General features: G+C 53.3%; 4 protein-coding genes across 7 annotated transcripts in view; 1 reads left to right on the top strand and 3 right to left on the bottom strand.

Annotated features, from left to right (window-relative positions):
* Window positions 1-3110: 3110 nt before the first annotated feature.
* Window positions 3111-61355, bottom strand: LOC119955591 (GATA-binding factor 2-like). 4 transcript variants are annotated; one of them, XM_038781941.1, is made up of 6 exons: window positions 61266-61355; window positions 35937-36197; window positions 19357-19782; window positions 12309-12526; window positions 5880-6005; window positions 3111-4614 (listed from the first exon to the last, which is right to left on the bottom strand). In XM_038781941.1, the coding sequence occupies exons 2-6, from the start codon at window positions 36145-36147 to the stop codon at window positions 4309-4311; spliced, it is 1287 nt and encodes a 428-aa protein (XP_038637869.1). In that variant the 5' UTR covers window positions 36148-36197; window positions 61266-61355; the 3' UTR covers window positions 3111-4308. The 4 variants fall into 4 exon arrangements, with proteins under 4 accessions (XP_038637869.1, XP_038637871.1, XP_038637868.1 ...); XM_038781943.1 differs by lacking the exon at window positions 61266-61355 and adding an exon at window positions 57285-57493 and having other exon boundaries at window positions 12309-12454; XM_038781940.1 differs by lacking the exon at window positions 61266-61355 and adding an exon at window positions 57285-57493.
* Window positions 61356-83085: 21730 nt separating this feature from the next.
* On the bottom strand, window positions 83086-111495 carry cdk20 (cyclin-dependent kinase 20). Its single transcript, XM_038781945.1, has 8 exons — window positions 111261-111495; window positions 106999-107112; window positions 101041-101229; window positions 98252-98373; window positions 97249-97311; window positions 96400-96523; window positions 86963-87118; window positions 83086-83519 (listed from the first exon to the last, which is right to left on the bottom strand). The coding sequence occupies exons 1-8, from the start codon at window positions 111333-111335 to the stop codon at window positions 83331-83333; spliced, it is 1032 nt and encodes a 343-aa protein (XP_038637873.1). The 5' UTR covers window positions 111336-111495; the 3' UTR covers window positions 83086-83330.
* A 4443-nt stretch (window positions 111496-115938) lies between these two features.
* Window positions 115939-139527, top strand: LOC119955862 (ras-related protein rab7-like). Its single transcript, XM_038782502.1, has 6 exons — window positions 115939-116184; window positions 118337-118429; window positions 127589-127715; window positions 134483-134704; window positions 136936-137061; window positions 138806-139527. The coding sequence occupies exons 2-6, from the start codon at window positions 118377-118379 to the stop codon at window positions 138896-138898; spliced, it is 621 nt and encodes a 206-aa protein (XP_038638430.1). The 5' UTR covers window positions 115939-116184; window positions 118337-118376; the 3' UTR covers window positions 138899-139527.
* A 1503-nt stretch (window positions 139528-141030) lies between these two features.
* Window positions 141031-141923, bottom strand: part of LOC119955914 (host cell factor 1-like) — a gene marked incomplete at its 5' end in the record, with an annotated part of 24627 nt that continues 23734 nt past the window's right edge. Inside the window, one exon of the mRNA XM_038782572.1 lies at window positions 141031-141152. Within this exon, the coding sequence (XP_038638500.1) occupies window positions 141031-141152 (122 nt within the window). The remainder of the gene's footprint in view (window positions 141153-141923) is intronic.

Raw genomic sequence — 141923 nt, forward strand, 5'->3', positions numbered from 1 at the left:
TCTGTATCTAACCCCATGCTGTACCTGTCTGGGAGTGTTTGATGGGGACAGTAGAGGGAGCTTTACTCTGTATCTAACCCTATGCTGCACCTGTCCTGGGAGTGTTTGATGGGGACAGTGTAGAGGGAGCTTTACTCTGTATCTAACACCGTGCTGTCCCTGTCCTGGGAGTGTTTGATGAGGAGTGTAGAGGGAGCTTTACTCTGTATCTAACCCCGGGCTGTACCTGTCTGGGAGTGTTTGATGGGGACAGTGTAGAGGGAGCTTTACTCTGTATCTAACCCCGTGCTGTACCTGTCCTGGGAGTGTTTGATAGGGACAGTGTAGAGGGAGCTTTACTCTGTATCTAACCCCCGTGCTGTACCTGTCCTGGGAGTGTTTGATGGGGACAGTGTAGAGGGAGCTTTACTCTGTATCTAACCCCGTGCTGTACCTGTCCTGGGAGTGTATGATGGGGACAGTGTAGAGGGAGCTTTGCTCTAACAGGAGACAACCATTTATTCCCCTCTCGAGCCTGTAAGCCAGCAAAAGGAGGAGGCATTTCAGCCGATCTCGATCCTGTTTTCACTCATTCGATGAGGTGGTGTCTGGTCGGTGATCTGCCTTTACACCCAATATCCCTTAATACCTTCAGATAATGATAATTTCTCATTCTCTCAGATGTAAAATTAACTGACCTGCTATCAATTGGTGTTTGTGAGAGAGAGAGTTCCAGACTTTCACATTTTCCGATTTCATTCCTGAAAGCATGGGCTCTCATTTTTTAGATCCTGTCTCCAGTACCCAACGTACCCCCCCCCCCCCCCCCACTTCAACCCGGTCCCAGACCCCTCCCCCCACCAGCGAGAAATAGCAAAAATAGTTTCCCTCGCTCGACTGGTTCTGAATATCTCGAAAACCTCTGTTAAATCTCCCCCTGAACCTTCTGAATTCCTGGGATTATAAACCCGAGTTTGTGTTGAATCTCCTCCGCATCGTTTACCCCTCGGAGTTCAGGGGAAACTCTGGTAAATCTCTATTGACTCCTCTCTCCGACGTCAAAATCTCCCCTCCTGAGGTGTTGGATCCGGAACATTCTACACTGAGTGTAGAAGGGACTTTAGTTGGCAGATTAGTTGCCTTAATATCCTGTATTCATTTTAACCAGCTGCTTGACTATATTTCATGGAAATAGGCACTTGGCAAAGCATGATGGATATTTAGCCTTTGAATTGGTCAAGAAGTTCGGTATGAAACAGTCAGAAGGTCATACAATGTAAACAAGTGGCCAGCAGCACGGTTCAATTCCCGTACCAGCCTCCCCAAACAGGCGCCGGAATGTGGCGACTAGGGGCTTTTCACAGTAACTTCATTGAAGCCTACCCGTGACAATAAGGGATTTTCATTTCATTTTGTGCTAGATATTGCTTATTGTATCATATAAATTGCTTGCCTTACCTTTGGAAAGGGGGGACATTTGGAATGACTGTGGTCTCTCTAACCCCCCCCCCCCCGCCCCCCCCCCCCCCCCCATGAACTTTGTGTTAAATAAAGGACGTTTGGCAAAAATGCGAAGTGCTGATTCATAATTTCTTCAACAAATTGGCGTAGTCGTTGCAGTTTCCCTAATTTAAGTCAACACTGAGCTGATCTCTCTCTCTGGACAATCTCTCTCTTCAGGGCACAGGGCAACGCCCAATGATTTTTTTTGGGCGGGGGGGAGGAATGGAGTTTCGGAATATCTAAAGAAATGCCCAACCTCACCCTCAACATTCAAGAATCAATCACTGAATGAAGCCATTTATTGTTTACGATGGGAGGGGGGGAGGGTAAGGGGTCTATACCACACAGCAATGTACAAATATACAACTGACAATCATTTAATCGCTTGTGGAAGCTGATCGATTACCTGAGGGAAAGTAATCTGACAGGAACGCCGATCCTGTTAGTTCATAGCGAGGGCAGGAGGGGAGGCTTAGTGGCTGGGGTGTAAACACAGCCGGTGGTGATAGTACCTGGGAGGTCTCCATTGAAGTTGGTCGACACCAGAACAAAACGTGTAAACACAGAGTTTCCGCCAAGCTGGATGGTTCACCCAATGTTTCCAAAGCCTGGGTGACAGCGCCACCTCCCCCCCCTCGCCCGCTCCCCCACCCCTCCCGCCTTCCTGACTCGCTGGGTGTCCATCGGAATTCAGATTTATGCCCCGACGGCCCTGCGGGTCCACACGCTGGGAGGTGCGGCTGACAGAAGAGGGGGTGGCGAGGTCCAGTGCCCGCTAAGTGTGCCTCACTGCTTCCCACAGCAGTGTGAACAAGCTCATGGAGAGGCGCTTGGCCTACTGGCTCCTTGCCCCGTTGCGGACTGAAACACGCCTGGCCTCATCACTGGCGGCCACCCAGGAGCGGTGGAGGGGGGGACGGGGGGGGGGGGGGGGGGGGGGGCACCCAGGAGAGGTGGAGGGGGGGAGGGGGGGGGGGGCACCCAGGAGCGGTGGAGGGGGGGGGGCACCCAGGAGCTGTGGAGGGGAGGGGGGAAACCACCCAGGAGCAGTGGAAAGGGGGGGAAACCACCCAGGAGCAGTGGAGGAGGGGGGGGGGGGGAGAGAACCACCCAGGAGCTGTGGAGGGGGGGGAAGAAACCACCCAGGAGCAGTGGAGGAGGGGGAGAAACCACCCAGGAGCTGTGGAGGGGGGGAGCCACACAGGAGCGGTTTGGGGGGGGCACCCAGGAGCGGTGGAGGGGGGGGGGGGGAGAGAGAAACCACCCAGGAGCAGTGGAAGGGGGGGGGGGGGAGGAGAAACAACCCAGGAGCAGTGGAGGGGGGGGGGGGGGGGGGGGGGGACACCACCCAGGAGCGGTGGAGGGGGGGTGGGAACCACCCAGGAGCTGTGGAGGGGGGTAAACCACCCTGGAGGGGGGCACCCTGAAAGGGGGGGGGGGGGGGGGGGGCACCCAGGAGCGATGGAGGGGGGGGGACACTCTGAAAACCGGCCCTGCGGCCTTTCTTTCGAGGGTGAGCTCCCCCACTCCACCCCCAACCTCTTCAAACTCCTTGTCCTCGCCTCTTCTTCGTTTGGCTCGAGGGCAGCGAGGGGTGGGGGGGGGGGGGGGGGGGGGGGGGGGGGGAACAGGGGATGCGGGGAACCTCAGTTTTTTGAAACGTAGCGGGTTGCGATATGGAAGGTGCTGTCTGAAAGAGGCGATGGGAGCAGATTCTCTCCCAGACAGCGGTGGGGGCTCCGGCTCTCTGAATATATTCAAGGCCGAGTTAGACAGATTTCTGATCGACGAGGGGGCCGAGGGTTATGGGGGGGGGAAGGGGGAGAGACAGACAGCAAAGTGTAGTTGAGACCCCAATCAGATCAGGCACAATCTTATTGCATGGGCGAGCAGGACTCGAGGGGCCAAATGGCCTCCCCGTGTTCCTGATCCATGTATTCTGGTGAGGGCTGACCGAGGTACAAAATGTCGCACGTTATTCCCATTCAGCCACTGGGAGCTAAGCAGAGGAAATCACCCCTGCCATCGGTTGCAAAGTCACCCAATGAAACCCAGGAGGTGAAACCCCAGCAGGGAGGCAAGGGCACATTCTCCACCCATTCTTCCAAAACGCAATTCCTGGCTGTGCTCTTTGTTTAGACGGGGGCCAGTGGGATGGAAAGCAAAACGACAACAAAGAAGACACACCCGTCAAATCTTCACCTCTCGCACTCATCAGGTCCGACACGAAGAGTACCAAACTTCAGAGGCAGCCAAGGCCTTGCGCTGCGGGAGGAAGCGCTGCCGATTGGCGGGGGAAACGGTCGAGACGTTGCAGTGGGGAACGCACCGGTTGTGGGGTGGGGGTCGGTGATGGCAAAATGGCGACCAGAAGGCACCTCTGGTGATGAGACGGAGATGAACAAGGTCAAAGGGCAGGTTCCATTTTCACAGCGTCGCCAAGTGCGACAGAATTTTGTTTTGTTTTGTAAAGAAAAAACGAATATCCTTCTCCTCCGACGAGAGGTCCAATTTCTGCTTTAGTTCTTGAACACGTTGTGACAAGTTGGTCCATTGAGCAAGCATTAGAAAGGTATAAAGCCATTAATTGATAAGTTTGAGAGAAAAATACATATACGTGTATGTATGTTGAATCTTTGTATGGAGCTGGCGTGGGCATGGAATCCAGGAGAGAGCCGGGATAGAAGGAATGCCACAGGTTGAATTCTGACGTAGAAGTTCCGTATCCGCCGCCTTCGCCATCGTGTGGGTTTGTTTCGAGTAGAGACGGCGAGTTTTGCCTTGCGTCAATACTTGGAGGCCGCCCTTGCCCTCGACACGGGGCCCTCAGCTGAGGGCTGACACAATGCTGGTGCCCGGGTGGTGGCTGTAGGTCATGACCGGCGGTGGGTGCAGGGCGGTGGGCGTGGCTAGCAGGTGGGGACCATTGCCGTAGGGCACCATGTGACCCACAGAGGTCATGTGGCCCTGGAAGGTGGCAGAGCTAAGGGCAAAGGGAGGCCCCTCCTCGGCGAGGTCCTTCACCAGCTCGCCAAAGTGTTCCTGGGCTTTCTTCACCTTCTTCGACTTGTTGGAGACTTTCCGGTTCCGAGTCTGAATGCCTTCTTTCTTCATCGTCATAGGTCGGTTCACCTGCAAGGGAAAGAAAGAGGATCATCATTGGAGCCAACTGAGAGGAGCAGAATTACAGCTTCACTCTCTCCCCAACTGGCCCTGGCAGTGTTTGATGGGGACAGAGTAGAGGGAGCTTTACTCTGTATCTAACCCCGTGCTGTACCTGTCCTGGGAGTGTTTGATGGGGACAGAGTAGAGGGAGCTTTACTCTGTATCTAACCCCGTGCTGTACCTGTCCTGGGAGTGTTTGATGGGGACAGAGTAGAGGGAGCTTTACTCTGTATCTAACCCCGTGCTGTACCTGTCCTGGGAGTGTTTGATGGGGACAGTGTAGAGGCAGCTTTACCCTGTATCTAACCCCGTGCTGTACCTGTCCTGGGAGTGTTTGATGGGGAGAGTGTAGAGGGAGCTTTACCCTGTATCTAACCCCGTGCTGTACCTGTCCAGGGAGTGTTTGATGGGGACAGTGTAGAGGGAGCTTTACTCTGTATCTAACCCTGTGCTGTACCTGTCCTGGGAGTGTTTGACGGGGACAGTGTAGAGGGAGCTTTACTCTGTATCTAACCCTGTGCTGTACCTGTCCTGGGAGTGTTTGATGGGGTCAGTGTAGAGGGAGCTTTACTCTGTATCTAACCTCGTGCTGTACCTGTCCTGGAGTGTTTGATGGGGACAGTGTAGAGGGAGCTTTACTCTGCATCTAACCCCATGCTGTACCTGTCCTGGGAGTGTTTGATGGGGACAGTGTAGAGGGAGCTTTACTCTGTATCTAACCTCGTACTGTACTTGTCCTGGGAGTGTTTGATGGGGACAGTTTAGAGGGAGCTTTACTCTGTATCTAACCCCGTACTGTACTTGTCCTGGGAGTGTTTGATGGGGACAGTGTAGAGGGAGCTTTACTCTGTATCTAACCCCGTGCTGTACCTGTCCTGGGAGTGTTTGATGGGGACAGTGTAGAGGGAGCTTTACTCTGTATCTAACCCCGTGCTGTATCTGTCCTGGGAGTGTTTGACAGGGACAGTGTAGAGGGAGCTTTACTCTGTATCTAACCCCGTGCTGTATCTGTCCTGGGAGTGTTTGATGGGGACAGTGTAGAGGGAGCTTTACTCTGTATCTAACCCCGTGCTGTATCTGTCCTGGGAGTGTTTGACGGGGACAGTGTAGAGGGAGCTTTACTCTGTATCTAACCCCGTGCTGTATCTGTCCTGGGAGTGTTTGACGGGGACAGTGTAGAGGGAGCGAGGTGATCGACAGGCAGGCATGGTGCACGAGAGGCTCATACTTACGTTGTGCAGCTTGTAGTACAGCCCACAGGCGTTGCAGACGGGGTCTCCATTGATGTTGCGTCGCCACAGTGTGGTGGTGCTGGTCAGGCAGTTGGCGCACTGCGTGCCTGCTCTCTTGCTGACGATCTGATCGAGGGCGGTGGGGTGGAGAAAGAGGGAGAAAAAGAAAGCAGATGTTGAACGAGCTTTACTCCTCCAATTCCCCCCCACTTGCAGCGCCCCCCCCCCCCCCCCCCCCCCCCCCCCCCCCCCCCCCCCCCCCCCCCCCCCCACCCCCCCCCCCCCCCCCCCCCACCCCCCCCCCCCCCCCCCCCCCCGGCCCCCAACTCCACAACCACACCCGAGTAGCTCTTTTATTGCTGGTGAGGCTCCAGATCAGGGACAGAGGGTGGGAATGTCAGGGGACCGGTGCGACAGCTGGTTAGAACTTTAACTTAACGGCATACCATCTACAGTTAGGGTTCACTGATGTCCCCTTCCGAGCTGGAAAGCGTACGCACACACGCACACACCTCTTAACCGCCCCCCTCGGAGATATGCTCAGAGCGAGACCCTCGGTTCAAGGGGGGTGGTCAGAGATTGAGCAACAGAAGTCGGGCGTGTGCCAGCGACAATTTAACCCGGGCATCCACAACGGTGAGGGTGTGTGGAAGGGGGGCGGTTTTGAAGGAGCAGACGAGGAGACAGCGTTTGCTCGCGCCCGAGACTCGGTACTGAGACGACTTGGCTTTTAAGACATCGGGCACCAAGAGATTTGTTTTTTAAAATTTAGAGTACCCAATTAATTTTTCCCAATTAAGGGGCAATTGAGCGTGCCCAATCCAGTTAACCTGCACATCTTTGGGTTGTAGGGGCGAAACCCACACAAACACGGGGAGAATGTGCAAACCCCACACGGACAGTGACCCAGAGCCGGGATCGAACCTGGGATCTGGGCACCACTGCGCCACTGTGCTGCCCTGCAGGAGATTTTAGAACTTGTGCATTCCCCTGGACTGGGTACTTGGGGAGGAAAGGGGAAATCGAGGGGCGGCGGGGTGGCCGGGTCAGAAGAGGAGAGTTGGTCCAATTGGAGAGGTCCTTCGGATGGGCTTGCAGGTGGCAGTGGATGGGCCAAGCGGCCATCAGCTCCGGAGCTGTGCTGTGGGGTAGAGTTACACCACCACCCTGATTGAAAGGAGACATGGAGGCACAGACAGAGGCCTTCAGAACATAAGAACTAGGAGCAGGAGTAGGCCATCTGGCCCCTCGAGCCCGCTCCGCCATTCAATGAGATCATAGCTGATCTTTTGTGGACTCAGCTCCACTTTCCCACCCGAACACCATAACTGGGTGATTTATTCTTTTTATTCCCTTTATTCTCCAAAAAACTATCTATCTTTATCTTAAAAACAATTAAGGAGCCTCAACTGCTTCACTGGGCAAGGAATTCCATAGATTCATAACCCTTTGGGTGAAGAAGTTCCTCCTAAACTCAGTCCGAAATCTACTTCCCCTTATTTTGAGGCTATGCCCCTTAGTTCTGCTTTCACCCGCCAGTGGAAACAACCTGCATATATCTATTCCCTTCATAATTTTATATATTTCTATAAGATCCCCCCACATCCTTCTAAATTCCAACGAGAACAGTCCCAGTCTACTCAACCTCTCCTCTTAATCCAACCCCTTCAGCTCTGAGATTAACCTAGTGAATCTCCTCTGCACACCCTCCAGTGCCAGTACCAGGTAAGGAGACCAAAACTGAACACAATACACCTCACTAACACTTTATACAATTGCAACATAACCTCCCTAGTCTTAAACTCCATCCCTCTAGCAATGAAGGACAAAACTCCATTTGCCTTCTTAATCACCCGTTGCACCTGTAAACCAACTTTTTGCGACTCATGCACGAGCACACCCAGGTCTCTCTGCACAGCAGCATGTTTTAATATTTTATCATTTAAATAATAATCCCTTTTGCTTTTATTCCTACCAAAATGGATAACCTCACATTTGTCAACATTGTATTCCACTAGGGGCTGTTTAGCACACTGGGCTAAATCGCTGGCTTTGAAAGCAGACCAAGCAGGCCAGCAGCACGGTTCGATTCCCGTAACAGCCTCCCCAAACAGGCGCCGGAATGTGGCGACTAGGGGCTTTTCACAGTAACTTCATTTGAAGCCTACTCGTGACAATAAGCGATTTTCATTTTCATTTCATCTGCCAGACCCTAGCCCATTCACTTAACTTAGTCCATGTGCGGGTTAGGTGGATTGGCCATGCTAAATTGCCCGTAGTGTCCTAAAAAGTAAGGTTAAGGGGGGGTTGTTGGGTTACGGGTATAGGGTGGATAGGTAGGTTTGAGTAGGGTGATCATTGCTCGGCACAACATCGAGGGCCGAAGGGCCTGTTCTGTGCTGTACTGTTCTATGTTCTATTTATCCAAATACCTCTGCAGACTTCCGGTATCCTCGGCACTTTTTGCTTTACATAGAACATACAGTGCAGAAGGAGGCTATTCGGCCCATCGAGTCTGCACCGACCCACTTAAGCCCTCACTTCCACCCTATCCCCATAACCCAATAACCCCTCCAAACCTTTTTGGACACTAAGGGCAATTTTGGCATGGCCAATCCTGGCACGTCTTTGGACTGTGGGAGGAAACCGGAGCACCCGGAGGAAACCCATGCAGACACGGGGAGAACGTGCAGCCTCCACACAGAGACCCAGTGGGGAATCGAACCTGGGACCCTGGCGCTGTGAAGCCACAGTGCTATCCACTTGAGCTACCGTGCTGCCCAATCATCTTAGTGTCGTCTGTAAACTTGGACACATTGCCCTTGGTCCCCAACTCCAAATCATCTATGTAAATTGTGAACAATTGTGGGCCCAACACTGATCCCTGAGGGACACCACTAGCTACTGATTGCCAACCAGAGAAACACCCATTAATCCCCACTCTATGCTTTCTATTAATTAACCAATCCTCTATCCATGCTACTACTTTACCCTTAATGCCATGCATCTTTATCTTATGCAGCAACCTTTTGTGTGGCACCTTGTCAAAAGCTCTCTGGAAATCCAGATATACCACATCCATTGGCTCCCCGTTATCTACTGCACTGGTAATGTCCTCAAAAAATTCCACTAAATTAGTTAGGCACGACCTGCCCTTTATGAAACCCATGCTGCGTCAGCCCAATAGGACAATTTCCATCCAGATGCCTCGCAATTTCTTCCTTGATGATAGATTCCAGCATCTTCCCTACTACCGAAGTTAAGCTCACTGGCCTATAATTACCCGCTTTCTGCCGACCTCCTTTTTTAAACAGTGGCGTCACGTTTGCTCATTTCCAATCCACCGGGCCCACCCGAGAGACTAGTGAATTTTGGTAAATTATCGCTTGTGCATTTGTAATTTCCCTAGCCATCTCTTTTAGTACCCTGGGATGCATTCCATCAGGGCCAGGAGACTTGTCTACCTTTAGCCCCATTAGCTTGCCCGTCACTACCTCCTTAGTGATAACAATCACCTCCAGGTCCTCGCCTCATTTCTATCAGTCGCTGGCATGATATCTGTGTCTTCCACTGTGAAGACCGACTAAAAAACCTGTTCAGTTCCTCAGCCATTTCCTCATCTCCCATTATTAAATCTCCCTTCTCATCCTCTAAAGGACCAATATTTATCTTAGCCACTCTTTTTTGTTTTATATATTTGTACAAAATTTTTACTATCTGTTTTTATATTCTGAGCAAGTTTACTCTCATAATCTATTTTACTCTTCTTTATTTAGTAGCTTTCTGTTGCCCCCTAAAGATTTGCCAGTCCGCTAATCTCCCACTAATCTTTGCCACTTTGTATGCTTCTTCCTTCAATTTGATACTCTCCCTTATTTCTTTAGATATCCATGGTCGATTTTCCCTCTTTCTATCGTCCTTCCTTTTTGTTGGTATAAACCTTTGCTGCACACTGTGAAAAATCACTTGGAAGGTTCTCCAATGTTCCTCAACTGTTTCACCATAAAGTCTTTGCTCCCAGTCTACCTTAGCCAGCTCTTCTCTCATCCCATTGTAATCCCCTATGTTTAAGCACAAAACACTAGTGTTTGATTTTCCCTTCTCACCCGCCATCTGTATTTTAAATTCCACCATATTGTGATCGCTCCTTCCGAGAGGATCCCAAACTATGAGATCATTAATCAATCCTGTCTCATTACACAGGGCCAGATCTAGGACCGCTTGTTCCCTTGTAGCTTCCATTACATATTGCTCAGGAAACTATCGCGGATACATTCTATAAACTCCTCCTCAAGGCTGTCTTGACTGACCTGGTTAAACCAATCGACATGTAGATTAAAATCCCCCATGATAACTGCTGTACCATTTCTACATGCATCGGTTATTTCTTTCTTTATTGCCTGTCCCACCATAATGCTACTATTTGGTGGCCTATAGACTACTCCTATCAGTGACTTTTTCGCCTTACTTTTCCTAATTTCCACCCAAATGGATTCAACCTTATCCTCCATAGCACCGATGTCATCCCTTACTACTGCCCCAGATGTCATCCTTAAATAACAGAGCTACACCACCTCCCTTGCCATCCACTCTGTCCTTCCAAATAGTTTGATACCCTTGGATATTTATCTCCCAGTCGTGACCATCCTTTAACCATGTTTCAGTAATGGCCACTAAATCATAGTCATTCATGATGATTTGCGCCATCAACTCATTTACCATATTCTGAATACTACGAGCATTCAGGTAAAGTGTTGGCTCTTATATCTCTGTTTTGAATCTTTATTAATAACATCTCCCAAGTTATTTTTCCTCCACTTTTCTCCTAATTTTCCTTCTCGTTGTACCCATATCTTGAAATGAAAAAATGAAAATTGCTTATTGTCACGAGTAGGCTTCAACAAAGTTACTGTGAAAAGCCCCTCGTCGCCACATTCCGGCGCCTGTCCAGGGAGGCTGGTATGGGAATCGAACCGTGCTGCTGGCCTGCTTTAAAAGCCAGCGATTTAGCAGAGTGTGCTAAACCAACCCCTAATATCTTCATGTAACAGGTGCTATGTCTTTTCGTCCGACGTCATTTCGTCCAACGACACTTCGTCCACGTCTTTTGGTCCAACGTCTTTTTGTCCGCTCGTCTTTTGGTCCAACGTCTTTTTGTCCGATGATTTCTTTCGTCAAAGACTTTTTGTGGCTTGTTACGTTTTTTTGTCGGATGATTTTTTTTTGTCAAAGACTTTTTGTAACTTGTCTTTTTGTAACTTGTAGCACTCCACTCCACTCCACTCCCCACATTAACTTTTTGTAAATAGAAATCTTCTCTAATGCACATAGCAAGGTATAATATGCAATAAAGGATTTTTATTACCGGTCTCTTTCCTTTAACGAGCCTCGTTAAAGGATAGTTATTATCGTTCTCTTTCCTTTAACGAGCCTCGTTAAAGGATAGATATTATCGTTCTCTTTCTTAATTCGCCCATCCCGAAATGGCAAAGTTCATTGTGTCAACGAAGAGTAAACGGAAAGTAGCTGATGGAAATAACTATATCTACGATTTTCATTCGAGCAGTCCAAACCTAGGAAAAGAATACTGGAGATGTGAGAAAAGAAGCGTTCGGCAGGTGGAGCTCATTTGAATATCTGGAATTTAATCAAAACTCTGAAGGAAGAGGAAGGGTTAATAATAGGCAAAAAGGCTCAAATTCTTCAGGGAGATCAGTCGACTTCATGTACGCGATATAAGAAAATAACTGAACGCATCAAAAGATTGGTCGTTGAATATGATTCTACAACAAAAATTGATTTCTTGAGGAATGTTGCTTAGAATTTACATCAATTTTAAGTAATTTCGGGAATTTTAAGTAATTAGTAAACTTTTAGATTTTTTAACTGCATTTTTAGATTTTTAAACTGCATTTTTCAACTTGCATTTTACTTGCATTTTATCAATTAATTTTAGATTTTTTAACTGCATTTTTAGATTTTTAAACTGCATTTTGCAACTTGCATTTTACTTGCATTTTATCAATTACTTGCATTTTAGCAATTAAATTCACTTGCTGTATTGTACTTGAATTTTATCAATTAAATGGTTTTATACGGAGCTAATTTGTAATTGGTTAATTGGACGAAGTGACGTTGGACCAAAAGACGAGCGGACAAAAAGACGTTGGACCAAAAGACGTGGACGAAGTGTCGTTGGACGAAGTGACGTCGGACGAAAAGACGCGACACGCATGTAACAACCTGCCGCGTCGCTTTCCATTCATGTTTTTATTTCCCGATTTATTCCTTTTAGTATTACTGGGCCTATTCACTGAGCTCCCCTCAGTCACTGCACCTTGTACTGTCGCCCTTTTTGATTTTTGACTTTTGACTTTTTTTTTTGACTTTTGGACTTTCAGCCCGTCGAGCGCATGCATGGATACCCACCAGTCGTTTCTTCGGCCGTATGAGGGGTCTGTTTTGACCATTCATTTTGTGATAGAGGCCACAGGCGTTGCAGAGGTAGTGCCCGGTTCCGTCCCTTCGCCACAGCGGGGTGGCCGTAGCCCCGCAGTTCACACATTCCCGAGCCTCTGAAAGCAAGCACATCGAAGCACGATCAGCGAAACCTGGGGGTACGTCTTCTGGGAACTGCCTCCACCCCGCTGCAATCAGACAGGCGTGTGGGTGGGGGAGGAGACAAAGGGGAAGAAAAAAAACAGGCTTTAGTATGAGACAGCCGCTCTGTCGGAGGGTCAGTGCTGAGGGAGCGCCGCACTGTCGGAGGGTCAGTGCTGAGGGAGCGCCGAACTGTCGGAGGGTCAGTGCTGAAGGAGAGCCGCTCTGTCGGAGGGTCAGTGCTGAGGGAGCGCCGAACTGTCGGAGGGTCAGTGCTGAAGGAGAGCCGCTCTGTCGGAGGGTCAGTGCTGAGGGAGCGCCGCACTGTCGGAGGGTCAGTGCTGAGGGAGCGCCGCTCCGTCGGAGGGTCAGTGCTGAGGGAGCGCCGCTCTGTCGGAGGGTCAGTGCTGAGGGAGCTCCGCACTGTCGGAGGGTCAGTGCTGAGGGAGCGCCGCTCCGTCGGAGGGTCAGTGCTGAGGGAGCGCCGCTCCGTCGGAGGGTCAGTGCTGAGGGAGCGCCGCTCCGTCGGAGGGTCAGTGCTGAGGGAGCGCCGCTCCGTCGGAGGGTCAGTGCTGAGGGAGCGCCGCACTGTCGGAGGGTCAGTGCTGAGGGAGCGCCGCTCTGTCGGAAGGTCAGTGCTGAGGGAGCGCCGCACTGTCGGAGGGTCAGTGCTGAGGGAGCGCTGCTCTTTCGGAGGGTCAGTGCTGAGGGAGTGCCGCACTGTCAGAGGGTCAGTGCTGAGGGAGCGCCGCACTGTCAGAGGGTCAGTGCTGAGGGAGCGCCGCTCTGTCGGAGGGTCAGTGCTGAGGGAGCGCCGCTCTGTCGGAGGATCAGTGCTGAGGGAGCGCCACACTGTCGGGGGGTCAGTGCTGAGGGAGTGCCGCACTGTCAGAGGGTCAGTACTGAGGGAGTGCCGCACTGTCGGAGGGTCAGTGCTGAGAGAGCGCCGCTCCGTCGGAGAATCGGTGCTGAGGGAACTCCGCTCCGTCGGAGAATCAGTGCTGAGGGAACGCCGCTCCGTCGGAGGGTCAGTGCTGAGGGAGCGCCACTCCGTCGGAGAGTCAGTGCTGAGGTAGCGCCGCACTGTCGGAGGGTCAGTGCTGAGGGAGTGCCGCACTGTCAGAGGGTCAGTGCTGAGGGAGCGCCGAACTGTCGGAGGGTCAGTGCTGAGGGAGCGCCGCTCTGTCGGAGGGTCAGTGCTGAGGGAGCGCCGCTCCGTCGGAGAGTCAGTGCTGAGGGAACGCCGCTCCGTCGGAGAGTCAGTGCTGAGGGAACGCCGCTCCGTCGGAGGGTCAGTGCTGAGGGAGCGCCGCTCCGTCGGAGGGTCAGTGCTGAGGGAGCGCCGCACTGTCAAAGGGTCAGTGCAGACGGAGCGCCGCACTGTTGGAGGGTTCGTGGATAATTGGAGCACATTCTGGGGAAGGTGGGACCTGTACAGACAGGACTGTTTGCACCTGAACCAGAGGGGCACCAATATCCTGGGAGGGAAATTTGCTGCGGCTCTTCGGGGGGGTTTAAACTAATTTGTCAGGGAATGGGAAAACGAGCTGTAGTCCAGAAGCCAGTGTTGAGAGTAGTGAGGTACTGAGGAGGGTATCAAGGTCACAGGAGTGTACCGGCAGACAGAAAGGTGGGTTGAAGTGTGTCTACTTCAATGCAAGGAGCATCTGGAATAAGGTAGGTGAACTTGGAGCGTGGATTGGTACTTGGGACTACGATATTATGGCCATTACGGAGACATGGTTAGAACAGGGACAGGAATGGTTGTTGGAAGTTCCGGGGTAAAGATGTTTCAGTAAGAGTAGGGAAGATGGTAAAAGAGGTGGAGGAATTGCATTGTTAATCAAGGATAGTTTAATGGCTGCAGAAAGGCAGTTAAAAGGCGATCTGCCTACTGAGGTAATGTGGGCTGAAGTTAGAAATATGAAAGGAGCGGTCACGTTGTTAGGAGTTTTCTATAGCCCCCAAATAGTAATAGGGATGTGGAGGAAGAAATTGCAAAATAGATTATGGATAGGTGTGGAGGTCAGGGTTGTTGTCATGGGTGACTTTAACTTTCCAAATATTGATTGGAACCTCTATAGGTCGAACAGTTCGGATGGGGCAGTTTTTGTACAGTGTGTGCAGGAGGGTTTCCTGACACAATATGTGGATAGGCCGACAAGAGGGGGGCCACACTGGATTTGATACTGGGTAACGAACCAGGCCAAGTGTTAGATTTGTTTGTGGGAGAGCACTTTGGAGATAGTGACCACAATTCTGTGTCTTTCACTATTGCAATGGAGAGGGATAGGGCCATACGGCAAGTCAAGGTTTATAATTGGGGAGGGGTAATTATGATGCGATTAGGCAAGAATTAGGGAGCATAAGATAGGAACAGAAACTGTCAGAGAAAGGCACAAATGAAAAGTGGAGCTTGTTCAAGGAACAAATACTGCGTGTCCTTGATAGGTATGTCCCCATCAGGCAGGGAGGAAATGGCCGTGTGAGGGAACCATGGTTCACAAAAGAGGTTGAATGTCTTGTCAAGAGGAAGAAGGAAGAGTATGTAAGGATGAGAAAACAAGGTTCAGTTGGGTCGCTCGAGGGTTACAAGGTAGCAAGGAATGAGCTAAAAAAAAAGGGCTTAGGAGAGCTAGAAGTCCTTGCTGGGTCGGATCAAGGAAAATCCCAAGGCTTTTTACTCTTATGTGAGAAATAAAAGAATGACCAGGGTGAGGATAGGGCCGGTCAAGGACAGTAGTGGGAACTTGTGCATGGAGTCAGAAGAAATAGGAGAGGCGTTGAATGAATACTTTTCTTTCGTGTTCACCAAGGAGAGGGGCCATGTTTTTGAGGATGAGAGCGTGATACAGGTGGGAATGCTGGAGGATGTAGATGTTCTGAGGAAGGATGTATGAGCAATTTTGAAAAACCTTAGGGTCGACAAGTCCCCTGGGCCAGATGGGATATATCCATGGATTCTTTGGGAGGCAAGGGATGAGATTGCAGAGCCTTTGGCTTTGATCTTTGGGTCCTCACTGTCCACGGGGATAGTGCCAGAGGACTGGAGAGTGGCGAATTTTGTTCCTCTGTTCAAGAAAGGGAATAGGATTGACCCTGGTAATTATAGGCCAGTTAGTCTTACTTCGGTGGTCGGTAAGTTAATGGAAAAGGTCCTGAAGGATAGGATTTATGACCATTTGGAAAGTTGCAGCTTAATCCGGGATAGTCAACACGGATTCGTGAAGGTTAAGTGTTAAGAGGGTCAGTGCTAAAATGGGCTGCACGGTAGCATGGTGGTTAGCATAAATGCTTCACAGCTCCAGGGTCCCAGGTTCGATTCCCGGTTGGGTCACTGTCTGTGTGGAGTCTGCACGTCCTCCCCGTGTGTGCGTGGGTTTCCCCCGGGTGCTCCGGTTTCCTCCCACAGTCCAAAGATGTGCGGGTTAGGTGGATTGGCCATGCTAAATTGCCCGTAGTGTAAGGTTAATGGGGGGATTGTTGGGTTACAGGTATAGGGTGGATACGTGGGTTTGAGTAGGGTGATCATTGCTCGGCACAACATCGAGGGCCGAAGGGCCTGTTCTGTGCTGTACTGTTCTATGTTCTAAGTCTTGCCTCACAAATTTGATTAAATTCTTTGAGGAGGTAACAAAGTGTGTAGATGAAGGTAGAGCAGTTGATGTCGTATACATGGATTTTAGTAAGGCGTTTGATAAGGTTCCCCATGGTCGGCTCATGCAGAAAGTAAGGAGGTGTGGGATAGAGGGAAATTTGGCTGATTGGAGAAGTAACTGGCTATCACATAGAAGACAGAGGGTGGTGGTGGATGGAAAAATTTCACACTGGAGACCAGTTACCAGCGGTGTACCACAGGGATCACTGCTGGGTACTCTGCTAATTGTGATTTTTATCAATGACTTGGAGGAGGGGGCTGAACGGTGGGTCAGTAAATTTGCTGATGACACCAAGAGGGGCTGGTTTAGCTCACAAGGCTAAATCGCTGGCTTATAAGGCAGACCAAGCAGGCCAGCAGCACGGTTCAATTCCCGTACCAGCCTCCCCGGACAGGCGCCGGAATGTGGCGACTAGGGGCTTTTCACAGTAACTTCATTGAAGCCTATAGAATATAGAACAGTACAGCACAGAACAGGCCCTTCGGCCCTCGATGTTGTGCCGAGCAATGATCACCCAACTCAAACCCACGTATCCACCCTATACCCCTAACCCAACAACCCCCCCTTAACCTTACTTTTTAGGACACTACGGGCAATTTAGCATGGCCAATCCACCTAACCCGCACATCTTTGGACTGTGGGAGGAAACCGGAGCACCCGGAGGAAACCCACGCACACACGGGGAGGACGTGCAGACTCCACACAGACAGTGACCCAGCCGGGAATCGAACCTGGGACCCTGGAGCTGTGAAGCATTTATGCTAACCACCATGCTACCGTGCTGCCCTTACTCGTGACAATAAGCGATTTTCATTTCATTTCATTTCAAGATTGGTAGAGTAGTGGATGAGGTGGAGGGCTGTTGTAGGCTGCAAAAAGACATTGATAGGAAGCAGAGCTGGGCCGAAAAATGGCAGATGGAGTTTAACCCTGATAAGTGCGAGGTGATTCATTTTGTTCGAAAAAATTTCAATGCGATTACAGAGTCAATGGCAGGGTTCTCAGGAATGTGGAGGAACAGAGAGATCTTGGGGATCATGTCCACAGATCTCTGAAGGTTGCAACTCAAGTGGCTATAGCTGTGTAGAAAGCTTATAGTGTGTTAGTGTTTATTAACAGGGGGCTTGAGCTTGAGAGCTGCGGTGATTTGCTGCAACTATACATGACCCTGGTGAGACCACACTTGGAGTATTGTGCGCAGTTCTGGTCACCTCACTATAGGAAGGATGTGGAAGCATTGGAAAGGGTGCAAAGGAGATTTACCAGGATGCTGCCTGGTTTGCAGGATAGGTCTTATGAGGAAAGGTTGAGGGAGCTAGGGCTTTTCTCTTTGGAGCGAGGTTGAGAGGCGACTTAATGGAGGTTTATAAGATGATGAGGGGGATAGATAGAGTGGACTTTCAGAGACTATTTCCTCGGGTGGATGTAGCTGTTACAAGGGGGCATAACTATAAGGTTTAGGGTGGGAGATATAGGAGGGATGTCCGAGATAGGTTCTTTATTCAGAGAGTGGTTAGGGTGTGGAATGGACTGCCTGCTGTGATAGTGGCGTCGGACACTTTAGGAACTTTCAAGCGGTTATTGGATAAGCACATGGAGCACACCAGAATGACAGGGAGTGGGATAGCTTGATCTTGGCTTCGGGACAATGCTCGGCACAACATAGAGGGCAGAAGGGCCTGTTCTGTGCTGTACTGTTCTCTCTCTCTGTCAGTGCTGAGGGAGTGCCGCACTGTCGGAGGGTCAGTGCTGAGGGAGCGCCGCACAGTCGGAGGGTCAGTGCTGAGGGAGCGCCGCACAGTCGGAGGGTCAGTGCTGAGGGAGCGCCGCACAGTCGGAGGGTCAGTGCTGAGGGAGCGCTGCACTGTCGGAGGGTCAGTGCGGAGGCAGTGCTGCACTGTCGGAGGGTCAGTGCTGAGGGAGCGCCGCCCTGTCAGAGGGTCAGTGCTGAGGGAGTGCAGCACTGTCAGAGGTCAGTGCGGAGGGAGCGTCGCACTGTCGGCGGGTCAGTGCTGAGGGAGCAGCGCACTGTTGGAGGGTCAGTTCTGAGGGAGCGCCACACTGTCGGAGAGTCAGTGCTGAGGAAGCGCCGCACTGTCGGAGGGTCAGTGCTGAGGAAGCGCCGCACTGTCGGAGGGTCAGTGCTGAGGGAATGTCACACTGTCAGAGGGTCAGTGCCGAGGGAGCGCCACACTGTCGAAGGGTCAGTGCTGAGGGATCGCCGCCCTGTCAGAAGATCAATGCTGAGGGAGCGGCGCACTGTCGGATGGTCAGCGCTGAGGGAGCGACGCACCGTCGGACGGTCAGTGCTGAGGGAGTGCCGCACTGTCGGAGGGTCAGTGCTGAGGGAGTGGCGCACTGTCGGAGAGTCAGAACTGAGGAGAACGCTGTATTGTTGGAAGGTCAGTGGTGAGGGAGCCCTGCACTGACGGAGGGTCAGTGCTGAGGGAGCGCCGCACTGTCTGAGGGTCAGTAGAGGGAGCATCACACCCTCAGAATCTAAGTCCCCATCTGCTCTCTGAGGAAGGCAGGAAGGAATTCATGTCCACCGTCTTGAACAATAATAATCTTTATTGTCACAAGTAGGCTTACATTAACACTGCAATGAAGTTACTGTGAAAATCCCCTAGTCGCCACACTCCGGCACCTGTTCGGGTACACAGAGGGAGAATTCAGAATGTCCAATTCACCGAACTGCACGTCTTTCGGGATTTGTGGGAGGAAACCGGAGCACCCGGAGGAAACCCATGCAGACACGGGGAGAACGTGCAGACTCCGCACAGACAGTGACCCAAGCGGGAATCGAACCTGGGACCCTGGCGCTGTGAAGCAACAGTGCATTGTTGATACCGTGCGACTAGGGGCATTTGGAGGGGGCATGAGGGCAAACCCTCTCTGGAGTCCCTACATTTTTCCCTCAAGCCAACATTATGGCAAGAGCTATCTGTGCTTTTCATCGGTTTGCCGTGTGGGAAGTGGTCGCTGAGCCTCCGGCATTGAACCTTCCCCAGCGCCTCAGTGTTACCGCTCTGCAATTTTAGAAAGAACAAGTGGGGCTCTGTCAGTCATTGGGTCAGGAGCACTATTCATACGTATAGGCCCTTACCCACCCTACTGCCATGGTTTCAGCTGGCAGAATGAGGGCCTCATGGACCCTGCCCACTCCAAAATTAGCTGCCCCCACCCAACAACTGGTGTCCCTCTCTCTCGGATCTTACCACATGGTGACAACGACAGCTTGTGTTTGTGTGAGTTTGGATGTCCTTCGAGGATGGGGGTGCCCGCCGACTGGTAGAAGCTGCCGTTGTAAGCCTGGTGGTGGCCACTCAGGCCTAGCTGGTCGTCCTGGCCCAGGGACAGGAAGCCGGTGCCAAGGGGGCTGTCTCTCTCCATCTTCATCGCCTCTGGGTACTTTGGGCTCTCCTTCTCCAGTCCGTGCTCAGGGCTGGCCTCCTTGAGGGGTGACGCAAAGCCGTAGAGGTGCTGGGGTGAGGCGAGGCCGGGGGAGGCCTGGTACAGCGGGAGGGAGGCCTTGGCATAGGCCCCCATCGTCGACCAGGCCCCATTGTATGGGTGACCAATGGCCTGCCCGCTCTCCATCCACTGCAGACTGTTGAACAGGTGAGGGGAATATATCTGCCGGCCTACGTAGGGGTGGAAAGAGAAAGTTAAAACGGTTCACAGAATTGTTACGATGCAGGAGGCCATTTGGCCATTGTGCCGGCATTCGCTGTCCAAATGATCAGCATTACCCAGCACCATTCCCTTCTCCCCGTAGCCTTGCAATTGTTTCTATTCAACCTATCACGATTACAATCTCGGACCAGACCCAAACAGTTGCACAGATACCAGACAGAAACTCCAATATTTTGATTGCGAGGAAAGGATTCTTCACTCCTTCACAGGAGTGATTTCACACGCACATAGGATATGGGACGGGATTCTCCGACCCCCCCCGCCGGGCCAGAGAATCGCTCGGGGGGGGGGGGGGGGGGGGGGGGGGGGGGGGCGTGAATCCTGCCCCGCCGGCTGCCGAATTCTCCAGCGCTGGGAATTTGGCGGGGGCGGGAATCGCGCCAGGGCTGATGCGGAGATGACTCCCTCCCCCCCCCCCCCCCCCAATGCGCCAACTCGCGCCGGCCGGCGGAGGCCCTTCGATGCCGGCTGACGTGGCCCCAAGCCCCTTCCCTGCTGGCCGGCACGCCGCAAACCACCCCGGCGCCGGCCTAGCCCCTGAAGGTGCGGAATCCGGTCCGGCCACTCCTTGGCGCCGGAGTTGCGCACCCCGCCGATTACGGCAGAATCCCGCCAATGGTCTTATAAACACAATCACCAGCAGTGTTAAAACTAACTTCAACATCACAAAGGAAATAGCTTATAATTACCAGTTAAACAATGCTTAACAATGAAATGAAAGACTAACTTCTATCTTTTATTTCCAATGAAGGCAGCACGGTAGCACAGTGGTTAGCACCGTGGCTACACAGCCCCAGGGTCCCAGGTTTGATTCCCCACTGGGTCACTGTGTGGAGTCTGCACGTTCTCCCCGTGTGTGCGTGGGTTTCCTCCGGGTGCTCCGGTTTCCTCCCACAGTCCAAAGATGTGCAGGTTCGGTGGATTGGCCATGATAAATTGCCCTTAGTGACCAAAAAGGTTAGGAAGGGTTATTGGGTTACGGGGATAGGGTGGAAGTGAGGGCTTGGACGGGTCGGTGCAGACTCGATGGGCTGAATGGCCTCCTTCTGCACTGTATGTTCTATGTTCAAGCAAAACCCACCTCTGGTCAAAATCCACTTTTAAATACAGTTAGCTAACCCAGGAATACTTGCTGGAAAGAGATGTGTTTAATAAACCGCTTTGACACAGAGAGAGAGAGAGAGAGAGAGAGAGAGAGATCGCGACAGAGATCGAGAGATAGATCCTTCAGGAAACCAGTTTAGAGATTCTTGCCTGTGTCAAACTACTGTTTAACCTTCAGTCTTTTCAGAAACTGCTGTTCTGTTCACAGGCAAAAATCTTTTTGACAATACTGCTTTGAGAGAACTGCTGGTCTGTCCACAGACAGGTCTAAAACGGAACCCCTGAACTCTACACATGACTGCTTCAGCCCTGGCTCATCTCACTAACTACATCATCCTACTAAAGCTAAACACAATATCTCTAATTATCCATTCCCCAGGGGAAACATAAACAAATTTCCATTAGCCGTACTTCAGAAAATCAATATGCCTGGTTGGAATAAATGATGAAAACACTTTTACGATGCTTTAATTGTCCTTCTGTAGCCAAAGTGTCTGCCAGTCTTGTAAACCAGGAATTAAAAAAAACATGACCGCAGCAGTCACACGCCCACTAACCCAGGCATTTAACCATTACTGCACCAAATAGATACAATACAACGGGGTGAATTGTCTGCTCCCCAGCTGTGTGCTTCTCAGAGGCGTGCCATCACTGGCAGCGGGATTCTCTGTTCCTGCTGCTGCCCAATGGGATTTCCCACTGTAGGCGCCCCACACTCTCGGGCGGCGGTATGCTGCTGGCGGAATGGTGAATCCCACCACCGGAGAATTCACCCCAATATATCTGAAATTCCTATATTTATCTCACCAGCCAATGCTCTCTTGAATGCCTCGATTGAACCTACCTCCACCACACTTCCAGACAGTGGAAACATGCGCTGGGTGAAAAAGTTTGGGAATCATAGAATCCCTACAGTGCAGAAAGAGGCCATTCGGCCCATCGAGTCTGCACCAACCCTCTGAAAAAGCACCCTACCCAAGCCCACTGCCCCGACCTATCCCAATAGCCCCCTAACCTAACCAATTCATCTTTGGACACCAATCCATCCAACCTCCCATATGCTTCTTTCGAAAATCATCTCAGATCTGTGTCCCATCTTGTTCCCGATCCTTTTCCGAGCGGGAAGTGTTTCTGCCCGTCTACTCTGCCCCCTCATGATTTTGAACATCTCGACCCAATCTCCTCTCGGCCCTCCGAGGAGACCAGTCTCAACCTCTTCAATCTGTCCTCATCACTGAAGTTTCTCATCCCTGGGACCAGTCTTGTAAACCTCTCCTTCACTCCCTCCAATGTGTTCACATCCTTCCTATAGTGTGAAGCCCAGACCTGTGCACAATATTCCAGCTGTATTTCATGCACAGGCTGCTCCGTGGCGCAGTGGTCAGCACTGCGGTCTCACAGCACCAGGGATCGGGGTTCAATTCTGGCCGTGGGTGACTGTGCGGAGTCTGCACGTTCTCCCCGTGTGTGCGTGGGTTTCCTCCGGGTGCTCCGGTTTCCTCCCACAATCCAAAGATGTGCAGGTTAGGTGGGATTATGGGGATAGGACAGGTAGTGGGCCTAGGTAGGGTGCTCTTTCACAGGTGAGAGTACCTTTAAGAAATGGATTTTTAAGCAATGTACCTTTAAGAAATGAAGCAGCTCATATTACTGAAGTGATGCCACAGTGTGGGTGGAGCTGGGTTTTTAGCTCAGCCATTTTGCAGTGTTTAGATTTCAGTTTTGAGAGAGCAGCTGAAAAGTGCCTGGCTGGTTTGCTGTGAGCTGATTTGAAAGGAGAAAGCCGGGTTTGAGGAAAAGAGCTTGGGTGTGTCTGTGTTTGCAGTAAGCTGGATCTGCTGTGATCTCTGCCAGGAAAGACTATCTCTGAATCATTTGGGTGATTTAAACTCATAATAGTAATGTCTTTAACCTGATGTGTTTCTGTTTAAAGGTGTTAAGTCTTTTGGAGGTTTGAAGGAACATTTTGAGGGATTATTTAGTGTTGTATTATTTTCGGGGTTATCTTTGAAGTAAGGGGTGTTAAGGGATCCAATGTTTATTTAAAAAGGTTAAGTTGAATTCATGGAATAAACATTGTTTTGTGTTTAAAAAACCACGTGTCCATAATTGGGTAATACCACACCTGGAGACCAAGCCGTGTGCTTCAAAAGCAACAATACATTAAAGGGAGAGGTTGGTCGAACTCCATGATACATTTTGGGGTTCTGAAAACACCGCTCTCATAACACAGGGTCGGTGCAAATATAGATTTAATGTAAGGGGAGGAGATTTAGAGGGGATTTGAGGAAAAACCTTTCACCCAGGAGGGCGATGGGAGTACTCGGAGAATGGGCCTGTTCTGCTCGATCGCTCCTCACAATCCTCCTGTCCCTGCCAGTTTGGGGAGTTGGACGTCTTGGAAAAACAAAGCAAGAACTGGTAGCTAGAGCTCTCCCCCCATCCCGGACTCCGCCCCTTCCTTGCGGCTATGTTTTCTGAGAGGTTATATGCCGGTTCCCACTATGGAAACAGGTCACTGGAAGGCATGCTTAGACAAGAATGGGTGCTTCATCTCAAATGAACGCAGGTGCTCTTCTGGAGATGGGAGGGTTGGGCAAGACCAGGGGAGGACCGAAGTGATTTGTACCCGGACAAGGCTGTGGTGACGCGGGTAAATCTACGTACGAGCTGGGGGTGGGGGGTCAGTGCTGAGGGAGAGCCGCATTGTCAGAGGGTCAGTGCTAAGGGAACACCGCATTGTCAGAGGGTCAGTGCTGAGGGAACGCCGCACTGTCGGCGGGTCAGTGCTAAGGGAACGCCGCACTGTCCGAGGGTCAGTGCTGAGGGAGTGCCGCCCTGTCGGAGGGTCAGTGCTGAGGGAGCGCCGCACTGTCGGAGGGTCAGTGCTGAGGGAACACCGCACTGTTGGCGGGTCAGTGCTGAGGGAGCGCCGCACTGTCGGAGGGTCAGCGCTGAGGGAGCACCGCACTGTCGGAGGGTCAGTGCTGAGGGAGCGCCGCACTGTCGGAGGGTCAGTGCTGAGGGAGCGCTGCACTGTCGGAGGGTCAGTGCTGAGGGAGTGCCGCACTGTCGGCGGGTCAGTGCTCAGGGAGCGCTGCACTGTCGGGGATTCAGTGCTGAGGGAGCGCCGCACTGTCGGAGGGTCAATGCTGAGGGAGCGCCGCACTGTCGCAGGGTCAGTGCTGAGGGAGCACCGCACTGTCGGAGGGTCAGTGCTGAGGGAGCGCCGCACTGTCGGAGGGTCAGTGCTGAGGGAGCGCCACACTGTCGGAGGGTCAGTACTGAGGGAGGGAAGTTCTGACCAATACATAGATACATAGAAGATAGGAGCAGGAGGAGGCCTTTTGCCCCATCGAGCCTGCTCCACCATTCATCACGATCATGGCTGATCATCCAACTCAATAGCCTAATCCTGCTTTCTCCCTACAGCCTCAGATCCATTTTCACCCCAAGTGCTATATCTAGCCGCCTCTTGAATAAATTCAAAGTTTCAGCATCAACTACTTCCTGTGGTAATGAATTCCACAGGCTCGCCACTCTTTGGGTGCAGAAATGTCACAGTATCATGGCGGCTGTCCTTGGGAGCTCGCTTTTTGTGAACTGTTTGCTGCATTGCAGCTGGACAGTGATCACGCTTCAGATCGACGTCCCGTACTAGCTGGAAGGCATGTTCCTCAGGAGGTACAAGGGAGCTGAGAAAATGCAACTTCACTCTCTCTCCCCCCATCTCTCTCTGTCTCTCACGAGCAGTCTGCCCTTGTTGGATGTCAGGGGCTGTGGGGGCGGAAGGAGCATCTTTATCTATCAAAAGCGGCTGATTAGTTTTATAGATAAACTGCAAACCGTCAGGAAATTGTAACATATGTACAAATTATTGAAGAGCCCGGCTTTCTGAATTCTTTGCGACCCGAGTGGCAAGAATTTCCAATCGAACCTTCTGGAAGCTTCCCTTTTGATTTTGTATCCAACCTTGATTGGTTTTCTTCTCCCTCGCACAACTTTTTTCCAATGGGATTTTCCAGGGATTTGAACAGAGAACGGCGCAAACAGCCACATAGCCAATGAAGGAGATTTTTATTCTCCCTGAAGTCAGGTCACTATTGGGATCTGGGAAACACGGCTTCCAATTTGTTCACAGAAAATCCTCCCCCCCCGCCAACGCCACAAACAGCCACAGTGATCAGTGACCTGGATCACCACTTTTTCTTGGGAGGTAGAGAGACGATTGTAGGGCTGCAGGACGACGAGTTCAGCTCTCCCTCAGCACTGACCCTCCGACAGTGTGGAACTCCCTCAGCACTGACCCTCCGACAGTGCGGCGCTCCCTCAGCACTGACCCCCGACAGTGCGGCGCTCCCACAGCACTGACCCTCCGACCGTGCGGCGCTCCCTCAGCACTGACCCTCCGACCGTGCGGCGCTCCCTCAGCACTGACCCTCCGACAGTGCGAGGCTCCCTCAGCACTGACCCTCCGACAGTGCGAGGCTCCCTCAGCACTGACCCTCCGACAGTGCGGCACTCCCTCAGCACTGACCCTCCGACAGTGCGGCGCTCCCTCAGCACTGACCCTCCGACAGTGCGAGGCTCCCTCAGCACTGACCCTCCGACAGTGCGAGGCTCCCTCAGCACTGACCCTCCGACAGTGTGGCGCTCCCTCAGCACTGACCCTCCGACAGTGCGGCACTCCCTCAGTGCTGACCCTCTGACAGTGCGGCGCTCCCTCAGCACTGGCCCTCTGACAGTGCAGCGCTCCCTCAGCACTGACCCTCTGACAGTGCGGCACTCCCTCAGCACTGACCCTCTGACAGAGCAGCGCTCCCTCAGCACTGACCCTCCGACAGTGCAGCGCTCCCTCAGTACTGACCCTCTGACAGTGCGGCGCTCCCTCAGCACTGACCCTCCGACAGTGCGGCGCTCCCTCAGCACTGACCCTCCGACAGTGCGGTGCTCCCTCAGCACTGACCCTCCGGCAGTGTGGCGCTCCCTCAGCACTGACCCTCCGACAGTGCGGCGCTCCCTCAGCACTGACCCTCCGACAGTGCGGCACTCCCTTAGCACTGACCCTCCGACAGTACGGCGCTCCCTCAGCACTGACCGTCCGATAATATGGCGCTCCCTCAGCACTGACCCTCTGCCAGTGCGGTGCTCCCACAGCACTTAGCCTCCAACAGCTCAGTCGACCTTCAATACTGACCCTCTTTTTTAAAAATAAATTTAGAGTACCCAACTCATTTGTTCCAATTAAGGTGCAATTTAGCGTGACCAATCCAACTAGCGTGCAGATCTTTGGCGTGTGAGGGCTAAACCCACGTAGACATGGGGAGAATGTGCAACCTCCACACGGACAGTGACCCAGAGCAGGGATCGTACCTGGGACATCGGTGCCGTGAGGCAGCGGGGCTAACCCACTGCGCCACCGTGCTGCCCTTTTACTGACCCTCTGACAGTGCAGCCCTCCCTCAACACTGCCCCTCCAACAGTGCAGCCCTCCCTTAGCACTGACCCTCCGACAGTGCGGCGCTCCCTCAGTACTGACCCTCTGACAGTGTGGAGCTCCCTCAGTACTGACCCTCTGACAGTGCAGCGCTCCCTCAGTACTGACCCTCTGACAGTGCAGCGCTCCCTCAGCACTGTTCCTCCGACAGTGCGGCGCACCCTCAGTACTGACCCTCCAACAGTGCGGTGCTCCCACAGGACTGACTCTCCGACAGTGCGGCGCACCCTCAGTACTGACCCTCCAACAGTGCGGTGCTCCCACAGCACTGACCCTCCGACAGTGCGGCGCTCCCTCAGCACTGTTCCTCCGACAGTGCGGCGCACCCTCAGTACTGACCCTCCAACAGTGCGGTGCTCCCACAGGACTGACTCTCCGACAGTGCGGCGCACCCTCAGTACTGACCCTCCGACAGTGCGGCACTCCCTCAGCACTGACCCTCCGACAGTGCGGCACTCCCTCAGCACTGACTCTCCGACAGTGCGGCACTCCCTCAGCACTGACCCTCCAACAGTGCGGCGCTCCCTCAGCACTGACCCTCCGACAGTGCGGCGCTCCCTCAGCACTGACCCTCCGACAGTGCGGCGCTCCCTCAGCACTGACCCTCCAACAGTGCGGTGCTCCCACAGGACTGACTCTCCGACAGTGCGGCGCTCCCTCAGCACTGCACTTAAGAGTGTGACTCTGGATTTTGTGTCCGGTAGTTGTGGTTAAGTGAAAGGAAGTTGGGAATTTTCGCATTGTCTGTCGGAATCCTTCGCTCCCAATCACCATCACCTCTTCTGTGGTGTTCATGAATGCCCGTGGGTGATATGGTTTGTTTTAAAAAAAATAAAAAAAATTCTATTCAGCCTGTGAGCGGAGGAGCCGGAAGGTGAAGTTGACAAAGGAATGTGTTTTTCAGTCTGGGCTAATGGATTGTGGTTTGACTGCGGAAATCCCTGGGGAGCTAATGTGCTTTGCAGCCTGCAGAGATCATTTGTTTTCCAGCTTGGGGAGACAAGGTCATTGCTGGGTGGAACCAAGGAAGGCAGCGAGACATTTGCTTGAAATAGCTTTCGAGACGCAGTTTCTGAAGGAACATTGGAAAGAGGAGTTGAATTCTGATCTGCCTGATGTGGAATCCTCGTTTCTCCCACAGTCAGATAGATCGAGAGCGGTCTGTTTAGTTTCTCGTTGTTGAGTGGAAAATTGGGTAGTAGTGCAGAGGTGTAAACTGTAAGCTGTTCTTTTTGGGTGTAAGGTTAAAAAAAACTAATATTGTAGTCATCACAAAGTTTTGTTTCAAAAGTAACCAAGCCTTCTTTCTTCACACAGTCACTCACGGAGCGAATCATTTATTCTGCGCAATCTTTCAAATAAACCAAAATATTGGGGTTTCAGTCCAATATCCTTTTCTTAAAAAATATATCTCTTATAAATAAACATCAAACAAAACCACATCAGGACGAAAAAGATAACCAACGGATAACAAAACAGGAGAACACAGCGTAACTCAATAAATAGCCAACAATCGCAAACCGCCTTCCCTACCATAGCCCAGCCTACCCTACCCTACCCTACCATACCATAGCCTACTCTACCATAGCCTACCCTACCCTACCATAGCCTACCCTAACATAGCCTACCTAACCCTACCATAGCCTACCCTACCCTACCATAGCCTACCTAACCCTACCATAGCCTACCCTACCCTACCATACCATAGCCTACCATAGCCTACCCTACCATAGCCTACCATAGCCTACCCTACCGTAGCCTACCCTACCCTACCATAGCCTACCCTACCCTACCATAGCCTACCCTACCCTACCATAGCCTACCCTACCCTACCATAGCCTACCCTACCCTACCATAGCCTACCCTACCCTACCATAGCCTACCCTACCCTACCATAGCTACCCTACCCTACGCTACCATAGCCTACCCTACCCTACCATAGCTACCCTACCCTACCCTACCATAGCCTACCCTACCCTACCATAGCCTACCCTGCCCTACCTACCATACCCTACCCTACCATAGCCTGCCCTACCCTACCATAGCCTACCCTACCCTACCATAGCCTACCCTACCCTACCATAGCCTACCCTACCATAGCCTACCCTACCCTACCATAGCCTACCCTACCCTACCATAGCCTACCCTACCATAGCCTACCCTACCATAGCCTACCCTACCATAGCCTACCCTACCATAGCCTACCCTACCATAGCCTACCCTACCATAGCCTACCCTACCCTACCATAGCCTACCCTACCCTACCATAGCCTACCCTACCATAGCCTACCCAACCATACCCTACCATAGCCTACCCAACCCTACCCTACCATAGCCTACCCTACCCTACCATAGCCTACCCTACCATAGCCTACCCAACCCTACCCTACCATAGCCTACCCTACCCTACCATAGCCTACCCTACCCTACCATAGCCTACCCTACCCTACCATAGCCTACCCTACCATAGCCTACCCTACCATAGCCTACCCTACCCTACCATAGCCTACCCTACCATACCTACCCTACCATAGCCTACCCTACCATAGCCTACCCTACCATAGCCTACCATACCCTCCCCTACCATAGCCTACCCTACCCTACCCTACCATAGCCTACCCTACCCTAGCCTACCCTACCCTACATTACCCTACCATAGCCTACCCTACCCTACCATAGCCTACCCTACCCTACCATAGCCTACCCTACCCTACCATAGCCTACCCTACCCTACCATAGCCTACCCTACCCTACCATAGCCTACCCTACCCTACCATAGCCTACCCTACCCTACCATAGCCTACCCTACCATACCCTACCCTACCATAGCCTACCCTACCCTACCATAGCCCACCCTACCCTACCATAGCCTACCCTACCCTACCATAGCCTACCCTACCCTACCATAGCCTACCCTACCCTACCATAGCCTACCCTACCATAGCCTACCCTACCCTACCATAGCCTACCCTACCCTACCATAGCCTACCCTACCATAGCCTACCCTACCCTACCATAGCCTACCCTACCCTACAATAGCCTACCCTACCCTACCATAGCCTACCCTACCCTACCACACCCTACCCTACCCTACCACAGCCTACCCTACCCTACCACAGCCTACCCTACCCTACCACAGCCTACCCTACCCTACCACAGCCTACCCTACCCTACCATAGCCTACCCTACCCTACCATAGCCTACCCTACCCTACCATAGCCTACCCTACCCTACCATAGCCTACCCTACCCTACCATAGCCTACCCTACCCTACCCTACCATAGCCTACCCTACCCTACCATAGCCTCCCCTACCCTACCATAGCCTACCCTACCCTACCATAGCCTACCCTACCCTACTATAGCCTACCCTACCCTACCATACCTACCCTACCATACCCTACCATAGCCTACCCTACCCTACCATAGCCTACCCTACCATACCCTACCCTACCATACCATAGCCTATCCTACCCTACCATAGCCTACGCTACCATAGCCTACGCTACCATAGCCTACCCTACCATAGCCTACCCTACCATAGCCTACCATACCCTACCATACCCTACCCTACCCTACCATAGCCTACCCTACCCTACCATAGCCTACCCTACCCTACTATAGCCTACCCTACCCTACCATAGCTACCCTACCCTACCCTACCATAGCCTACCCTACCCTACTATAGCCTACCCTAGCCTACCCTACCATAGCCTACCCTACCCAACCCTACCCTACCATAGCCTACCCTACCCTACCATAGCCTACCCTACCCTACCATAGCCTACCCTACCCTACCATAGCCTACCCTACCGTAGCCTACCCTACCCTACCATACCCTACCCTGCCCTACCATAGCCTACCCTACCATACCCAGCCCTACCCTACCATAGCCTACCCTACCCTACCATAGCCTACCCTACCCTACCATAGCCTACATTACCCTACCATAGCCTACCCTACCCTACCATAGCCTACCCTACCATAGCCTACCCAATCCTACCCTACCATAGCCTACCCTACCATAGCCTAGCCTACCCTACCATAGCCTACCCTACCATAGCCTAACCAACCCTACCCTACCCTACCATAGCCTACCCTACCATAGCCTAGCCTACCCTACCATACCTACCATAGCCTACCCTACCCTAGCCTACCCTACCCTAGCTACCCTACCCTACCATAGCCTACCCTAGCCTACCCTACCATAGCCTACCCTACCCTAGCCTACCATAGCCTACCCTACCCTACCATAGCCTACCCTACCCTACCATAGCCTACCCTACCCTACCATAGCCTACCCTACCCTACCATAGCCTACCCTACCCTACCATAGCCTCCCCTACCCTACCATAGCCTACCCTACCCTACCATAACCTACCCTACCCTACCATAGCCTACCCTACCCTACTATAGCCTACCCTACCCTACCATACCTACCCTACCCTACCCTACCATAGCCTACCCTACCATACCCTACCCTACCATACCATAGCCTATCCTACCCTACCATAGCCTACGCTACCATAGCCTACCCTACCATAGCCTACCCTACCCTACCATAGCCTACCCTACCCTACCATACCCTACCCTACCATAGCCTACCCTACCCTACCACACCCTACCCTACCCTACCACAGCCTACCCTACCCTACCACAGCCTACCCTACCCTACCACAGCCTACCCTACCCTACCACAGCCTACCCTACCCTACCATAGCCTACCCTACCCTACCATAGCCTACCCTACCCTACCATAGCCTACCCTACCCTACCATAGCCTACCCTACCCTACCATAGCCTACCCTACCCTACCCTACCATAGCCTACCCTACCCTACCATAGCCTCCCCTACCCTACCATAGCCTACCCTACCCTACCATAGCCTACCCTACCCTACTATAGCCTACCCTATCCTACCATACCTACCCTACCATACCCTACCATAGCCTACCCTACCCTACCATAGCCTACCCTACCATACCCTACCCTACCATACCATAGCCTATCCTACCCTACCATAGCCTACGCTACCATAGCCTACGCTACCATAGCCTACCCTACCATAGCCTACCCTACCCTACCATAGCCTACCATACCCTACCATACCCTACCCTACCCTACCATAGCCTACCCTACCCTACCATAGCCTACCCTACCCTACTATAGCCTACCCTACCCTACCATAGCTACCCTACCCTACCCTACCATAGCCTACCCTACCCTACTATAGCCTACCCTAGCCTACCCTACCATAGCCTACCCTACCCAACCCTACCCTACCATAGCCTACCCTACCCTACCATAGCCTACCCTACCCTACCATAGCCTACCCTACCCTACCATAGCCTACCCTACCGTAGCCTACCCTACCCTACCATACCCTACCCTGCCCTACCATAGCCTACCCTACCATACCCAGCCCTACCCTACCATAGCCTACCCTACCCTACCATAGCCTACCCTACCCTACCATAGCCTACATTACCCTACCATAGCCTACCCTACCCTACCATAGCCTACCCTACCATAGCCTACCCAATCCTACCCTACCATAGCCTACCCTACCATAGCCTAGCCTACCCTACCATAGCCTACCCTACCATAGCCTAACCAACCCTACCCTACCCTACCATAGCCTACCCTACCCTAGCTACCCTACCCTACCATAGCCTACCCTAGCCTACCCTACCATAGCCTACCCTACCCTAGCCTACCATAGCCTACCCTACCCTACCATAGCCTACCCTACCCTACCATAGCCTACCCTACCCTACCATAGCCTACCCTACCCTACCATAGCCTACCCTACCCTACCATAGCCTCCCCTACCCTACCATAGCCTACCCTACCCTACCATAACCTACCCTACCCTACCATAGCCTACCCTACCCTACTATAGCCTACCCTACCCTACCATACCTACCCTACCCTACCCTACCATAGCCTACCCTACCATACCCTACCCTACCATACCATAGCCTATCCTACCCTACCATAGCCTACGCTACCATAGCCTACCCTACCATAGCCTACCCTACCCTACCATAGCCTACCCTACCCTACCATAGCCTACCCTACCCTACCATAGCCTACATTACCCTACCATAGCCTACCCTACCCTACCATAGCCTACCCTACCATAGCCTACCCAATCCTACCCTACCATAGCCTACCCTACCATAGCCTAGCCTACCCTACCATAGCCTACCCTACCATACCTACCATAGCCTACCCTACCCTAGCCTACCCTACCCTAGCTACCCTACCCTACCATAGCCTACCCTAGCCTACCCTACCATAGCCTACCCTACCCTAGCCTACCATAGCCTACCCTACCCTACCATAGCCTACCCTACCCTACCATAGCCTACCCTACCCTACCATAGCCTACCCTACCCTACCATAGCCTACCCTACCCTACCATAGCCTCCCCTACCCTACCATAGCCTACCCTACCCTACCATAACCTACCCTACCCTACCATAGCCTACCCTACCCTACTATAGCCTACCCTACCCTACCATACCTACCCTACCCTACCCTACCATAGCCTACCCTACCATACCCTACCCTACCATACCATAGCCTATCCTACCCTACCATAGCCTACGCTACCATAGCCTACCCTACCATAGCCTACCCTACCATACCCAGCCCTACCCTACCATAGCCTACCCTACCCTACCATAGCCTACCCTACCCTACCATAGCCTACATTACCCTACCATAGCCTACCCTACCCTACCATAGCCTACCCTACCATAGCCTACCCAATCCTACCCTACCATAGCCTACCCTACCATAGCCTAGCCTACCCTACCATAGCCTACCCTACCATAGCCTAACCAACCCTACCCTACCCTACCATAGCCTACCATAGCCTAGCCTACCCTACCATACCTACCATAGCCTACCCTACCCTAGCCTACCCTACCCTAGCTACCCTACCCTACCATAGCCTACCCTAGCCTACCCTACCATAGCCTACCCTACCCTAGCCTACCATAGCCTACCCTACCCTACCATAGCCTACCCTACCCTACCATAGCCTACCCTACCCTACCATAGCCTACCCTACCCTACCATAGCCTACCCTACCCTACCATAGCCTCCCCTACCCTACCATAGCCTACCCTACCCTACCATAACCTACCCTACCCTACCATAGCCTACCCTACCCTACTATAGCCTACCCTACCCTACCATACCTACCTACCCTACCCTACCATAGCCTACCCTACCATACCCTACCCTACCATACCATAGCCTATCCTACCCTACCATAGCCTACGCTACCATAGCCTACCCTACCATAGCCTACCCTACCCTACCATAGCCTACCCTACCCTACCATACCCTACCCTACCCTACCATAGCCTATCCTACCCTACCATAGCTACCCTACCCTACCATAGCCTACCCTACTCTACTATAGCCTACCCTACCCAACCCTGCCCTACCATAGCCTACCCTACCCTACCATAGCCTACCCTACCCTACCATAGCCTACCCTACCCTACCATAGCCTACCCTACCATAGCCTACCCTACCCTTCCATACCCTACCCTGCCCTACCATAGCCTACCCTACCATACCCAGCCCTACCCTACCATAGCCTACCCTACCCTACCATACCCTACCCTACCATAGCCTACCCTACCCTACCATAGCCTACCCTACCCTAGCCTACCCTACCATAGCCTACCCTACCATAGCCTACCCAACCCTACCCTACCATAGCCTACCCTACCCTACCATAGCCTACCCTACCATAGCCTACCCAACCCTACCCTACCCTAGCCTACCCTACCATAGCCTAGCCTACCCTACCATACCTACCATAGCCTACCCTACCCTAGCCTACCCTACCCTAGCCTACTATAGCCTACCATAGCTACCCTACCCTACCATAGCCTACCCTAGCCTACCCTACCATAGCCTACCCTACCCTAGCCTACCATAGCCTAGCCTACCCTACCATAGCCTACCCTACCATAGCCTACCCTACCCTACCATAGCCTACCATACCCTACCATACCCTACCCTACCATAGCCTACCCTACCATACCCTACCATAGCCTACCCTACCCTACCATAGCCTACCCTACCCTACCATAGCCTACCCTACCCTACCATATCCTACCCTACCATAGCCTACCCTACCATACCCTACCATAGCTACCCTACCCTACCATCTTCCCTACCCTACCCTACCGCCTTCCCTACCCTACCATAGCTACCCTACCCTACCATACCCTAACCTACCGCCTTCCCTACCCTACCATATCCTACCCTACCCTAACCTACCATATCCTACCCTACCCTACCATAGCCTACCCTAGCCTACCCTACCCTACCATAGCCTACCCTACCCTACCCTACCGCCTTCCCTACCCTACCATAGCGTACCCTACCATAGCCTACCATACCGCCTTCCCTACCCTACCCTACCATAGCCTACCATAGCCTACCCTACCATACGCTACCCTACCCTACGCTACCGCCTTCCCTATCCTACCATACCCCCTCACCCCACTCTGCCTCCACTTTTTCTAGTTACCCCATATCCCCTCCCCCAATCCCTGCTGATTTTACTGTCCTGGATGAAGTCAATGGATGGTGTCCCTTGCAGGCGAATACTTCCATCGACCCCCAGAAGACAAATTTAATTTTCTCCAGTCTGAGGAAATCCACAAGATCGCTCACCCACACACCCCCAGTTTCTGCGGCCTCGAGTCCCTCCACCCCAACAAGATCGGTCTCCGGGCTACCAGAGAGGCAAAGGTCAGAACGCCGGCCTCTCTCGCCCCCTGGATCGGTCCTGTAGCCTAACCACCTTTTGGGGGCTGGTCTGGGATCCGATCAGGTGGGAAGCAGTGTTCTGCTGGGCGGGGAATCTGGAACACAGTTTGAGGGCGGGCGGGGGGGGGGGGGGGGGGGGGGGGGCAGTCATTTGGGATTGAGATGAGGAGAAATGTCTTCTTTCTGAGGGTTGTGAATCTTTGGCTTTCTCGCTCCCGGAGGGTTGTGGAGGCTTCACCGTTGCAGACATTTAAGGCTGGGAGAAGGAAAGAAAGAGAGAGAAGGGGAAGGGGTGAGAGATTTGAGTGGGAGGTGTGGATTAGGCTCAGGAAAGGGTGACCTTGTGTTTCATGCGAGATATTTCAGGAAAGCACCCCCCCCCCCCCCGGTTCCAGCTGCGTTGGCCGGAAGCAGACCAAGGGCTCGGGCGGTCTCACTCTCACGGCAGAGTCACAAGGTCGGCTCTGGGGGGTTCAAATTCCCCAACCCCATTCACCCCCCCCCCCCTCTAATCCCAAGGCCTAGTCCCAGGGCCGCTAGAGAGGAGGGGGGTGGGGGGGAAACAGACAGGACACCCATGTAGACAGGGGGAGAATGTGCAAACTCCAGGTGGACAGTGACCCGGAGCCAGGATTGAACCCAGCTCCCCAGGCTTTGAATCGCGGGCTGGGACAGAGAGGGGCTGGGGCGTACTCACTGTGCCGGTAGCTCCCCAGGGTCCGGCTGTGCATCGGGCCTGCGTAGTAGGGCTGCACCAGGCTTCCCTCGCCCTCGCCGAGGAAGACGTCGGCCTCATTGGCAGCAGGAGGTTGCGGGATCTCCTCGCTGTAGTGGAGTAGGGGCTCCTGCCCACCGCTCAGCAAGGTGTGGTGGGGCAGCCAGCGGGGCTGATCCGATGATTCCTCCATCGCCCACGTCAGGATTCAAGCTCCAGTTGGCTGCCCCTCGCACACTCGACCTGCAAAAGTAGGTTATCAAAAATACATCCCTTTATTGTTGAATCAATTAACAAACGCAGAAAAAAAAACACCTGCAGGACTCAATTCCATTGTGATTCCTCAGATCCTCAAATGACCCACGCTTGCATTCAGCAAGACCCGGACAACATTCAACCTTGGACTAAATGGCAAGTTACATTCGTGCCACACCAGTGCCAGGCAATGACCTTCTCCAACAAGAGAGAACGTAACCATCTCCCCTTGACATTCAATGGCATTACCATCACTGAATCTCCCCACTATCAACATCCTGGGGGTTACCATTGATCAGAAACTGAACTGGACCCAGCCATATCAATACTGTGGCTACCAGAGCAGATCAGAGGCTGGTAATCCTGCGGAGAGTAACTCACCTCCTGACCCTCCCCTCCAAAGCCTGTCCACCATCAACAAGGACACAAGTCAGGAGTGTGATGGACTCTCCCACTCGCCTGGATGAGCGCGGCTCCAACAACACTCGAGAAGCTCGACGCCATCCAGGACAAAGCGGCCCCCCCACTCGATCCACCGCTAACCCCCACCTTCAACGCCCACTCCCTCCACCCACTGATGCACAGCGGCAGCCGTGTGCACCGTCTACAAGATGCACTGCAGCCACTCGCCAAGGCTCCTTCCACAGCGTCGACCAAACCCGCCACCTCTACCCCCTAATGGACAAGTGCAGTAGATAGCATGAGGAACAGCCATCGCCTGGAGGTTATCACTCCTGGCACCCCCCCCCCCCCCCCTCCCCCCCCCTCCCCCTCCCCCCCCCTCCCCCCTCCCCCCCCCATCACCCCCCAACCCGAGAGAGTTGGAGGCCGAAGAAGATGGAGACAGACAGACGGGGAGCGAGAGACAGACAGACGGGGAGCGAGAGACAGACAGACGGGGAGCGAGAGACAGGCAGACGGGGAGCGAGAGACAGACAGACGGGGAGCGAGAGACAGACAGACGGGGAGCGAGAGACAGACAGACGGGGAGCGAGAGACAGACAGACGGGGAGCGAGAGACAGACAGACGGGGAGCGAGAGACAGACAGACGGGGAGCGAGAGACAGACAGACGGGGAGCGAGAGACAGACAGACGGGGAGCGAGAGACAGACAGACGGGGAGCGAGAGACAGACAGACGGGGAGCGAGAGACAGAGAGACGGGGAGCGAGAGACAGACAGACGGGGAGCGAGAGACAGACAGACGGGAAGCGAGACAGACAGACGGGGAGCGAGACAGACAGACGGGGAGCGAGAGACAGACAGACGGGGAGCGAGAGACAGACAGACGGGGAGCGAGACAGACAGACGGGGAGCGAGAGACAGACAGACGGGGAGCGAGAGACAGACAGACGGGGAGCGAGAGACAGACAGACGGGGAGCGAGAGACAGACAGACGGGGAGCGAGAGACAGACAGACGGGGAGCGAGAGACAGACAGACGGGGAGCGAGAGACAGACAGACGGGGAGCGAGAGACAGACAGACGGGGAGCGAGAGACAGACAGACGGGGAGCGAGAGACAGACAGACGGGGAGCGAGAGGACAGGACAGACGGGGAGCGAGAGACAGACAGACGGGGAGCGAGAGACAGACAGACGGGGAGCGAGAGACAGACAGACGGGGAGCGAGAGACAGACAGACGGGGAGCGAGAGACAGACAGACGGGGAGCGAGACAGACAGACGGGGAGCGAGAGACAGACAGACGGGGAGCGAGAGACAGACAGACGGGGAGCGAGAGACAGACAGACGGGGAGCGAGAGACAGACAGACGGGGAGCGAGAGACAGACAGACGGGGAGCGAGAGACAGACAGACGGGGAGCGAGAGACAGACAGAAGGGGAGCGAGAGACAGACAGACGGGGAGCGAGAGACAGACAGACGGGGAGCGAGAGACAGACAGACGGGGAGCGAGAGACAGACAGACGGGGAGCGAGAGACAGACAGACGGGGAGCGAGAGACAGACAGACGGGGAGCGAGAGAGACAGACAGACGGGGAGCGAGAGACAGACAGACGGGGAGCGAGAGACAGACGGGGAGCGAGAGACAGACAGACGGGGAGCGAGAGACAGACAGACGGGGAGCGAGAGACAGACAGACGGGGAGCGAGAGACAGACAGACGGGGAGCGAGAGACAGACAGACGGGGAGCGAGAGACAGACAGACGGGGAGCGAGAGACAGACAGACGGGGAGCAAGAGACAGACAGACGGGGAGCGAGAGACAGACAGACGGGGAGCGAGAGACAGACAGACGGGGAGCGAGAGACAGACAGACGGGGAGCGAGAGACAGACAGACGGGGAGCGAGAGACAGACAGACGGGGAACGAGAGACAGACAGACGGGGAGCGAGACAGACAGACGGGGAGCGAGACAGACAGACGGGGAGCGAGACAGACAGACGGGGAGCGAGACAGACAGACGGGGAGCGAGACAGACAGACGGGGAGCGAGACAGACAGAGGGTTGTCGGGGCTGGAGACGGTTACAGAGATGAGGGAGGGGTGTCGAGGCTGGAGGAGGTTCCACAGATAGGGTTGTAGGGAATGGAGGAGGTTACAGAGATAGGGAGGGTTGTAGGGACTGAAGGAGGTTACAGAGAGACGGAGGGTTGTAGGGACTGGAGGAGGTTACAGAGATGGGGAGGGTTGTTGGGGCTGGAGGAGGTTACAGAGATGGGGAGGGTGGAAGGAGGTTACAGAGATAGGGAGGATTGTAGGAGCTGGAGGAGGTTACAGAGATAGGGAGGGTTGGAGGAGGTTGCAGAGATAAGGAGGATTGTAGGAGCTGGAGGAGGTTACAGAGATAGGGAGGGTTGGAGGAGGTTGCAGAGATAGGGAGGATTGTAGGAGCTGGAGGAGGTTGCAGAGATAGGGAGGGTTGTAGGGGCTGGAGGAGGTTACAGAGCTAGGGAGGGTTGTAGGGGCTGGAGGAGGTTACAGAGATAGGGAGGGTTGTGGGGGCTGGAGGAGGTTACAGAGATAGGGAGGGTTGTGGGGGCTGGAGGAGGTTACAGAGATAGGGAGGGTTGTGGGGGCTGGAGGAGGTTACAGATAGGGAGGGTTGTCGGGGCTGGAGGAGGTTACAGAGATAGGGAGGATTGTCGGGGCTGAAGGTGGTTAACAAAGAACAAATAAAAGTACAGCACAGGAAGAGGCCCTTCGGCCCTCCAAGCCTGTGCCCATCATGATGCCCTAACTAAAACAAACCTTTCTGCCCTTACTCAGTCCGTATCCTCTATTTCCTCCCTATTCCTCCATGTATCCATCCAGGTGCCCCTTAAATGTTGCTAACGTGCCAGCTTACACCATATCCTCTGGCAGCACGTTCCAGGCATCCACCACTCTCTGCGTGAAAAGCTTACCCACACATCTCCCTTAAACTTTCCCCCTCTCACCTTGAACCTGTGCCCCCTCTGTAATTGACACTTCCACCCTTGGGAAAAGCCTCTGTCTATCCACCCTGTCTCTGCCTCTCAGAATTTTGTAGACCTCTATCAGGTCTCCCCTCAGCCTCCGTCTTTCCAGTGAAAACAATCCTAGTTTGTTCAATCTCTCCTCAGAGCCAACACCCTCGAGACCAGGCAACATCCCGGTGAACCTTCTTTGCACTCTCTCCACAGCTTCCTGATATTGTGGTGATCAGAACTGCACGCAATACTCCAAATGTAGCCTAACCAAGGTTTTATATAGCTGCAACATGATTTGCCAACTCCTGTACTCAATTCCCTGGCTGATGAAGGTAAGCCTGCAGTCTGCCTTCTTAATGCCCTTGGTCACCTGTGTTAACACTTTTTGGGGAACTGTGAACCTGCCGTCCCAGATCCCTCCAAGTTAACAATGATTATTGGTCTCAGAGGAGGTTACAGAGATAGGGAGGGTTGTAGGAGCTGGAGGAGGTTACAGAGATAGGGAGGGTTGTAGGGGCTGGAGGAGGTTACAGAGATAGGGAGGGCTGTAGGGGCTGGAGGAGGTTACAGAGATAGGGAGGGTTGTAGGGACTGGATAGGGAGGGTTGTCAGGGCTGGAGGAGGTTACAGAGATAGGGAGGGTTGTAGGGGAGGGAGGAGGTTACAGAGATAGGGAGGGTTGTAGGGGAGGGAGGAGGTTACAGAGATAGGGAGGGTTGTAGGGGCTGAAGGAGGTTACAGAGATAGGGAGGGTTGTAGGGGCTGGAGGAGGTCACAGAGATAAGGAGAGTTGTAGGGACTGGATAGGGAGGGTTGTCGGGGCTGGAGGAGGTTACAGAGATAGGGAGGGTTGTAGGGACTGGATAGGGAGGGTTGTCAGGGCTGGAGGAGGTTACAGAGATAGGGAGGGTTGTAGGGGAGGGAGGAGGTTACAGAGATAGGGAGGGTTGTAGGGGAGGGAGGAGGTTACAGAGATAGGGAGGGTTGTAGGGGCTGGAGGAGGTTACAGAGATAGGGAGGGTTGTAGGGGCTGGAGGAGGTTACAGAGATAGGGAAGGTTGTAGGGGCTGGAGGAGGTTACAGAAATAGGGAGGGTTGTAGGGGCTGGAGGAGATTACAGAGATAGAGAGGGTTGTAGGGGCTGGAGGAGGTTACAGAGATGGGGAGGGTTGTTGGGGCCTGGAGTTGGTTAAAGGTAGGGAGGTTGGAGGAGGTTACAGAGATGGAGAGGGCGAGATGGGCCGGTGGAGGTTACAGAGATAGGGAACGTCATGGGGCCTGGAATGGGTTAAAATAGGGAAGGTTGCAGGAGCTGGAGGAGGTTAGCAATTGGGAGAGGGGGGGGGGGGGGGGGGCAAAGGAGATTACAGAGATAGGGAGGGTTATAGGGGATGGAGGTGCTTACAGAGATAGGGAGGGTTGTTGGGGCTGGATGAGGTTACAGAGATGGGAGGGTTGTTGGAGCTGGTGGAGGTTAAGGAGATAGGGAGGGTTGTAGGGGCTGGAGGAGGTTACAGAGATAGGGAGGGTTGTAGGGGCTGGAGGAGGTTACAGAGATAGGGAGGGTTGTAGGGGCTGGAGGAGGTTAAGGAGATAGGGAGGGTTGTAGGGGCTGGAGAAGGTTACAGAGATAGGGAGGGGTGTAGGGGATTGAGGAGGTTACAGAGATAGGGAGGGTTGTAGGGGCTGGATGAGGTTACAGAGATAGGGAGGGTTTTAGGGGCTGGAGGAGGTTACAGAGATAGGGAGGGTTGTTGGGGCTGGAGAAGGTTATATAGAGATGGGGGGTTGCTGGGGCCGGGGGAGGTGACAGAGATAGGGAGGGTTGTTGGGGCTGGAGGAGGTTACAGAGATAGGGAGGGTTGTTGGGGCTGGAGGAGGTTAAGGAGATAGGGAGGGTTGTTGGGGCTGGAGGAGGTTACAGAGATAGGGAGGGTTGTTGGGGCTGGAGGAGGTTAAGGAGATAGGGAGGGTTGTCGGGGCCGGAGGAGGTTACAGAGATAGGGAGGGTTGTTGGGGCCAGGGGAGGTGACAGAGATAGGGAGGGTTGTTGGGGCTGGAGGAGGTTACAGAGATAGGGAGGGTTGTTGGGGCCAGGGGAGGTGACAGAGATAGGGAGGGTTGTTGGGGCCAGGGGAGGTGACAGAGATAGGGAGGGTTGTTGGGGCTGGAGGAGGTTACAGAGATAGGGAGGGTTGTTGGGGCCAGGGGAGGTGACAGAGATAGGGAGGGTTGTTGGGGCCAGGGGAGGTGACAGAGATAGGGAGGGTTGTAGGGGCTGGAGGAGGTTACAGAGATAGGGAGGGTTGTTGGGGCCAGGGAAGGTGACAGAGGTAGGGGTGTGTAGGGGCCTGGAGTAGGTTAAAGATAGGGAGGGTTTGAGATGTTTGTGGTGCAGGCAAGGGGCCAGGAGAATAGACTGAAGGAGCTGCCATTTAGGCTGGTTGAGGAAAGTTTACGGTACTTGGTGATACAGGTGGCACGGGACTGGGGCAGGCTGCACAAGTTAAATTTGACCAGAGTGGTGGAACAAATGAAGAGGGAGTTTCGGAGATGGGATGCACTCCCGCTGTCGCTGGCGGGGAGTCTGCACCAGACTATAAAGATGACAATCCTCCCTAGATTCCTGTTAATTTTCCAGTGCCTCACGATCTTTATCCCACAGTCCTTCTTCAAAAGGACTGGTAAAATTATCATGAGCTTTGTCTGGGCAGGAAAATCCCCGCGGGTGAAGAAGGCGATGCTGGAAAGGAGCCGCAGCGAGGGAGGGCTGGCACTGCCGAGTCTGATCAACTACTACTGGGTGGCTAATATAGCCATGATAAGGAAGTGGATGGTGGGTACTGGGTCTATCTGGGAGCGGGTGGAGGCGGCTTCGTGCAGGGGCACCAGTTCGGCAGGCCTGGCCACGGCTCCCCTCGTGCTGTCGCCGGCCAGGTACTCCACCAGCCCGGTAGTGGGAGTGGCCAGGCGGATTTGGGGCCAGTGGAGGAGGCATGTAGGGGAGGTGGGTGCGTCTGTCTGGGCACCAATATGTGATAACCATCGATTTGCCCCCGGGAACATGGATGGAGGGTTTCGAACATGACGGCGGGCGGGGGTGAGGAGGGTGGGCGATATGTTCCTGGAGGGAAGTTTTGCGAGTTTGAGGGGCTTGGAGGAGAAATTTGGGATGGTAAGGGGAAATGACTTTAGGTACTTACAGATGCGGGACTTTGTCCGCAGACAGGTCCCATCCTTCCCACGCCTCCTGCCAATAGGGATCCAAGACAGAATAGTCTCGAGAGGACAAGGAGGAGAGGGTAGAGTCTCAGGTATTTACAAGGTGCTCATGAAGGGGGAAGAGTCCCAGACGGAGGAACTGAAACTCAAATGGGAGGAGGAGCTTGGCGGGGAGATGGAGGACGGGCTGTGGGCAGAAGCCCCGAGTAGGGTAAACTCAACCGCAACATGTGCCAGGCTCGGCCTGATTCAATTTAAGGTTGTTCACCGGGCCCACATGATGGTGGCTCGGATGAACAAATTCTTTGGGGTAGAGGATAAGTGCGCAAGATGCGCGGGAGGACCAGCGAACCATGTTCACATGTTTTGGGCATGTCCTAAGCTGAGGGGTTACTGGGAGGGATTTGCGGGGATCATGTCCCGGGTGCTAAAAACAAGGGTGGTGATGGGTCCAGGGGTGGCAATTTTTGGGGTTTCGGAAGACCCGGGAGTCCAGGGGGAGAAAGAGGCCGATATTTTGGCCTTTGCTTCCCTAATAGCCCGGCGGCGAATACTGCTGGCATGGAGGGACTCAAAGCCCCCAAAGACTGAGCTATGGCTTTCGGACATGTCAAGTTTTCTGGGTATGGAAAAAATTAAGTTCGCCTTGAGGGGATCTGTACAGGGGCTCGCCCGAAGGTGGCAACCATTCATCGACTTCTTCGCGGGAGAGTGAATATCAGCAGGGGGGTGGGGGGGGAGATGAGAGTAGAGTCGGAGGGATAAATAGGTGGGTAGTGTCTATGGGAGAGGAGCGGGCTTGTGCAGTATGGTTTGATTGAAGTATTGATTTTTCGTTGATGTTTGCACATTTGTGCCTTTTTTTTGTTATCTGTAACTGTTTACAATGCCGAAAAATACCTCAATAAAATTGTTTGATTAAAAAAAAAGATAGGGAGGGTTGGAGGAGGTTACAGAGATGGAGAGGGCTATAGGGGCCGGAGGAGGTTACAGAGATGGGGAGGGTAGTCAGGCCGGAGGAGGTTAGAGATGGAGCGGACTATATGGGCCCGGAGGAGGTAACAGTGATATGAAGGGTCATAGGGCCTGGAATAGATTTAAAATAGGTTGCAGGAACAGGAGGAGGTTACCGAGATAGGGAGGGTTGTGGGGCTGAAGGAGGTTATAGAGATAGGGAGGATTGTTGGGGCTGGAGTTTACAGAGATAGGGAAGATTGTGGGGGCTGAGAAGGTTACAGAGATAGGGAAGCATGTAGAAGGCTGGAGTAGGTTAGATACTGGGAGGTTTGTTGTGGCTCGAGGAGGTTACAGAGATAGGGAGGGTTCCTGGAGCTGGAGGAAATGGAATGATGGGAACGGTTGTCAGGGCTGGCGGTTCCAGAGCTAGGGAAGGTTGTCAGGGATGGAGGTTACAGAGATAGGGAGGGTTCCTGGAGCTGGAGGAAGATGGAATGATGGGAACGGTTGTCAGGGCTGGCGGTTCCAGAGCTAGGGAAGGTTGTCAGGGATGGAGGATGTTACTGAGATATGGAATGTTGTCAGGGATGGAGGAGGTTACAGAGATAGGGAGGGTTGTAGTGGCTGGAGGTTACAGAGATAGGGAGGGGTGTAGGACCTGGAGGTGGTTACAGCGATATGGAGGGTTATAGGGGCTGGAGGAGGTTAGAGAGATAGGGAGGGCTGTAGGAGGTTACAGAGATAGGGAGGGTTGTAGGAACTGGAGGAGGTTACAGAGATACGGAGAGTTGAAGGGGCTGAAGGAGGTTACAGAGATAGGGAGAGTGGTAGGGGCTGGAAGAGGTTACAGAGATAGGGAGGGCTGTGGGGTCTGGAGGTTACAGAGATAGGGAGGGTTGTAGGGACTGGAGGAGGTAACAGAGATAGGGAGGGTGGTAGGGGCTGGAGCAGGTTTGAGATTGGGAGGTTTGTTGGGGATGGTGGACATTACAGAGGGTTATCGGGGCTCGAAGAGGTTACAGAGTAAGGGAGGGGCGTAGGGGCTGGAGGTGGTTACAGTGATATGGATGGTTATAGGGGTTGGAGGAGGTTACAGAGATGGAGGTTTGTAGAGGCTGGAGGAGGTTACAGAGATGGAGGTTTGTAGGGGCTGGAGAAGGTTACAGAGATTGGATGGGCTAAAGGGGCCAGAGGAGGTCACAGAGATAGGGAGCGTTCAACTGGTTGGAGGAGGTTGCAGTGATAGGGAAAGATGTAGGGGGCCAGATTAGTTTAGAGATAGGGAGGGTTGTCAGGGCTGGTGGAGGTTACAGAGATAGGGAGGGTTGTTGGGGCTGCAGGAGGTTACAGAGATAGAGAGGATTGTAGGGACTGTGGAGGTAACAGAGATAGGGAGGGTTGTAGGGGCTGGAGGAGGCTATAGAGATAGGGTGGGTGTAGGGGCTGAAGGAGGTTACAGAGATAGGGAGAGTGGTAGGGGCTGGAAGAGGTTACAGAGATAGGGAGGGCTGTGGGGTCTGGAGGTTACAGAGATAGGGAGGGTTGTAGGGACTGGAGGAGGTAACAGAGATAGGGAGGGTGGTAGGGGCTGGAGCAGGTTTGAGATTGGGAGGTTTGTTGGGGATGGTGGACATTACAGAGGGTTATCGGGGCTCGAAGAGGTTACAGAGTAAGGGAGGGGCGTAGGGGCTGGAGGTGGTTACAGTGATATGGATGGTTATAGGGGTTGGAGGAGGTTACAGAGATGGAGGTTTGTAGAGGCTGGAGGAGGTTACAGAGATGGAGGTTTGTAGGGGCTGGAGAAGGTTACAGAGATTGGATGGGCTAAAGGGGCCAGAGGAGGTCACAGAGATAGGGAGCGTTCAACTGGTTGGAGGAGGTTGCAGTGATAGGGAAAGATGTAGGGGGCCAGATTAGTTTAGAGATAGGGAGGGTTGTCAGGGCTGGTGGAGGTTACAGAGATAGGGAGGGTTGTTGGGGCTGCAGGAGGTTACAGAGATAGAGAGGATTGTAGGGACTGTGGAGGTAACAGAGATAGGGAGGGTTGTAGGGGCTGGAGGAGGCTATAGAGATAGGGTGGGTGTAGGGGCTGGAGGAGGTTACAGGGATAGGGAGGGTTGTAGGGGCTGGAGGAGGTTACAGAGATAGGGAGGGAAGCAGAGGTAGGAGGATATTACATGGATTGGGAGGGCTATCGGGGCTTCAGGAGGTTAGAGATGGGAAGGGTTCAGGGTGTTGGGGGAGGTTATAGAGATGGGGAGGGATGCAGAGTTAGGGAGTGTTGTAGGGGCCAGAGAGGTTACAGACATAGGAACAGTTGTCGTGGCTGGAGGAAGTTAGAGATAGGGAGCGTTGTTGGGGCTGGAGGTGGTTCCAGAGATAGGGACAGTTCAATGTGTTCAAGGAGGTTACAGAGATGGAGGTTTGTAGGGGCTGGAGGAGGTTACAGAGATGGGACGGGCTAAAGGGGCCAGAGAGGTCACAGAGATAGGGAGCGTTCAACTGGTTGGAGGAGGTTGCAGTGATAGGGAAAGTTGTGGAGGGCTAGATTAGTTTAGAGATAGGGAGGGTTGTCAGGGCTGGTGGGGGTTACAGAGATAGGGAGGGTTGTTGGGGCTGCAGGAGGTTACAGAGATGGAGGTTTGTAGGGGCTGGAGGAGGTTACAGAGATGGAGGTTTGTAGGGACTGGAGGAGGTTACAGAGATGGAGGTTTGTAGGGGCTGGAGGAGGTTACAGAGATGGAGGTTTGTAGGGGCTGGAGGAGGTTACAGAGATGGAGGTTTGTAGGGGCTGGTGGAGGTTACAGAGATAGGGACGGTTCAATGTGTTCAAGGAGGTTACAGAGATGGAGGCTTGTAGGGGCTGGAGGAGGTTACAGAGATGGAGGTTTGTAGGGGCTGGTGGAGGTTACAGAGATGCAGGTTTGTAGGGGCTGGTGGAGGTTACAGAGATAGGGACGGTTCAATGTGTTCAAGGAGGTTACAGAGATGGAGGCTTGTAGGGGCTGGAGGAGGTTACAGAGATGGAGGTTTGTGGGGGCTGGTGGAAGTTACAGAGATAGGGAGGTTTGTAGGGGCTGGAGGAGGTTACAGAGATGGAGGTTTGTAGGGGCTGGAGGAGGTTACAGAGATAGGGAGGTTTGTAGGGGCTGGAGGAGGTTACAGAGATGGAGGTTTGTAGGGGCTGGAGGAGGTTACAGAGATGGAGGTTTGTAGGGGCTGGAGGAGATTACAGAGATAGGGAGGGTTGTAGGGGTTGGAGAAGGTTACAGAGATAGGGAGGGTTGTAGGGGCTGGAGGAGGTTACACAGATAGGGACGGTTTGATGTATTGGAGGAGGCTACAGAGATGGGAAAAGCTATAACAATAATAATAACATCTTTATTGTCACAAGTAGGCTTACATTAACACTGCAATTAAGTTACTGTGAAAAGCCCCTAGTCACCACATTCCGGCGCCTGTTCGGGTACAGAGGGAGAATTCAGAATGTCCAAATTACCTAACAGTGCGTCTTTCGGGACTTGTTGGAGCACCCGGAGGAAACCCACGCAGACACGGGGCGAACGTGCAAACTCCACACTGACAGTGACCCAAGCCAGGAATGGAACCTGGGACCCTGGCACCTGAGAAGCAACAGTGCTAACCATTGTGCTGCTGTGCCGAACCCGGAGCCAGTTTGGCCTGGGGGCACAGCGGGTGATGGATGAATGGGCAATATGTTTGACGGTGCTGGAGGAGGTTACACAGATGGGGAAAATTTTAGGGGCTGTAGGGGGTTTTAGAGATAGGGTGTGTTGTCCGGGCTGGAGGAGGATATTGAGATAGGAAGGGTTGTAGGAGCTGGTGGAAGTTACAGAGATGCGGAGGGTTTTTGGAGGTTAAAGAGATAGGGAGGGTTCAAGGGGCTGGAGGATATTGCAGCAATAGGGAGGGTTGTAGGGGCCTGGAGTAGTATAATGATAGGAAGTCTGTAGGGTGAGTGGATGAGGAGGACTTGGAGGGATTTGCCATCAGAGATGAGGATTTTAATATTGAGGCGCCGCTGGTTTCAGAGCCAGTGTGGCTCAGCGGGCACAGCGGGTGATGGGTGAATGGGAAACAGTGCGGGTTAGGACACGGAGTTCCTGAGTTTGGGATGAGCTGAGGTTTACAAGGGCAGAACGTGGGAGGGCAGCCAGGAGAGCGATGGTGCGGGGTCTGGAGTCACATGTAGGCTAGACCGGGGTAAGGATGGCAGACTTCCCTTCCCCATCAGTGAACCTGATGGGGTTTTTTTTAAACCACAATAGGTGATCGTTTCATGGTCCTGTGACTGAAACTAGCTTTGTAATTCCAGATTTTATTAACTGAATTTACATTCCACTGGATGCAGTGGGGTAATTCGAACCTGCGTCCCCTCCCACAACATAAACCCCGTACAGCAGTGGTCTCCTTATTTTGAGGAAGGATGTAAATGCTTTAGAAACAGTTCGGAGAAGGATTACTAGATCACTGTTTAAAAATAAGGGGGTCGCACATTTCAGATGGAGATGAGGCGAATTGCTTTCTCTCAAGAGGGTCGAAAGTCTCTGGAATTTTCTTCCTCGGAAGGCAGGGAAGCTGAATCTGGGAATGTTTTTGAGGCCGAGGTGGATAGATTCTCGAATAACGAGGGGGGGTGAAAGGTTATCAGGGGGTCGGCGGCAATGTGGGGTCGAGATGACAATCGGATCAGACATGACCGTATTGAATGGGGGAGCTGGACTCCAGGGGCCGAGTGGACTCCTCCTGCACATATTTGGAATGTTGTAGTGTGCAAAGAGGGGTGAACGTTGGCGTGATTGGATTTTGGACATTGCAGGGCAGTTGTAGATGGCTTACGGGAGTTGTGCGAGGACAGATGTTACACATCAAGGCAGTGCATTTATTGGGATGAGTAACTATAATAATAATAATAAACTTTTATTGTCACAAGTATGACGTTACTGTGAAAAAACCCTTGTCGCCACATTCTGACGCCTGTTCGGGTAAGCTGGTACGGGAATTGAACCCGCACTGCTGCCCTTGTTCTGCATCACAAACCAGCTGCCCAGCCCACTGAGTTAAAACCAGCTCATCAACAGCAGAGTGGATAATGGAACTACGCTCCAGTGAAATGCAGAGGCTTCAGAAAGTGCGAGGGAGAGGGATAGAGAGTAGACAGGTGGTGGTAAGAGGAGAGAGAAAAACGACCGTACATAAGGATACTGCTCAGCATCACACAGGGTTAGATACAGAGTAAAGCTCCCTCTACACTGTCCCCATCAAACACTCCCAGGACAGGTACAGCACAGGGTTAGATACAGAGTAAAGCTGCCTCTACACTGTCCCCATCAAACACTCCCAGGACAGGGACAGCACAGGGTTAGATACAGAGTAACACTGCCTCTACACTGTCCCCATCAAACACTCCCAGGACAGATACTGCACGGGGTTAGATACAGAGTAAAGCTCCCTCTACACTGTCCCCATCAAACACTCCCAGGGCAGGTACAGCACGGGGTTAGATACAGAGTAAAGCTCCCTCTACACTGTCCTCATCAAACACTCCCAGGACAGGTACAGCACGGGGTTAGATACAGAGTAAAGCCCCCTCTACACTGTCCCCATCAAACACTCCCAGGACAGGTACAGCACGGGGTTAGATACAGAGTAAAGCTCCCTCTACACTGTCCCCATCAAACACTCTCAGGACAGGTACAGCACGGGGTTAGATACAGAGTAAAGCTCCCTCTACACTGTCCCCATCAAACACTCCCAGGACAGGTACAGCACAGGGTTAGATACAGAGTAAAGCTCCCTCTACACTGTCCCCATCAAACACTCCCAGGACAGGTACAGCATTGGGTTAGATACAGAGTAAAGCTCCCTCCACACTGTCCCCATCAAACAATCCCAGGACAGGTACAGCACGGGGTGAGATACAGAGTAAAGCTCCCTTTACACTGTCCCCATCAAACACTCCCAGGACAGGTACAGCACAGGGTTAGATACAGAGTAAAGCTCCCACTACACTGCCCCCATTGAACGCTCCCAGGACAGGTACAGCACGGGGTTAGATACAGAGTAAAGCTCCCTCCACACTGACCCCATCAAACACTCCCAGGACAGGTACAGCACGGGGTTAGATACAGAGTAAAGCTCCCTCTACACTGTCCCCATCAAACACTCCCAGGACAGGTACAGCACGGGGTTAGATACAGAGTAAAGCTCCCTCTACACTGTCCCCATCAAACACTCCCAGGACAGGTGCAGCACGGGGTTAGATACAGAGTAAAGCTGCCTCTACACTGTCCCCATCAAACACTCCCAGGACAGGTACAGCACAGGGTTAGATACAGAGTAAAGCTCCCACTACACTGCCCCCATTGAACGCTCCCAGGACAGGTACAGCACGGGGTTAGATACAGAGTAAAGCTCCCTCCACACTGACCCCATCAAACACTCCCAGGACAGGTACAGCACGGGGTTAGATACAGAGTAAAGCTCCCTCTACACTGTCCCCATCAAACACTCCCAGGACAGGTGCAGCACAGGGTTAGATACAGAGTAAAGCTCCCTCCACACTGTCCCCATCAAACACTCCCAGGACAGGTACAGCACGGGGTTAGATACAGAGTAAAGCTCCTTCTACAAAGACCCCATCAAACACTCCCAGAACAGGTACAGCACGAGGTTAGACACGGTAAAGCTCCATCTACACCAGCAGTTCTCAACCTTTTTTAACCCATGGACCCCTTTTCCTCTTAATTTTTTTTGTGGACCCCCATAGCCATTCCACAGAAAAAAAAGCTTCTTATATGCGTGGTAAACTAATCCTAAAGTCCATCTACCTTACCGTGAGGGTTGGAAACGGATTAGCGGTATTTTCGTACATTGCCAAACTTATTCTAATATGAAAAGTAATGAAAAAAACTTTTTACTGACTAAATTGAACTAAATTACTCTAAAAATAACCAATTCATATCAAATATACACAGTTTCTAGTCATTACTGTGTTAAAGAGAGAGAGAGAGAGAGAGAAAGGTGAATATTCATCATGAAAACAAACATTTTTTTCTTCTACTTAATTCTCAGTAATAACAATTGTTCTGAAGTAGAATTGCTCTATGGACCACTAAAATATCACCGTGGACCCCCAATTCGGTATTTTTTTGTGTGGACCTCCAGTAATGTTACATGGACCCCCAGTGTCCATGTGGACCCCGGTTGAGAACCACTGATCTACACTGTCCCCATCAAACACTCCCAGAACAGGTACAGCACGGGGTTAGATACAGAGTAAAGCTCCCTCTACACTGTCCCCATCAAACACTCCCAGGACAGGTACAGCACGGGGTTAGATACAGAGTAAAGCTCCCTCTACACTGTCCCCATCAAACACTCCCAGGACAGGTACAGCACGGGGTTAGATACAGAGTAAAGCTCCCTCTACACTGTCCCCATCAAACACTCCCAGGACAGGTACAGCACGGGGTTAGATACAGAGTAAAGCTCCCTCTACACTGTCCCCATCAAACACTCCCAGGACAGGTACAGCACGGGGTTAGATACAGAGTAAAGCTCCCTCTACACTGTCCACATCAAACACTCCCAGGACAGGTACAGCATGGGGTTAGATACAGAGTAAAGCTCCCTCTACACTGTCCCCATTAAACACTCCCAGGACAGGGGCAGCACGGGGTTAGATACAAAGTAAAGCTCTCTCTACACCATCCCATCAAACACTCCCAGAACAGGGCCAGTATGGGATTAGATACAGAGTAAAGCTCCCTCAACACTGTGCTAATCAAACACTCCCAGGATAGGTACAGCACAGGGTTAGATACAGAGTAAAGCTCCCTCTACAATGACCCCATCAAACACTCCCAGAACAGGTAAAGCACGGGGTTAGATACAGAGTAAAGCTCCCTCTACACTGTCCCCATTAAACGCCCCCAGGACAGGTACAGCACAGGGTTAGATATAGAGTAAAGCTCCCTCTACACTGTCCCCATCAAACACTCCCAGGACAGGTACAGCACAGGGTTAGATACAAAGTAAAGCTCCCTCTACACTGTCCCCATCAAACACTCCCAGGACAGCACGGTGTTAGATACAGAGTAACGCTCCCTCTACACTTTCCCCATCAAACACACCCAGGACAGGGACAGCCCGGGATTAGATACAGAGTAAAGCTCCATCTGCACTGTCCCCATCAAATACTCCCAGGACAGGTACAGCACGGGGTTAGATACAGAGTAAAGCACCCTCTACACTGTCCCCATCAAACACTCCCAGGACAGGTACAGCACAGGGTTAGATACAAAGTAAAGCTCCCTCTATACCAGGGGTGGGTAAACTTTTCCGTGCAAGGGCCACATTCAGAAATTCACAATTCACAAAGGGCCGCATAGTATATTAAGTAAAATAATTACTTCACCCGGTTATGATTCTGGGCGCCTCATATAGAACATAGAACAGTACAGCACAGAACAGGTCCTTCGGCCGTCGACGTTGTGCCGAGCAATGATCACCCTACTCAAGTCAACGTATCCACCCTATACCAGTAAGTAACCCAACAGTATGGGGACAGTATAGAGGGAGCTTACTCTGTATCTAACCCAGTGCAGTACCTGTCCTGGGAGTGTTTGATGGGGCAGTGTAGAGGGAGCTTTACTCTGTATCTAACCCCATTAACCTTAAAAAAAATTAAAAAATTAAAAAAAAATTTTTAAAACAAAAATATATATATTTTTTTTTAATGACTTGGTGGGCCCCAGAAATACCTTTGGCGGGCCGCATGCGGCCCGCGGGCTGTAGTTTTCCCACCCCTGCTCTATACTGTCCCCATCAAACACTCCCAGGACAGGTACAGCACAGGGTTAGATACAGAGTAAAGCTCCCTCTACACTGTCCCCATCAAACACTCCCAGGACAGGTACAGCATGGGGTTAGATACAGAGTAAAGCTCCCTCTACACTGCCCCATCAAACACTCCCAGGACAGGTACTGCACTGGGTTAGATACAGAGTAAAGCTCCCTCTACACTGTCCCCATCAAACACTCCCAGGACAGGTACAGCACGGGGTTAGATACAGAGTAAAGCTCCCTCTACACTGTCCCCATCAAACACTCCCAGGACAGGTACAGCACGGGGTTAGATACAGAGTAAAGCTCCCTCTACACTGTCCCCATCAAACACTCCCAGGATAGGGACAGCACGGGGTTAGATACAGAGTAAAGCTCCCTCCACACTGTCCCCATCAAACACTCACAGGACAGGTACGGCACAGGGTTAGATACAGAGTAAAGCTCCCTCTACACTGTCCCCATCAAACACTCCCAGGACAGGTACAGCACGGGGTTAGATACAGAGAAAAGCTCGGGAGCAGCACGGTAGCATTGTGGATAGCACACTCGCTTCACAGTGCCAGGGCCCCAGGTTCGATTCCGGCTTGGGTCACTGTCTGTGCGGAGTCTGCACATCCTCCTCGTGTGTGCGTGGGTATCCTCCGGGTGCTCCGGTTTCCTCCCACAGTCCAAAGATGTTCAGGTTAGGTGGATTGGCCATGATAAATCGCCCTTAGTGTCCAAAATTGCCCTTAGTGTTGGGTGGGGTTACTGGGTTATGGGGATAGGGTGGAGGTGTTGACCTTGGGTAGGGTGCTCTTTCCAGGAGCCGGTGCAGACTCGATGGGCCAAATGGCCTCCTTCTGCACTGTAAATTCTATGATTCTACACTGTCCCCATTAAACGCTCCCAGGACAAGTACAGCACGGGGTTAGATACAGAGTAAAGCTCCCTCGACACTGCCCCCATCAAACACTCCCAGGACAGGTACAGCACGGGGTTAGATACACGGTAAAGCACCCTCTATACTGTCCCCATCGAACACTCCCAGGACAGATACAGCACGGACTTAGATACAGAGTAAAGCTCCCTCTACACGGTCCCCATCAAACACTCCCAGGACAGGTACAGCACGGACTTAGATACAGAGTAAAGCTCCCTCTACACTGTCCCCATCAAACACTCCCAGGACAGGTACAGCACAGGGTTAGATACAGAGTAAAGCTCCCTCTACACTGTCCCCATCAAACACTCCCAGGACAGGTACAGCACGGGGTTAGATACAGAGTAAAGCTCCCTCCACACTGTGTTAATCAAACACTCCCAGGATATGTACAGCACAGGGTTAGATACAAAGTAAAGCTCCCCCTACACTGTCCCCATCAAACACTCCCAGGACAGCACATGGTTAGATACAGAGTAAAGCACCCTCTACACTGTCCCCATCAAACACTCCCAGGACAGGTACAGCATAGGGTTAGATACAAAGTAAAGCACCCTCTATACTGTCCCCATCAAACACTCCCAGGACAGGTACAGCACGGGGTTAGATACAGAGTAAAGCTCCCGCTACACTGTCCCCATCAAACACTCCCAGGACAGGTACAGCACGGGGTTAGATACAGAGTAAAGCTCCCTCGACACTGTCCCCATCAAATACATCCAGCTTCCAATGGCTGCTTTAAAAAGGGATGCTGTGTGTATTTAATGCCACTGAACCATCCACGCCAACAGTCTTGCTGCCTGATGTCCCTCTGACTGCTGCAGCACTCCCTCTGTGCTGGCACACCGGGAGAGGGGCTCTGGGGTCCGGTGAGTTCCAGATCCTCAGCCATCTGGTTCGGAATACACCAGGAGAGAGGGACTGAACGGAAGATTCTCCTCTTTGGCAGGGGATATGTAGATCTCGGGGGGGGGGGGGTTTGAGAATACGGGGGTCTCCCATTGAAGGCAGAGATGAGGAGGAATTTCTTCCCTCAGAGGGTGTCAGTCTGTGGAATAGAACCCCCCCCCCCCAGACAGCCCTGCAGTTGTGGCTCATTGAATATATTCAAGGCCGGGTTAGACACCAGCTATGAAGTTGCAGTGCAACCATCCCCATATCCTCCACCCTCCCCAACTCTGTAACCTCCTCCAGCCCCTCCCTATCACTGTAACCTCCTCCAGCCCCTCCCTATCACTGTAACCCCCCCCAACCCCTACACCCCCCTCTATCTGTAACCTCCTCCAGCCCCTACACCCTCCCTATCTGTGTAACCTCCTCCAGTCCCAACAACCGTCCCTATCTCTGTAACCTCCTCCAGCCCCTACACCCTCCCTATCTGTGTAACCTCCTCCAGTCCCAACAACCGTCCCTATCTCTGTAACCTCCTTCAGACTCTACAGCCCTCCCTGTCTCTGTAGCCTCCTCCAGCCCCTACAACCCTCCCTATCTCTGTAACCTCCTCCAGCCTCTACAGCCCACCCTATCTCTGTAACCTCCTCCAGCCCCTACAACCCTCCCTATCTCTGTATCTCCTTCAGCCTCAAGGACCCTCCCCATCTCTGTAACCTCCTCCAGCCCCTACAATCCTCCCTATGTCTGTAATCTCCTCCAAACTGCGCTGCTTTCCTCCAATTCTACCCTCGAGCACCCCCCAATTCCCATCGCCCCACCAATGACGGCCGTTCCTTCAGCTGCATGGGGGGGGAGGCCCCCCCCCCCCCCCCCAGATGTGGAATTCCCTCGCGAAATCTCTCTCTTTCCGCCCCCTCTTCCTTTACGACGCCCCTTGAAAACCCACTTCTTTTGGTCGATCCTGCTCCTTATTTGGCTTGGGGTTGGACTGTGTGTGTCTTACTCCCCCCGTGACGGACCCCGGGGACTTGGTAACAACGTTCATCGCATTGTTGAGTAGCTGTCGAGGAGCCAATTCACACACAATTCTTAATCAGATGACAGGGAATATCTCGCTCACCAGTTTCACTGTCGCGGTGGGGAAATGTTACTCAGGAAATCTTCGACAGCACTGGTGGTGTGTTGAACCCCTGACATCTCTCTTCCAACCTGTTCCAGCTACAACCTTTCATAAAATGGTCGACATTTTCAGTCGCCAGATGGGCGTGGCTGCAAAATGGGGTAGCGGCGGGGTGGCTGGCTCGATCGGTGTTTGCTGGTCTGAAATTAAAGTCTCCACAACACAACATAGTGCCACTGCCCCACCACACCCGACCTCTCCTGGCCCAGCCACCCAGGTGACTTGGGCAGAGAGAGAGGACTCAACAGGCCACAGCCAATCACAGACATTCAAGCCATTGCGTTCAACCGTGGGAGGGTCAGTGCTGAGGGAGCCCCGCACTGTCGGAGGGTCAGTGCTGAGGGAGCCCCGCACTGTCGGAGGGTCAGTGCTGAGGGAGCTCCGCACTGTCGGAGGGTCAGTGCTGAGGGAGCGTCGCACTGTCGGAGGGTCAGTGCTGAGGGAGCACCGCACTGTCGGAGGGTCAGTGCTGAGGGAGCCCCGCACTGTCGGAGGGTCAGTGCTCAGGGAGCGCCGCACTGTCGGAGGGGCAGTGCTGAGGGAGCGCCGCACTGTCGGAGGGGCAGTGCTGAGGGAGCGCCGCACTGTCGGAGGGTCAGTGCTCAGGGAGCGCCGCACTGTCGGAGGGGCAGTGCTGAGGGAGCGCCGCACTGTCGGAGGGGCAGTGCTGAGGGAGCCCCGCACTGTCGGAGGGGCAGTGCTGAGGGAGCGCCGCACCTTCAGAGGGTCAGTGCTGAGGGAGCGCCACACTGTCGGAGGGTCAGTGCTGAGGGAGCGCCGCACTGTCAGAGGGTCAGTGCTGAGGGAGCGCCGCACTGTCGGAGGGTCAGTGCTGAGAGACAGCCGCACTGTTGGAAGGTCAGTGCTGAGAGACAGACGCACTGTCGGAGGATCAGTGCTGAGAGAGCGCCGCAGGGTCGGAGGGTCAGTGCTGAGGGAGCGCCGCACTGTCGGAGGGTCAGTGCTGAGGGAGCGCCGCACTGTCGGAGGGTCAGTGCTGAGGGAGCACCGCACTGTCGGAGGGTCAGTGCTGAGGGAGCGCCGCACTGTCGGAGGGTCAGTGCGGAGAAATGCTGCACAGTCGGAGGATCAGCACTGAGGGAAGTTGAGAAGCCGGGAACACGAGACAAGGGCAAGAAAACAACCCAAAACAACGGGTGGGGGGGGTTGGAAGAGAGAAACAGAGTTCGCATTTCAGATCCCGTCATGTAAGGCTCTGGGTGTGTGTCACAGCAAGGAGCAATCAGCATCAGGCGCACTAAATTCCCACGGCTTTGCCAGTGTGATTCCCAACTCCCTGGAATACGAGGGGGGGCGAAAAACAACAAATTAAGGAACGCCTGTTCTGTGAAAATGGACAAAGATAATGTTGGGGACGGGGGGGGGAGGGAATTGGAGAAGAACGTTTTTTTAATTCGGAGCCTTAATGCTTAGTGATAAACTGCTGTTCAAAACGTGGGAACTCTTTCTATTTACCCGGTGTTTTTCAAAGGAAATCGAGACGGTATCTACTCATTTCAGGCAAACCTGCCCCCTGACGAGAAGTGGAAAGCACTCAGATTCATAAGATAATGACAACAAAAAAAAAAAGAGGGGAGATGACAATCTCGAAAAGTCACTAACCTTGTCAAAAAGTTATCACGAGAAAAAAAGGGCAGTTGTAGTAATCTTCAAGTCAGCGATATTACCAAGCCAGTTTACTTTCCTTTTTGTTTGAAATCTCTCCTCGAGGAACGATATCGGACGGGAGGGAGGGGAGGCTGATCGAACTCGCTGATACAGGAGCTGGTGGCTTTATGTCGGGCAGGGCTCAGCATCGAGTTGGGGGCGAGGAGGGCGGGACGGAGGAAAGAGTCAGAGGATCATCAGTCCCTGCCTGCCTGCTTCCCTCAACGGTCCGCCTCCAGCCCAGCCACCCAATCTGAAGCATCGGCCCTGCCCCAGAGTGCTGGCGTCCTGACAGCTAGCTAGCTCGCGTCAGGAGGCTACAGTCCCCATCGTCCGCACCCCCCCCCTCCCGCCTGTCCCCTTCGGATTGGCGCGTGGGGTCGGCTCGAACCCAAGGGTCAGCGGATACAAGGGTCTTCCAGGTCTCCTCCCATCACAGACAACAATGATACTCCCCGCATGCTGGCAATGGAAAGGGGAGGGCGGTGATGGCAGACTGGGCTATGGCGTCCCCTAGCGCTGACCCTCCGACAGTATGGCGCTTCCTCAGCACTGACCCTCCGACAGTGCACCGCTTCCTCAGCACTGACCCTCCGACAGTGCGACGCTCCCTCAGTACTGACCTTCCGACAGTGCGGCGCTCCCTCAGCACTGACCCTCCGACAGTGCGGCGCTCCCTCAGCACTGACCCTCCGACAGTGCGGCGCTCCCTCAACACTGACTCTCCGACAGTGCGGCGCTCCCTCAGCACTGACCCTCCGACAGTGCAGCGCTCCCTCAGTACTGACCCTCCGACAGTGCAGCGCTCCCTCAGTACTGACCCTCCGACAGTGCGGCGCTCCCTCAGCACTGACCCTCCGACAGTGCGGCACTCCCTCAGCACTGACCCTCTGACAGTGCGGCGCTCCCTCAGCACTGACCCTCCAACAGTGCGGCGCTCCCTCAGCACTGACCCTCTGACAGTGCGGCGCTCCCTCAGCACTGACCCTCCGACAGTGCGGCACTCCCTCAGCACTGACCCTCCGACAGTGCGGCGCTCCCTCAGCACTGACCCTCCGACAGTGCGGTACTCCCTCAGCACTGACCCTCCGACAGTGCGGCGCTCCCTCAGCACTGACCCTCCGACAGTGCGGCACTCCCTCAGCACTGACCCTCCGACAGTGCGGCACTCCCTCAGCACTGACCCTCCGACAGTGCGGCGCTCCCTCAGCACTGACCCTCTGACAGTGCGGCGCTCCCTCAGCACTGACCCTCCGACAGTGCGGCGCTCCCTCAACACTGACTCTCCGACAGTGCGGCGCTCCCTCAGCACTGACCCTCCGACAGTGCGGCGCTCCCTCAACACTGACTCTCCGACAGTGCGGCGCTCCCTCAGTACTGACCCTCCGACAGTGCGGCGCTCCCTCAGCACTGACCCTCCGACAGTGCGGCGCTCCCTCAGCACTGACCCTCCTACAGTGCGGCGCTCCCTCAGCGACTTCGCCCGCGTTCGGTTACCTTCTCAGGCCTCAGCCGCTCCCGTCAAGAGGGGGGTGGGCCTGGCATCCCCGACTCGCTGGAGCTCGCCAAACACCTCAAAGGGGTCACCGCTGGATTCCAGTTTATTGGAACACCTCACACGGCCTCGTGTGACTTCCCAGATCTCTTCCCGTACCAGACACCCCGCACCCCCCCAACCTGCGCCCAGTCGGGTACAGAAGAATTTGTATCTGTATCACGCCGTTCACAAACCTCAGGTCACACCACAAAGCGATTCACAGCCAACTGAGTAAATACTGAAGCCGCCACTGTAATGCAAACAATATGGCGGCCAAGCCGCACACTGCTGGCAGCTATGTTATAATGCCCAGATCAGATATTTTTCTGAGGCTAGCTGCAGGATAAACAGGGGGCCTCAGTACACCGTCTCCCCACGCCTCTTCCGATAGCGTCTGCGGGATAGGGAGTCGTAGAGTTTTTGCAGCACATGGAGGCCCTTCGGCCCATGCTATCTGCGCCGGCCCATCAAGCACCCCATCTGTTCTAATCCCATTTTCCAACACTTGGTCCTGTAGCCCGGCATGCTACACCACATTAAAACCTCAAAGGAGGGGGTGGGGTTTGACAGGGTAGATGTGGCTCGCTTCACTCGGTTTGCTTGGCGGGGGGTGGGGGGGGGGGAGATGGAGGGTTGGTCACGGTCTCGGTGAGGAGACGGCCAGTTTGGACCAAGCGAGACCCTTCGCTCCGAGGGTCGGGAATCTTCGGAGTTCTGCAGAAGGAGCTCAGCATCCGAGGCAGAGATCAAGAGGGGGATTCAGACGCCGAGGGAAATGGAGTCAAAAAGATCAGCCATGATTACATTAGAAACAGAGGAGATAGGAGACGGCCATTCTGCCCTTCCAGCCTGCTCCACCATTCAATGTGGTCATGGCTGATTCTCTCTCTCAATGCCACACTTCCACTCTTCCCAGACCCCTCGATGCCTCTGGAACCTAGAAATCTATCCATTTCTTTCTTAAATATATTGGGTGAAGAGGCCGCCACCGCCTACTGTGGGAATTCCACAGGTTCACTGCCCTCTGAATGAAGAGGTTTTTCCTCCTCTCAGTCCTAAATGTCCTACCCCCCCTATCCTGAGACTGTGACCACCCCCCCCCCCCCCCCTTGTTCTCGACTGCCCCCCACCCTCGACAGAAGAAACAAATCCTCCCAGCCAATCTGTCCGGCCCCGTCAGAATGTTAAACAATTCAATGAGATCCTCTCTCGTTCCTCTACATTCCAGCGAACATAGGCCCCAGTCGACCCATCTCTCTCCCCCCCCACAAACTACAATCCCAGGAATCAGTCCGGTGAACCTTTGCTGCGCCTCCCTCTCTGTAGCAATTATATCCTTCACATAGAAATATAGAAAACAGGGGCAGGAGGCGGCCATTCGGCCCTTCGAGCCTGCTTCGCCATTCATCATCATGGCTGATCACCCAACGCAGTAATCTGCTCCCGCTTTCCTCCCATATCCTTTGATCCCCTTTGCCCCGAGGGCTATATCTAACAGCTTCTTGAAAACATGCACTATTTTGACTTTAACTATTTCCTGTGGTAATGAATTCCACAGGCCGACCACTCTCTGGGTGCAGAAATGTCTCCTCATCTCTACCCTAAATGGTCTACCCCGATTGCTCAGACTATGACCCCTGGTTCTGGACACACCCCCCACCATCGGGAACATCCTTCCTGCATCTACCCTGTCCAGTCCTGTTGGAATTTCAGACGTTTTTACGAGACCCTCCACATTCTTCTGAACTGCAGCGAATACAATCCTCACCGATTCAATCTCTCCTCGTCCGTCAGTCCCGCCATCCCAGGAATCAGTCCGGTAAACCTTCGCCGCACTCCCTCTGGAGCAAGAACATCCTTCCTCAGAGAAGGAGACTAAAACTAAAACACACTATTCCCAGGCGTGACCTTGCAGAATTGCACCAAGGCATCCCTGTTCCTGTACTCGAATCCTGGAGCAGGGATGTCTGTCCTGGGCAGGGAGGCCAAAACTGCACATGGCAAATGGTGGAATGCACTCGAGGTGTTACGTGCCCCCCCCCCCCTCCCCCCCAACCCCACCCGGCGCCTGTGTCTCAGTTACTGACCAACGGAAGCCCAGAGGTAGCCACACGCGTGTGTCAGGGCGCCGCTGAGTTGTAACCGTGTCCGGCATTGAACCTCAACAGCGCAGGATAAGTCGCCCATATGGCTAAAAACTCGCACTGCAATATTTCCTATTCTGTAACCGATCTAAAAGGACAATGAAATTAAGTTTGAATATTTTTTTTTAATGGGGGGGGGGGGGAAGAGAGAGAGAGAGAGAGAGAGAGAGAGAGAGAAAGAAAGAAAACTAAGTTTAGTGGAAATGCAACAATACTCTTTTGATCATTTTAGTTATTGAACCTTATGCTAGTTACCTGGTTCTGATGTCCTTTTAATGGGATAGAGTATGGCTGCCAGTTGGAATCCGTTCTACCACGTCCGCCGATAGTTTGAACAAGGAGGACAACATTTAGCCCATTGTTCTTCTACTGCCGGTTTCAAAGAACAAAGAAAATTACAGCACAGGAACAGGCCCTTCGGCCCTCCAAGCCACCAATGCTGGCCATCTGAGCTAAAACCCTCTACCCTTCTGGAGGCCATATCCCTCTATTTCCCCCCCCCCCCCCCCCCAATTCATGGATTTGTTGAGACACCATTGAAAAATCACTATCGTATCTGCTTCCACTACCTCCCGGCAGCAGGGTCCAGGGGCCCACCATTCTCTATATGCCTCGTATATCTCCTTCAAACCCTTGCCCCCACACCCTAAACCTACGTCCCCTAGTAATTGACTCTTCCACTGGGAAAAAGCTACTGACTACCCCACTCTGTCCATACCCCTCCTAATCTTGCAGACTTCGATCAGGTCGCCCCTCAACCTCCATCGTTCCAGGGAGAAGAAATTGAGTTTCTCCAGCCTCTCCTCATAGCGAATGTCCCCCCCCCCCCCCCCCCCCCCACCATACCAGACAACATCCTAGTAAACGGCTTCTGTGCCCTGTCCAAAGCCAACATATCTCCCTCCTGCAACTACATATATCCAATTTCACCCCCCGCCGCTTTTGAGGGCGAATCCGCTTCCATCGACCCTTTCCAGGCCGCACCTTCCAGTTCCCAACACCATTGATAATAAATTCTCCTCATTGCCCCCTCCCTCTGGTTCTTTGACCGATTCTCTTCAATCTGTGGTCACCGACCGCCTGCCGCTGAGGAACGTTTCCCCCCCCCCCTCATTTACTTGACCGAAGCCCCTTGTCGTGATTGCGAACACCTCAATTAAATCCCCCCTCCTCCCCTTAACCTTCTAAAGGAGGACAATTCCAGCTCCTCCCAGTCTCTCTCTGTTTCTCTCTCCACACTGACTGAAGAGCGACCACCTTGTCCCTGACATTGATTCCAGAGATGTCTGATTTCTGGAGGGCAGGAGTAACTTCGAGACACGACCAGTGGCTGGTGAGTGAGAGAGAAGCAGAGCGTCTCCGAGCTGTGAGATGCTTTGGAGATTGGGAGCACTTGGCCACACACTGGCCAGACCAAGAAAGAATACAATGGAAGGAGTGACCAGGTCGTCAGGAACAGGAGGCCATTCAGCCCCTCTCCAGCCTGTTACACAGGATCAGGAGGGCCATTCAGCCCCTCTCCAGCCTGTTACACAGGATCAGGAGGGCCATTCAGCCCCTCTCGAGCCTGTTACACAGGAACAGGAGGAGGCCATTCAGCCCCTCTCGAGCCTGTTACACAGGAACAGGAGGCCATTCAGCACCCCTCGAGCCTGTTACACAGGAACAGGAGGAGGCCCATTCAGCCCCTTTGGAGCCTGTTACACAGGAACAGGAGGAGGCCCATTCAGCCCCTCTCCAGCCTGTTACACAGGAACAGGAGGAGGCCCATTCAGCCCCTTTGGAGCCTGTTACACAGGAACAGGAGGAGGCCCATTCAGCCCCTCTCCAGCCTGTTACACAGGAACAGGAGGAGGCCCATTCAGCCCCCCTCTCCAGCCTGTTACACAGGAACAGGAGGAGGCCCATTCAGCTCCCCTTGAGCCTGTTACACAGGAACAGGAGGAGGCCCATTCAGCCCCTTTGGAGCCTGTTACACAGGAACAGGAGGAGGCCCATTCAGCCCCTCTCCAGCATGTTACACAGGAACAGGAGGAGGCCCATTCAGCCCCTCTCCAGCCTGTTACACAGGAACAGGAGGAGGCCCATTCAGCCCCTTTGGAGCCTGTTACACAGGAACAGGAGGAGGCCCATTCAGCCTATCGAGCCACCATCAGTAACGTGACAGTGCGACGCTCCGTCAACAACGTGACAGTGCGACGCTCCATCAGCAACGTGACAGCGCGGTGCTCCGTCAACAACGTGACAGCGTGGTGCTCCGTCAACAACGTGACAGCGTGGTGCTCCGTCAGCAACGTGACAGCGTGGTGCTCCATCAGCAACGTGACAGTGCGACGCTCCGTCAACAACGTGACAGCGCGGCACTCCATCAGCAACGTGACAGCGCGGTGCTCCGTCAACAACGTGACAGCGTGGTGCTCCGTCAACAACGTGACAGCGTGGTGCTCCATCAGCAACGTGACAGTGCGACGCTCCGTCAGCAACGTGACAGCGCGGCGCTCCGTCAACAACGTGACAGCGCGGTGCTCCGTCAACAACGTGACAGCGCGGTGCTCCGTCAACAACGTGACAGCGTGGTGCTCCATCAGCAACGTGACAGTGCGACGCTCCGTCAGCAACGTGACAGCGCGGCGCTCCGTCAACAACGTGACAGCGCGGTGCTCCGTCAACAACGTGACAGCGCGGTGCTCCGTCAACAACGTGACAGCGTGGTGCTCCATCAGCAACGTGACAGCGTGGTGCTCCATCAACAACGTGACAGCGCGGCACTCCATCAGCAACGAGACAGCGCGGCACTCCATCAACAACGTGACAGCGCGGCGCTCCGTCAACAACGTGACAGTGCGGTGCTCCATCAGCAACGTGACAGCGCGGCGCTCCGTCAACAACGTGACAGCGCGGTGCTCCGTCAACAACGTGACAGCGTGGTGCTCCATCAGCAACGTGACAGCGTGGTGCTCCGTCAACAACGTGACAGCGTGGTGCTCCATCAGCAACGTGACAGCGTGGTGCTCCATCAGCAACGTGACAGTGCGACGCTCCGTCAACAACGTGACAGCGCGGCGCTCCTGCCCTCCTGTGAATCAGCCTCGATTTCATGTTCAGGGCTCTGGTGTGGGAACCGAACTCTGAACCATCCGAGTCGGACAGAAGAAGGCTGCCCATCTGCGAGACCGTGCAGCACTCTCTCAGGGCGGTCACCGACGCATCAACCTAGGTCATGTCTCTTAAGAGTAGCCCACAACATTGAAACTTGGGGCTCGGATTTGGGTGGGGGTTGGGGAAGAGAGGCGCCAGCCCGCTGAGCAAGGACCTGGAGAAGAGGACTGAACAGGAAGGTTAAAAAAAAACACACACACAATCCTGTGTAAATCTCTCCTCGCAAAATGGGAATATTGTGCACGGGGCTCAGGAGAAGGATCACAATATCTCGCAGGACGAAGGCAGGAACTTGAGCTCGGGCTGCGATTAGAGAAACCGTTAAGCAAGCCTTTGTGGTACAGGAATCGAGTCGGGAAGATAGCATCATGCATAATTTGGATAAATTTTGTATCTCCCCTTCCCCTCAAAGCCCAATTAAGAAAGTCAGAAATAGAGCGTCAACTGCACAGATGTGCCCGTTGACCCCACCAAACATGCTTCACAATCTACAGCGCAGGCTGTGTCGAATGGTAGCTGTGTCCTACACAGCACTGACGATGCCGCCCAGCTCCAATAACTGTTTGTCACTGATAAGGCTTTTATCTGATTAGAGGCAATTGTTGGCTCATAGGCTGTGCAGAAATCTGAACAGTCATTTTCTATATTTTTTCCTCTCTCTCTCTCTCTCTCCCTCCCTCGCCTCTTCAGGTCAGAGGTAGTATCATTTCCAAGAACGTTCAGCCCACTGGCCTGCTCCCGTTCTACTTTCCCCCTCCCTCCAAGGCGGAGATGCGAGCGAGACTTTGGCCGTCTGCTCGGCCTGACGGAGAGAGATTACAGGCATTGATGTCTCAGGCCTTCTCCCTCCTCCGTCTTCGTGGTTGTACCCCATGCCCACCACCGCCCCCACATTAAAAAAAAGGGTTGAAGTTAGTTAACATGGGACTCGCTGCAAGGGGTGTAAATCCCACAAAGTTACCAAGCAGGTACAGACAGAAATTAGGAAGGCAGGTCAAATGTCATCCTTTATCGCGAGGGAGGAGGTGGAGGGGATGGAGTACAAAAGTCGGGAAGTCTCGCGACAATTGTACAGGGACGTTGCCGTTTCTGCACCTGGAGTACTGCGTAAAGTTTTGGCTTCCTTACCCTTACTTAAGGAGGGGATTTACTCACATCGGAGGCTGTTTGGAGAAGGTTCACGGGGCCGATTACTGGGATGAAGGGGGTTTTGTCCGGTGATGAAGGGGTTGAGCAGATCGGAGCCCTGTACCCATTGGAGATTAAAAGGACGAGAGGAGACCTCCAGAGAATCACAGAATGCTACAGGCCCGTATTGAAACACATCATATTCTGAGGAGAGGGGATGACTGTGTGGATGCTGAGGATGCTTCTCCCCTTGAGGTGGGGCCCCCCGTTTGAGAATAAGGAGGTCTCCCATTGAAGACAGAGATGAGGAGAAATTCGCTCTCTCAGAGGGGGATCAGTCTGTGGAAGTCTCCCCCCCTCCCGACACCAACAGGGTTGTCCCGCTAAAACTATACAAGGCATGTTAGACCGCACCTGGAATACTGTGAACAGTTTTGTCCCCCGTATCTAAGGAAAGATATCCCGGCATTGGAGGCAGTCCAGAGACGGTTCACTTGATCCCGGGAATGGGGGTGTTTTGTTATGAGGGGTTGAGTAGGCCGGGGCCTGTACTCATTGGGAGTTTAGAAGAACGAGAAGCGACCTTATTGAGACAGAGAGGATTCTGGGTGGGGTTGGCAGGGTCGATGTCGAGAGGACGTTTCCTCTTGTGGGAGAGTCTGGGACCAGAGGGCAGAATCTCAGAGTCGGGGGGGGGGCATTTCAGACAGAGATGAGGAGGAATTTCTTCTCTCTGAGGGGAGTGAATCTTTTTTTAAATGAATTTGGGGTATCCAATTATTTTTTCCCCCAATAAGGGGCAATTTAGCGTGGCCAATCCACCTACCCTGCACATCTTTTTGGATTGTGGGAGTGAGACCGACGCAAACACGGGGAGAATGTGCGAACTCCACACCAACAGTGGGCTGGGATCGAACCTGGGTCCTTGATGCCGTGAGGCAGCAGTGCTAACCACTGCATCGCCGTGCTGCCCTTGAGGGTAGTGAATCTGTGGAATTCTTTACCGCAGAGAGCTGTAGAGGCCGGGTCGTTAAGTATGTTCACGGCTGAGAGAGAGACCAGTGAGGGAATCAAGGGTTACGGGGATAAGGCAGGAAAGCGGAGTTGAGGATTATCACATCAGATCAGCCAGGATCTCACCGAAAGGCAGAGCAGACTCGATGGGCTGAATGGCCCACTTCAGTTTCCTCCCAATGTGCAAGTTAGGTGGATTGGCTATGCTAAAAGTTGCCCTTAAGTGTCCAAGAGTGTGGTTATTTGGGGTTACGGGAACAGGGCAGGGCAACTGGCCATGGTGGAGTGTTCTTTTGGAATGTTGGTGCAGACTTGATGGGCTGAATGGCCTCCTTCTGCACTGTAGGCATGATATGGATTTAGCTCCTGGCTCTTGTGGTGTCATGGAGGCCGGCTCGTGGAATACATTCAAGCCTGACTGAAGTGAAGGTGATAACCCGAACAGATCAGACATTATCATGTCCAATGAGGGCAGCAGCCCTAGCCACCCAATCACCACCTCCTAATCCAACACCAGACCGAGAAAACAACAATCTCAAAATGGCAATGACCACACAGTGTGGTTTTAAACCGAATAGCATCAAAAGGCACGAGATCGCCATAATCTCAAAATAGCATACTGTTAGGTCAATAAAAAGGGAGCGTTACTCTGGATCTAACCCCGTGCTGTACCTGTCCTGGGAGTGTTTGATGGGGACAGTGTAGAGGGAGCTTTACTCTGTATCTAACCCCGTGCTGTACCTGTCCTGGGAGTGTTTGATGGGGACAGTGTAGATGGAGCTTTACTCTGTATCTAACCCCGTGCTGTACCTGTCCTGGGAGTGTTTGATGGGGACAGTGTAGATGGAGCTTTACTCTGTATCTAACCCTGTGCTGTACCTGCCCTGGGAGTGTTTGATGGGGACAGTGTAGAGGGAGCTTTACTCTGTATCTAACCCCGTGCTGTACCTGTCCTGGGAGTGTTTGATGGGGACAGTGTAGAGGGAGCTTTACTCTGTATCTAACCGCGTGCTGTACCTGTCCTGAGAGTGTTTGATGGGGACAGTGCAGAGGGAGCTTTACTCTGTATCTAACCCCGTGCTGTACCTGTCCAGGGAGTGTTTGATGGGGACAGTGCAGAGGGAGCTTTACTCTGTATCTAACCCCGTGCTGTACCTGTCCTGGGAGTGCTGACGGGGACAGTGTTGTGTATTAACTCTGCAATGATGAAGAGAAAACAAACAAAAACGAGAGCACCATTCTCCAAGTTTGCTTTCTGAAAGACTGCACCCTCTGAGGCTACAGAGTTTAGTGAGTGAAACCTCACTGAAGAACAGGCCATTCCCTTGAGGCTGCTGCAGTCTTTCTGCTTTCTGGGGTGTGAGATGGCACTGCGTCACTTCACCAGAAGATCAATTCCACAGAAACAACCTTATCTCTTTGTCCCAGATACTTCCAGTTCTGTTTGTAGTGTTTGGTGTGTGTGTATGTGTGTGTCTGGGCGCGTGACCAAGTGATGTTGAGGAGACTTCTCTCAAATGCGGTTTGGCCCGAACACAAGGGAAGTGAGGAAACAAAACATACAGGGGAAAGAGAGGCAGTGGGTAACGGGGGGGGGGGGGGAGTGAGCGAGGGATGGGGGAGTGAGCGAGGGATGGGGGAGTGAGCGAGGGATGGGGGAGTGAGCGAGGGATGGGGGAGTGAGCGAGGGATGGGGGAGTGAGCGAGGGATGGGGGAGTGAGCGAGGGATGGGGGAGTGAGCGAGGGAAGGGGGAGTGAGCGAGGGATGGGGGAGAGAGCGAGGGATGGGGGAGTGAGCGAGGGATGGGGGAGTGAGCGAGGGATGGGGGAGTGAGCGAGGGATGGGGGAGTGAGCGAGGGATGGGGGAGTGAGCGAGGGATGGGGGAGTGAGCGAGGGATGGGGAAGTGAGCGAGGGATGGGGAAGTGAGCGAGGGATGGGGGAGTGAGCGAGGGATGGGGGAGTGAGCGAGGGATGGGGGAGTGAGGGAGGGATGGGGGAGTGAGGGAGGAATGGGGGAGTGAGGGAGGAATGGGGGAAAGGGGGTGAGAGTAACGGGGGAGTGAGCGAGGGATGGGGGAGTGAGCGAGGGATGGGGGAGTGAGCGAGGGATGGGGGAGTGAGCGAGGGATGGGGGAGTGAGCGAGGGATGGGGGGAGTGAGCGAGGGATGGGGGAGTGAGCGAGGGATGGGGGAGTGAGCGAGGGATGGGGGAGTGAGCGAGGGATGGGGGAGTGAGCGAGGGATGGGGGAGTGAGCGAGGGATGGGGGAGTGAGCGAGGGATGGGGGAGTGAGCGAGGGATGGGGGAGTGAGCGAGGGAGGGGGGAGTGAGCGAGGGATGGGGGAGTGAGCGAGGGATGGGGGAGTGAGCGAGGGATGGGGGAGTGAGCGAGGGATGGGGGAGTGAGCGAGGGATGGGGGAGTGAGCGAGGGATGGGGAGTGAGCGAGGGATGGGGGAGTGAGCGAGGGATGGGGGAGTGAGCGAGGGATGGGGGAGTGAGCGAGGGATGGGGGAGTGAGCGAGGGATGGGGGAGTGAGCGAGGGATGGGGGAGTGAGCGAGGGATGGGGGAGTGAGCGAGGGATGGGGGAGTGAGCGAGGGATGGGGGAGTGAGGGAGGGATGGGGGAGTGAGGGAGGGATGGGGGAGTGAGCGAGGGATGGGGAGTGAGCGAGGGATGGGGGAGTGAGCGAGGGAGGGGGGAGTGAGCGAGGGATGGGGGAGTGAGCGAGGGATGGGGGAGTGAGCGAGGGATGGGGGAGTGAGCGAGGGATGGGGGAGTGAGAGAGGGATGGGGGAGTGAGAGAGGGATGTGGGGAGTGAGAGAGGGATGTGGGGAGTGTGAGAGGGATGGGGGAGTGAGAGAGGGATGTGGGGAGTGAGAGAGGGATGTGGGGAGTGAGAGAGGGATGGGGGAGTGAGCGAGGGATGGGGAAGTGAGCGAGGGATGGGGGAGTGAGCGAGGGATGAGGGAGTGAGCGAGGAATGGGGGAGTGAGGGAGGAATGGGGGAGTGAGGGAGGAATGGGGGAAAGGGGGTGAGAGTAACGGGGGAGTGAGCGAGGGATGGGGGAGTGAGCGAGGGATGGGGGAGTGAGCGAGGGATGGGGGAGTGAGCGAGGGATGGCGGAGTGAGCGAGGGATGGGGGAGTGAGCGAGGGATGGGGGAGTGAGCGAGGGATGGGGGAGTGAGCGAGGGATGGGGGAGTGAGCGAGGGATGGGGGAGTGAGCGAGGGATGGGGGAGTGAGCGAGGGATGGGGGAGTGAGCGAGGGATGGGGGAGTGAGCGAGGGATGGGGGAGTGAGCGAGGGATGGGGGAGTGAGGGAGGGATGGGGGAGTGAGCGAGGGATGGGAGAGTGAGCGAGGGATGGGGGAGTGAGCGAGGGATGGGGGAGTGAGCGAGGGATGGGGGAGTGAGCGAGGGATGGGGGAGTGAGCGAGGAATGGGGGAGTGAGCGAGGAATGGGGGAAAGGGGGTGAGAGTAACGGGGGAGTGAGCGAGGGATGAGGGAGTGAGCGAGGGATGGGGAAGTGAGCGAGGGATGGGGGAGTGAGCGAGGGATGGGGGAGTGAGCGAGGGATGGGGGAGTGAGCGAGGAATGGGGGAAAGGGGGTGAGAGTAACGGGGGAGTGAGCGAGGGATGGGGGAGTGAGCGAGGGATGGGGAAGTGAGCGAGGGATGGGGGAGTGAGCGAGGGATGGGGGAGTGAGCGAGGGATGGGGGAGTGAGCGAGGGATGGGGGAGTGAGCGAGGGATGGGGGAGTGAGCGAGGAATGGGGGAGTGAGGGAGGAATGGGGGAGTGAGGGAGGAATGGGGGAGTGAGCGAGGAATGGGGGAAAGAGTAACGGGGGAGTGAGCGAGGGATGGGGGAGTGAGCGAGGGATGGGGGAGTGAGCGAGGGATGGGGGAGTGAGCGAGGGATGGGGGAGTGAGCGAGGGATGGGGGAGTGAGCGAGGGATGGGGGAGTGAGCGAGGGATGGGGGAGTGAGCGAGGGATGGGGGAGTGAGCGAGGGATGGGGGAGTGAGCGAGGGATGGGGGAGTGAGCGAGGTATGGGGGAGTGAGCGAGGGATGGGGGAGTGAGCGAGGGATGGGGGAGTGAGCGAGGGATGGGGGAGTGAGCGAGGGATGGGGGAGTGAGCGAGGGATGGGGGAGTGAGCGAGGGATGGGGGAGTGAGCGAGGGATGGGGGAGTGAGCGAGGGATGGGGGAGTGAGCGAGGAATGGGGGAGTGAGCGAGGGATGGGGGAGTGAGGGAGGGATGGGGGAGTGAGCGAGGGATGGGGGAGTGAGCGAGGGATGGGGGAGTGAGCGAGGGATGGGGGAGTGAGCGAGGGCTGGGGGAGTGAGCGAGGGATGGGGGAGTGAGCGAGGGATGGGGGAGTGAGCGAGGGATGGGGGAGTGAGCGAGGGATGGGGGAGTGAGCGAGGGATGGGGGAGTGAGCGAGGGATGGGGGAGTGAGCGAGGGATGGGGGAGTGAGCGAGGGATGGGGGAGTGAGCGAGGGATGGGGGAGTGAGCGAGGAATGGGGGAGTGAGGGAGGAATGGGGGAGTGAGGGAGGAATGGGGGAGTGAGCGAGGAATGGGGGAAAGGGGGTGAGAGTAACGGGGGAGTGAGCGAGGAATGGGGGAGTGAGCGAGGAATGGGGGAGTGAGCGAGGAATGGGGGAGTGAGCGAGGAATGGGGGAGTGAGCGAGGAATGGGGGAGTGAGCGAGGAATGGGGGAGTGAGCGAGGAATGGGGGAGTGAGCGAGGAATGGGGGAGTGAGCGAGGGATGGGGGAGTGAGCGAGGGATGGGGGAGTGAGTGAGCAATGGGGGAGCAAGCGAGGAATGGAGGAAAGGGGGCGAGAGTAATGGGGAAACAGTGAGTAAAACTCACTCTACACTGACCCCATGTTCTATGAACTCTAGCAGTGACATTACAGAAGGGATATAAATGGTCACAGAGTTTCTGCAGGGGGTCTGAGCTATTAGATCCTTGGAACAGCGTGGGCTGAGAGTGGGCCTCTGAGTTGTACAAGATTATGTGGGACATAGATCCAGCAGGGGGCAGCAGAGCGGAGCTACTGATTGGCTGTTCTGGGGAGATTTGCATACGTGCAGTGCGGTCAGCCTAATTTGAAGGTGGTTTGTGAAGGGGCAGTTGTCAAGTGACAATATCGGCTGCAGTTCATACTGAAGGGGGAGGGTGAACAGCCAGTTGTCGTGGTGCATATAGGCACCAACGATATAGGTAAAAAAAAAGGATGAGGTCCTACAATCAGAATTTAGGGAGTTAGGAGATAAGCTAAAAAGTAGGACCTCTGCACATTCTCCCCGTGTCTGCGTGGGTTTCGCCCCCACAACCCAAAAATGTGCAGAGTAGGTGGATTGGCCACGCTAAAATTGCCCCTTAATAGAAAAAATAATTGGGTAATCTAAATTTTTTTTAAAAAGTAGGACCTCAAAGGTAGTAATCTCAGGATTGCTACCAGTGCCACGGGACAGTCAGAGTAGAAATTCAAGAATAGTCAGAATGAATACGTGGCTTGAGAGATGGTGCAGGAGGGAGGGGTTCAGATTTTTGGGACATTGGAACCGGTTCTGGGGGCAGTGGTACCATTACAAACCGGATGGCCTACACCTGGGCAGGACTGGAACCAATGTCCTAGGGGGTGCTTTTTCTAACACTGTTGGGTTTTAAACTAATGTGGCAGGGGGATGGGAACCAGATTAGGAAGTTAGAGGTCAGTAAAGAAGCAGCAACTAAAGCCAGTAAGGTACGAGACAATAAACTCAATGTGACTAAGGGGAAGAGTAGACAGGGAAGAGATGATGAACGCAAAGGGACAGGTGGTCTGAGGTGCATTTGTTTTAATGCGAGAAGTGTAGCAGGTAAGGCAGATGAACTTAGGGCTTGGATCAGTACCTGGGAATATGATGCTATTGGTATTACTGAGACTTGGTTGAGGGAAGGGCAGGACTGGCAACTGAATATCCCAGGGTATAGATGCTTCAGGAGGGATAGAGAGGGAGGTAGAAGGGGTGGAGGAGTTGCATTACTCGTCAGAGATGATATCCCAGCTGTGATTAAGGAGGGCACGATGGAGGATTCGAGCACTGAGGCAATGTGGGTGGAGCTGAGAAATAGGAAGGGTGCAGTAACATTGTTGGGACTTTACTACAGGCCTCCCAAAAGCGAGCATGAAGTAGAGGTACAAATATGCAGACAGATTATAGAAAAATGTAGGAGCAATAGGGTGGTTGTGATGGGAGATTTTAACTTCCCCAACATTGAATGGGATTCGTGTAGTGTTGGAGGCGTAGATGGAGCAGAGTTTGTAAGGAGCATCCAGGAGAGTTTTTTAGAGCAGTATGTAAATAGTCCAACTCGGGAAGGGGCCATACTGGACCTGGTATTGGGGAATGATCCCGGCCAGGTGGTTGATGTTTCAGTCGGTGATTACTTTGGGAATAGCGATCACAATTCTGTAAGTTTTAGAATACTCATGGACAAGGACAAGAGGGGTCCGAAAGGGAGAGTACTAAATTGGGGAAAGGCAGAGTATAACAAAATTCGGAAGGAGCTAGGGAATGTGGATTGGGAGCAGCTGTTTATGGGTAAATCCACATATGAAATGTGGAAGTCTTTTAAGGAAAGGTTGATTAGAGTGCAGGACAGACATGTTTCTGTGAAAATGAGTGATAGAAATGCCAAGATTAGGGAACCATGGATGACGGGTGAAATTGTGAGACTAGCCAAGATGAAAAAGGAAGCATACATAGGATCGAGGCAGCTCAAAACTGATGAAGCTTTGGAGGAATATCGGGAAAGTAGGACGAATCTCAAACGCGCAATAAAGAGGGCTAAAAGGGGTCATGAAATATCTTTGGCTAACAGGGTTAAGGAAAATCCCAAAGCCTTTTATTCGCATGTAAGGAGCAAGAGGGTAACTAGAGAAAGGATTGGCCCACTTAAAGACAAAAGAGGGAATTTATGCGTGGACTCAGAGGAAATGGGTGAGATTCTTAATGAGTATTTTGCATCAGTATTCACAAAGGAGAGGGACAAGACGGATGTTGAGGCTAGGGATGGATGTTTAAATACTCTCGGTCAAATTGTCATACGGAAGGGGGAAGTTTTGGGTATTCTAAAAGACATTAAGGTGGACAAGTCCCCAGGACCGAATGGGATATATCCCAGGTTACTGAGGGAAGAGAGGGTCGAAATAGCTGGGGCCTTAACAGATATCTTTGCAGCATCCTTGAGCACGTGTGAGGTCCCGGAGGACTGGAGAATTGCTAATGTTGTCCCTTTGTTTAAGAAGGGTAGCAGGGATAATTCAGGGAATTATAGACCTGTGAGCTTGACGTTAGTGGTAGGCAAACTGTTGGAGAAAATACTGAGGGATAGGATCTATTCACATCTGGAAGAAAATAGACTTATCAGTGATAGGCAGCATGGTTTTGTGCAGGGAAGGTCATGTCTTACAAACCTAATAGAATTCTTTGAGGAAGTGACAAAGTTAATTGATGAGGGAAGGGCTGTAGATGTCGTATACATGGACTTTAGTAAGGCGTTTGATAAGGTTTCCCATGGCAGGTTGATGGAAAAAGTGAAGTCGTATGGGGTTCAGGGTGTACTAGCTAGATGGATAAAGAACTGGCTGGGCAACAGGAGACAGAGAGTAGTAGTGGAAGGGAGTGTCTCAAAATGGAGAAGGGTGACTAGTGGTGTTCCACAGGGATCCGTGCTCGGACCACTGTTGTTTGTGATCTACATAAATGACCTGGAGGAAGGTATAGGTGGTCTGATTAGCAAGTTTGCAGATGATACTAAGATTGGTGGAGTTGCAGATAGCGAGGAGGACTGTCAGAGAATACAACAAAATATAGATAGATTGGAGAGTTGGGCAGAGAAATGGCAGATGGAGTTCAATCCAGGCAAATGCGAGGTGATGCATTTTGGAAGATCAAATTCAAGAGCGGACTATATGGTCAATGGAAGGGTCTTGGGGAAAATTGATGTGCAGAGAGATCTGGGAGTTCAGGTCCATTGTACCCTGAAGGTGGCAACGCAGGTTGGTAGAGTGGTCAAGAAGGCATACAGCATGCTTGCCTTCATCGGCCGGGGTATTGAGTACAAGAGTTGGCAGGTCATGTTACAGTTGTATAGGACTTTGGTTCGGCCACATTTGGAATACTGCGTGCAGTTCTGGTCGCCACATTACCAGAAGGATGTGGATGCCTTGGAGAGGGTGCAGAGGAGGTTCACCAGGATGTTGCCTGGTATGGAGAGTGCTAGCTATGAAGAAAGGTTGAGTAGATTAGGATTGTTTTCGTTGGAAAGATGGAGGTTGAGGGGGACCTGATTGAGGTCTACAAAATTCTGAGAGGTATGGACAGGGTGGATAGCAACAAGCTTTTCCCAAGAGTGGGGGTGTCAGTTACAAGGGGTCACGATTTCAAGGTGAGAGGGGGAAAGTTTAAGGGAGATGTGCGTGGAAAGTTTTTTACGCAGAGGGTGGTGGGTGCCTGGAACGCTTTACCAGCAGAGGTGGTAGAGGCGGGCACGATAGCATCATTTAAGAGGCATCTAGACAGGTATATGAACGGGCGGGAACAGAGGGAAGTAGACCTTGCAGAGGGGGGGGGGGGGGGGGGGGGGCATTAATGTACGGTAAGAGGTAGTAGGTTAAGAGGGGAGGTGAGGAGGAATTTTGTGTGCCAGAGGATATTTTGGCCTTGGAGGGAGTGCATCGTAGGTTTACAAAAATGATACCTGGACTGCAGGGGTTGATTTACGAGGAGAGATTACACAAATTAGACCTGTTTTCGCTACAATTTAGAAGGTTAAGGGGTGATCTGATGGAAGTATTCAAGATATTAACAGGGAAAGACTGGGTAGATAAAGATAAACTATTTCCACTGGTTGGAGATTCTAAAACTAGGGGGTCAGAGTCTAAAAATTAGGGCTGGACCGTTCAGGAGAGATGTTGAGAAGAAGTTTGTCACTCAAAGGGTGGGAGAGATTTGGAAATCTCTCCCACAAACAGCAGTTGAAGCTGGAGAAGTTGGTAATTTTAAATCGGAGATAGATTTTTGTGAAGCAAAGGCATTAAGGGATACGGGGCCAAAGGCAGGTCTATGGAGTTAGATCACAGATCAGCCATGATCCCATAATGTGGTGGGGCAGGCTCCTGTTGCTGTGTTCCACCGCGGAGGGTGGTGGAAGGCTGGAACTCACGGTCTGAAAGGGTGGTGGAGTTGGAAATTCTTATCACATTTAATACAAAAGATATTCACTCTCTTGCCGCCACGACCATGGGAGTTCAGAAGAACGAAAGGTAATCTTATTGAAACATATCCGATTCAGAGGGTGGATACGGAGAGGATCTTTCCCGTCTCATGGGGGAAATCTAGAACAAAGAACAATACAGCACAGGAACAGGCCCTTCAGCCCGTACCGGTCATGATACCACCCTTTGCCAAAACCCTCAGCACTTCCTTGTGCCGTATCCCTCTATACCCATCCTATCCATGTGTTTGTCAAGGTGCCTTTTGAACACCGTTAATGTATCTGCTTCCCCTGGCAACGCGTTCCAGGCACTCACCACCCTCTGCATAAAAAACCTGCCTCGCATATCTCCTTTAAACTTTGTCCCACAGACCTTTAACCTCTGCCCCCTGGTGACTGACCCCTTCACCCTGGGAAAGAGCACTTGCCCATACACATTATCCATTTCCCTCATAATCTTCTAGACCTCTATCAGGTCACCCCTCAACCTCTGTCTTTCTAATGAAAACAGTCCACGTCTATTCAGTCTCTCCACATAGCTAACACCCTCCAGACCAGGCAACATCCTGGTAAACCTCCTCTGCACCCTCTCCAAAGCCTCCACATCCTTCTGGTAGTGTGGCGACCAGAATTGTGCGCAATATTCCAAGTGCAGCCTTACCAAGATTCTATACAACTTGTATGGCTCGCCAGTTTTTATACTCGATGTCCCGTCCAATGAAGGCAAGCATTCCACATGCTTTCTTGACTTCCTTGTCCACTTGTGTTGCCACCTTCAATGACCTGTGGACTTGCACGCCCAGATCTCTCTGACTTTCTATATTCCCAAGAGTTTTGCCATTTACGGTATATTTCTCCTCTGTGTTAGACCTACCCAAATGCATTACCTCACATTTGTCCGGATTAAACTCCATTTGCCATTTCTCTGCCCACGTCTCCAACCTATCTATGTCCTGCTGTGTCCTCTGACAATCCTCAACACTATCTGCCACTCCACCAACCTTGGTGACAACCACAAACTTACTAATCAGGCCGGCTACATTTTCCTCCAAATCGTTTACAAACACTACAAACAACAGAGGCCCCAGCACCGATCCCGGTGGAACACCACTAGTCACAGCCTTCCATTCAGAAAAACACCCTTCTACTGCTACCCTTTGCCTTCTGTGACCGAGCCAGTTCTGTATCGATCTTATCACCTCAACTCTGATCCCGTGTGACTTCACCTTTTGTACCAGTCTGCCATGAGGCACCTTGTCAAAGGCTTTACTGAAATCCATGTAAACCACATCCACCGCCCTCTTTGTCACCTCCTCAAAAATCTCGATCAAGTTAGTGAGGCACGACCTCCCCTTCACAAAACCAATGCTGTCGCTTATGAGTCCATTTGTTTCCAAATGGGTTAGAAATCCTGTCCCTGAGAATTCTCTCCAATTGTTTACCCACTGCCGACGGGAGGCTCACCGGCCTATAGTTTCCAGGATTATCCCTGCTACCTTTCTTAAACTGCGGTACCGTATGCGCTATTCTCCAGTCCTCTGGGATCTCTCCTGCAGCCAATGAGGATACAAAGATGTCAGTCAAGGCCCCAGCAATTTCCTCCCTCAGTATTCTGGGGTAAATCCTATCCAGCCCAGGAGACCGATCTACCTTAATATCTTTTAAAGGACCCAATACTTCCTCGTTTTCGATGTTAACATGATCCAAACTGTCCACATACCCTACCCAAGAATCATCCTCCACAAAGTCCCTTTCTTTGGTGAACACTGATGCAAGGTACACATTTAGTACCTCTGGTATAGAACTGGGAGGAGGAGGAGGGGGGGGGGGGGACAGTGTGAAAATGAGGGGGTCGCCCATTGAAGACGGAGATGAGGAGGAACTTCTTCTCTCACGGGGGGGGGGGGGGTCTGTCAGTGGAATGCCCCCCCCTCACCCACCCGACCACTACCCCAGACAGCAGTGGGGGTTGCGGCTTATTGAATATATTGATGGCCTAGATAGACACATTTCTGATCAATGAGAGGGTCAAGGTTCATTGGGGGGGGGGGGGGGAAGAGACCGACAGGAAAGTGGAGTTGAGGCCCCGATTGGATGAGACACAGCCTTATCAAATAGGATAGCAGGACCTGAGGGGCAGAATGGCCTACTGTTCCAGGTTATCATCCTGTGATACAATCAGGAGGTTTCTACCTACAGCTTTTTCACCAGCTCCTGGGGTCCAGGCTGTCACAGTTGCACCATGAGTGAATGAGGGCGGGTTGCTGACTGGTGTACATCTGCCTTGCTGGAGATATTTGTCGAGTGTTCACTTCAGCGTTCTTTTATCTCATCTGAGTCGCTGGGTGAATCATACCGGCAAGTCATTGTGCGTTTCCTGCCTCAACGCGAGAGAGAGTTGGAACGCAGGAAGCACGGGGACCGTCTTCACCCAAACATTCACTCCTCATCTTCATCTCCATGTCTGGCCCTTGCCCGCCCTATCTCTGTAACCTCCTCCAGCACCTGCAACCCTTACCTCTGTAACCTCCTCCAGCCACTACAACCCTCCCTATCTCTGTAACCTCCTCCAGCCCCTATAACCCGCCCTATCTCTGTAACCTCCTCCAGCCCCTATAACCCGCCCTATCTCTGTAACCTCCTCCAGCACCTACAACCCTCCCTATCTCTGTAACCTCCTCCAGCCCCTATAACCCTCCCTATCTCTGTAACCTCCTCCAGCCCCTACAACCCTCCCTATCTCTGTAACCTCCTCCAGCCCTACAACCCTCCCTATCTCTGTAACCTCCTCCAGCCCCTACAACCTCCCTATCTCTGTAACCTCCTCCAGTCCCAACAACCCTCCCTATCTCTGTAACCTCCTCCAACCCCTACAACCCTCCCTATCTCTGTAACCTCCTCCAGCCCCTACAACCCTCCCTATCTCTGTAACCTCCTCCAGCCCCTACAACCCTCCCTATCGCTGTAACCTCCTCCAGCCCCGACAACCCTCCCTATCTCTGTAACCTCCTCCAGCCCCGACAACCCTCCCTATCGCTGTAACCTCCTCCAGTCTCTACAACCCTCCCTATCTCTGTAACCTCCTCCAGCCTCGACAACCCTCCACATTTCTGTTACCTACTCCAGCCCTCAAAACCCTCCCTATCTCTGTAACCTCATCCAGCCCCTACAACTTTGCCTATCTCTGTAACCTCATCCAGCCCCTACAACTCTCCCTATCTCTGTAACCTCCTCCAGCACCTACAACCCTCCCTATCTCTGTAACCTCCTCCAGCCCCTACAACTCACCCCATCTCTGTAACCTCCTCCAGCCCCTACAACTCTCCCTATCTCGGTCACCTCCTCCAGCCCCTACAACCCTCCCTATCTCGGTCACCTCCTCCAACCCCTACAATCCTCCCTATCTCTGTAGCCTCCTCCAGCCCCTACAACCCTCTCTATCTCGGTCACCTCCTCCAGCCCCTACAACCCTCCCTATCTCGGTCACCTCCTCCAGCGCCTACAACCCTCCCTATCTCTGTAGCCTCCTCCAGCTCCTACAACCCTCCCTATCTCTGTAACCTACTCCAGCCCCTACAACCCTCCCTATCTCTGTAACCTCCTCCAGCCCTCACAACCCTCCCTATCTCTGTAACCTCATCCAGCCCCTACAACCCTCCCTATCTCTGTAGCCTCCTCCAGCCCCTACAACCCTCCCTATCTCGGTCACCTCCTCCAGCCCCTACAACCCTCCCTATCTCGGTCACCTCCTCCAGCCCCTACAACCCTCCCTATCTCTGTAGCCTCCTCCAGCCCCCACAACCCTCCCCATCTCTGTAACCTACTCCAGCCCTCACAACCCTCCCTATCTCTGTAACCTCATCCAGCCCCTACAACCCTCGCTATCTCTGTAACCTCCTCCAGCCCCTACAACCCTCCCTATCTCTGTAACCTCCGCCAGCCCCGACAACCCTCCCTATCTCTGTAACCTCCTCCAGTCCCTATAACCCTCCCTATCTCTGTAACCTCCTCCAGTCCCTATAACCCTCCCTATCTCTGTAACCTCCTCCAGTCCCTATAATCCTCCCTATCTCTGTAACCTCCTCCAGCCCCGACAACCCTCCACATTTCTGTAACCTACTCCAGCCCTCAAAACCCTCCCTATCTCTGTAACCTCATCCAGCCCCTACAACTCTCCCCATCTCTGTAACCTCCTCCAGCCCCTACAACCCTCCCTATCTCGGTCACCTCCTCCAGCCCCTACAACCCTCCCTATCTCTGTAGCCTCCTCCAGCTCCTACAACCCTCCCTATCTCTGTAACCTACTCCAGGCCTCACAACCCTCCCTATCTCTGTAACCTCATCCAGCCCCTACAACCCTCCCTATCTCTGTAACCTCCTCCAGCCCCGACAACCCTCCCCATTTCTGTAACCTCCTCCAGTCCCTATAACCCTCCCTATCTCTGTAACCTCCTCCAGCCCCGACAACTCTCCACATTTCTGTAACCTACTCCAGCCCTCAAAACCCTCCCTATCTCTGTAACCTCATCCAGCCCCTACAACCCTCCCTATCTCTGTAGCCTCCTCCAGCCCCTACAACCCTCCCTATCTCTGTAACTTCCTCCAGCCCCTACAACCCTCCCTATCTCGGTCACCTCCTCCAGCCCCTACAACCCTCCCTATCTCGGTCACCTCCTCCAGCCCCTACAACCCTCCCTATCTCTGTAACCTCCTCCAGCCCCTACAACCCTCCCTATCTCTGTAACCTCCTCCAGCCCCTACAACCCTCCCTATCTCTGTAACCTCCTCCAGCCCCTACAACCCTCCCTATCTCGGTCACCTCCTCCAGCCCTCGCAGCCACAGTATTTACACGGCTGGGTGCAGTTCAGTTTCTGAACGGACATCATACAAAATTATTTACTGAATATTCACTAATTGAAGTGGACAAAAGGAAGTGGACACGGTGAACAGGAAAGACTCGCTACACAGGCTGAGGTGGTCGATTTCCAGAGGGGGAAAAAGATGGAGGGTGATTGGTAGAAGGGTTAGAAGGGCATTGAGGAAAAACCTTTCCACCCAGAGTGTGGTGGGAGCCTGGAATTCACGGCCTACATTGGTGGTTGAGCCTGAAGCGCTCAACACGTTTGAAAGGTACCCGGATCCGGGTCCGAAATGCTGGAACCTGCGAGGATACAGGCCAGGCCCTGGAGAGTGGGGCCAAAACCAGTGGCATGTTTATTTTCTCTGTCTTTCTGAAGTCGGCTCAGACACGATGAGACGGATGACCTCTGCCTGCATCGTAACCTGACTGCGCTTACAACCCTGTGAGATTCCTGCAGTCTCCCAACTCCAGCCTCCCGATCCCAGTCATTCCACCATTGGCGGCCTTAGCTGCCTGGGAGGGAAGGGGTATTGTTTGGGGGGGGGGGGGGGCGCAATTGCAGACGAAGCATTTAGGCGTCAGACTGCTGGAGCCCCTTGTAGCAGCCATCCCACTTTGCCTCACGATGATGCTGGGGGGGGGGGGGGGGGGGGGGGGGGCGGCGTTCGAGACTTCTAGGCCAAGGTAAGTTGCTGTCGAGGCAGCACGGTGGCGCAGTGGTTAGCACTGCTGCCTCACGGCGGCGAGGACCTGGATTCGAACCCAGCCCTGGGCCACTATCCGTGTGGAGTTTGCACATTCTCCCCGTGTTTGTGTGGGTTTCGCCCCCACAACCCAAAGATGTGCAGAGTAGGTGGATTGGCCACGCTAATTTTTTTAAAAATATAAATTTAAAGCACCCTATTTTTTTTTTCCCCAATTAAGGGGCACTTTAGCGTGGCCAATCCACCTAGCCTGCACATCTTTGGGTTGTGGGGGCGAAACCCACACAAACACGGGGAGAATGTGCAAACTCCACACGGACAGTGACCCAGAGCCGGGATCGAACCTGGGACCTCAGCGCCGTGAGGCAGCAGCACTAACCGCTGCAGTGCTACCCCACATCACACCCTTGGCCACGCAAAATTATCCCTTAATTGGGGAAAAAAAGAATTGGCTACTCTAAATCCATTTTAAAAAAAAGATACGCTGCTGTCACTGGAAGAGAGCGCGATTAATTCAGAAGCCCTGGTCAGGTGAACCTCTGCTGCCACCTACAGGGTGCACTGGGCACTGACCAGCAGCAACTGTTCTTTCCCCCTACTCCCCAGGAATGGAATCGAGCACAGGCTTTGCAAAAGAGTGAGGGGGCGCGGTGAGTATCGAAACCGCAGCCTTCGGGACGGCCTGACGGGAGAGTTCTCTCAATCACTCAGTGGCAGCCCCCTCTCCATCTATATTCCAGGCCACAGATAAGCAGACTAAACCTTTACCACCATTCAGCTCACTGGCTGGTACCGTCTTCATCTTGAAACTCACAGCCTAATTTTCAATTTACTTCCGACCTCCTCACACCCTCCCTCTGGAACCTCCTCCAGCACCCCCACAACCCTCCCTATCTCTGTAACCTCCTCCAGCCCCCAAACCCTCCCTATCTCTGTAACCTCCTCCAGCCCCCCCACAACCCTCCCTATCTCTGTAACCTCCTCCAGCCCCTACAACCCTCCCTATCTCTGTAACCTCCTCCAGCCCCTACACCCCTCCCTATCTCTGTAACCTCCTCCAGCCCCTACAACCCTCCCCATCTCTGTAACCTCCTCCAGCCCCTACAGCCCTCTCCATCTCTGTAACCTCCTCCAGCCCCCCCAAACCTCCCTATCTCTGTAACCTACTCCAGCCCCTACAACCCTCATCTGTAACCTCCTCCAGCCACAACCCTCCCTATCTCTGTAACCTCCTCCAGTCCCTACAACCCTCCCTATCTCTGTAACCTCCTCCAGTCCCTACAACCCTCCCTATCTCTGTAACCTCCTCCAGCCCCTGCTACCCTCCGTATCTCTGTAACCTCCTCCAGCCCCTACAACCCTCACTACCTCTGTAACCTCCTCCAGCCCCTACAACCCACTCCATCTCTGTAACCTCCTCCAGCCCCCACAACCCTCCCTATCTCTGTAACTTTCTACAACACTCCAAGATCTCTGCGCTCCTCCAATTCTGGCCTCGAGCATCCCTCAATCCCCATCGCACCACCACAGACGCCAGGCCTTCAGCTGGTAGAGGGGCTCTAAGCCCTGGGAATGAATCCCTAACCTAAACCCCGCCCCCCGTCCCTCAACCTCCCCGCCACCCTGTACCTCTCCTCTCCTCTCACTCGCCCCATCCCTCTCCTCTCACCCATCCCTCATCCCTCTCTTCTCCCTGTCCCTCTCCTCTCCATTGCCCCGGCCCTCTCTTGCCCCTCACCCTGCCCCCTTACCTCGTCCCTTTTCCTGCCCCCCCCCCCCTCCTCCCCACCCCACCTGTCCCCATCACTCAGTCTCTCTTCTCCTGTATGAGAGTCTCTGAAAATAAACTCTGTGAGCGAGCTCTCAGCCAAGTGTCCTAATATCTCCCGTGTCTCGGATCCAAATTCTGTGGAATAATTGTTCCTTGGACATTTATTAGATTAATAAATATAATCTGATTACAAGCTGGAGTGCTGGCAGGCCAGCCCCTCTGAACATTATTGAAGACTGCTTTGCCGAAGAGGAACAGCGCCCCGTCTCTCTCTCTCTCTCCCCGCCCACGCGGACGTGTTACGCATCATTCACTCCACAGTCCCGTCCAGTTAATCCTTCACTGTCCAATCTTCCTGGGAGGTCGAGGAGCTCCGACTTGGCCTGCTCCGTCACCAGACCCTGACATGCTGGGAGACGAGGTCCGGGTCGGTCACCGACTCCTCGAGGGGCCGGTCAATGTGGAACTCGTGCTGGTGCTGTAGCCTCTGCTGGGTCTTCCTGGCCCCCCGCTGGGGTATCGGCAACTCCGAGTGGTGGGCCGGGAGCGGCTCCTTGAAGAAGTACGGGTGCAGGAGGGCCTGCGGAGGGAGACACACCGATCAGGCTACTGTCGCACTGGGCTGGCTGGCTCCCTCGCTGGCCTGGGGCGTGGGTGCACCGCTGCGCCCAGGCAAGCGAGTGTCAACCTGACCTTGCCCATCAACCGAACACAGGGACATGTGGAAACATCTCCTCGACGTCTACACCACCGAACCGCCCCTCACCGCCTTTTCTGAAGGCTTCCGTCGAGGCCCCTCAAGCCTGCTATACCATTCAATGCAATCAGGGTCGATCATTTATATTTCAGTCCACCTTCTCGCCCTACTTCGCCAATGGGGGATGTGATAACCCGGGAAAAGTGCAGAGGAGATTTACCAGGATGTTGCCTGGGTTGGAGAGTTTTAGTTAGGAAGAGAGATTGGATAGACTGGGGTTGTTTTCCTTGGAGCAGAGGAGACTGGGGGGGGGGGGGGGGGGGGGGGGGGGGCATGATTGAGATGTATCAAATTATCAAAAGCATAGATATAGTAGGCCAGGAAGAAACCTCTCGCTTGGTGGATGGATCAACAATCCGGGGAGGGGCATAGATTTGAGGTAAGGGGCAGGAGGTTTAGAGGGGAAACCTTTTTCACGCAGAGGGTGGTGGGAGTCTAGAACTCGCTGCCCGAGATGGATGGTGGAGGTGGCATTTCAGAAGTATTTAGATGTGGGCTTGCGATCCCAGGGCAGACACGGCTGTGGGCCACGTGCTGGAAATGGGGCTAGAATAGTTAGGTGGCTGTTTGTAACCGGTGCAGACGTGATTCGCCAAAGGTCTGTTTGTGTGCTGCAAGCTGACCAAATCCCTGAATTCAGAAAAATCTATCGGCCTTTGTCTCGAGCGTATTCAAGGACAGAGCAGCCACAACTCCCCGGGGGTCTCAAAGATTCACAACACCCACAATCAAGACGTTTCTCCACAGAGAAGTGCAAAATGGCCACCGCCTTAACCTGACTTTGACCTTCCACCTCCCACCCCCTCCACTCTGCCAAGGCAGCCCAGTCTCCAGTCAGAGGGGGAACAGTCTCCGGGCATCCACCGCCTCACCTTGCCCTGTCTAGGTAAAGGAGTCCCAGGCCATTTAATCTTTCCCGATAGTCGCAGTCTCCCAGATTTCGGACCATCCATTCACCTTCCCCTGTCACTTCAATCCTTTATGATGCTGAGACCCGAACTGTGCTCAGTATTCCCAGTGGGATACAGGGACCAGACTGTACACAGTATTCCCAGTGGGATACAGAGGCCAGACTGTACACAGTATTCCCAGTGGGATACAGGGACCAGGCCGTACACAGTATTCCCAGTGGGATACAGAGGCCAGACTGTACACAGTATTCCCAGTGGGATACAGGGACCAGACCGTACACAGTATTCCCAGTGGGATACAGAGGCCAGACTGTGCACAGTATTCCCAGTGGGATAGGGCGACCAGAACTGTGCACAGTATTCCCAGTGGGATACAGAGGCCAGACTGTACACAGTATTCCCAGTGGGATACAGAGGCCAGACTGTACACAGTATTCCCAGTGGGATACAGAGGCCAGACTGTACACAGTATTCCCAGTGGGATACAGAGGCCAGACTGTGCACAGTATTCCCAGTGGGATACAGAGACCAGACCGTACACAGTATTCCCAGTGGGATACAGAGGCCAGACTGTACACAGTATTCCCAGTGGGATACAGAGGCCAGACTGTACACAGTATTCCCAGTGGGATACAGAGGCCAGACTGTACACAGTATTCCCAGTGGGATACAGGGACCAGACTGTACACAGTATTCCCAGTGGGATACAGAGGCCAGACTGTACACAGTATTCCCAGTGGGATACAGAGACCAGACCGTACACAGTATTCCCAGTGGGATACAGGGACCAGACTGTACACAGTATTCCCAGTGGGATACAGAGGCCAGACCGTACACAGTATTCCCAGTGGGATACAGAGGACAGACTGTACACAGTATTCCCAGTGGGATACAGAGGCCAGACTGTACACAGTATTCCCAGTGGGATACAGAGACCAGACCGTACACAGTATTCCCAGTGGGATAGGGCGACCAGAACTGTGCACAGTATTCCCAGTGGGATACAGAGACCAGACTGTACACAGTATTCCCAGTGGGATACAGAGGCCAGACTGTACACAGTATTCCCAGTGGGATACAGAGACCAGACTGTACACAGTATTCCCAGTGGGATAGGGAGACCAGACCGTACACAGTATTCCCAGTGGGATACAGAGACCAGACCGTACACAGTATTCCCAGTGGGATACAGAGACCAGACCGTACACAGTATTCCCAGTGGGATAGGGAGACCAGAACTGTGCACAGTATTCCCAGTGGGATACAGGGACCAGAACTTTGCACAGTATTCCCAGTGGGATACAGGGACCAGACCATACACAGTATTCCCAGTTGGATAGGGAGACCGGAACTGCGCACAGTATTCCCAGTGGGATACAGAGACCAGACCGTACACAGTATTCCAAGTGGGATGTGGTGACTGGAACTATGCGCAGTATTCCAAGTGGGATACGGAGACAGGAACTGTGCGCAGTATTCCCAGTGGGATACGGAGACAGGAACTGTGCACAGTATTCCAAGTGGGATACGGAGACAAGAACTGTGCGCAGTATTCCCAGTGGGATACGGAGACAGGAACTGTGCGCTGTATTCCAAGTGAGATATGGAGACAGGAACTATGCGCAGTATTCCCAGTGGGATACGGAGACAGGAACTGTGCGCTGAATTCCCAGTGAGATATGGAGACAGGAACTGTGCGCAGTATTCCCAGTGGGATACGGAGCCAGGAACTGTGCGCTGTATTCCCAGTGGGATACGGAGACAGGAACTGTGCGCTGTATTCCAAGTGGGATACGGAGACAGGAACCGTGCGCAGTATTCCCAGTGGGATATGGAGACAGGAACTGTGCGCTGTATTCCCAGTGGGATACGGAGCCAGGAACTGTGCGCTGTATTCCCAGTGGGATACGGAGACAGGAACTGTGCGCTGTATTCCCAGTGGGATACGGAGCCAGGAACTGTGTGCTGTATTCCCAGTGGGATACGGAGACAGGAACTGTGCGCTGTATTCCAAGTGGGATACGGAGACAGGAACCGTGCGCAGTATTCCCAGTGGGATACGGAGACAGGAAGTGAGATACGGAGACCGGGATTGTGTGCAGTATTCCAAGTGGGATATAGAGACCAGGAATGTACATACTATTCTTGGTGTGGTCGAACCGAAGATCAACACTGGTTTAACACAACCTCTGTCATCCCAGCCTGTCCCACTCGATAGGAAACCCAGTGCCTACCCTGCAGTGTGTTTTTAGTGCATTGACATCAAGTGATCTGTGCATCTCTCTACCCTTAGATCCTGAATTCGCCTGTCTCAGCGGATTACTCATCAGTGACACGAACTCGGCCTCTCCTCACCTCGGCAGCGCTAATCCGCTGTTTCGACGGGTAGATGAGGAAGCGTTTCAGGAGGTCCACTGCTTCCGGCGAGGCGTCGGGGACAACCTGCTCCAATGGGATGGGAGGATTTTCCTTGAAGGTAATCTTGTTGTAATCCGGAAGCTCCGTAATCTCCTGTAGGTGGGGCGGGGGTGAGGAAAGGGAGGAGAGGAGAGACGTGAGGGATCAGGTGTAAACCTACATAGAGTCGCAGCAACCGACCTCACTCCTGCCCGAGTCAGGATGAGGGTTTGAGTTTCCATTGATTTGAGGAGAAATTCTTTCCTTTTTTGAAAAACAAAATAAAAAATTTCTTCGAAAAAAAGTTATTGATAACAAAACAATTGTCACTGGAGTCATGATCCAGGTTGAATTGCACCTCTGCGGCGTCAGTACTGAGGGAGTGCCCCACCGCCTGGGAGGGACAGGGTGTTGTGGGAGGTTGACAGGAGTCAGTGCTGTAGGAAAAATCACGTGAGGGACTGCCCGGCCGACACCATTGGAGGGAGGGTCGGCGCTGGGGTAGCGCCGCACTGTCGGGGGGTCGGCGCTGAGGGAGCGCCGCACTGTCGGAGGGCCGGCGCTGAGGGAGCGCCGCACTGTCGGAGGGCCGCACTGTCGGAGGGTCGACGCTGGGGGAGCGGCACACTGTCGGAGGGTCGGCGCTGAGGGAGTGCCGCACTGTCGGGGGGTCGGCGCTGGGGTAGCGCCGCACTGTCGGGGGGTCGGCGCTGGGGTAGCGCCGCACTGTCGGGGGGTCGGCGCTGGGGTAGCGCCGCACTGTCGGGGGGGTCGGCGCTGGGGGAGCGCCGCACTGTCGGGGGGTCGGCGCTGGGGGAGCGCCGCACTGTCGGAGGGTCGACGCTGGGGAAGCGCCGCACTGTCGGAGGGTCGACGCTGGGGGAGCGCCGCACTGTCGGAGGGTCGACGCTGGGGAAGCGCCACACTGTCGGAGGGTCGACGCTGGGGGAGCGCCCCACTGTCGGGGGGTCGGCGCTGGGGTAGCGCCGCACTGTCGGGGGGTCGGCGCTGGGGGAGCGCCGCACTGTCGGAGGGCCGCACTGTCGGAGGGTCGACGCTGGGGGAGCGCCGCACTGTCGGAGGGTCGACGCTGGGGGAGCGCCGCACTGTCGGAGGGTCGCCGCTGGGGGAGCGCCGCACTGTCGGGGGGTCGGCGCTGAGGGAGCGCCGCACTGTCGGGGGGTCGGTGCTGGGGGAGCGCCGCACTGTCGGAGGGCCGCACTGTCGGAGGGTCGACGCTGGGGAAGCGCCGCACTGTCGGAGGGTCGACGCTGGGGGAGCGCCGCACTGTCGGAGGGTCGACGCTGGGGGAGCGCCCCACTGTCGGAGGGTCGACGCTGGGGAAGCGCCACACTGTCGGAGGGTCGACGCTGGGGGAGCGTCTCACTGTCGGGGGGTCAGTGCTGAGGGAGTGCCGCACTGTCGGAGGGTCGACGCTGGGGGAGCGCCGCGAGCAGCGGAAAGATGGCCATGGGCTAACCAAGAGCTATCTGCTCCTCTCTGGCCTACTAAATTAGAAAGGACAGGCGAGCCATGAATGTGCCGACTAGGGAACATTCGCAGTAACTTTATCGTAAGCCTACTTGTGACACTAATAAAAAGATTATCTGACTGACTGGACGAACACACAAGGGGCTGAATTGCCTCTCCCAGTCCTCGTCGTCTTGAGTCACAGGAACAGAAGGAGGCCATTCAGCCCCACCCGAGCCTGTTACACAGGAAAAGGAGGAGACCCATTCAGCACCTCTCAAGCCTGTTCCCCCATTCAAGAACACAAGAAATAGAAGGTGTAGGCTACCAGGCCCTTCAAGCATGGCAGCACAGTGGTTAACACAGTTGCTTCACAGCTCCAGGGTCCCAGGTTCGATTCCCGGTTTGGGTCACTGTCTGTGCGGAGTCTACACGTTCTCCCAGTGTGTGCGTGGGTTTCCTCCAGGTGCTCCGGTTTCCTCCCACAGTCCAAAGAGGTTAGGTGGATTGGCCAGGCTAAATTGCCCTTAGTGTCCAAAAAAGGTTAGTTGGGGTTACAGGGATAGCTTAGAAGTGTGAGCTTAAGTGGGGTGCTCTTTCCAAGGGCCGGTGCAGACTCGATGGCCTGAATGGCCTCCTTCTGCAATGTTGATTCTATGATTCTAAGCCTGCTCAGCCATTCAATACAATCATGGCTGATCTATGTCGGTCTCAGCTCCTTCTCTGTGCCATTTCCCCATTACCCTCTGTTCTCTGATCTGTCAAATATTTACCTACCTTCAATTTAAACGCTTCTAATGATCAAACCCCCCCCCCAAAACCACCACCCCCCCTCCGGGGGCAGAGAGTTCCAGCGATTCACCACCTCTGCGAGAAGTAGTTTCTACACACCTCAGTTTTAAATGACCTTCTCTTTAGCTTGTAGCTATGTCCTCTCCCACGAGTCAAAACATCGCATCATCCACCCTGTTGAGCCCCCTCAAGATCTTGTATGTTTGACGAAGGTCACCCCTCACTCTTCTAAACTCCAACAAACACAGACCCTGATGATTTAGTGTCCCTTGATAGGACAGCCCTCACATCCCAGGAATTAGCCCAGTGAATCTCCCTTTGGACTGGCTCCAATGTTACTATATCCTTTTTTTTTACCAAAACCGTATGCAGTATTCCAGGTGAGGCCTTGCCAACACCCTACACAATTGCAACAAAACCTTAATATTTTTAAACTCCAACCCCTTTGCAATAAAGGCCAAAATGCCATTTGCTTTCTGAATTACTTGTTGGACCGGCCTGCTAGCTTTTTGTGGTTCATGCACTACAACACCCAGATCCCTCTGTACTTCACTCACCCGCAGTCTCTCTCCATTTAGATCATCTGCCTTTTGATTCCTCCTCCCAAAGTGCTCGACCTCACACTTCCCCACATTCAATTCCATTTGTCAGCTTTTCACCTCGTCGCCAATCTACCTACCCATAATCCCGTTGCAAAATCTCAATATCCTTTTCATAATTTGGCAGCACGGTATCGCAACTGGTTAGCACAGTTGCTTCACAGCTCCAGGGTCCCAGGTTCGATTCTCGGCTTGGGTCACTGTCGGTAGGGAGTCTGCACGTTCTCCCCGTGTCTGCGTGGGTTTCCTCCCACAGTCCAAAGATGTGCAGGTTAGGTGGATTGGCCGTGATAAATTGCCCTTAGTGTCCAAAAACGTTAGGTGGGGTTATTGGGATAGGGTGGAGACATGGGCTCAAGTAGGGTGCTCTTTCCAAGAGCCGGTGCAGACTTGATGGGCCCAATGGTCTCCTTCTGCACTGTAAATTCTATGAACTATGAACTTTCAACGTGCCCTTCCACCTGTTTTCGTATCATCAACAAATTTGGAAACCTTACATTGTGTGCTTCTTCCAGGTGATTAATGTAAATGGTGAACAATTGCCTGCTGAGAACTGATCTTTGCGGTACTCCACCAGTTACATCTTTCCACTCTGAAAAATCACCCATTTATCCCAATTCGCTGTTTTCTATGTCAGTGTTCTTCAAACTGGGGGGCGCGACCCGTGGGTGGGTCGTGGGCGGGTGTCGGGAGGGTCGTGGAGCCGTCCTTCACGGTGCTCCAGATCGCGCAAATCCCCGCGCAGCAGCCGGCTTTTAATAACGCCGGCCGCGAGCATGTAAAAAATATTCTGCCGCATCGCGCAACCTCACCGATGATCGGGCGCGCATGCGCATGCGCAGTACGGCTGCTATTTTTTTTTTTTTAAACGGTCGCAGCTTATTGTTTTACAAGTTCGGGGGGGGGTTTTATTCATTTATTTTATTTATTTAATTTTTATTTTTTCATTTATTTTATTCATTTTATTATTTTTCTTTTACAAGTTCAGGGGGGTTTTATTTAATAAAATTGTACGGAAGAAATGCAGATGGACAGATGGAGACTCCATACTTTCTGACACCAGAAGGCTTCAACTTCATCCAACACGTTCCATTGGAGGAGAGTGTACAAAGACAAAGAACAAAGAAAATTACAGCACAGGAACAGGCCCTTCGGCCCTCCCAGCCTGCGCCGATCCAGATCCTTTATCTAAGCCTGTCGCCTATTTTCCAAGGATCTACTTCCCTCTGTTCACCGCCCATTCATATACCTGTCTAGATGCCTCTTAAATGATGCTATCGTGCCCGCCTCTACCACCTCCGCTGGTAAAGCGTTCCAGGCACCCACCACCCTCTGCGTAAATAAACTTCCCACGCACATCTCCCTTAAACTTTCCCCCTCTCACCTTGAAATCCTGGCCCCTTGTAATTGACACCCCTACTCTTGGGAAAAGCTTGTTGCTACCCACCCTGTCCATACCTCTCAGAATTTTGTAGACCTCAATCAGGTCCCCCCTCAACCTCCGTCTTTCCAACGAAAATAATCCTAATCTACTCAACCTTTCTTCGTAGCTAGCACCCTCCATACCAGGCAACATCCTGGTGAACCTCCTCTGCACCCTCTCTAAAGCATCCACATCCTTCTGGTAATGTGGCGACCAGAACTGCACACAGTATTCCAAATGTGGCCTAACCAAAGTCCTATACAACTGTAACATGACCTGCTGACTCTTGTACTCAATACCCCGTCCAATGAAGGCAAGCTTGTATGCCTTCTTGACCACTCTATCGACCTGTGTTGCCACCTTCAGGGTGCAATGGACCTGAACTCCCAGATCTCTCTGTACATCAATTTTCCCCAGGACTCTTCCATTGACCGTATAGTCTGTTCGTGAGTTAGATCTTCCAAAATGCATCACCGAGCATTTGCCTGGATTGAACATCTGCCATTTCTCTGCCCAACTCTCCAATCTATCTATATTTTGCTGTATTCTCTGACAGTCCTCCTCGCTATCTGCAACTCCACCAATCTTAGTATCATCTGCAAACTTGTTAATCAGAGGGTATGAGGGTCAAAGGGACCCAAAACCATTTGCTCCATTTTTATCAGCAGCAAACAAGGCAAGAGAAAATGGTGGGTCGCTCAGGTCGGCCGGCGTGGGTCGCGAAGGTCAGCCGGTTGGTAAAAGTGGGTCCCCGGAAAAAAAGTTTGAAGAACACTGTTCTATGTGACAGCCAGTTTTCAATCCATGCTAACACACTTCCTCCAATTCCATGGGATTTTACTTTATGCACCAGCCTCTTATGCAGCACCTTGTCAAGTGCCTTTTGGAAATCTAAATACACTACATCTACAGGTTCCCCTCTATCCACTCTCCCTGGTACATTCTCAAGAATTCAAGCAAATGTGTCAAACATGATTTACCTTACATAAAACCGTGTTGACTCGGTTTGATTAGCTATTTTCTCCTTGATTATTGACTTCAGCATTCAGAGATTATAACCTTGGGAGGTTCTGTCCTTCAATTTAGTGCCGGGCTCCTCGAACTGCCATCACAGGACCTCCTTCCCCATTCTACCTATGTAGTTGGTGCCGACATGGACCACGACTACTGGATCCTCCCCCTCCCACCGCAAGTTCCTCCCCAGCCCAGAGTAGATGTCCCGAACACTGACACCGGGCTGGCTTCAGAGAACAGTGTCTAATCGCCTGATGACATTATCCTCATCTGCGACTACATGTGTCTTTTCTCCCCCCCCCCCAACCCCCACTTGAATGTTCCATGAACCACAGTGCCGTAGACATTTTACTAATCATCCCTACAGTCAAGGGAGCCAAGAATCTCGTACCTGATGGACAGGGACAAGGGTTAAGGTTCCAGCAGTGAATCATAGAATCTCCACAGTGCAGAAAGAGGCTATTCGGCCCATCAAGTCTACAGCGACACTTCGAAAGACAGGCCCAATCCCCCGCCCTGTAATCCCACCCCAAAGGGCAATTTAGCACGGCCAATTCACCTAAAGTGCACATCTTTGCACTGTGGGAGGAAACCGGAGCACTTAGAGGAATCCCACAGAGGCCCGGGGAGAACGTGCAAACTCCACACAGACAGTTACCAGAGGTCGGAATCGAACCCGGGTCCATGGCACTGTGAAACAGAAGCGCTAAGTACTGTGCCACCGTGCCGCCCTCCGATCCCTCTCCCTGCCTCACTTGCAGTCACATCCTCTTGTCCCAGCCCACCGACAGAATTTAAGGCAGTTAATCTAAGGAGCGTGACAGCCTCCTGAAACAATGAATCCAGGTAACTCTCCCGCTCCCTGATCTGTCGCAATGCCTGAAGCTCGGACCCCAGCTCACTAACTCTGAGCCGAAGTTCCTCGAGCAACCAACATTTGCTACAGACGCGGTTGCTACAAACCACAATGGGGTCCAGGTGCTCCCACATGTTGCAGCTGCAGAACATCACCTGGCCCTGTATCCCTATATTTTTTTTTTTTTTAAGTGTCCAATTCTTCTTCCAATTTAGTGTGACCAATCCACCTACCCTGCATAAAAGCAAATAAAATGCTGGAATCTGAAACCAAAAGAGAAATTGCTGGAAAATCTCAGCAGGTCTGGCAGCATCTGTAAAAAGAGAAAAGAGCTAATGTTTCGAGTCCAGATGACCCTTTGTCAAAGCTAAAAGGCCGAGAAAGTGGGAGATATTTACACTGTAGGGTGAGGGAATGAAAGATGAGTCATAGCCACAGAAACCAAGGGAAGAGAGTGCTAATTTTGATTTGATTTTGATTTGATTGACTTATTGTCACATGTATTAGTAAACAGTGAAAAGTATTGTTTCTTGCATGCTCAACAAACAATGCATACCGTACATAAGGAAGGAAGGAGAGACTGCAGAATATAATGTTACAGTTATAGCAAGGTATAGAGAAAAGAGCAACTTAATACGAGGTGGGTCCATTCAAAAGTCTGATGGCGGTAGGGAAGAAGCTGTTCTTGACTCGGTTGGTACGTGACCTCAAACTTTGGTATCTTTTTCCTGACGGAAGAAGGTGGAAGAGAGTATGTCTGAGGTGCGTGGGGTCCTTAATTATGCTGGCTCGGGAATTATAGACAAAGTCGATGGATGGGAGGCTGGTTTGCGTGATGGATTGGGCTACATTCACATTTCCTGCGGTCTTGGGCAGAGCAGGCTCCATACCAAGCTGTGATACAACCAGAAAGAATGCTTTCTATGCTGCATCTGTAGAAGTTGGAGAGAGTCGTAGGTGACATGCCAAATTTCCTTAGTCTTCTGAGAAAGTAGTCGTTGGTGGGCTTTCTTAACTCGGCATTTTTTTGGGGGGTTGTGGTGGGGTTGGGGGGGGGGGGGTGCCAGGACAGGTTGTTGGTGATCTGGACACCTAAAAACTTGAAGCTCTCGATCCTTTCTACTTTGTTCCCATTGATGTCGACAGGGGCATGTTCTCCACTACGCTTCCTGAAGTTGATGTCAATCTCCTTCGTTTTGTTGACATTGAGGGAGAGATTATTGTCGTCGCACCAGTTCACCAGATTCTCCATCCCATTCCTGTACTCTGTCTCGTCATTGTTTGAAATCTGACCCACTACTGTGGTGTCATCAGCAAATTTGAAAATCGAGTTGGAGGGGAATTTGGCCACACAGTCATAGGTGTATAAGGAGTATAGTAGGGGGCTGAGGACACTGCCTTGTGGGGCAACGGTGTTGAGGATGATCGTGGAGGAGGTGTTGTTGCCTATCCTTGCTGATTGTGGCCTGTGAGTTAGAAAGTTCAGGATCCAGTCGCAGAGGGAGGAGCCAAGGTCAAGGCAACAGAGTTTGGAGATGAGTTTTGTAGGAATTATGGTGTTGAAGGCTGAGCTGTAGTCGATAAATAAGAGTCTGACATAGGTGTCTTTGTTATCTATGTGTTCCAGGGTAGAGTGCAGGGCCATGGAGATGGCATCTGCTGTGGACCTGTTGTAGCGGTAGGCGAACTGTAGTGGATCAAGGCAATCCGGGAGGCTGGAGTTGATTCGTGCCATGACTAACCTTTCGAAGCACTTCATGATGATGGATGTTTGAGCCACTGGACGATAGTCATTAGGGCACGCTGCTTGGCTTTTTTTTGGTACAGGGATGATAGTCATCTTCTTGAAGCAGATAGGGACCTCAGATTGTTGCAAAGAGAGGTTGAAGATGTCTGCGAACACCCCCGCCAACTGATCCGCACAAGACCCGAGTGCCCATCCAGGTACCCCATCCGGGCCAGTGGCTTTTCCATGGGTTGACCTTCGAGAAGGCTGCTCTTGACGTCTGCAGTGGTGATCTCAGATACAAGTTTAGGGCAGCACGGTAGCATGGTGGTTAGCATAAATGGTTCACAGGTCCAGGGTCCCAGGTTCGATTCCCGGCTGGGTCACTGTCTGTGCGGAGTCTGCACGTCCTCCCCGTGTGTGCGTGGGTTTCCTCCGGATGCTCCGGTTTCCTCCCACAGTCCAAAGATGTGCGGGTTAGGTGGATTGGCCATGCTAAATTGCCCGTAGTGTCCTAAAAAGTAAGGTTAAGGGGGGGGGTTGTTGGGTTACGGGTATAGGGTGGATACGTGGGTTTGAGTAGGGTGATCATTGCTCGGCACAACATCGAGGGCCGAAGGGCCTGTTCTGTGCTGTACTGTTCTATGTTCTAAGTTCATCCGCGGCTTCTGAGGTGGAGGGCTCGCTCTCGCTGACCTCTTGCTCAAAGCAGGCATAGAATAGGAGGGATGCATTGGAGCCGGTGATTTTACATGCCTTCATCTTCATCTAATGGCCACAGAAACCAAGGGGAAAGAGTGCTAATGGACGTCCCCGGAGCAAATAAAAGGTGTGAAAGGCCAAACGGCAGGGTTAACGAAAATCAGAGGGTAAACTGTGACAGATGTAGATGTGGGGGGAGGGGGGAAGCAAAGGGCAGAAAAGGTAAGGAAAGGGGGGATAAGATAGAGGAAAAGAGTGTGAAATGAATGAAAACAAAGAGGTTGAAATGGGGTAGAGCTGATCATCTGAATGATTCGGAAGGATTTGCTCCTGTTCACAATGCCTGGGGACACCTACCCTGCACATCGATTTGTGTTGTGGGGGTGAGACCCATGCAGACGGGGAGAATGTGCAAACTGCTCACAGACAGTGACCCGGGGCCAGGATTGAATCCAGGCCTCAGCGCCGTGAGGCAGCAGTGCTAACCACTGCGCTGCCCTGCATCTCTATTCTGCACAATAATTTGTTTAGAATTTCAATGAATTTTTACTTCCACCACTAGTCTTTGCTTCTCGCATTTTCCATTCCTCTACCAAAGTCAGAAAGGCAGAAGAGAAAGTCTCACCTACCATTCATCTCGTCTGTGACCCATCCATACCCCCACCTCAGTGTCTCCTCCTGAATCTGTTTAATCGCCGTCTCCTCGTCATTTAGCCCATTAAGAGACAAGAGCTCATTGTGCGAGATCTACACTGATCTCCGTCTCTCCTAAGTCAATACGTCCCTTCCCGAGGAGGTTGGGGAACGGCTTACCGGCCAGATCCTCTCGTTGGGCGTCCCGAGCACCCGAAGCACACAGCAGAGCTGCTCAATGTCGTTCTCGCCGGGGAAGAGCGGGGAGTTGTTCAGGAGTTCCCCGAATATGCAGCCCACGGCCCTGGAGGGAGCAGAACCACAGGAGGAGTGAGCAAATCGCTCGATGGTTCCCACTTCAGCCAACACCCCCCCCCGCCCCCAAACTCGGCTGACCAGCAGGAGGTGCGCTGGTGTTGCCTGTCATAGCTGCTGCACAGCCAACCCTCCCACCCAGCCAACCCCAACCCACCAGGCAATGCTGCACCCAAGGGGCTCTTGCGTCAGCCTTATCCACCCTGGGAGTGTTTGATAGGGTCAGTGTAGAGGGAGCTTAACACTGTATCTAACCCCGTGCTGTACCTGTCCTGGGAGTGTTTATTGGGGACAGTGCAGAGGGAGCTTAACTCTGTATCTAACCCCGTGCTGTACCTGTCCTGGGAGTGTTTGATGGGGACAGTGTAGAGGGAGCTTTACTCTGTATCTAACCCCGTGCTGTACCTGTCCTGGGAGTGTTTGATGGGGACAGTGTAGAGGGAGCTTCACTCTGTATCTAACCCCCGTGCTGTACCTGTCCTCAAAGTGTTTGATGGGGACGGTGTAGAGGGAGCTTCAATCTGTATCTAACCCCGTGCTGTAGCTGTCCTGGGAGTGTTGATGGGGACAGTGTAGAGGGAGCTTTACTCTGTATTAACCCCGTGTTGTACATGTCCTGGGAGTGTTTGATGGGGACAGTGCAGAAGGAGCTTTACTTTGTAAAACACTTGTCCTTTTTGTGAGGTTGCTGGAACAGAGAAAGATGCATCTTACCAAAGATCCACACCTTCGTCATATTTACGAGCTCCATAAAGTAGCTCCGGGGCTCGGTACCAACTGCAATATAAGAAAAAAGTGGAACTCAATGCACCACGTATCCTGTCCAGGTTCTCCATCATGTACCCCATACCCAGTGCGGTACTATGCTCAACCAGTCTGTTCCTGTTCCAAAATTAAAACAGAAAATGCTGAATAAACCTTGCAGGTCTGGCAGCATCTGCTGCGAGAGAAACATGTTTCACGTTTAGAGTCCGCATGACTCTTCTTCTGAGCTGAAGGGGGAACGAAATGTGATGGGTTTTACAGGTGGCGAGGGGAGTGGAGGAGGTGAGGCAGAATAGCCCAGGGAGAGGTCGGAGCGAAGGAGACAAATATGTCATGGAGACAAGACAAAGGGGGTGCTAATGGTGGCATTGAGGGCGAAAGAAGGTGCTTATAGTGGCATAAAAATAGGGTCAGTGAAAACAAAACAAAACAAAAGAACAGATGCCTTGTGGGAGGTTCTTTTGCATTGAGATAAAGAAAGAAATCAAAAACACGGGGTCAAGGTGGAGGAAGAGGTTCACAGTCCAAAGTTGCTCGTTTTCGGTTTCTGGGAGCTTCCTGCGATGTGCGGCAGTGGTTAGCACTGCTGCCTCACAGCGCCAGGGACCCAGGCTCAATTGCGGCCTTGGGTGACTGTGCAGAGTTTTCACGTTCCCCCCGTGTCTGCGTGGGTTTACTCCGGGTGCTCCGGTTTCCTCCCACAATCCAAAGATGTGCAGATTAGGTGGGGTTACAAGGATAAGGTGGTTCTGAGGGCCGGTGCAGTCTCAACAGGCCGAATAGCCTCCTTCTACACTAGGAATTCTATGGAATTGGGTGTTTTATTTCCTCCATTACAGAGAGTGACTGGTCTCCCAGAAGTACGAGTAGCTTGTGAAGGGATTTGGGAGTAACTGAGCTTGTGAATAGGACCAGCGAAATGCAGGTTCTTTCTGTCTCCCCTCTCTCTCACCGTGTAGCCACTTGATGGCTGTAGAGTCTGTCGCCTTCATTTGAGAAAACCCGCGCGAGGCCGAAATCAGCGATTTTCAGATGCCCTGTTGAACTAATGAGCAGGTTAGCCGGCTTCAGGTCCTGCAAGAAAGGAAGGGACAGATTATAAACTCCATCATCCCAATAGCAAGGAAAACCCGTCTCATCAAGGGGAGCGAGAGGGGTTCCAGAGGAATGGCGTGGGGTGGGGGGCCGGAAATACTCCCTCCGGACTCGCCGTCCTCTGTGTTGCAGCTCAGAGTGCAGAGCAATTCTGTGCCGACCCTCCAACCGTCCGCTGTGGTCCACCTCCGACCACCCGCCTCTCTCCTCCCAGTGCCCCCAATGGCACGGCGCTCCCTTAGCCCTGACCTTCCGATGGCACGGTGCTCCCTTAGCCCTGACCCTCCGACAGCACGGTGCTCCCTCAGCACTGACCCTCCGACAGTGCGGTGCTCCCTCAGCCCTGACCCTCCGACAGCACGGTGCTCCCTCAGCACTGACCCTCCGACAGTGCGGTGCTCCCTCAGCCCTGACCCTCCGACAGCACGGTGCTCCCTCAGCCCCGACCCTCCGACAGCACGGCGCTCCCTCAGCACTGACCCTCCGTCAGTGCGGCGCTCCCTCAGCACTGACCCTCCGACAGCACGGTGCTCCCTCAGCCCCGACCCTCCCACAGTGCAGCGCTCCCTCAGCACTGACCCTCCGACAGCAGGGTGCTCCCTCAGCCCTCACCCACCGACAGCACGGCGCTCCCTCAGCCCTGACCCTCCGACAGCACGGCGCTCCCTCAGCACTGACCCTCCGTCAGTGCGGTGCTCCCTCAGCCCCGACCCTCCCACAGTGCGGCGCTCCCTCAGCACTGACCCTCCGACAGCAGGGTGCTCCCTCAGCCCTCACCCACCGACAGCACGGCGCTCCCTCAGCCCTGACCCTCCGACAGCACGGCGCTCCCTCAGCCCTGACCCTCCGACAGCACGGAGCTCCCTCAGCCCCGACCCTCCGACAGCGCGGTGCTCCCTCAGCCCCGACCCTCCGACAGCGCGGTGCTCCCTCAGCCCCGACCCTCCGACAGCACGGTGCTCCCTCAGCCCCGACCCTCCGACAGCGCGGTGCTCCCTCAGCCCCGACCCTCCGACAGCACGGTGCTCCCTCAGCCCCGACTCTCCGACAGTGCGGCGCTCCCTCAGCCCTGACCCTCCGACAGTGCGGCGCTCCCTCAGCACTGACCCTCCGACGGCATGGTGCTCCCTCTCCCCAACCCTCCGACGACACAGTGCTTCCTCTGCCCCGACCAACGGTGCACGCTTCCTCCGACCCACCCCTCCATAGGACCATAAGACATAGGAGCAGAATTAGGCCACGGCCCATCAAGTCTGCTCAGCCATTCAATCCTGGCTGATATTTTCTCATCCCCATTTTCCTGCCTTCTCCCCATAACCCCTGATCCCCTTATTAATCAAGAACCTATCTATCTGTGGAAGTAGTTGAGTCGGAAACATTAGAGACCTTTATGGCTGTTGGATGGGTACATGGACTACGGTAGAATGATGAGGTGTAGATTAATTTGTTCTTAATCTAGGACAAAAGTTCAGCACAATATCCTGGGCCGAAGGGCCTGTTCTGTGCTGTATTTTTCTATGTTCTATCTCTGCCTTAAAGACACTCAGTGAATTGGTCTCCACAGCCTTCTGCGGCAAAGAGTTCCACAGATTCACCACCCTCTGGCTGAAAAAAATCCTCATCTCTGTTTTAAAGGATCGTCCCTTTAATCGGAGATGGTGTACTCTGCTTCTAGTTTTTCCTACAAGTGGAAACATCCTCTCCAAGTCCACTCTATCCAGGCCTCGCAGTATCCTGTAAGTTTCAATAAGATCCTCCCTCATCCTTCTAAACTCCGAGTACAGACCCAGAGTCCTCAACCGTTCCTCATACGACAAGTTCTTCATTCCAGGGATCATTCTTGTGAACCTCCTCTGGACCCTGTCCATGGTCAGCACATCCTTCCTTAGATACGGGGCCCAAAACTGCTCACAATATTCCAAATGGGGTCTGACCAGAGCCTTATACAGCCTCAGAAGTACACCCCTCGTCTTGTATTCTCACCCTCTTGACATGAATGCTAACATTGCTTTTGCCTTTTTAACTGCTGACTGAACCTGCACATTAACCTTAAGAGAATCGTGAACAAGGATTCCCAAATCCCTTTGTGCTTCTGCTTTCTGAAGCATTTCCCCATTTAGAAAATAGTCTATGCCTAAATTCCTCCTTCCAAAGTGCATAACCTCACACTTTTCCACATTGTATTTCATTTGCCACTTCGTTGCCCATTCTCCTAGCTTGTCCAAATCCTTCTGCAGCCCCTCTGCTTCCTCAATACTACCTGTCCCTCTACAGATCTTTGCATCATCTGCAAACTTACCAACAATGCCTTCAGTACCTTCTTCCAGATCATTAATGTATATTGTAAAAAGGTGTGGTCCCAGCACAGACGTGCTCCCTCCGCTCCGACCCGCCCTCTGTGTCACTCCCGACCACGTGGGCTCTCCTTCCACATCCCTGCTACCCCTTCCGCGTCTCTCTTTCCCCCCCCGCCCGCCCAACTCCAGCGCTCCCTCCAACCACGCTGCCGCTCCCTCAGCACTGACTGTGGCGTCTCCTCAGTGCTGACATCCGACAGTGCGGCGCTCCATCAGTACTGACCATATGATAAGGAGCGGGGGGAGGGATTGAAATGAGAACAGGTGGGGCCAGGAAGCAGTATCTCACCCTGTGCATGATGGAGTTCAGGTGGCAGAAGGTCACCCCTTTGAGCAGCATCATCATGTAGCCTTTGACCTGTGACTCGGTGAGGGGCCAGTCGGAGTTGCGGATGACCTCTGACAGGTCGGAGAGCATGTACTCGAAGACCAGCACGAATCCCGTCCCATGGGGGAAGACATCCTTCAGCTTCACCACCTGCAGCGGGCAGAGGAAGCAACCTGAGCATTGCTGTGACTTCTACTGTAACAGATCCGAAAACACGTGACAGGAGCGTCAATCAGGCAAAGCAAATTAACAGGCAGCCACACGAGGAGATAGCGGTGTTTTATATACTTCTCATCACCAGAAGGGAAGTGTGTGAAGACAGTCAGTCTATGTTACACTGCGGCCTGTGAACACAGCACAATACACACAGCTCTGCTGCCTGTGTGCCTCAAGCTACCCGCCATTTATATCTGCCTTCAGATGCCTTGTTTTGCCTTAACGCGAGACATATTAACACCGTCCCAATGAGTGGTCAGTGGATTTATATCATTCTAAAAGCACATGTTGCACAGCAGTGGTCGAACTGCCTGGAAGCAAGATTAAGTACATCTACGATATGGTGAACAGCCTTAGATCAGGTGACTTGACATTAAGCGACTTGGACTGTCAGTACATTGACATTTGGACACTGTCCCCATCAAACACTCCCAGGACAGGTACACCACGGGGTTAGATACAGAGTATCTGCGGTCAGCCTAATTTGAAGGTGTACCTGCGAAGGAGACCCAAGGAGTTTGAGTGAAGGCAAACATCCAGCAGAGGGCAGCAGAGCAGAGCTACTGATCAGCTGTTCTGGGGAAATTTGCATACCTGCAGTGCGGTCAGCCTAATTTGAAGGTGGTTTGTGGAGGGGCTGTTGTCAAGTGACAGTTAAAACCCGAAACACTTCGTCAGTGTTTCCCACCCTACCTCCTCCTCTAACCAAAAAAAAAACCCCCACTGTCGTTCGGAAGCGAGAGCAGGGGCCTGTCGTGAAGGCGAGTGAGTGCCTTTAAATTTGCTTACCTTTCAGCGGGAGCAGGGTTTGAGGGAATATCAGGTAAGCTCTTCCTTTATTTTTATTTTTCTTGTTTTTTTTTTTAAATCTAGAGGTGATGTTAGGGAAGGCAGTACAATGCTCCTCCTGCAGAATGTTTGAGGTGAGGGACACCATCAGTGTCCCTGCTGATTTAATCTGTGGGAAGTGCACCCAACTCCAGCTCCTCAAAAACCGTGTTAGGGACCTGGAGCTTGAGCTGGATGAACTTCGGATCATTCAGGAGGCAGAGGGGGTCATAGATAGGAGCTTCAGGGAAGTAGTTACACCAAAGACTGGAGATAGATGGGTAACTGTAAGAGGGACTGGGAAGAAGCAGTCAGTGCAGGGACCCCCCTGTGGTCGTTCCCCTGAGTAACAAGTAGACCGTTTTGGATACTTGTGGGGGGGGGGGGGGGGGGGGGGGGGGGGGGGACGACGACTTACCAGGGGTAAGCCATAGGGTACGGACCTCTGGCACGGAGTCTGTCCCTGTTGCTCAGAAGGGAAGGGGGGAAAGGAGTAGAACATTAGTAATTGGGGACTCAATAGTCAGGGGCACAGATAGGAGATTTTGTGGGAGCGAGAGAGACTCACGTTTGGTATGTTGCCTCCCAGGTGCAAGGGTACGTGATGTCTCGGATCATGTTTTCCGGGTCCTTAAGGGGGAGCAGCCCCAAGTCGTAGTCCACATTGGCACTAACGACATAGGTAGGAAAGGGGACAAGGATGTCAGGCAGGCCTTTAGGGAGCTAGGATGGAAGCTCAGAGCGAGAACAAACAGAGTTGTTATCTCTGGGTTGTTGCCCGTGCCACGTGATAGTGAGATGAGGAATAGGGAGAGAGAGCAATTAAACACGTGGCTACAGGGATGGTGCAGGTGGGAGGGATTCAGATTTCTGGATAACTGAGGCTCTTTCTGGGGAAGGTGGGCCTCTGTAGACAGGATGGTCTACATCTGAACCTGAGGGGCACCAATATCCTGGGGGGGAGATTTGTTAGTGCTCTTTTGGGGGGTTTAAACTAATTCAGCAGGGGCATGGGAACCTGGATTATAGTTTTGGGGTACGGGGGATTGAGAGTATAGAGGTCAGGAGCACAGATTTGACTTCGCAGGAGGGTGCCAGTGTTCAGGTAGGTGTTTTGAAGTGTGTCTACTTCAATGCCAGGAGTATACGAAATAAGGTAGGGGAACTGGCAGCATGGGTTGGTACCTGGGACTTCGATGTTGTGGCCATTTCAGAGACATGGATCGAGCAGGGATAGGAGTGGTTGTTGCAGGTTCCGGGGTTTAGGTGTTTTAGTAAGCTCAGAGAAGGGGGCAAAAGAGGGGGAGGTGTGGCGCTGCTAGTCAAGGACAGTATTACGGTGGCGGAAAGGATGCTAGATGGGGACTCTTCTTCCGAGGTAGTATGGGCTGAGGTTAGAAACAGGAAAGGAGGTCACCCTGTTGGGAGTTTTCTATAGGCCACCTAATAGTTCTAGGGATGTCGAGGAAAGGATGGCGAAGATGATTCTGGAAAAGAGCGAAAGTAACAGGGTAGTTGTTATGGGAGACTTTAACTTTCCAAATATTGACTGGAAAAGATATAGTTCGAGTACATTAGATGGGTCGTTCTTTGTACAATGTGTGCAGGAGGGTTTCCTGACACAATATGTTGACAGGCCAACAAGAGGCGAGGCCATATTGGATTTGGTTTTGGGTAATGAACCAGGCCAGGTGTTAGATCTGGAGGTAGGTGAGCACTTTGGAAACAGTGACCACAATTCGGTGACCTTTACGTTAGTGATGGAAAGGGATAAGTATACCCCGCAGGGCAAGAGTTATAGCTGGGGGAAGGGCAATTATGATGCCATTAGACATGACTTAGGATGTGTAGGTTGGAGAAGTAGGCTGCAAGGGTTGGGCACACTGGATATGTGGAGCTTGTTCAAGGAACAGCTATTGCATGTTCTTGATATGTATGTACCAGTCAGGCAGGGAGGAAGGGGTCGAGCGAGGGAACCGTGGTTTACCAAAGAAGTGGAATCTCTTGTTAAGAGGAAGAAGGAGGCCTATGCGAAGATGGCGTGAAGTTTCAGTTGGGGCGCTTGATAGTTACAAGGAAGCGAGGAAGGATCTAAAGAGAGAGCTAAGACGAGCAAGGAGGGGACATGAGAAGTCTTTGGCAGGTAGGATCAAGGAAAACCCAAAAGCTTTCTATAGGTATGTCAGGAATAAAAGAATGACTAGGGTAAGAGTAGGGCCAGTCAAGGACAGTGGTGGGAAGTTGTGTGTGGAGGCTGAGGAGATAAGCGAGATACTAAATGAATATTTTTCGTCAGTATTCACTCAGGAAAAAGATAATGTTGTGGAGGAGAATGCTGAGACCCAGGCTATTAGAATAGATGGCATTGAGGTGCATAGGGAAGAAGTGTTGGCAATTCTGGACAAGGCGAAAATAGATAAGTCCCCGGGGCCTGATGGGATTTATCCTAGGATTCTCTGGGAAGCCAGGGAAGAGATTGCTGAGCCTTTGGCTTTGATTTTTATGTCATCATTGGCTACAGGAATAGTGCCAGAGGACTGGAGGATAGCAAATGTGGTCCCTTTGTTCAAGAAGGGGAGTAGAGATAACCCCGGTGACTATAGGCCGGTGAGCCTCACGTCTGTTGTGGGTAAAGTCTTGGAGAGGATTATAAGAGATACGATTTATAATCATCTAGATAGGAATAATATGATTTGGGATAGTCAGCATGGTTGTGTGAAGGGTAGGTCATGCCTCACAAACCTTATCGAGTTCTTTGAGAAGGTGACTGAACAGGTAGACGAGGGTAGAGCAGTTGATGTGGTGTCTATGGATTTCAGTAAAGCGTTTGATAAGGTTCCCCACGGTCGTCTATTGCAGAAAATACGGAGGCTGGGGATTGAGGGTGATTTAGAGATGTGGATCAGAAATTGGCTAGTTGAAAGAAGACAGAGGGTGGTGGTTGATGGCAAATGTTCAGAATGGAGTTCAGTTACGAGTGGCGTACCACAAGGATCTGTTCTGGGGCCGTTGCTGTTTGTCATTTTTATAAATGACCTAGAGGAGGGCACAGAAGGTTGGGTGAGTAAATTTGCAGACGACACTAAATTCGGTCGAGTTGTACACAGTGTGGAAGGATGTTGCAGGTTACAGAGGGACATAGATATGCTGCAGAGCTGGGCTGAGAGGTGGCAAATGGAGTTTAATGTAGAGAAGTGTGAGGTGATTCACTTTGGAAAGAATAACAGGAATGCGGAATATTTGGCTAATGGTAAAATTCTTAGCAGTGTGGATGAGCAGAGGGATCTCGGTGTCCATGTACATAGATCCCTGAAAGTTGCCACCCAGGTTGAAAGGGTTGTGAAGAAGGCCCATGGTGTGTTGGCCTTTATTGGTAGAGGGATTGAGTTCCAGAGCCATGAGGTCATGTTGCAGCTGTACAAAACTCTGGTCCAGCCGCATTTGGAGTATTGCGTACAGTTCTGGTCGCCTCAGTATAGGAAGGACGTGGAAGCTTTGGAACGGGTGCAGAGGAGATTTACCAGGATGTTGCCTGGTATGGAGGGAAAATCTTATGAGGAAAGGCTGATGGACTTGAGGTTGTTTTCGTTAGAGAGAAGAAGGTTAAGAGGTGACTTAATAGAGGCATACAAAATGATCAGAGGGTTAGATAGGGTGGACAGTGAGAGCCTTCTCCCGCGGATGGAGGTGGCTAGCACGAGGGGACATAGCCTTAAATTGAGGGGTAATAGATATAGGACAAACGTCAGAGGTAGGTTTTTTACGCAAAGAGTGGTGAGGCCGTGGAATGCCCTACCTGCAACAGTAGTGAACTCGCCAACATTGAGGGCATTTAAAAGTTTATTCAGGGCAGCACGGTAGCATGGTGGTTTGCATAAATGCTTCACAGCTCCAGGGTCCCAGGTTCGATTCCCGGCAGGGTCACTGTCTGTGCAGAGTCTGCACGTCCTCCCCGTGTGTACGTGGGTTTCCTCCGGGTGCTCCGGTTTCCTCCCACAGTTCAAAGATGTGCGGGTTAGGTGGATTCGCCATGCTAAATTGCCCGGAGTGTCCTAAAAAGTAAGGTTGGGGGGGGGGGGGGTTACGGGTATGGGGTGCATACGTGGGTTTGAGTAGGGTGATCACTGCTCAGCACAACATCGAGGGCCGAAGGGCCTGTTCTGTGCTGTACTGTTCTATGTTCTAAGCATATGGATCATAATGGCATAGTGTAGGTTAGATGGCCTTTAGTTTTTGACTTCCCATGGTGCAACATCGTGGGCCGAAGGGCCTGTACTGCGCTGTATCGTTCTATGTTCTAAAGCTTCCTCTACACTGTCCCCATCAAACACTCCCAGGACAGGTACAGCACGGGGGTAGATACAGAGTAAAGCTCCCTCTACACTGTCCCCATCAAACACTCCCAGGACAGGTACAGCACGGGTTTAGATACAGAGTAAAGCTCCCTCTACACTGTCCCCATCAAACACTCCCAGGACAGGTACAGCACGGGGTTAGATACAGAGTAAAGCTCCCTCTACACTGTCCCCATCAAACACTCCCAGGACAGGTACAGCACGGGGTTAGATACAGAGTAAAGCTCCCTCTACACTGTCCCCATCAAACACTCCCAGGACAGGTACAGCACGGGGTTAGATACAGAGTAAAGCTCCCTCTACACTGTCCCCATCAAACACTCCCAGAACAGTACAGCGCGGGGTTAGATACAGAGTAAAGCTCCCTCTACACTGTCCCCATCAAACACTCCCAGAACAGGTACAGCGCGGGGTTAGATACAGAGTAAAGCTCCCTCTACACTGTCCCCATCAAACACTCCCAGGACAGGTACAGCACGGGGTTAGATACAGAGTGAGGCTCGCTCTTTAAGATACTCACATACTGATTATCTTCAATTTCCTGAAGAGCTTTGATCTCCCGCAGTGCCTGGTTCGGAATGCCATCCTCCAGCTTCCGCAGAGCCACTTTCTTCAGGGCGACAGTCTCACCTGTCTGAGGAACAAAATGAAGAAACTGAGCAGAATGCTGAGGACCTGTGACATATCTCTACTCGCCCACAAGGTTGCAGATATTGTTCAGTGAATGCTGTGGGTCGAATCCCCACTCCTGAACATTAAGCAGGAGATCAGAGGGTCAGTGCTGAGGGGGCGTCACACTGTCCGAGGGTCAGTGCTGAGGGAGCGCCGCACTGTCGGAGGGTCAGTGCTGATGGAGCACCGCACTGTCGGAGGGTCAGCGCTGAGGGAGCACCGCACTGTCGGAGGGCCAGTGCTGAGGGAGCGCCGCACTGTCGGAGGGTCAGTACTGAGGGAGCATCGCACTGTCGGAGGGTCAGTGCTGAGGGAGCGCCGCACTGTCGGAGGGTCAGTGCTGAGGGAGCGCCGCACTGTCGGAGGGTCAGTGCTGAGGGAGCGCCGCACTGTCGGAGGGTCAGTGCTGATGGAGCGCCGCCCTGTCGGAGGGTCAGTGCTGAGGGAGCGGCGCACTGTCGGAGGGTCAGTGCTGAGGGAGCGCCGCACTGTCGGAAGGTCAGTGCTGAGGGAGCGCCGCACAGTCGGAGGGTCAGTGCTGAGGGAGCGCCGCACTGTCGGATGGTCAGTGCTGAGGGAGCGTTGAACTGTCGGAGGGTCAGTGCTGAGGGAGCGGTGCACTGTCGGAGGGTGAGTGCTGATGGAGCGTCGCATTGTCGGAGGGTCAGTGCTGAGGGAGCACTACACTGTCGGAGGGTCAGTGCTGAGGGAGCGCCGCACTGTCGGAGGGTCAGTGCTGAGGGAGCACCGCACTGTCGGAGGGTCAGTGCTGAGGGAGCGCCGCACTGTCGGAGGGTCAATGCTGAGGGAGCACCACACTGTCGGAGGGTCAGTGCTGATGGAGCGCCAGTGCTGATGGAGCGCCGCACTGTCGGAGGGTCAGTGCTGAGGGAGCACCGCACTGTTGGAGGGTCAGTGCTGAGGGAGCACCGCACTTTCGGAGGGTCAGTACTGAGGGAGCGCCGCACTGTCGGAGGGTCAATGCTGAGGGAGCGCCGCACTGTCGGAGGGTGAGTGCTGATGGAGCGCCAGTGCTGATGGAGCGCCGCACTGTCGGAGGGTCAGTGCTGAGAGAGCCCCGCACTGTCGGAGGGTCAGTGCTGAGGGAGCACCGCACTGTCGGAGGGTCAGTGCTGATGGAGCGCCGCACTGTCGGAGGGTCAGTGCTGAGGGAGCGCCGCACTGTCGGAGGGTCAGTGCTGAGGGAGCGGCGCACTGTCGGAGGGTCAGTGCTGAGGGAGCGCCGCACTGTCGGAGGGTCAGTGCTGAGGGAGCGCCGCACTGTCCAAGGGTCAGTGCTGAGGGAGCGCCGCACTGTCCAAGGGTCAGTGCTGAGGGAGCGCCGCACTGTCGGAGGGTCAGTGCTGAGGGAGCGTCGCATTGTCGGAGGGTCAGTGCTGAGGGAGCACCGCACTGTTGGAGGGTCAGTGCTGAGGGAGCACCGCATTGTCGGAGGGTCAGTGCTGAGGGAGCGCCGCATTGTCGGAGGGTCCGTGCCGAGGGAGCGCCGCACTGTCCGAGTGTCAGTGCTGAGGGAGCGCCGCACTGTGGGAGGGTCAGTGCTGAGGGAGCACCGCACTGTCGATGGGTCAGTACTAAAGGGTACGGAGTTTTTTTTCGGTGGTTTGCGGGTATCTGGGGGGGTTTGAAGTATTTGGGGGGGATTTGGGGTTTTCCCAGGTACATGCTGGTATTGAGTGGGGGTTTGAGGGGATTCAGTCGATATCCTGGGAGGTATATGGGCAGGTTGGAGTCTTGATGGCATCCAGGGGAGAGTGTAACGGAGTTGAAGTATGGATGAAATGCTCTGGAGTATCCTCGGTAAGGGGGGTGGGGGGTAGCGCTTTGACTGGGGGATGGGTTCTGGGAGTTTGATGGGGTTCTGGGGGTTGGATGGGGTTCTGGAGGTTTGATAGGGTTCTGGGGGTTGGATGGGGTTCTGGAGGTTTGATAGGGTTCTGGGGGTGGGTTTTAGGGGTTTGATGGGGTTCTAGGGGTGGGTTTTGGAGGTTTGATGGGGTTCTGGGGGGTGGGTTTTGGGGGTTTGATGGGGTTCTGGGGGGTGGGTTTTGGGGGTTTGATGGGGTTCTGGGGGGTGGGTTTTGGAGGTTTGATGGGGTTCTGGGGGGTGGGTTTTAGGGGTTTGATGGGGTTCTGAGGGATGGGTTTTGGAGGTTTGATGGGGTTCTCCGGGGTGGGTTTTGGAGGTTTGATGGGGTTCTGGGGGGTGGGTTTTGGAGGTTTGATGGGTTCTGGGGGGTGGGTTTTGGGGGTTTGATGGGGTTCTGAGGGGTGGGTTTTGGGGGTTTGGTGGGGTTCTGGGGGTGGGTTTTGGGGGTTTGATGGGGCTCTGGGGGGTGGGTTTTGGGGGTTTGATAGGGTTCTGGGGGGTGGGTTTTGGGGGTTTGATGGGGTTCTGGGGGTGGGTTTTGGGGGTTTGGTGGGGTTCTGGGGGTGGGTTTTGGGGGTTTGATGGGGCTCTGGGGGGTGGGTTTTGGGGGTTTGATGGGGCTCTGGGTGATGGGTTTTGGGGGTTTGATGGGGCTCTGGGGGGTGGGTTTTGGGGGTTTGATGGGGTTCTGGGTGATGGGTTTTAGGGGTTTGATGGGGTTTTAGGGGTTTAATGGGTTCTGGGGGGTGGGTTTTGGGGTTTGATGGGGTTCTGGGGGGTGGGTTTTAGGGGTTTGATGGGTTCTGGGGGGTGGGTTTTAGGGGTTTGATGGGGTTTAAGGGTTTGATGGGGTTCTGGGGGGTGGGTTTTAGGGGTTTAATGGAGTTCTGGGGGTGGGTTCTGGGTTCTTGGGGTTTGATGGGGTTCTGGGGGATGGGTTCTGGAGGTTTGATGGGGTTCTGGGGGGTGGGTTTTTGAGGTTTGATGGGGTTCTGGGGGGTGGGTTTTGGGGGTTTGATGGGTTCTGGGAGTTTGATGGGGTTCTGGGTTTTGGGGGTTTGATGGGGCTCTGGGGGGTGGGTTTTGGGGGTTTGATGGGGTTCTGGGGGCTCTGCAGAAAGGGGTTGGGGGCGCGAGGGGAGGCGGGGCGCGAGGGGAGGCGGGGCGCGAGGGGAGGCGGGGCGCGAGGGGAGGCGGGGCGCGAGGGGAGGCGGGGCGCGAGGGGAGGCGGGGTGTTAGGAGCCTTTCTGGGCGATACGTTTTGGGTGTGGCCCAGGGGTTTGGAGGCTTTACGGAGGTTTGGGGTGGTGTTAAGGGGGTTGGGGTTGGAGGGGCCAAGGGGGTTGGGGGGCCAAGGGGGTTGGGGGGCCAAGGGGGTTGGGGGGCCAAGGGGGTTGGGGAGGCCAAGGGGGTTGGGGGGGGGCTAAGGGGGCTAAGGGGGTTGGGGGGGCTAAGGGGGTTGGGGGGGCTAAGGGGGTTGGGGGGGCTAAGGGGGCTGGGGGGGCTAAGGGGGCTGGGGGGGCTAAGGGGGTTGGGGGGGCTAAGAGGGTTGGGGGGGCTAAGGGGGTTGGGGGGGCTAAGGGGGTTGGGGGGGCTAAGGGGGTTGGGGGGGGTTGGTGGGGTTGGGGGGGGTTGGGGGTGTTGAGGGGGTGGGGGGGTTGAGGGGGGATTGGGGGAGTTGAGGGGGGGATTGGGGGAGTTGAGGGGGGATTGGGGGAGTTGAGGGGGGATTGGGGGAGTTGAGGGGGGATTGGGGGAGTTGAGGGAGGATTGGGGGAGTTGAGGGGGGATTGGGGGAGTTGAGGGGGGATTGGGGGAGTTGAGGGGGGATTGGGGGAGTTGAGGGGGTATTGGGGGAGTTGAGGGGGGTTTGGGGGAGTTGAGGGGGGTTTGGGGAGTTGAGGGGGGATTGGGGGAGTTGAGGGGGTTGGGGGAGTTGAGGGGGTTGGGGGAGTTGAGGGGGTTGGGGGAGTTGAGGGGGTTGGGGGAGTTGGGGGAGTTGAGGGGGTTGGGGGAGTTGAGGGGGGTTGGGGGAGTTGAGGGGGGATTGGGGGAGTTGAGGGGGTTGGGGGAGTTGAGGGGGTTGGGGGAGTTGAGGGGGTTGGGGGAGTTGAGGGGGTTGGGGGATTGAGGGGGTTGGGGGTGGGGTGAGGGGCTTTTGGGGGGGGGGGGCGTTGAGGGTCGGTTACTGGAGTTGACGCCAGGCTCCGCCGCTTCACCTCAATGTGTTTGGCCTTGAAGACGATGCCATGAGCTCCCTCGCCGACCCGGCCCAGGATGTTGTATTGCTCCATCACCAGGAGGCCTGTGGCCTGCGAGCTGGGCCGCGGGTCACCATGACGACCAGAGCCTGGGACGGGGCGGGGCGGGGCCTGGGCTGGTCTGAGAATGACGTCACCTCGCTCCTCTGTCACCTGTGACGTCAGTGAGTCCGCGCTGCTGAAAACATCATCGTTTTGAAACTGCACGCTCCTGCGTGACGTAACCGCGTCTTCGCTCCGGGCTACGTCACCTCTTTTCCAGGACTGATGACATCACGACGCATGCTCAGCATCAGCCACTTCCAGAACGCCCCGCCCCCAGTCCTATTTTTTTCGCCCTTAAAGGGACACACACACCCCCCACCCCAGGGATCAAACTCATCACTGAATTCATCACCACCACTGGGGTTCAAGTGGATGCGATAAGGGCGCAGTCAGCTTGGTTACAATGGCCTCTATGGCTCAGCATAACACCAACAGCCTGGGTTCGATTCGCGATCTGGGCTGAGGGAGATGCTCCCCTCCCCCAGAGTGGGAGGCCACGGGCAAACCACCAATACCAAAGAAAAGAATTGAAAAATGAAATGAAAACCGCTTATTGTCGGAATTAGGCTTCAATGAAGTTACTGTGAAAAGCCCCTAGTCGCCACATTCCGGCACCTGTTCGGGGAGGCTGGTACAGGAATCGAACCGTGCTGCTGGCCTGCCTTCATATGTTTTCAAAGCCAGCGATTTAGCCCAGTGTGCTAACAGCCCCATATCGCCCCAAGACCGGCTCGGGGTGAAGAGTCAGCCGACAACAAGCATAGGAGCTGGCATCCGGGGGCAGCACGGTTCCACAGTGGTCAGCACTGCTGCCTCATAGAACATACAGTGCAGAAGGAGGCCAGTCGGCCCATCATAGCACTAGGGACCCGGGTTCGATTCCACCTTAGGGGCTGTCTGTGTGGAGTCTGCACGTTCTCTCCCATCCCCCCCCCCCTTCCAGATTTTTACAAATTCATTTACGGGATGTGGCCGTCGCTGGTTCGTCCGGCATAGTGGACAGCACGAGTGGACAGCACTGTAGCGTCACAGCGCCAGGGTCCCAGGTTCAATTCCCGGCTTGGGTCACTGTCTGTGTGGAGTCTGCACGTTCTCCCCGTGTGTGCGTGGGTTTCCTTCGGGTGCTCCGGTTCCCTCCCACAGTCCGAAGGTGTGCAGGTTAGGTGGATTGGCCAATGATAAATTGCCCGTAGTGTCCAAAAAGGTTAGGAGGGGTTATTGGGTTACGGGGATAGGGTGGAAGTGGGGGATTAAGTGGGTCGGTGCAGACTCGATGAGCCAAATGGCCTCCTTCTGTACTGTATGTTCCATGTTCTATTTATTGTCCATCCCTAGTAGCCCTTCAGAAAGTGGTGGTGGGTTGCCTTCTCGAACCACTGAAGTACAACTACTAAGGAGGGTGTTCCAGGATTTTAACTCAGCAACAGTTAACGAGCAGCCAAAATATTCCCAAGTCAGGATGGTGAGTGACTTGGAGGGAAACCAGGTGGTAATCGATGCTCTTGTTTCTTCCCACAGTCTGGCATGTTAGGTGGCCATGATTAATGCACAGGGTTAAGGGGATAGGTCGGGGTGGGCGAGTGAGTGCACCTGGGTAGGGTGTTATTTCAGAGGGTCGGTGCAAACTCAATGGGCCAAATAACCTCACTCTGCACTGTAGGGATCCGAGGGATGTCACCAGGACCACAGGACATGTGACATAGCATGACATAGAACATTTACAAAAAACAACTCACATTCTTTAACCTGCGAGAAACATTCGCTCCCCCAACCCCCGTCCCCGCATGGCACCTGGCGGGGTGAGGGGGGTTATTGAACCCCCCGTCAGGCAGTTGACGGCACAGCTCCCAATGGCAGAGCGATGGGAATGGGTGCTGAAGAGGCCTGAATTGGAGGAGCGCAAAGATCTCAGAGGGTTGTAGGAAATTATAAAGATAGGGGAAGAGGATGTAGAGATAGGGAGAGTTGTAGGGGCCGGAGGAGGTTCCAGAGATTGGGAGGGTTGTAGGGAGTGGCAGAGGTTACAGAGATAGGGAGAGTTGTTGGGGCGGAGGAGGTTACAGAGATAGGGACGGCTGTAGGGGCTGGAGGAGGTTACAGATATAGGGAGGGTTGTAGGGGGTGGAGGAGGTTACAGACAGGGAGGGTTGTAGGGGTTGGAGGAGGTTACAGAGATAGGGAGGTTTGTACGGTCTGGAGGAGGTTACAGATATAGGGAGGGTTGTAGGGGCTGGAGGAGGTTACAGACAGGGAGGGTTGTAGGGGTTGGAGGAGGTTACAAAGATAGGGAGGGTTGTAGGGTCTGGAGGAGGTTACAGAGATAGGGAGGGTTATAGGGGTTGATGGAGGTTACAGAGATAGGGAAGGTTGTAGGAGCTGGAGGAGGTTACGGAGATAGAGAGGGTTGTAGAGGCTGGAGGAGGTTATAGAGATTTGGGGGGGTTGGAGGGGCTGGAGGAGGTTACAGAGATAGGGAGAGTTGGAGGGGCTGGAGGAGGTTACAGAGAAAGGGTGGGTTGTAGGGGCCGGAGGAGGTTACAGAGATAGGGAGGGTTGTAGGGGCTGGAGGTGGTTACAGAGATAGGGAGGGTTGTGGAGGCTGGAGGTGGATGCGGAGATTGGGAGGGTTGTGGAGGCTGGAGGTGGTTGGGGAGATAGGGAGGGTTCTGGATGCTGGAGGAGGTGACAGAGATAGGGAGGGTTGTGGAGGCTGGAGGTGGTTGCGGAGATAGGGAGGGTTGTGCAGGCTGGAGTAGGTTGGGGAGATAGGGAGGGCTGTGGAGGCTGGAGGTGGTTGGGGAGATAGGGAGGGTTGTGGAGGCTGGAGGTGGTTGGGGAGATAGGGAGGGTTGTGGAGGCTGGAGGTGGCTGGGGAGATAGGGAGGGTTGTGGAGGCTGGAGGAGGTTGGGGAGATAGGGAGGACTGTGTAGGCTGGAGGTGGTTGGGGAGATAGGGAGGGTTGTGGAGGCTGGAGGTGGTTGCGGATATAGGGAGGGTTGTGGAGGTTGGAGGTGGTTGCAGAGATAGGGAGGGTTGTGGAGGCTGGAGGTGGTTGGGGAGATAGGGAGGGTTGTGGAGGTTGGAGGTGGTTGGGGAGATAGGGAGGGTTGTGGAGGCTGGAGGTGGTTGGGGAGATAGGGAGGGTTGTGGAGGCTGGAGGGGGTTGGGGAGATAGGGTGGGTTGTGGAGGCTGGAGGTGGTTGGGGAGATAGGGAGGGTTGTGGAGGTTGGAGGTGGTTGGGGAGATAGGGAGGGTTGTGGAGGCTGGAGGAGGTTGGGGAGATTGGGAGGGTTGTGGAGGCTGGAGGTGGTTGGGGAGATAGGGAGGGTTGTGGAGGTTGGGGAGATAGGGAGGGTTGTGGAGGCTGGAGGTGGTTGGGGAGATAGGGAGGGTTGTGGAGGTTGGGGAGATAGGGAGGGTTGTGGAGGCTGGAGGTGGTTGGGGAGATAGGGAGGGTTGTGGAGGCTGGAGGTGGTTGGGGAGATAGGGAGGGTTGTGGAGGCTGGAGGTGGTTGGGGAGATAGGGAGGGTTGTGGAGGCTGGAGGTGGCTGGGGAGATAGGGAGGGTTGTGGAGGCTGGAGGTGGCTGGGGAGATAGGGATGGTTGTGGAGGCTGGAGGTGGCTGGGGAGATAGGGAGGGTTGTGGAGGCTGGAGGTGGTTGGGGAGATAGGGAGGGTTGTGGAGGCTGGAGGTGGTTGCGGATATAGGGAGGGTTGGGGAGATAGGGAGGGTTGTGGAGGCTGGAGGAGGTTGGGGAGATAGGGAGGGTTGTGGAGGCTGGAGGTGGCTGGGGAGATAGGGAGGGTTGTGGAGGCTGGAGGTGGTTGGGGAGATAGGGAGGGTTGTGGAGGCTGGAGGTGGTTGGGGAGATAGGGAGGGTTGTGGAGGTTGGAGGTGGTTGGGGAGATAGGGAGGGTTGTGGAGGCTGGAGGTGGTTGGGGAGATAGGGGGGGTTGTGGAGGCTGGAGGTGGCTGGGGAGATAGGGAGGGTTGGGGAGATTGGGAGGGTTGTGGAGGCTGGAGGTGGTTGGGGAGATAGGGAGGGTTGGGGAGATAGGGAGGGTTGTGGACGTTGGAGGTGGTTGGGGAGATAGGGAGGGTTGTGGAGGCTGGAGGTGGCTGGGGAGATAGGGAGGGTTGTGGAGGCTGGAGGTGGTTGGGGAGATAGGGAGGGTTGTGGAGGCTGGAGGTGGTTGGGGAGATAGGGAGGGTTGTGGAGGCTGGAGGTGGTTGGGGAGATAGGGAGGGTTGTGGAGGCTGGAGGTGGTTGGGGAGATAGGGAGGGTTGTGGAGGCTGGTGGTTGGGGAGATAGGGAGGATTGTGGAGGCTGGAGGAGGTTGGGGAGATAGGGAGGGTTGTGGAGGCTGGAGGTGGTTGGGGAGATAGGGAGGGTTGTGGAGGCTGGAGGTGGTTGGGGAGATAGGGAGGGTTGTGGAGGCTGGAGGAGGTTGGGGAGATAGGGAGGGTTGTGGAGGCTGGAGGTGATTGGGGAGATAGGGAGGGTTGTGGAGGCTGGAGGTGATTGGGGAGATAGGGAGGGGCTTTCAAATTGTTGTGATCTGTCAGTCAATGCCCTGAACGGACAAAGTCCGAATCCTATCCCAACAAATCTCACCTTCAGCTAACAAGACTTGAAAAATATTTGCCATGCCCTGTGGGCTCTCAGTCGTTGCCCCAAGTGGTTTAATCACGAGATTTCCCTCCTCCCCAGAGCAGGAATCGACCTGAAATTAACAATATTTTCTAAAACCCGGAAGTAGCAGAAATTCTCTGAAAGTTTTGGAAAGTGAAAGTGTGGAGGCTGCAGACACTCGCAACTACACCCGGGACAGGTAAGATGTAAACATACCCTTTGTCATCCAGATAATCGTCAGACAAGTTTCTCACATAGAGAAGAAAAAGTGTCTTGCTCTAGATTGGGAAACAAAACTGAGCGGCCATAAAAGTGGTTCCTTCCTTCCTGATTCCCAGAGCTTTGCTTTTCAAATTAAACTTCACTTTTAATTCATTTTTTTGAGTTCCAAAGAGCTGGGAGGACCAATTTCGCTTTGATTTTCTTAAACTTTCGATTTCATTATGCTTTTTAAAGAGTTCTCGGAGAAGGGAGGGCGGGGGGGGGAATAAATCTCTGCATGTCATAGATACTGACATTTACTCACAGAAATGAGTTAATTTAAGAATGATGTCCACTTATTCTTCGCCCATACTGAGTGGAACTATTTGCATATTCAGCTTTGTCCCATGTCTATATGTCTCTAAATTAATTATTGTGCAAATTAGGGTGATGATTAAGTTGTGGTTTTATTGCAAAGGCCACAATCAAACTACACGAGGATTATTTGTATGTATGTAGATTGATATTAGTGAGTTTAGCATGTTCATCAACAAACTGCTGTACTAACATCCTCTGTACCTCACAACTCCATGCACCCTCATCTTATCCTGTCACAATCACGAACCCCCCACCCCCCCAGCCCAACCAATCACATTGTCAGAGGGCCAGTGCTGAGGGAGTGACACACTGTCGGAGGGCCAGTGCTGAGGGAGCGCCGCACTGTTGGAGGGCCAGTGCTGAGGGAGTGCTGCACTGTCGGAGGGTCAGTGCTGAGGGAGCACAGTCCTGTCAGAGGTTCAGTGCTGAGAGAGTGCCGCACTGTCAGAGGGTCAGTACTGAGGGAGCGCACACTGCCAGAGGGTCGATACCAAGGGAGTGCCGCACTGTCGGAGAGTCAGTACTGAGGGAGCGCCACACTGTCGGAGAGTCAGTGCTGAGGGAGCGCCACACTGTCGGAGGGTCAGCACTGAGGGAGCGCCGCACTGTCGGAGGGTCAGTACTGAGGGAGCGACGCACTGTCAGAAGTTCAGTGCTGAGGGAGCGTCGCACTCTCGGAGGGCCAGTACTGAGGGTGTGCCGCACTGTCGGAAGGTCAGTACTGAGGGGGTGCAGCACTGTCAGAGGGTCGGTACTGAGGGAGCGCCGCACTGTCGGACGGTCAGTGCTGAGGGAGCGCCGCACTGTCAGGGGTCAGTACATAGGGAGTGCCGCACTGTCAGAGGGTCAGTGCTGAGAGAGCGCCACACTGTCAGGGTTAGTGCTGTGGGAGCACAGCACTGTCGGAGGGTCAGTGCTGAGGGACGCTGCGCAGTCAGGGTCAGTGCTGAGGGAGCACCGCACTGTCAGAGGGTCAGTACTGAGGGAGTGCTGCACTGTCGGAGGGTCAGTGCTGAGGGAGCGCCGCACTGTCGGAGGGTCAGTGCTGAGGGAGCACTGCACTGTCAGAGGGTCAGTATTGACGAGTGCTGCACTGTTGGAGGGTCAGTATTGAGGGAGTGCTGCACTGTCGGAGGGTCAGTGCTGAGGAAGCACTGCACTGTCGGAGGGTCAGTATTGACGAGTGCTGCACTGTTGGAGGGTCAGTATTGAGGGAGTGCTGCACTGTCGGAGGGTCAGTGCTGAGGAAGCACTGCACTGTCGGAGGGTCAGTGCTGAGTGAGCGCTGCAATGTTAGGGGGTCAGTACTGAGTGAGCGCCGCACTGTCGGAGGGTCAGTATTGAGGGAGCACCGCACTGTCGGAGGGTCAGTATTGAGGGAGTGCTGCACTGTCGGAGGGTCAGTGCTGAGGGAAATGGGATAGGAGAGGCGGAAGACCATCCCAACATCCCTCAATCAGCATCACTAAAAAGCTGCTGATCCTTAATATTTTCCCATGCTCTCTGTGGGATCTTCCTGCGTACAATCCGAGTGGCCCAGATTCCATCATTCAAGCGCTGACCAGGCTTAGAGAATGTGCTCCATTGGCTCAAAGGCTTTTTGGGGATAAAAGGTGACCCAATCTTGTTGGACTGTGCACTCCGAACGTTCCACCTCGTTTCCAACCATACCTGATACCTGGCCGAAGGGGCTGCCAACAGCAAGGCCCCCAGGGCACGAGTGACCAGATTATGTCGTCATCAGTAAGCCGTGATCTTATGCTCTGTTTCAGAATTCTCCCCTGTCCGTTGTCCGTGCTGTCTGGCAGGAAGATGTCCATGAGAAGGCGGATCCAGCTGAAGGTCATACTTCTGGGAAACTCCGGGTAGGTTTTATGCACAGGGTCGGGAATCCTGACTAACCACCTTGTGTACCTCAGGGGAATTATATGCAGTGATACATGGTGCATTATATAATATATACAGTATTATTAAATAATATCGATATCGTTGTACCCAGTGATGCATGTGTGCTATTATATAATATAGAACATAGAATTTACAATGCAAGAGGAGGCCATTCGGCCCATCAAGTCTGCACCGGTCTTTGGAAAGAGCGCCCCTCCCAAGCCCCACACCCCCACCCTATCCCCGTAACCCCACCCAACCTTTTTGGCGCAATTTATCCTGGCCAATCCATCTAATCCGCACATCTTTGGACTGTGGGAGGAAACCGGAGCACCCGGAGGAAACCCACGCGGACACTGGGAGGACGTGCAGACTCCGCACAGACAGTGATCCAAGCCGCGAATCGAACCTGGAACCCTGGAGCTGTGAAGGAGACACATCCTGAGTGCGTGAGCACATCCAGAGTGGGAATTGGAACTTGGTAATTCGGTGCAGAGTGGGAAAAGGTGCTTTTCCCCTAATGCTTTGTTCTCTTTCTTCTGGCCTGTAACTGTTAATCTGCAGGGAGAGAACCAGAGTGCATCCTGGGAAGGTAAGTGATTTTTATTTTTATTACCTTTTCAAATTGTGTTTGGGGGGGGGGGGGAACTATAAGTGACATCACAGTAAAGTTGTGACCTGATTGGCTGGTTGGGAATCTGTTAAATTTGAAAAAAAAAATATTGCAAAAAAAAATCTATTTGATTAACTAGATAGTGGAGTAACTAAACCTGAGGGCATTGATCGGTATTTAGCATTTAATTTTACAGTGAAAATCATCTAGCGACAGGGCCATATAGTTAATTGTAACTTAATCTACCAATAATTCAAATGTTTATTTTAAATTAATTAACTAGTGCTTAAATGTCACTCAGCGGGGTGCAGTGCTCCAACTGTGAGATGTGGCAGATCTGTGACACTTCCAGCGTTCTGGTCAACTACATCTGCAGTAAGTGTAACCAATGGCAGCTCCTCACAGACCACGTGGTTTGGTTGGAGCAGCAGTTGGATGCACTTAGGAGCATGCAGGTGGCGGAAAGCATCATAGATAGCAGTTATAGAGATGTGGTCACACCCAAGGTGCAGGCAGAGAGATGGGTGACCACCAGAAGGGGCAGGCAGTCAGTGCAGGAATCCCCTGTGGTTGTCCCCCTCTAGAACAGGTATACCCCTTTGGATACTGTCGGGGGGGGGGGGGGGGGGATAGCCTATCTGGAGAAAGCAGCAGCAGCCAGAGCAGTAGCACCATGGCTGGCTCTGATGTTCAGCAGGGAGGGTCAAAGCGCAGAAGAGCAATAGTCATAGGGGACTCGATAGTCAGGGGCACAGATAGGCGCTTCTGTGGACGTGAAAGAGACTCCAGGATGGTATGTTGCCTCCCTGGTGCCAGGGTCCAGGATGTCTCCGAACGGGTAGCGGGCATCCTGAAGTGGAGGGCAAACAGGCAGACGTCGTTGTACATATTGGTACTAACGACATAGGCATGAAGGGGCATGAGGTCCTGCAGCAGAAGTTCAGGGAGCTAGGCAGAAAGTTAAAAGACAGGACCTCTAGGGTTGTAATCTCGGGATTACTCCCTGTGCCACGTGCCAGTGAGGCTAGAAATAGGAAAATAGAGCAGCTGAACACGTGGCTAAACAGCTGATGTAGGAGGGAGGGTTTCCATTATCTGGACCACTGGGAACTCTTCCGGGGCAGGTGTGGCCTGTATAAGAAGGACGGGTTGCATCTAAACTGGAGAGGCATAAATATCCTGGCCACGAGGCTTGTCACACGGGAGGGTTTAAACTAGTATGGCAGGGGGGTGGGTACCGGAGCAATAGGTCAGAAGGTGAAAGCATTGAGGGAGAACTAGGGAATAGGGCCAGTATGGCTCTGAGGCTGAGCAGACAGGGAGATGTTGCTGAAAACAGCAGGTCTGGTGGCCTGAAGTGCATATGTTTTAATGCAAGAAGTATTACGGGTAAGGCAGATGAACTTAGAGCTTGGATTAGTACTTGGAACTATGATGTTGTTGCCATTACAGAGACCTGGTTGAGGGAAGGACAGGATTGGCAGCTAAACGTTCCAGGATTTAGGTGTTTCAGGCGGGATAGAGGGGGATGTAAAAGGGGTGGCAGAGATGCGCTACTGGTTAGGGAGAATATCACAGCTGTACTACGGGAGGACACCTCAGAGGGCAGCGAGGCTGTATGGGTAGAGATCAGGAATAAGAAGGGTGCAGTCACAATGTTGGGGGTGATAGAGGAGCAGATAGGTAGACAGATTTTGGAAAGGAGTAAAAGCAACAGGGTTGTTGTGATCGGAGACTTTAACTTCCCCAATATTGACTGGGAGTCACTTAGTGTTAGGGGCTTGGATGGGGCAGAGTTTGTAAGGAGCATCCAGGAGGGCTTCTTAAAACAAAATGTAGATAGTCCAATATGTAGATAGGCTGTACTGGACCTAATATTGGGGAATGAGCCCGGCCAGGTGGTAGAAGTTTCAGTAGGGAGCATTTCGGGAACAGTGACCACAATTCAGTAAGTTTTAAAGTGCTGGTGGACAAGGATAAGAGTGGTCCTAGGGTGAATGTGCTAAATTGGGGGAAGGTTAATTATAACAATATTAGGCGGGAACTGAAGAACCTAGATTGGGGGAGGATGTTTGAGGGTAAATCAACATCTGACATGTGGGAGGCTTTCAAATGTCAGTTGAAATGAATTCAGGACCGGCACGTTCCTGTGTGGAAGAGGATAAATACGGCAAATTTCAGGAACCGTGGATAACGAGAGATATTGTAGGCCTCGTCAAAAGAAAAAGGAGGCATTTGTCAGGGCTAGAAGGCTGGGAACAGACGAATCCTGTGTGGAATATAAGGAAAGTAGGAAGGAACTTGAGCAAGGAGTCAGGAGGGCTAAAAGGGGTCACGAAAAGTATTTACAAATAGGGTTAAGGAAAATCCCAAGGCTTTTTACACATACATAAAAAGCAAGAGGGTAGCTAGGGAAAGGGTTGGCTCACTGAAGGATAGGCAAGGGAATCTATGTGTGGAGCCAGAGGAAATGGGTGAGGTACTTGATGGAACCATCAATTCAGCGAACACGTGTAGTTGGATCTGAACAGGGGCTTTAATACACTTACAACAGAGCCAGCCTATTCGTCGTTGAACTCCAGATGACTGCAGGCTGGCTCTTTATACATCGGTCCCAGGGGGAGGAGTCCTGGGCGGAGCCAAGGGAGGAGCCCAGTACAAACTCTCGCGTACTCCCAGAGCGACTCCCCCTGGTGGTCGGATAGTGCAACTGCACTTACAATGGTGGATAGTGAACATATGTACACGGAGTTATATTGGCAACTATATATAGTGTGAAACACATTCACCACAGTACTAAATGAATACTTTGCATCAGTATTCACCAAAGAGAAGGAATTGGGGGATGTTGAGTCTGGAGAAGGGTGTGTAGATAGCCTGGGTCACATTGAGATCCAAAAAGATGAGGTGTTGGGCGTCTTGAAAAATATTAAGGTATATAAGTCCCCAGGGCCTAATGGTACCTACCCCAGAATACTGAAAGAGGCTGGAGCGGAAATTGCTGAGGCCTTGACAGAAATCTTTGGATCCTCACTGTCTTCAGATGATGCCCCGGAGGACTGGAGAATAGCCAATGTTGTTGCTTTGTTTAAGAAGGGTAGCAAGGATAATCCAGGGAACTGCAGGCCGGTGAGCCTTACATCAGTGGTAGGGAAATTACTGGAGAGAATTCTTCGAGGCACGATCTACTCCCATTTGGAAGCAAATGGACGTACAGTAGTCCCCCGTTATACCGCACTCCGCGATATACCGCGGGGGAGCTTATGGACCCCAACTGTCAGTTGTGTCAATTTCAGCGGCCGGCTGATTATTTCAGTGAGAGAGAAGCTTCCCTCTCTGGATCAAAGTGAGCCGGCCGCTGAAATTGACACTGCCGGCTGCTCTCTCCCTCCAATCGGAAACATTAAAACTTAAAAGTTGGATTGGAGGGAGAGAGCAGCGGGCAGTGTCAATTTCAGCGGCCGGCTCACTTTGATCCAGAGAGGGAAGCTGCTCTCTCACTGAAACAATCAGCCGGCCGCTGAAATTGACACTGCCGAGGGGGGGGCGGGTGTTGGGGGGGGAGAAGAGGGGGGGCGGGTGTTGGGGGGGGACAAGAGGGGGGGCGGGTGTTGGGGGGGAGAGGAGGGGGGGCGGGTGTGGGGGAGACCCCCCTGTGGGTGTGGGGGAGACCCCCCTGTGGGTGTGGGGGAGACCCCCCCCTGGGGGTGTGGGGGAGAGAGGGGGGCCCTGCGGGTGTTGCGGGAGAGAGGGGGGCCCTGCGGGTGTTGGGGGGGCGGGTGTGGGCGGGTGTGGGGGAGACCCCCCTGTGGGTGTGGGGGAGACCCCCCTGGGGGTGTGGGGGGAGAGGGTGGACCTGCGGGTGTTGGGGGAGAGAGGGGGCCCTGCGGGTGTTGGGGGGGGAGAGGAGGGGGGCGGGTGTTGGGGGGGGGGAGAGGAGGGGGATGGGTGTGGAGGGGGGCGGGTGTGGGGGAGACCCCCCTGTGGGTGTGGGGGAGACCCCCCTGGGGGTGTGGGGGAGACCCCCCTGGGGGTGTGGGGGAGAGAGGGGGGCCCTGCGGGTGTTGCGGGAGAGAGGGGGGCCCTGCGGGTGTTAGGGGGGGAGAGGTGGGGGGGGGGGGGGGGGGGGGGGGGGCGGGGGGGGGGGCGGGTGTGGGGGAGACCCCCCTGGGGGTGTGGGGGAGACCCCCCTGGGGGTGTGGGGGAGAGAGGGTGGACCTGCGGGTGTTGGGGGAGAGAGGAGGGCCCTGCGGGTGTTGGGGGAGAGAGGGGGGCCCTGCGGGTGTTGGGGGACGGGGGAGGAGAGAGGGGGGAGCGGGCGAGCCGGAGGGTGTGGGGAGGGGGCGAGCCGGAGGGTGTGGGGGGACAGGGGGCGAGCTGGACGCTGTGGGGGAGAGCAGGAGGGTGTGGGGGAGAGGGGGAGAGGGAGCGAGCCGGAAGGTGTGGGGGGAGAGGGGGCGAGCTGGACGCTGTGGGGAGAGCAGGAGGATGTGGGGGGGAGAGGGAGTGAGCCGGAGGGTGTGTGGGGAGAGGGGGCGAACCGGAGGATGTGGGGGGAGAGGGGGCGAGCCGGAGGGTGTGGGGAGGGGGCGAGCCGGAGGATGTGGGGGGAGAGGGGGCGAACCGGAGGGTGTGGGGGGAGAGGGGCGAGCCGGAGGGTGTGGGGGGGAGAGGGGGCGAGCCGGAAGGTGTGGGGGGAGAGGGGGCGAGCCGGAGGGTGTGGGGGGAGAGGGGGCGAGCCGGAGGGTGTGGGGGGAGAGGGGGCGAGCCGGAGGGTGTGGGGGGAGAGGGGCGAGCCGGAGGGTGTGGGGAGGGGGCGAGCCGGAGGATGTGGGGGGAGAGGGGGCGAACCGGAGGGTGTGGGGAGAGAGGTGGCGAGCCGGAGGGTGTGGGGGGGAGAGAGGGCGAGCCGGAAGGTGTGGGGGGAGAGGGGGCGAGCCGGAGGGTGTGGGGGGAGAGGGGGCGAGCCGGAGGGTGTGGGGGGGAGAGAGGGCGAGCCGGAAGGTGTGGGGGGAGAGGGGGCGAGCCGGAGGGTGTGGGGGGAGAGGGGGCGAGCCGGAGGGTGTGGGGGGAGAGGGGGCGAGCCAGAGGGTGTGGGGGGGAGAGGGGGCGAGCCGGAAGGTGTGGGGGGGAGAGGGGGCGAGCCGGAGGGTGTGGGGGGAGAGGGGTCTAGTTGGAGGATGTGGGGGGAGAGGGGGCAAGCCGGAGGTAAAAAAAAGAAATTGACACTGCCGGCTGCTCTCTCCCTCCAATCAGAAACATTAAAACTTAAAAGTTGGATTGGAGGGAGAGAGCAGCGGGCAGTGTCAATTTCAGCGGCCGGCTGATTTCAGTGAGAGCAGCTTCCTTCTCCGGATCAAAGTGAGCCGGCCGCTGAAATTTTAATTGGATCCACGATGGGGGTTTTAAATTTATTTAAAAATCTATGCTAGCGCTTCCCATTGTGAGTCTACGGGGGTCTGACCTCTCCCCCCGCCCCCCCGTAGACTCACAATGGGAAGCGCTAGCATAGATTTTTAAATTAAATTTAAAACCCCCATCATGGATATCCGCGGCTCGGATACAACGCGGGTGGCTGTCTTGGACCCCAACACCCGCGTTATAAAGGGGGACTACTGTATTAGCGAGAGGCAGCATGGTTTTGTGAAGGGGAGGTCATGTCTCACTAACTTGATTGAGTTTATCGAGGAGGTCACAAAGATGATTGATGCAGGTAGGGCAGTGGATGTTGTCTATATGGACTTCAGTAAGGCCTTTGACAAGGTCTCTCAGACTGATACAAAAGGTGAAGTCACACGGGATCAGGGGTGAGCTGGCAAGGTGGATACAGAACTGGCTAGGTCATAGAAGGCAGAGAGTAGCAGAAAAGCAGATGCTTTTCTGATTGGAGGGCTGTGACTAGTGGTGTTCCGCAGGGATCAGTGCTGGGACCTTTGCTGTTCATAGTATATATAAATGATTTGGAGGAAAAGGTAACTGGTTTGATTAGTAAGTTTGCGGACGATACAAAGGTTGATCGAATTGCGGATAATGTTGAGGACTGTCAGAGGATACAGCAGGATTTAGATCGCTTGGAGACTCGGGCAGTGAGATGGCAGATGGAGTTTAATCTGGACAAATGTGAGGTAATGCATTTTGGAAGGTCTAATGCAGGTAGGGAATATACAGTGAATGATAGAACCCTCAAGAGTATTGACAGTCAGAGAGATCTAGGTGTACAGGTCCACAGGTCACTGAAAGGGGCAACACAGGTGGAGAAGGTAGTCAAGAAGGCATACGGCATGCTTGCCTTCATTGGCCGGGGCATTGAGTATAAGAATTGGCAAGTCATGTTGCAGCTGTATAGAACCTTAGTTAGGCCACACTTGGAGTATAGGGTTCAATTCTGGTCGCCACACTACCAGAAGGATGTGGAGGCTGTAGAGAGGGTGCAGAAGAGATTTACCAAGATGTTGCCTGGTATGGAGGGCATTAGCTATGAGGAGAGGTTGAATAAACTCGGTTTGTTCTCACTGGAACGGCGGAGGTTGAGGGGCGACCTGATAGAAGTCTACAAAATTAGGAGGGGCATAGACTGAGTGGATAGTCAGAGGCTTTTTCCCAGGGTAGAGGGGTCAATTACTAGGGGGCATCAGTTTAAGGTGCGAGGGGCAAGGTTTAGAGGAGATGTACGAGGCACGTTTTTTACACAGAGAGTAGTGGGTGCCTGGAACTCGCTGCCGGAGGAGGAGGTGGAAGCAGGGACGATAGTGACGTTTAAGGGACATCTTGACAAATCCTTGACAAAGGATGGACCATGTGCAGTCCAAAGATGTGCGGGTTAGGTGGATTGGCCATGCTAAATTGCCCGTAGTGTCCTAATAAAAGTAAGGTTAAGGGGGGGGTTGTTGGGTTACGGGTATAGGGTGGATACGTGGGTTTGAGTAGGGTGATCATGGCTCGGCGCAACATTGAGGGCCGAAGGGCCTGTTCTGTGTTGTACTGTTCTATGTTCTATGTTCTATGTTCTATGAATAGGAAGGGAATAGAGGGATACGGACCCCGGAAGTGTAGAAGATTTTAGTTTAGACGGGCAGCATGATCGGTGCAGGCTTGGAGGGCCGAAGGGCCTGTTCCTGTGCTGTACATTTCTTTGTCCTTTGTTCACTGTGCTACCGTGCTGCCCTAATATACAGTGTTATACTCAGTGACACACGGTGTGTTATTATATAATATATACCATGTTATACCCAGTGACGCACGCTGTGTTCTTATATGATGTCTGCAGTGTTATGCCCAGTAATTATGGTGCATTATATATTATATAGAGTGTTATACTCAGTGATGCACAATGTGTTATTATGTAATATCTACGTGTTATACCCAGTGATGCACAGTGTGTTATAGAATATATACCATGTTATACAAAGTGACGCACGTTGTGTTATTATATAATATACAGTGTTATACCCAGTGATGCATGGTGTGTTATATAATATATACAGTGTTATACCCAGTGACACATGGTGTGTTGTATAATATATACAGTTATACCCAGTGACGCATGGTGTGTTATATAATATATACAGTGTTATACCCAGTGACGCATGGTGTGTTGTATAATATATACAGTGTTATACCCAGTGACGCATGGTGTGTTGTATAATATATACAGTGTTATACCCAGTGACGCATGGTGTGTTGTATAATATATACAGTGTTATACCCAGTGACGCATGGTGTGTTGTATAATATATACAGTGTTATACCCAGTGACGCATGGTGTGTTGTATAATATATACAGTTATACCCAGTGATGCACAGTGTGTTATTTCCTATACAGTTAGGGGCTGGTTTAGCTCACCAGGCTAAATCGCTGGCTTTTAAAGCAGACCAAGCAGGCCAGCAGCACGGTTCGATTCCCGTACCAGCCTCCCCGGACAGGCGCCGGAATGTGGCGACTAGCGGCTTTTCACAGTAACTTCATTGAAGCCTACTCGTGACAATAAGCGATTTTCATTTCAGTTATACCCAGTGACGCATGGTGTTTTGTATAATATATACAGTTACTGTTGTTATTACATACGTACAGTGTTATACCCAGTGATGCACGGTGTGTTGTATAATATATACAGTTATACCCAGTGACGCACAGTGTTATTATATAATATATAGTGTTATACCCAGTGACGCACGGTGTGTTGTACATTATATATACAGTTATACCCAGTGACGCACTGTGTTCCCCATGGCTTCTGCTGCCATGCCCTTTTAGGGGATTGAGGTGGTGGGTGTTGGCGTCGCTGTCGAAGGAGCTTTGGCGAGTGGCTGCATTGCATCTTGCAGATCGAACACACTGATTCTGCTTCGCCCCACTGGCGGAGCGGGTGGATGTTGGAAGGTGGTGGTTAGCGTGTCAATCAAGCCGGGGCTGCTTTGCCATGGATGGAATACGAGATTGAACAAGGCTGCCTGAGCTTGGAGTTCCACGGTCTGGGAACGTGCCGGGTAACACCCCTTCTGTGACCTCTTTTATTTTCCACAGAGTGGGGAAATCGGCCCTCATGAACCTGTATGTGAACAAGCGATACACTAACTCGTACAAAGCGACAATCGGAGCGGACTTCCTGATCCGGGATGTCACCTTGGATGGCAAAAATATCACCGTGCAGGTTGGTAACGGGGATAGCAGCTCCCCCCGGGCACCCCCTACCTCTCCGTTTCTTACCACCCAGAACATGAGCAGAATAAAACTGGCGATGCCTGGAGGCCGAGGCGGGTGACTACTCTGCGAGCTCGGCCTCGGAGGTTTGGTGGGAGCTGGGCGGGGCAGCCCAGACCTGAGCCTGTTGAATTGGGGCTGGAGACCCTCGGTGCTAGGTGAAGGACGATTAAGGGGGCCACGTAACGTTTGTGCGCTGCCCGCGAGTGACAACAATCCGTCTGGCTTGCTCAGACGGGCGCGCCCACCTCCAATGTGCGAGGTTCCCAGTTTGAGGCTCGCTCCCGAGGCCTCTTGTGCGTCTGAGTCTGACCCCGCACCCAGGGAATACCACACTGCTGTAAGTGCTGTCTTCGGGAGAAATCTTTGAACCCATGTGCCCGTCAGCCCCAGCAAGATCCCCTGGCGCGTGTCTCGAAGACAACTCATTCGCACAATCAGCAAGGTGAGAATCTTGCTGTGCATGTCTTGTGTCTTGACTGCCATGTTTCGTACAGGGTTCAGAGAACCCCAAAGTGTATCATGGAGTTCACCTGACCCACAACTTTTACTAGATTGTGGTTATGGGGAGCACACGGGCCTACCTTAGAGGTGTGATGCACCAGAGAGCTAAAGTACTTAACAACTATCAACACCAACCCACCCCACAGATACAATACTCTATAAGTAAATCTTAATCCTTAATCAATAAGACAAAAGACCCTTTTAAACACAGAGATCAGGTTTAAATTCTCTACTGAGAGCAGTCAGCAGTTTGAAATCACCCAACTGATGTGGAGACAGTCTTTAGATTGCAGGGAGAGATCGTTATACAGCTCCTTGCTTTGCCTGCAGCTATCCAGCTCTCAAAACAAAACTAAAAACACCCTGTAGCTGCCTGCTCAAACACAAAGGTGAAAGACAGACAGCCCAGCTCCACCCACACTCTGACATCACTGCAGCTATTCGATAAACACCCATTTCTTTAAAGGTGCATCCACTACAGCTATTTAACAAACACCCAGTTCTTAAAGGTTCTCTCACATGACAGTGACAACAGTGACTGTGTGTCAATGATGTACTTTGTTTTGCTGAAAAACGTTGCGATATCTCTTGGGCATCAAATCTGCAAGGTAAATGTCTAGCGGAATGTTGAATCCGTTGCAGGATTGACGCCAAGACGTATTCAGGGCTGGCTACCAAAAGATATTTTGCAGGAGCTTTTTGAAGGAAGGGAGAGAGCGACAAGTCGAGAAGTTTAGGGAGGAATTTCAGAGCTAAAGCCCCGCCCCCTCCCCCACTCCAGGCAATTGAAGGCACGGCCGCCAATGGTGGAGCGATGGGAATCGGGAGGGGGTGGGGTATGCTCAAGAGGTTGGAAGTGGAGAAGCCGCTGCCTGGGGAAAGCGTGCAGCGTAATCAAAGACCCCTCCCACCCGGCTTACTCACTCTTCCATCTTCTTCCATCGGGCAGGAGATGTAAAAGTCTGAGAACACGCACGAACAGATTCAAAAACAGCTTCTTCCCCGCTGTTACCAGACTCCTAAGCGACCCTCTTATGGACTGATCTGATTTAACACTACACCCCTGTACGCTTCACCCGATGCCGGTGCTTATGTAGTTACATTGTGTACCTTCTGTTGCCCTATTATGTATTTTATTTTTTAAAGAATCTTCATGTACTAAATGATCTGTTAGAGCTACTCACAGAAAAATACTTTTCACTGCACCTCGGTACACGTGACAATAAACCAATCCAATCCAATCTCAGCGTGTTGGGGGAGGTTACAGAGATAGGGAGAGTTGTAGGGGCTGGAGGAGATTACAAGATAGGGAGGGTTGTAGGGGCTGGAGGAGGTTACAGAGATAGGGAGGGTTTTGGGGGCTGGAGGAGGTTACAGAGATAGGGAGGATTGTAGGGGCTGGAGGAGGTTACAGAGATAGGGAGGGTTGTAGGGGCTGAAGGAAATTACAGCGATAGGGAGGGTTGTAGGGGCTGGAGGAGATTACAGAGATGGGGAGGGTTGTAGGGGTTGGAGGAGGTTACAGAGATAGGGAAGGTTGTAGGGGCTGGAGGAGGTTACAGAGATAGGGAAGGTTGTAGGGGCTGGAGGAGGTTACAGAGATAGGGAGGGTTGTAGGGTCTGGAGGAGGTTACAGAGATAGGGAGGGTTATAGGAGCTGGAGAAGGTTACAGAGATAGGGAGGGTTGTCGGGGCTGGAGGAGGTTACAGAGATAGGGAGGGTTGTAGGGACTGGAGGAGGTTACAGCGATAGGGAGGGTTGTAGGGGCTGGAGGAGGTTGAAGAGATAGGCAGGGTTGTAAGAGGCTGAAGGAGGTTAAAGAGATAGGGAGGGTTGCAAGATGCTAGAGGAGATAATGGAGATGGGGAGATGGTACCATGGCCCCTTTAAGGATGGGTGGGCTCCACAGATCACGTGGGGTCAATTCTGCATTAGTGCGTAAACCCCGACCAATAGGGAGTTTGTGCGGGCCCTTGGGTGCAGGACCCTGGACGATGTGGTCCCCAGGGCCCGAGTGTTAAGACCAGTTGTGTGTTGTGTCACAGTTACTTAACTGCCGTTGCCTTACCTCAATAAACCCTTTTATTGATTACTGGAAGCCTTCAGCGTATGTCTTGAGCTGCCACATAGGCAACGAGGTGAAAATTTTCGATCACAGCTGGTCGTGAATCCCCGGAAGTTTTAAGACCATCAGGCTTAGGAGCAGAAGTCAGTCATTCGGCCCATCGAGTCTGCTCTGCCAATGAGATCCTGGCTGACCTGATGTGATAATTCTCGACTCCACTTTCCCGCTTTACCCCCCGTAACCCTCGACTCCCTCACTGATTAACAATCTGTCTCTCTCGGCCTTGAACATACTTAACGGCCCGGCCTCTACAGCTCTCTGCGGTAAAGAATTCCACAGATTCACTCCCCTCTGAGGGAAGAAATTCCTCCTCATCTCTGTTTTATATGGGCGACTCTGAGATTATGGGAATCCCATAGAAACCTGTAAAATTCGAACAGGACTGGACAGGGTACATAGAACATAGAACATTACAGCGCAGTACAGGCCCTTTGGCCCTCGATGTTGCACCGTCCTGTGAAACCCCTCTAAAGCCCATCTACACTATTCCCTTGTCGTCCATATGCCTATCCAATGACCATTTGAATGCGTTCAGTGTTGGCGAGTCCACTACTGTTGCAGGCAGGGCATTCCACACCCTTACTACTCTCTGAGTAAAGAACCTACCTCTGACATCTGTCCTATATGTATCTCCCCTCAATTTAAAGCTATGTCCCCTCATGCTGGACATCACCATCCGAGGAAAAAGGCTCTCGATGTCCACCCTATCTAATCCTCTGATCATCTTGTATGCCTCAATTAAGTCCCCTCTTAACCTTCTTCTCTTTAACGAAAACAGCCTCAAGTCCTTCAGCCTTTCCTCATATGATCTTCCCTCCATACCAGGCAACATTCTTGTAAATCTCCTCTGTACCCTTTCCAATACTTCCACATCCTTCTGATAATGTGGCAACCAGAACTGCACACAATACTCCAAATGCGGCCGCACCAGAGTTTTGTACAACTGCAACATGACCTCGTGGCTCAAACTCAATTCCTCTACCAATACAAGCTAACACACCGTACGCCTTCTTAACAACCCTCTCAACCTGGGTGGCAACTTTCAGGGATCTATGGACATAGACACCGAGATCTCTCTGCTCGTCCACACTACCAAGAATCTTACCATTAGCCCAGTACTCTGCCTTTCTGTTATTCCTCCCAAAATGAATCACCTCACACGTTTCTGCGTTAAACTCCATTTGCCACCTGTCAGCCCAGCTCTGCAGCTGATCTATGTCCCTCTGTAACTTGTAACATCCTTCTGCACTGTCCACAACTCCACCGACTTTAGTGTCATCTGCAAATTTACTCACCCATCCTTCTACACCCTCCTCCAGGTCATTTATAAAAATGACAAACAGCAATGGCCCCAAAACAGATCCTGTGGCACACCACTAGTAACTGGACACCAGTCAGAGCATTTCCCATCAACCACCACTCTAGCCAATTTCTGATCCAAACTGCTAAATCACCCTGAATCCCATGCCTCTGTATTTTCTGCAATAGCCTACCGTGGGGAACCTTATCAAACGCTTTACTGAAATCCATATACACCACATCAACTGCTTTACCCTCATCCACCTGTTTGGTCACCTTCTCGAAGAACTCAATGAGATTTCTGAGGCACGACCTACCCTTCACAAAACCATGTTGACTATCTCTAATTAAATTATTCCTTTCCAGATGATTATACATCCTATCTCTTGTAAACCTTTCCAAGACTTTTCCCACAACAGAAGTAAGGCTCACTGGTCTATAGTTACCGGGGTTATCTCTACTCCCCTTTTTGTACAAGGGGACAACATTTGCTATCCTCCAGTGCTCTGGCACTATTCCTGTAGACAAAGATGACTTAAAGATCAAAGCCAAAGGCTCAGCAATCTCCTCCCTAGCTTCCCAGAGAATCCTAGGATAAATCCCATCCGGCCCTGGGGACTTATCTATTTTCACACTTTCCAGAACCGCTAACACCTCCTCCTTATGAACCTCAAGCCCTTCTAGTCTAGTAGCCTGTATCTCAGTATTCTCCTTGACAACTTTGTCTTTTTCCTGTGTGAATACTGACGAAAAATACTCATTTAGCACCTCTCCTATCTCCTCGGACACTACGCACAACTTCCCACCACTGTCCTTGACTGGCCCTACTCTTACCTTAGTCATTCTTTTATTTATGGCATACCTATAGGAAGCTTTAGGGTTATCCTTGATCCTACCTGCCAAAGACTTCTCATGTCCTCGCTTGGCTCTTCTTATATAGAATAGAACAGTACAGCACAGAACAGGCCCTTCGGCCCTCGATGTTGTGCCGAGCCATGATCACCCTACTCAAACCCACGTATCCACCCTATACCCGTAACCCAACAACCCCCCACCCCTTAACCTTACTTTTTAGGACACTACGGGCAATTTAGCATGGCCAATCCACCTAACCCGCACATCTTTGGACTGTGGGAGGAAACCGGAGCACCCGGAGGAAACCCACGCACACACGGGGAGGACGTGCAGACTCCGCACAGACAGTGACCCAGCCGGGAATCGAACCTGGGACCCTGGAGCTGTGAACCATTTATGCTAACCACCATGCTACCGTGCCTTTAGAGCCTTCCTAGCTAACTTGTAACTCTCAAGCGACCCAACTGAACCATCACGTCTCATCTTCACATAAGCCTCCTTCTTCCTCTTGACAAGTGATTCAACTGCTTTAGTAACCCATGGTTCCCTCACTCGACCATTTCCTCCCTGCCTAACAGGTACATACTTATCAAGGACACGCAGTAGCTGTTCCTTGAACATGCTCCACGTTTCCATTGTGTCCATCCCCTGCAGTTTTCCTCTCCAGGCGATGCATCCTAAGTCTTGCCTCATCGCATCATAATTGCCTTTCCCCCAGCAATAACTCTTGCCCTGCGGTTTATACCTATCCCTTACCATCACTAAAGTAAACGTAATCGAATTGTGGTCACTATCACCAAAATGCTCACCTACCTCCAAATCTAACACATGTCCTGGTTCATTACCCAGTACCAAATCCAATACGGCCTCGCCTCTTGTTGGCCTATCGACATACTGCATCAGGAAACCCTCCTGCACACATTGGACAAAAATGGATCCATCTAAAGTACTCGAACTATAGTGTTTCCAGTCAATATTTGGAAAGTTAAAGTCCCCCATAGCAACTACCCTGTTATTTTCACTCCTATCCAGAATCATCTTTGCAATCCTTTCCTCTGCATCTCTGGAACTTTTCAGAGGCCTAGAGAAAAGCCCTAACAGGGTGACCTCTCCTTTCCTGTTTCTTAACTCAGCCCATAACTGTCACTTGACAACAGCCCCGCCACAAACCACCTTCAAATTAGGCTGATCGCACTGCACGTATGCAAATTTCCCCGGAACAGCCAATCAGTAGCTCTGCTCTGCTGCCCTCTGCTGGATGCTTGCCTTCACTCGAACTCCTCGGGTCTCTTTCGCAGATACACCTTCAAATTAGGCTGACCGCACTGCACGTATGCAAATTTCCCCGGAACAGCCAATCAGTAGCTCTGCTCTGCTGCCCTCTGTAAGATGCAGGAAGGATGTTCCCGATGGTGGGTCTGTCCAGAACCAGGGGTCACAGTCTGAGGATACGGGGTAGACCATTTCAGACAGAGATGAGGAGAAATTTCTGCACCCAGAGAGTGGTCGGCCTGTGGAAATCGTTACCATAGGCCAAAACATTGTATGTTTTCAAGAAGCAGTTAGACGTAGCACTTCGGGGTGAAGGGGGTAAAAGGATATGGAAGTGGGGGGGAAAATGGGATTGGATTATTGAGTTGGATGACCAGATAATGATCATTTGGCTCGAAGGACCAAATGGCCTCTTCCTATTTTCTATATTTATACGCCCTCTGATGATGTCATAGCCTCTCACAAGAGGAAACATCCTCCCAGCATCTAGTCTCCCCTCCCTCCCCCCCCCCACGAGCATCCTATATGTCTCTCAATAAGGTGGCCTCCTGGTCTTCTGAAGGCAAAAAGGTGATGTCAGTGAGCACCACTGGGCGGTGAGGGATGGGATTGATTGATTGGGGGTTCTGTGACCTGAGACTGCTTCCCATCCCCGCTCCAGTTGTGGGACACCGCCGGGACCGAACGCTTCCAGTCGCTGGGGTCGGTGCTGTACAGGGGCACGAATTGCTGCATCCTGGTGTTCGACGTGACGTCAGAGGCCTCATTCCGGGCGTTGGACGGCTGGAGGAAGGAGTTCTTACTTCAGGCCGATCCCAGGGACCCCGACAGTTTTCCCTTTGTTGTAATCGGCAATAAGATGGACCTCAGCAGCAGCAGAGAGGTGAGTGTAATGAATATCTCGGATATATATGTATTATATGTTTATGGCGTGGGAAGGATTAAAAACTTGGGTTAGTGTGTGTACGACTGCTGCAGTCATGTTTTTTTTCTTAAATCCTGGTTTACAAGAAGAGACAGACACTTTGCTACAAAAGGGATAACTAAAGCTTTGTAAAGATTGGGCTAATGGAATTTTGTTTATATAAATTAAGTTCCTTGGGGTGTGGCTAATTAGAGACATTGGGCTGGATTCTCCATCATGGGATCCTCACTTCGTCGGCAGCGCATTCATGCCCACGGATTTCCTGATGACGTGTGGGTGCCCACAATGGGAAACCCCATTGGCCGGCTCCCGGGAAGGAGGATCCTGCTACTGGCGGAGGCGAACCGCACCAGAAAACAGAGCGGGACGGAGAATCACGGCCATTGTGTTTCGCTTTAGTAAGAGGATGTAGTTAATGGGAGGAGCCAGGGTCGAACCCGTGTCCTCAGCGCCGTGAGGCAGCAGTGCTAACCACTGTGCCGCCATGCCGTCACCTTTCCTTAAATAAGCGGACCAGAACCCCGCCCGGCATTCGAGTTGCGGTCTTACTGACGTCCGGTAGAAGTGAGACAGCCTCACTTTTATGTTTGATTCTTCTTGTAATAAGGGATAGCATTCTGTTAACCTTCTTGATTACTAGCCATGACTGCATATGAACTTTTTGTGACTCTTGCACTAGAATACCCAGATCCCTCTGCAGCTTGGCATTCTGCAATCGTTCCCCGCTTAAGTAAAACTCTGCTCTTTTATTCTTCCTGCCGGAGTGACCAACTTCACATCTTCCGACTGTCATGTGAGAGTACCTTTAAGAAATGGGTGTTTATAAATGGGATGTATATAAATATCTGTAGTGACAGTACCTTTAAGAAATTGGTGTTTATTACTGCAGTGATGCCAGAGAGTGGGTGGAGCTGGGCTGTCTGTCAGCTTTTTACTTTTGTTTTAGGCTGTTTGCTGCAGGGTGTGTTTCAGTTTCGTTTTCAGAGCTGGGTGGTTGCAGTCACAGCCAGAAGATGTATTAGAGTCTCTCTCTGTAATCTAAAGACTGTAAATCGATCTAAAACTAATAACAGTAGTGACTTTAACCTGATGTGCTTCTGGTAAAAGGTGTTTTAAGTCTTATGGATGTTAAAAGGAAAGCTTAAAGGATTACTTAGTGGAGTATTCTTTGGGGGTTGTATTTGAATTAATGCTAAGATATTCACTCAATATTTTAAAAAGGTTAACTTGAATTCATAGAATAAACATTGTTTTGCTTTTAAAAAATACTTCTCCATTTCTGCTGTCCCACACCTGTAGAGTGGGCCGTGTGCTCCCCATACCACAATCTAGTAAAAGTTGTGGGTCAGGTGAACTCCATGATACACTTTGGGGTTCTCTAAACCCTGGCCCAGAACACACTATACGCCATCTGCCAGATGTTAGGGGCAGCACCAGGGTCCCAGGTTCGATTCCCGGCTGGGTCACTGTCTGTGCGGAGTCTGCACGTCCTCCCCGTGTGTGCGTGGGTTTCCTCCGGGTGCTCCGGTTTCCTCCCACAGTCCAAAGATGTGCGGGGATTGGCCATGGTAAATTGTCCGTAGTGTCCTAAAAAGTAAGGTTAAAGGGGGGGTTGTTGGGTTACGGGTATGGGGTGGATACGTGGGTTTGAGTAGGGTGATCATTGCTCGGCACAATATCGAGGGCCGAAGGGCCTGTTCTGTGCTGTACTGTTCTATGTTCTATGTTGGCCCACTCCCTCAACCCACCTTTCTCCATCTCCAACATCCTTACGTCCTCTTCACCTTCCTACCTACCTTGTGTCACCCGCGAATTTAGCTATCGTACCTTCGCTCCCCCCCCCAATCTAAGTTCCAATTCTCTTCCCGTACCTAGTGGTGTACTGAGGCAGACTTTCGTCTGCTTCTATAGTTAGTTATTTCCGGAACAGGTCACTAGTCTGTCGCCAGGGGATTATAGCTTGAGGGGGCGGCGCTCCACATCAAACATGGCTGACCACTCTTACCGCCAGCCATTGGCGACTCTGGAAGGATTTACAGATGGACAAACTCCATTTGCTTGACCGTATTATGAACGCACCTTCCTTGACCACCAAGTCCTGGGGGTGGGACTCGAATCCGGAGCTTCTTCCCTTTGCTTCTTCCTTTCCCCCAACAACGAGTCAGTTGATTGCCTTCTCTGTCCGCCAGGTCAGCACCGAGTGCGCCGAGAACTGGTGTGAAGCCCACAAGTTGTCGTATGTGGAGACCAGCGTGAAGGAGGCCCTGAATGTGGAGGAGGCGTTCCGGGACTGCGTGAGGCTCTCGCTGAAGCGGGTGAGGTCCTCGGGCTGGGAGGTGGGGTTGGGTGAGGGAGGGAAGGGGGGATGCAGTGGTTAAATATTCCTCTGATGGGGGCCTCACGGTAGCATGGTGGTTAGCATCAATGCTTCACAGCTCCAGGTTCCCAGGTTCGATTCCCGGCTGGGTCACTGTCTGTGTGGAGTCTGCACGTCCTCCCCGTGTGTGCGTGGGTTTCCTCCGGGTGCTCCGGTTTCCTCCCACAGTCCAAGATGTGCGGGTTAGAAGGATTGGCCATGCTAAATTGCCCGTAGTGTAAGGTTAATGGGGGGATTGTTGGGTTACGGGTATACGGGTTACGTGGGTTTAAGTGGGGTGATCATTGTTCGGCACAACATCGAGGGCCGAAGGGCCTGTTCTGTGCTGTACTGTTCTATGTTCTATGAGATGTGGGGGCGGTTTATCCATACGTAGGGTGTGGCTGTCACTGGCTGAGCCAGCATTCGTTATTCCACCCCTTGGACAGAGTATCCCTCTTGGAAGGGGGGGGGGGGGGGGGGGAGGGTCGGTCAAGAGTCAACTGCACTTTCATGTGGTGGTCTTGGAGTCACATAGAGGCCAGGCTGGCTAAGGATGCAGATTTCCTGTCTTAATAAAAGGGAATATCGGTGAACCAGAGTTTTAATCACCGTCGTGCCAGATGACAATGGGCTGGTTTCCCCTTTGATGGGGGACTGACTTGGTAATGATTTAATCTGAGAGCCACCGCACCTCGGGTGAGGGGGCGAGGTCGAGAAGGTGGGGTCTTCATGAATAACCTCAGCCGGTAGTGGGAATTGAACCCATGGCGGTTGGCCGCGCTCTGCGTCAGGAATCACTGCCGCTGGGTCAGAATCCTGGCCCTCCCTAATGGCGCAATGGGGGTATCTATACCGCAGGGGGGACTGAAGCGGGTTCAAGATGGCAGCTCATCACCACCGCTAGGGCCTAAGGATGGGCAACCAATGCCGAGCCGAGGGCAACCGTGCCCCACATCCCCGTGAAGGACTAAAACAGCCTCGCGCCATTCGGTGGGATCACGGCTGAATCGGAAAGATTGAACAGGCCTGGGCACTCTTATTTGGCAAAGAGAGGGCTGTGGGGTGGGGTGGGCCAGGTGACCTGATTAAGGCCTGTAAAATAATGGATGGGTTTCCTGGGTCGACATAGAAAAGATGTTCCCACGTTATGTCTGTGTGTGTGTGTGTGTTTGTGTGTTGTTGACGGAGGAGAGAGATTGGGCCATCAATATAAGACGGTCACTAATATATCCAAGCAGAGGAGGTAATTCGGGGAAACATCTTCACCCAGGGAGTGGGAAGAATGTGGCACTCGCTCCCATTGCGAGCTGGGGGGAAGAATGTGGGATTCGCTCCCATTGCGATCGATGTGGGTGGCACAGTGGCACAGTGGTTAGCACTTCTGGCCCACAGAACCAGAGACATGGTTTCAATTTCGTCCTCGGATGACTGTGTGAAGATTGCACTTTCTCCCCGTGTCTGCGTGGGTTTTCCCCGGGTCTAATGTTGTGCCGGTTAGGTGGATTGGCAGTGCTACAATTTGCCTCTTCGTGTCCAGAGATGTGCAGGTTAGGTTACGGGGCTAGGGCGGGGGAAATGGCCCTAAGTAAGGTGCTCTTTCAGAAGGTCAGGTACAGACTCGATTAGCCTCTTGGCTGGTATCGTTCTGCACTGCAGGGATTCTACGGGGCAGTAAACATCTGTCTTGTTTAATTCTGCAGTTGAGGAGCACGGACCAGCCTGTGGCCCAGTCAGACCACATCCAGATCAGCCCCGGTGACGCCAAGCCACGAGAACCGTGTGCCTGCAGCTGATTACGGAACTGGCTTCCTTCCCTCCCAGCGACTGCTCTGCCTCACTGCCAACCATTGCACATTAGAAATGGATCTGGATCAGCTCTGTGCCATCGTCCCCTTCCTCACCCGGCTTCCTGAATGTTCTTCTGCCGTTAAATGTGATCCTCCGTGACCCACCCACCCCGGCCTCTTCCAGCTCTCGCGTCACCTCGCTTCCCCGCCGACGTAGAATCTTCCAGAAGAATCCAATCGTTGCGGCTGCCATCCGCTTGGAGACTCCGTCGAACCTTACCACCCCTGCTGCCCACCCCTCTCGCCGGGAACCGTGTCCCCCTTGGGCGAGTGTGGACAGTGCACGAGGGGGTCACAGGTAATCCCATTGATAGGGACCTTCGCAGGATGGAACATGTCTGCCTTGGATTGAGCCGACCCATCGGAGCGAAGAGTGGGATTCTTGCAAAGGAGCCAATGAAACTGGGATTTTCCCCGAGGGCTGAGCAATGGGACTTAAATCTAGATGAGTCTGCAAAATGCCCCACAATAGTCACTTGAAGCTTTTTGTCTCTCTCTCATGTATTTTCTCTCCCTCTCTCTCGTGTGTGTTCTCTCTCACTCGTGTGTGTTCTCTCTCTCGTGTGTGTTCTCTCTCACTCGTGCGTGTTCTCTCTCTCACTCGTGTGTGTTCTCTCTCACTCGTGTGTGTTCTCTCTCTCACTCGTGTGTGTTCTCTCTCACTCGTGTGTGTTCTCTCTCACTCGTGTGTTCTCTCTTGTGTGTGTTCTCTCTCTCTCATGTGTTCTCTCTCTCTTGTGTGCAGCGGCGGCCCTAGGGTTGCTGGCGCCCCGGGCAAGCTGAACTTCGGCGCCCTTCGGAGGGGGGGGGGGGGGGGGGGAGGGGCCGGAGTGACCACCGGCGAGCGTGGATCCATCCGCCATGTTTGTGCGGGGCGGCCTGAGGGAGGGCGGCCACCACGCATGCGCTGGTTGGCACCGGCCCAACTGCGCATGCGCGGGACCCGCACTCCTTAATGGCGCCCCCTAGCACATGGCGCCCCGTGCGACTGCCCGAGTTGCCGGTACCTTGAGCCGGCCCTGCTTGTGTGTGTTCTCTCTCTCGTGTGTGTTCTCTCTCTCGTGTGAGTTCTCTCTCTCGTGTGTGTTCTCTCTGTCTCGTGTGTGTTCTCTCTCACTCGTGTGTGTGTTCTCTCTCGCATGTGTTCTCTCTCTCGTGTGTTCTCTCTCTCTCGTGTGTGTTCTCTCTCTCTCGTGTGTGTTCTCTCTCGTGTGTGTGCTCTCTCTCGTGTGAGTTCTCTCTCTCTCGTGTGAGTTCTCTCTCTCGTGTGTGTTCTCTCTCGTGTGTGTTCTCTCTCTCGTGTGTGTTCTCTCACTCGTGTGTTCTCTCTCACTCGTGTGTTCTCTCTCACTCGTGTGTTCTTTCTCTTGTGTGTGTTCTCTCTCATGTGTTCTCTCTCTCGTGTGTTCTCTCTCGCTTGTGTGTTCTCTCTCGTGTGTTCTCTCTCTCGTGTGTTCTCTCTCTCGTGTGTGTTCTCTCTCGTGTGTTCTCTCTCTCGTGTGTGTTCTCTCGTGTGTGTGTTCTCTCTCATGTGTGTGTTCTCTCTCTCGTGTGTGTTCTCTCTCACTCGTGTGTGTTCTCTCTCACTCGTGTGTGTTCTCTCTCACTCGTGTGTGTTCTCTCTCTCGTGTGTGTTCTCTCACTCGTGTGTTCTCTCTCTTGTGTGTGTTCTCTCTCTTGTGTGTGTTCTCTCTCATGTGTGTGTTCTCTCTCGTGTGTTCTCTCTCTTGTGTGTGTGTTCTCTCTCTCGTGTGTGTTCTCTCTCTCACTTGTGTGTGTTCTCTCTCTCGTGTGTGTTCTCTCTCTCGTGTGTGTTCTCTCTCACTCGTGTGAGTTCTCTCTCTCGTGTGTGTTCTCTCTCTCGTGTGTGTTCTCTCTCTCTCGTGTGTGTTCTCTCTCTCTCGTGTGTTCTCTCTCTCTCGTGTGTGTGTTCTCTCTCTCGTGTGTTTTCTCTCTCGTGTGTTCTCACTTTTTCTCTCTCTCTCGGCCTCATGCTGATTGGTTGGTTTGTAATGCAGTCAGCTCGCCGTTGCTCCCTCTGAAATTTGACGTTCTGGCTGTGCCCTGGAGATTCAGAATTATTCAGTAATTTCCTGCTCATTCGGACGTGCCGGCGCACGACAAGTGCTGCCCATTCCAAACCACCGAGGGAATAACCGGGCTGTGCGCTGCACTTTTGGGTTATTGGCTTGCATGGAACCTATAAATCGACAGAGTTATGTTAAAACCCGGTAACAAACAAATAAACACTACAGATGGATGAATAATGCTGGCGAAGTACAGTCGCTGCTGGCTGCCACACACTTGGTTTCAATCCCAACACTGACTGGAAATTGGATTGCGATGTAAAAGTGTGCTGTTATTCCTGTAACACCTTTCTCAGGCTCGGCTCCTCTCCAAAGGACGTCCTGTTCAGTCAAGCACACTTTCGACCCATCGACCTTGGGTTATGGGCCCAGCATGTTTCCGGAGCGCTACTTTGCTACCTGTCGAGAAGCACTTTTTGAAGAGGGAAGTGCAGCAGCCAAGTTGGGGACAGGAAGCTTTCACCCCCCCCCCCCCCCCCCCCCCCCCCGAAACAAGATTAGCTCAGAAAAACACAACTGGCTTTTCTGGCAATGTTTCCATGGAACCTTCTCCATCCACCGGACAGGGCTTCCCCGTGTAATCTTTAATCCCCTCCAGCCGCTTGCCATCCTCCCTCTTGGTGTTGCACCTTGGGCAGTGGATGATGCTCATTCCACCCAATTGACATCCACCCTCCGGCTGTATGACACCCCTGCCTTATCGCCAAACTTCTGACGGTGCAGAACCCCCCCCCCCCTCAATCAGCACTGACCCTCAGGCTGCATAGCTCCCCACCCCTCCCACTTCGATGCTGCCCCTTGGCAGTGCAGCACCCCCCCCCCCCTCCCCATCGGCCACATTGTGCCTGCACCCCCAACCCCCCCAAAACTGGAGCTGGCCCTTG

This window comes from Scyliorhinus canicula, chromosome 21, assembly GCF_902713615.1.
Source record: "Scyliorhinus canicula chromosome 21, sScyCan1.1, whole genome shotgun sequence".
NCBI lineage: Eukaryota > Metazoa > Chordata > Chondrichthyes > Carcharhiniformes > Scyliorhinidae > Scyliorhinus > Scyliorhinus canicula.

Bases quoted from the DNA above. Each gene is read 5' to 3' on its own strand.
- LOC119955591 (XM_038781941.1), bottom strand. From the start codon at position 36,147: ATGGAGGAATCATCGGATCAGCCCCGCTGGCTGCCCCACCACACCTTG. The intron at 19,783-35,936 runs GTGAGTACGCCC...ACCCCTACGTAG, and splicing joins CCTGGGGAGCTACCGGCACA to GCCGGCAGATATATTCCCCT. The intron at 6,006-12,308 runs GTGGGTATCCAT...GCCCTCGATCAG, and splicing joins TACGGCCGAAGAAACGACTG to ATCGTCAGCAAGAGAGCAGG.
- cdk20 (XM_038781945.1), bottom strand. From the start codon at position 111,335: ATGGAGCAATACAACATCCTGGGCCGGGTCGGCGAGGGAGCTCATGGC. The intron at 107,113-111,260 runs GTGAAGCGGCGG...TTTGTTCCTCAG, and splicing joins TCAAGGCCAAACACATTGAG to ACAGGTGAGACTGTCGCCCT. The intron at 97,312-98,251 runs GTGAGAGAGAGG...CTTATATTGCAG, and splicing joins AGCCATCAAGTGGCTACACG to TTGGTACCGAGCCCCGGAGC.
- LOC119955862 (XM_038782502.1), top strand. From the start codon at position 118,377: ATGTCCATGAGAAGGCGGATCCAGCTGAAGGTCATACTTCTGGGAAAC. The intron at 127,716-134,482 runs GTTGGTAACGGG...TCCCCGCTCCAG, and splicing joins GCAAAAATATCACCGTGCAG to TTGTGGGACACCGCCGGGAC. The intron at 134,705-136,935 runs GTGAGTGTAATG...TCTGTCCGCCAG, and splicing joins ACCTCAGCAGCAGCAGAGAG to GTCAGCACCGAGTGCGCCGA.